The 118,721-nt window shown below is 37.4% G+C and overlaps 2 protein-coding genes and 1 non-coding gene across 5 annotated transcripts; 2 read left to right on the top strand and 1 right to left on the bottom strand.

Annotated features, from left to right (window-relative positions):
- The first annotated feature begins 2,637 nt into the window (after positions 1-2,637).
- cpne9 (copine family member IX) lies at positions 2,638-71,734 on the top strand. Of its 3 annotated transcripts, XM_088441216.1 has the most exons (20): positions 2,638-2,835; positions 4,580-4,620; positions 20,119-20,165; positions 26,179-26,282; positions 28,871-28,910; positions 31,543-31,619; positions 51,251-51,314; positions 52,107-52,210; positions 53,164-53,268; positions 55,575-55,616; positions 56,513-56,588; positions 57,853-57,906; positions 58,211-58,272; positions 59,039-59,085; positions 60,331-60,512; positions 61,893-62,020; positions 63,263-63,365; positions 63,790-63,847; positions 66,426-66,499; positions 68,345-71,734. In XM_088441216.1, the coding sequence occupies exons 1-20, from the start codon at positions 2,759-2,761 to the stop codon at positions 68,507-68,509; spliced, it is 1,650 nt and encodes a 549-aa protein (XP_088297342.1). In that variant the 5' UTR covers positions 2,638-2,758; the 3' UTR covers positions 68,510-71,734. The 3 variants fall into 3 exon arrangements, with proteins under 3 accessions (XP_088297342.1, XP_088297361.1, XP_088297351.1); XM_088441235.1 differs by lacking the exons at positions 2,638-2,835; positions 4,580-4,620; positions 20,119-20,165 and adding exons at positions 25,497-25,673; positions 29,254-29,392; XM_088441225.1 differs by lacking the exons at positions 2,638-2,835; positions 4,580-4,620; positions 20,119-20,165; positions 26,179-26,282; positions 28,871-28,910 and adding an exon at positions 28,975-29,392.
- Positions 71,735-88,006: 16,272 nt separating this feature from the next.
- On the top strand, positions 88,007-102,686 carry klf15 (Kruppel like factor 15). The gene is made up of 3 exons (XM_088408995.1): positions 88,007-88,133; positions 89,334-90,839; positions 99,282-102,686. The coding sequence occupies exons 2-3, from the start codon at positions 89,428-89,430 to the stop codon at positions 99,448-99,450; spliced, it is 1,581 nt and encodes a 526-aa protein (XP_088265121.1). The 5' UTR covers positions 88,007-88,133; positions 89,334-89,427; the 3' UTR covers positions 99,451-102,686.
- Positions 102,687-109,124: 6,438 nt separating this feature from the next.
- Positions 109,125-109,197, bottom strand: trnak-cuu (transfer RNA lysine (anticodon CUU)). Its single transcript has one exon. It is a non-coding gene; the product is annotated as a tRNA-Lys (tRNA).
- Between the last annotated feature and the right edge of the window lie 9,524 nt (positions 109,198-118,721).

The following is a 118,721-nucleotide window of genomic DNA, read 5'->3' as shown; positions in this document are numbered from 1 at the left end:
AGCTGGAGTAGTCTCTTTTCTTCATGTACAAATGTTCTTGTCTGCTATGACAGTATTATTTTTTTCTTCAGTTAAAACTCAATAGCTAAAAAAAAAAAAAGAATATATCTTCTGTTAGTCAGTCCGACTGCCTGTCAATAGTGAACCAAATAATGGAGAAGCCGATTCAAATTCATGATTCAAAATGTGGGTCATCCCAGCCTTGTTGTTCATTTTTATTATTCTTGATTTACAATAGAAAGAGGTCTACTAATAAGGTGACTAATAAGACAAGTTGTCACTTGATTTATAAGATAAATGATCATGCCTTTAAGAAGTGGAAAGATGACACTCTTTGTGATGCAATCCTGAACAACTGAAAAAAAAAAAAAAACAGACAATCATTTTCATGTGATTCCTGCTACCCGAGTGGCCTGAATCACATTTGAAAAAATATGATCTGTGTTCTTTACACTGCCATTAAAAGATCAGATACAGGCTGCATAATTGCCATTAGAAGATCAGATTAAGGCTGCATAATGGCCAAAAAAAAACTTAGAAAAAAACTTTTAGTCTTGCCTTTGTCTATTGCCTATTTTTGTTAAATGTATGTGGGAAAATCCTGAAGGTGAAGGCTTATCTTTCAAAAAATTTGAAGCCCAAATGTCTTTCATTAGTGGAATGACTCATATAATTTCTTGAAACTGACATGTCAAGCTGCAACAATTTCACCAAAAATGAAAAAAAATATTCCCTTGCTTTTTTGCCAGCGATGAACCCATTTGATTCTGCGCTGATTAAAAATGGATTTGTCTTAATGCTGGTTTTGTTTGAGGTACAGTGTACGCTTGCTAAGTGCACATCTTTCAGAGTGATTACACAAAAAGCTGCGAGCGAGAGTGCTGGAACATGGGCCACGGAAGCGCTCATTAAATTTGGAAGTAGATATGTTTAACATTTTAAAATATCACAGTAATGTTGTTGGAGCTCTCGCTCTCTGTAGACTATTCTTAGCATCTTTAATAAAACTGTTGGTAAAACCGCTGATATATTTTGCAAGACCTAAATAATATATTTGTTTAAATATTGTATAAGAAAGTAATTGTATCCCTAGTTGATTGTTATCTTAAAATTTTTATTGAGTAAAACAGTGGTCAACTAAGCTGGGAAAAACAATACAGTTTACGCAGCAAAATAAACAAGTGCAATAGTTTGTTTTCTTTTTGGTGTGGCTTTTTATTGCAATGAGAAACATTTTGAACAAAAAGGCTTTTTGTATTTTTCCTGTTCAAGAAAGTCAACATCGCATTTACAGGAAAAAAAAAATCATCTCATTCAAAGATTTACTATCAAAAGGAAAAAACACGGAAGGAAGTCACTCGGAAGCTGAAATTTCACCCAGATGGTGAAAACCTGTCAAAGATCAACCTGGCATGACCACTCTACTAGGAGTGTGCCACAACTTGACTAAAATACTGCAAGGATGAGGTGGAAAAAGTGACCACAAATATTCAATATACTGCACAAGCGTTGAGATTAGCAAATATTTCATTTTTTGAAAACATGTTGAGAGTTCATTACCGGTATACAAGTGCATGTTAATACAGGTGGGACATTATTTTATTTGCAGAAGATTCATTTTTTTCTTAAATCACATATTGCATACATAGCACAGGCCAAAAAATTTGAACACAGATTCCCATTCAATTTCTTAAACAAAAGATTTTCTTTTGCTAGCTGATTGGCCATTATATGAATGTTATCAGTTATACCTAATATGAATTTGAACAGTTGTATAATAGGGGTGACTTCTGCACAATGCATGATAATGGTCCCAACTCCATTAATAAAGCAAAAAAAAAAAAACTAATTAAGGCACACATGTAAAGCAAAATCCATTGCAGGTCTTGAAACACGTTGAGAGAATGCCAAGAATGCAAAGCAGTAATCAGAGTCAATGGTGGATGTTTTTGAAGGAACTAGAATATAAAACATGGTTTTAATTATTTCACCTTTTTTCTTATTCCATATCCCACATGTGTTCATCCATTATTTTGATGCCTTCAGTAGGAATCTACAATGTAAAGAGTCTTGAAACTAAAGAAAATGCACTAAATTGAGGTGTGTCTGAATGTTTGACCTGTATTGTTGTTTTAAATAAACATGGATTTTTACTTTTCTGTTTATCAAGTGCATTTCATTTTGTGCTGTTTCACTTTTCCATTATAGGCTACAAGAATTTTACAAATCTTGAAATCCTTACCGGTATTAATTAGACTAATAATAAATGAAAATCATTCAAATAAAACTCAATAGAATTCTCTATTAAATGTTCAATTGATTTTTGAATTACACTGGACGAATTAACTGTATGATGCATTTTTTTTTTTTACCACCTGCTTTTTTTTTCCTCTAAAAAATGATTTCTAGAATAAACTCACTCTGATCTAGGATTTATTGAACAGTGGTCACATTCATTCGGTTTCTTCTCATCTGAAATACTGTACTGTAATGTAAACTTTAAGTCAGGCGTCCTCCAGCCCCCCCCCCTTCGCTCTCTCCCTCTCTCTTTCTCCCTCTCTCGCTCTCTCTCTCCCGCTCTCTCGCCCCCCCGCACGCACACCTTTCCAGCTTCCTCCACAGACTCTCAGGAGAAGACAAAGAGGGTTGTTCTCCACTATGGACTTACGGCGGTCGTCACCGGCGAGTTGAAATGGTCAGATTTATGACTTTCGACTCGGATGCTGTTTAGCCTTGCATCTCCTTCACTGTCCGCATCATGGCAACCATCGGGGAATTCGACCCACTCAACACAAGAGTCCCCGCAACTAAAATAGAAGTTACCGTCTCGTGCCGGTAAGCTCCAACTCTTCTGCATCCACGTGCCCATGTTGTTAGTTTTATCAGTGGACATATAGGTAAGATGTTTATCGCCATCAATTACATTTTAAGGCTTTTTCTATCTATCTATCTATCTATCTATCTATCTATCTATCTATCTATCTATCTATCTATCTATCTATCTATCTATCTATCTATCTATCTGCCATTGAAATGTAGTGTTGCAATAACAAATCTAGAACTGACAAGTCTCTAGCAGACCCCTGGGTGTGTGCAATTATTTTTATTTCTTGCGTTCCCCAAATTAGTGACCTTTTGATTTCCCTGCTCTCGGGGAAACGGATGATCTGAGCAGCAGGTGACTGCATAGGCGCTCGTAAAGGCATTCTAAAGTCTATATTGGTCCTGCATGAAGTCCAGCCATGACTTTGAAGAATAGCATTGATATTCAGAGACTTGCCTGATGCACTGATGAATTCGTTTGATGCTTTTCTGTATTTTGAGATGTATTTCGGCTGAGGAAGACAGCAAGAATATATCTCGTCCTGGACATTATTCTTTAAAACACACGCACACAATGAATTTTCTCCTCGCCTCCTGTTTGGGGTCATTTCGGCTCATCTGGATGAGCAGCAGGTCACCTGAGTGGCCGACAAAATCGAACTGGTCAGCCTTGTTGCGCCTGTCAGCCTAGCTGTGTGCTAAATGTCTCTTCAGTCCACTCCTGAATAATGAATAATGAATAGCTGGTGCTCCTGTGTAGTCCCGCCTCTGATGAGCCCTGCTTGAGATTGTGACACATCTCAGTGGACACTGGCTTTGAAATTTGGTTCAGTCCCAAGGAACAACCATTTGCCAAAGCCAAATTAGATATAGCTTCAAATACATCTTAAATGGAAGCTTAAAATGAAGAGAATTTCAGTGCATGCCAGAACATTCAATATACAGTATATATATATATATATATATATATATATATTATATATATATATATATATATATATATATATATATATATTTATTGCCCATCCATTATTTTCAATGCCTGTTCTCACTCACAGGTGAGCTGATTTGGGCGAGCAATGCACACTTGGACTGGTTGCCAGCGAAATGCTGTAAAAGAGCCGCTATTATGCAAGAGTAGCTCAAACCGTCCTGAAAGGAAAAAAGAAAACAAACAAAAACACTCAGGGCTCTATACTCATGTATGGTGCATCTGCATACTGGATCAAACCTCTTTTTGACTTGTGGGAATTTGCGTTTGTGCCATGGTGGGCGTTCTGGTTTACTGGAGAGATTTCCTTTGACATGAATCTGGCACATCTGACAATTTGGTGGCTGAAAGTCAAAAGTTTCGGTGACTCTAATCAGGACACGAACAGATTTTGCAAATGTATTCTTGAATTGGACCTACATAATAGAACATTGATCCATCTGAATCATTTTACAAATAAATTAATTGAATGCATTAATGTTATTATAATGCCTACTGCATTTGTTATTTTCCAATGGTCCACCAAAGAGACTTCTTCAAATGGAAATTTCTGCTGGAACTGTGCTGTTCCAATGCTGTAGCATGCAACACACTTGGAACAGTCAAACTTTCAGAAAAAGTAGTCGGTTCTTGTTTTAAAAAAAAAAAAAAGACATTTAGGAGAAATATCTTGTTGCACAAAAATAACTTCACTCAATTGTCCAGCATGAAAAAAAATGTGAGAACTGAAGAGATTTCTTTTCATTGCATTTTTTTGTTTTACAGGAGTCTTTTGGATGTGGATACATTCTCCAAGTCTGACCCTGGTACGTATGATTTATTTCACGCCTCACAAAAATAGTACGTTCCATGGCACCCGAGCCAAAAAGACAGTGGACAGTAGAATAAATTTAGTTTTATTCAGAAACTAGTAAATAAGCCAAGAAGGTCAGCGCTAATGGTAGTTCATCACACTGCCGATGCTGGGGACAATAAAACCTTACAGCAGAGTTGTAGAGTCAATGTTGAAGAAAGGTCAAGAGCCCCGCAGTTTGGAGCTAAACTAAAGTGACAGGTAAAAAAAAAAAAAAAAAAAAAAAAGAAATAAAAAGAGGGCGTATGAATGTCATTGTTGGATAATATTGTGAAAAGTAAAAAGTCTTGGTGTGAAAGTGCACATTCCCTTGATACTCTTATCAAGAATTCCAGAACAACCTGTGGCCCTCCTTTCGCTAATTAAGACACCAGGGAGGATGAACAATTTTTGGTATTTCAGCTGCAGTATGGATGTTATGCAGCAGAACCATCATAATATGTTACAAGTGTTTTCATTCGCCTTTATCCTCTTGGCAATGTTCTGATGTTAACATGCAGGGATTGTACTTAGCATGCAAAAACGATTGCGAAACATTCTTGTGGATGTGGATACATAAGAGCATCAGAAGCCCAAGAATTGGAGGATACCTGTAATTATTGCCTCTGCATGTGCGACATGACTCAATCAGGCCATTCATTGTGAGAAAGTAGCACACAGCAAGCCCAAAATAGAGCATAAAATATTTTAAAAAAAAAGGGAAACTTTCAAAACTCGATGTGCATAAATTTTGCATTGCAATTTTGTGTCCTCTCTGAGAGGACTTATCAAGTTCTTAAAAATCACTCAGGTAATTGCAGACATCTACTTGTGTACATGTGTAAAATGATAAATATTCAGCGCACCAAAGGTCAGCTTTGCAACTTTTGTGGGCAGTCATTTTGCGTGACCTCATTAGCCTCGGAAACGCTTTGCAAAAGAGAGAGAAGAAATGTTTAAAACATGATTCAATAGTTTATATGGCATGATGTGTAGCAAAGTTGGTACAAGTAACACACACAAGCGAACATGTTAGCACTGACGCTAATCACTAAACATGAGAGGCAACATGAGAGGGTGTCTTAGCTGGTTCACCAATATTATAGATCAGTAAAGTAGGTTATCCATGGTTGCCATGGCAACCATGCAATTTACTCTTCTGCTTACAAGAATGTGTGCCATCCGAAGTTGCATAATTCATAGTTGATTTAATAGGACATAGCGTAGCACAATTGTCTTAACTAAAGGATCCAATCACTCATTGTTGCACGTTTTGACTTGAAATCTGTCCAGTTGCATGACGGCGTGACACCATCAATTTTAAAAGGTCAACAATTTCACACTATTAACCCTTTAATATGCACAGCTCTGTGCTGAAAGTCACAGTTCATAAGGCATCGTCCACGTCACAACACTGACTGAGAAAATATCACAATGTGTAAATCTGTTTGTTGACAAAAGGTGCCTACTTTGAAAACTCTAAATTACAAAACATTATGTAATATTGATCAACGAAAAGTGGCATATTATGGTATTTTAAACATTACCACTTTTAAATATATGCATATACGTGATGAAAAGTGAAAATAGGAACAAATATAAAGCAAATGTTTGTATCCGTCAATTTATGGAATAGCTAAGAAATAGAACTAAAATGATGTTTATCAAGGGCTGTTTAAAAAAAGACTTTAAAAATATAATATTAGAAAAGTACAAAAGATCATGTAAACTGAGTAAGAGCTTGGATAAAAGTGTAAATTACATGTAAAAAATAAGAAATGCTGTTTGTAAGTATGTATGTATGTATGTATGTATGTATGTATGTGTGTATGTAAGAGATTTGTTAACAAAAAAAGACATAACTTAAATATCAAGCAAATATTTGTCCACAAAAAATAATCAACATAAAGTGTTCGACCTGTTCTCAAAAAGATGTCAAAATATTCAACTCAAAATGTCCGCTTATGGGTTCATAGTAGAGATCTGTTCAGAAAAATAATCTTTACCTTGACAGGTAACGAGAGGTGGCACATGACAAGTTGTGTTCCATAAATTCCATCAAATGAGTCCTTCAACTATTGTGCAGTATTTTTACTATGTTTGGGTTCTTGCGATATTTTAGCGAAGGGATGGCCCACTCCTGGTTGAATGATAACTAAGCGGTCGAACCATGTTGAGCTTTCACATGTTGTCAACATCTGGGTGAAATTTCAGCTCCCTGATCCCTCAGTCTTGTTTCAATGCTTTCCCTTTGATGTGAAATGCCATTGACGTAAATATCAAAGGATAGGACAATATACCGCACAAATGCACTTCAGGAAACATCTAAACAATAAATTAGAGGGCTTTGCCCAACTTTTGATTGGTGCTGTTCATCCTACAGGTAATACAGTTTTTTTGAAGCACACTAAAACATTTTGGGTCAGTTTGTCAGCATGGGACAACTTAAACGTTTGCCAGCTCATTCTCGCAAAAGTGCCTCGTGTCAGATTTCAAGGGCACCAATTTCAGGTCACCCCACACACAGATTTTCAATTGGATTTTGGGCTGTGCTCTGGCTAGGTGATCCTTAATTTGTCTTTTTGCAGTGAGGCCATTCCTGTTTATTTGGATGTCGTCTAGACTCACTGTCGCGCTAAACAGTGGAAATAATCTTCAAATGTTTAGAACTGAAGGTTTCGGGTCAAACCAATACACCTCAATGTTCTCGTTGGAGTTACGATAAAAAAATAGGGGGTGAAAAATGTACTGGGAAAGATGCCTACCACATCCAGTGATATCATGCATGCTCTCTGGTTTGTTTATTTTTTTTACCCAGGCACCGCAAACATTTTAGGAGTGCCAGGAGAATTGTAATTTCGAAAGTGCAGAGTGCTCACACTAGCCAAAATAAGAGATATTTCTCAGGGTCAGCAATCTCCTCTTGAAGTCATTGTGAAGCCGGAAGCTTTAGTATATGCTTGACTTGTACGATCTAACCCTTCCCCATTTTGTTCTTGTCTAGTTTAATTAGACAGTAAAATAAGGTTAGATTTACTGTAGAAGACACGGAGAACATAACAATGGTTAGATGTTAAAAAAAAAAACGGTGCACATCTAACTTTTGTTAATGCTCCCACTGGATACATTTTAAAACAAAAATAAGCCCGACATTGTGTTATTTTCAATGAGATGAGAGACATTATGACGGATCAGAGTGACTGTTAAAGCACAGTTTTGTTTCATCGACTCAGAGTCCAATAAAAGTAAATAAAAATGGTCTGTGAACATAATCAAAGTGACAGGGCCATGAGGGAGCCCAGAATAGTGTTTTAGTCAGCAACCAAAGTGGACGCATTTGTTCTCTCAAAAAAAAGTAGCAAAGAGGCTTTCAAAGAAAATTACATGGAAGTGTGTCATTGTTATTGCTACATCTGGTAGCTTTAAAGATAGCATTATAACATTTGGATGATAATACATTAGAGCGTTGCCCATTTGAATAAAACATGGAGAACTACAGTATGTTCAATAGCAATGTTATCGTCCGTGTCAGGACAGAGCATTTGGTTCTGAATAGAGGGTACAAAAACAGACTGGTCTCTTTAGTAGACCAGCTATCACCTCACTACACCTAATTTCAGGTGAACTCATATTGATTGAATTGGTGAATTAGATTGTGATGGTGTCTTCACAAAGGCCTGAAAAATTAAGAAGAAAAATGATAATGTGGAAGCTACCTACCAATTATCATTCATTCAAGTGCACATTTTAGGGACTAAAGCAACAGATTATTTAAACACTTTTAGTACAGTACTTTAGGCACTCCAAGTACTAATCAAATCAAATAATAGTCAGTTACATTAGGGACTAAACTATCTTACTTACTTTAGGTCCTAAAGTACGTAAACTTATTGATGACTTTGGGTACTTGCATAAGTCTTTAAGTACTGAAGCAATCTTACTTTAGGCAATCAAGAATTAAAGTAACTTATGGTTTTAAAGTAATAGATTACTTTTGCACTTTTTGTACTTTAGGTACAAATGAACTGAAGTAACTGATTACGTCAGCAATTTTAGTACTTAAGGCACTACAAGTAAAGTACTAAAGTTATTGCTTAATTTATGACTGGCACTAAATGAATTGGTTGGTAATTAATTTCTTGACAGACTAGAGCAGTGCTTCTCAAATAGTGGGGCGGGGCCCTCGGGGAGGGGGGGGTAACCTTCATGGTACAGGTTTTTCTTTTGTCACATGAAATGTAATTGCTTTTCAAAATAAGAATTTTTATCATGCACTCCGATGCACTTGGTGATTTTTTTTTTCAGTTTTAGATTAAGCTGTAACCCATATAAACACTAAAAAATACCGAACAGTTGTTGAAAGTTGATTAAAATTGCTGTTTTTCTTTTGTTTATGTTAAAAAGGATACAGGTTTAGTTATACTCATACAATTTTTATGGATCATTATCTTATTTATAGTCAGTGCATCAAGTGGGGGTGGGCAAAAAGTTTTCTCTCTCCTCAGCAAAATATCCACATACCTCCTTTGCTCTTTTATTGGCATTGGCACACTCTGAATCGGCCTCATCTGGTGGTTATTATGCATAAGAGTAAATGCCGTGGCACTAAAATGACCGCAATTTAGGTGACAGGATAGACGTAATTAACAGAGTGGGCGCCGTACAGGAGAGAGGAGATTGACGGGATGTAAATGGTTTAATTAAATCACACAGTCATAATCAGGGATACAAGTAATCCCTGCAGGCCGCTGATTGTGTAAAATGCTAAATATAGGGTTACATTTTTCTGCTCATTCGTATCATTCAGAACTAATCAGCGTCAATTAGTAAATGGGTCAGTGAGATACTAAGTCTGAAACTCATGCTCCATCTTCTGACTCATAACCCTGACAACTTAGAAATCTATTGTGGCAAAAATGCACTTTGACCACCTGATCAACTTTTTAAAAGACATAGAAAATGAAGGTGCGCAATATATATGCAAAGTATTGTAAAGTGAATGTTTTGGTAAGTGGAGTGTTTTTTCAGAAGTAACCAAAAAACGTGACTCAACTCAATATAAAAAAATAACTTGTGCCAATATAATAAATTAAAATATAATTGAAATCATGGTCACTTTTTATATTAACACTATAAGATTTCAGTCATTGCATTGTGTTTTGCAAAATCCATACTATATACACGCTATATATCTTTACCAAAGTTGCTTTTTAAAATAGTAATAGCAGAAAAAAAAGCTTTAAGAATTTAGGATAATTAAGTACTGTTGCGATAATAATTTGGAATATTATATAATTCTGGTCATCATACACTCTTGTTTGTTGATATTGATTTTTTTTGTTTTGTTTTTAAGCAGACGTGCTGTTTTTATGATTAATTTCATATATTCCTTTTTTTTAGGTGCATCAGTAAACTAATAGCACCTTCAGTGCACTACTTTCCTGATTGTAATCATCCAGCATCAGTACTTGACTTTCTTGTCATTTAAGCATAACCCCTAAGCCCTATGAATTATAATGCAAGAGCTAAAATGTTAAAACACTCTTTTCTCAGGGCGCCTTTCAATCTGTCAGGCATCTTAAGTACTTTGGCAAGGTTTATTCCAATTTCAAGGACTCGGGGATCCAGACCTCAAGTCAATTACCAGACTTTCCGCAAGTATAATTGGTCATCCGCCTCCATATCTGTGTAAAATGCAGAATGCGGCACCAAAGGTCTGATAAGTGTTCTGTAAACTAAACATGCAATTCTCAAGACGTTTGAGGCATTACGGTGAATGATTCGACACCTGCTAAACAGGGGGAAGAGATAATAACACTCTTGACTGTACCTCGCTATACCTCTATATAGTAATCTGGGAGGGAGGCTGACACAAACACACAACAGGGTTTCTTTTTTTCTATCATAAAGAGGACATCCCTTTGACATAATGCATTGTCTCGCCCTTAACCCAAACCTTAAACATCACAAATGATTGCCTAATCATAACCCTTACTCAAACCGCAACCAAAATCCATTTCACAACTACACCTAAAAAGCAAGACTTGACCCTCAAAAAGTGGTCTAAACCTATGCCGTCCACCAAAAGAGTCCCCACAAGTGCAAGAAGTCCCCACAAAGATGGTAAAACTGGGATTAGGTGCCCACCAAAAATTAAGGTTACGCACACTCACTTTCTCTCAGACACACACATACATAAAGAGATTTCTCATAGTGGGGTAATTTTAAAGGCAATGCATTTCTTAGTCCCTATGTCCCTATGAAGCAGAAACATTCACAGGAAGCATCAGGGAACAAAGACAGGAAGGTAGGAACTAACTCAGGGAAGACGGTGGACTCGGACAGAGTGACAGAAAAACAGTGAGGAAAAACAATGACCCAACAAATCACTGAAATTAAACTGGGACTTAAATACAGGAAAACTGATGGGTGAAACACGCAACACCTGGAAGGGAAAAAGAGGCAGGGAAAGCGGATTGGCTGATGGAGGGGGGGGGGGGGGGGCAGGTAAACAGGCAGGTGGATAAAATCAAACTGACGAGAACACAGATGGAAAGGCAGATGCAAGGGGAACAGTGACAACTAGAAACATAAACAAAACCCCACAGCAACAAAATCCCAACTGAACGTGACACCCTAACTCTAACCTTAACCATTAAAACAGCTTGCCTAACCCTAACACCATTACTCCAACCTCAACTAAAATCCCAATTCAAATCTATTTTCTAAAAGCAAATGCCAACTCAAAAAATGTCGGAACTTGTGGGGATCATTTTGGTCTAGGATGTCCCCACAAAGAAAGAGAAACCTGGAATTTGGTCCCCACCTTATGTCAAAAACCAAGGCCATATACACATACACACACGCATGTGCGTGCACACACACACAAACACACACACCTACACACACACATTCACACAAGGGACTAGAACATCAGAGTCAGGATTCAAAGGTTTCCCCACTTTGATGGCACTCCATATGAGATGATATGATATTTTACAATACTTATAATCCAGCCACAGAAAGTCACTCCCGTTCCGACGCAGGATTGAATCACTATTTTGTCTCCCAAGGCAGTCAGATGCTAGCATTGTCAGGCAGATGGACTCGCGAGAATACATGCAACAATTTCACAAAGCCATCTTGCCAAGCCTCAAGCCGGATACTATTGTGGTGGGCACAGACTAGTGTGGGCCAGATGGTTTAGATGTCATCAAAGTGACAGTGAAGAGCAGCAGTTTTATCAGAATAGGAAAACATGACTCATCATTCATAACATAACCCAGTTGAGACACTTGCTGCTCCTTAGCAACGTGGAAGATACCGTACCTTTATTTGATTACTGACGTGATTATTGGACATGTAAGCAAATGCTGTCTCCAAGCCAAAATACCATGGATGCAGCCATCCATTTTAGGTTAGGTTTCGGAGCATAATCGTAACGGCTAACAGCTCCACTGTTGTTGAAAAAGCATCTGTTAGTGACTTAATGGATATCGTTACATGTGTAACCTTGAAAAGGGGACGGAGGAGCGAGTCCTGATTTTGCTGTGCGTAGTCAAGTCTTCTCTTTATTCCTTTCCTTTCTCAATTCAATCGAAACGAAATGGTATTTTCCCATACGATAATGCTAATCACCAATGCTAACAAATAATGAGTCGTTATAGCCACTAACTTCAACTCACTTTCAACCTTAGTAGATTATAAACAACAAATAAATCGAATCAATGGCTATCCATCCATCCATCATTTTCTAGAGCCACTTATCCTCACAAGGTTCGCAGGCTTGCTGGTGCCTATCCCAGCTGACTTCAGGCAGTAGGCGGGAGATACCAATTGCCAGCCAATTGTGGAACATTCACACACCTAAGACAATTTAGTATGTCCAATACACCTGCCATGCATGTTTTTGAAATGTGTGAGGAAGCCGGAGTGCCCAGGCTTGGGGAGAACATGCAAACTCCACACGGAATTGCCGGAGAAATGTGGATTTGAACTCGGGTCCCTGAACTTGCTAACCACTGCGTCACAGAGCTTCCGGGCTTGAATATTTCATAGGAAAAATCGATAGATAATCGATTTTAAAACAATTCAACAGCCCTAGTTTGTTTACATACTTAATTATTCGTTCACTTTGCCTGTCAGTTAGCCTGCCCGCCGCCGTGCTATTTGCAACTCGTTTTCGCAACGACATTAAATGGTGAAACAGCTTTTGACACACATTTGGCTCACATGTAAGTCCCATTGCTTCATCGGCACACGTAAAACGTTCTTCTCATTTATTCATGAGCCGCAGCTGTGTAGTATATCGTAGCATTAATAATAGCCATAAAGTATGAATACGGCATCGCCTAATATGTATCGTCTATGGTTGCTCTTTTCATATTGCTTGCTTGGGTCCACCATGAACTTAAAAGCATTAGAGACTGGCACCAGATATTCATTTTGAATGCCAGAATTATTATCTGTATCACCGTAATACTGCTGCATTTAGGGAGCTTAAAGCTTTCTTGAAATTGTTACATTTCAATTTAGGTGAGTGTAGATCAGTTGGGAAACAACCCATGTTGTTGGTACCTATTTTGACAACATTTTCAACAGAACTATTACAAAAAACTATGAAACAAAAAATGAATAAATTGCAGAACTAATGAATTTGTCTACTCTCAGTTTAGTCACAAATATACTTGATTCATTTTTGCTTTCAAAAAATATTTCGTCATTTATCGGGATAGTTATATATAAATAAATATATCATCCGGGCTAGCATATGAAAGTCTTTATTATCATCTGCTCACTTTGGAGTCTGTAGAATTGAAATCAAGCGATGGGAAAGCCTCCCCCAAAGTCCCTGAAAAAGTAGAGGAATTTGTTTGATGCCTTTGTGATGGTGAGCGAAACAGTTCCATAGCTGCTTGGCTCAAGTTATCTATTCTAGTCATTAGCAATTCCTTGGTCTTTAAACAGAATCAGCAACACTTCCTACTGCTTGTTGTCATGTAGAAGACTCCAACGGGAAATGTGCAGAGTTGTATGCCCATCCTATTCAGCTGTGGTTATCAAATGGGGGTACTAGTACCCCTGGGGGTACTTGAAGGAACTTCACAGGGTACTCTAGATTTTAAATAAAACATACAAATGGTATGTTCAATCAATTATTGAATTTCATCATTTTAAAAAGACATAGACCCCTATTCCAGTGTAGTTGGACCCGACTTGTCGTGTGCCACCTCTCGTTACCTGTCAAGTTAATAATTTATTTTCGTGAACACATCTCTACTATGACCCCAAAAGAGGACACTTTATGTAAAATCTTTTTCTGTGGACAAATATTTATTTATGATTATTTCTTTCTAAGAACAGGTCTGATACTTTATGTCAATTCTTTTTTTGGAGGACAAATATTTATTGATAATTAAGTTATTTATATATTTTTATGACCACATCTCTTCTATGATCCCAAAAGAGGACACTTTATAAATAATTAATGTAAATAAATACCGTATTTCCATACTATAAGGCGCACCGGATTATAAGGCGCATCCTCAATTAATGACATATTTTAAAACTTTTTCCATATATAAGGCGCACCAGATTATAAGGCGCACCCTAAATTAATGACATATTTCAGAACTTATTCCATGTATAAGGCCTACCTGATTATAAGGCGCACCATCAGCTTTTTAAAAAAATTAAGGCTATTAGGTGCGCCTTTTAGTGCGGAAAATACGGTACTCAATTCCAAAGAAGTAGTTTTCAAAAAGTAGGTGATCCCTGTGTTATAGAGTAAACAAATGCTTGAATCTCAGTGCATTAGTAAATGAATAGTTGCTATCTGTTTTTTTGTTTTTTTTTAAATTATTTCGAGCGATGTTATTTCTCAGAGTAAAGTGCCAAGACGGCAAAGAAAGTCCGTCAAGTACCTCTCTTCTTATCTAATTTAATGACGACTTAGAGTTTGTCCTTGGAGATGCTGTACTCAGTGTTGCCTGGTCATCTTGTAAATTAAATTAGTTTGTGCCTCTCCACCACCAAATTACTTGATGCCTGCATGTGTTTGCCCACACATGGAGGAGTAACCGTGTGATCAATTTTCGTTTCTCTACCTCGCAGTCAAGATCAAGGAAACTTGCCAGCGAAGAGTGATGCTTTTTTCTTGGATGGATTTAGACAGTAAGACATACATCAATAAATGGAAGCGCAGGACGCTGGAGGAAGCAATCACCTCTTCAATTTCAGGCCTGATACGTTTTATACATTTACCCTTCGAGTTGTTCAACATACCTAAGATGTTTTTTCCGAGCTATTTTGGTTCTCATGCCCTTTTCAAACAATTTGTAGTCTGGTCCAAATGGGAATCATTTGTTAGCTTCCTTTGAAATGCTTATCAGAAGCAAATTAAATTGCTTTGTTGGTAGAACCTAGCCAAGAGATTTTTCTCCGTGCGGAGCTGTAGTTGGATCCTTTTCAAGTTTGTGTATTTGTAGATATACATGCTTGATATGTATTAATGGGCCAAAATATTCTTTCTTCCCTTTTGTAAATCTCATCGGTTTGTGCAAAAGTTTATTTTGCATAACTACTCGATATACAGTTTTAAGGTACTAATAAATACTCATTCGCATTTTTTTATTCTCTCTTCTTCTCACTTGTCTTATTTTATTTATTTTGGATCAACCCCTTGAGATAAACTATTTCATTTAGAGAAGGTTCAATTCACAAAACACTAACTACAACAATAAAACAACCCATGCAAAAACAAAACATCAAAGTGCCCAGTTGCCTTGTCCCCCACCAAACATATGCGTAAAACTCCATATGTCAAACGAACAGTCTTCTCTTTTCTTCTAGTCTCCGCTACCATCTGTCATTTAAAAAAATCGACCATTTGAAAATTAGCTTGATTGTCCACCTAATCCATAAGATGCTCAGAATGAAGTCTATTCATTTATTAATGGTTCATTATTAATGCCCTTAATGCTCTATTACAGTTTGTGTTTTTTTGCCTACTTTATTATCCGCTCGATAGTGGAATATCGTCTAAACCTTTTGCACATGATTTAAAAACATTTTTCTTCAATAAATAAACGCTTTATAAGTTTCTTTCCTTTTTTAACATGGATTTAAATCCATTTTTAAATCCTGACTTTTTGAATCAGGCGTTGGAAACCAATTCGGCATTGCAAATGAAAACGTGTTCTCACCTCATCTTACCTGGATGGAACATAATATAAAAATAAAATTGAATTTCATTGAGTCATTCATAGCCATTTCCTGATTTTGTTGGAGGCCTGCACAATCCTATTTGAAAGGATTCTTGCCCACATGAAATGCTCTTTGAGATATTATCAGATACACTTTACATCATCCATAATTAAATACTTACTATACATACAGCTCAATTATGCAGACTTGATGTATATTTAAGGGTTATGTCACCGGGATTGACTTGCAGCTACTTGGTTCTTCTCTATCTTTCGTAAAGAAGCTGCAATAGCAAAAGAACCAAAATATGTAATCATATGAAGCTTAGTATATATAACAATGCATGATAATTATTATTTTAGTCTTCAACGAGTTCACTTTTGGGTTGATATTATGAGTACCTTCAGATTTTTTTTTTTACAAGTAAACACAGTTGGCCCGCAGCTGTTGAATGTACTATAGAAAGAAATATGCTAATTACATGCAAAAAGGGGTTAAAAAAAAAAAAAGGTTAGTTACTGTTTTCAGTAGATTCATAAAAATGATAGCTATTTTATGCAAAAAAAAAAAAGGAAATGTCATCTGGCTGCTCATTTATTTATCTTCATTCGAATGCCTCAAGAGACAGCTGACTCTTTGTAGTATGTTATTATATTTTAGACCCAGTTGTATGCGTATAATAAATAATACATCTGAATAACATGAATAAAACCAACCATAGCGAGCAGTATTACCGCAAAGGCATTTCAGCTCATTTTTGCAAGGACATATGAAACCATTTTCTATTCATGAAGGCTTGTTGCAATTTATGCTGTCAGTCAGTGTTTTAAAGAAGACGCCCTTCTTTTTTTTTTTCTTCTTCTCTCGCTGCTAGGAAGTCACCAGTGTTGACCTGTATAACATGGTCGTATTCAGTCACATCTTGTTGAGTATTTAACATATTCCAGGCATGCATGACCTCAACTACTTTGTCGCTGCCCTTGAGGAGTTGCACAAGGCTTTATGTTTCCGCTAGCTTGTGAAGTCTTCTCCGTTTGAACCGCAACATCTCGATGAGAAGATTATGAGTTAAAAAAAATCAAATGTCTGTTATTTTCTTCAGAGAAAATGCTTTGTGATATATTCTTTTGAAATCTGATGAGATGGTGCAACTAGTGCTCAACATTAATGACCGAACCCTTTCTGAAAAGTAGGACTTTTATCCATTGATCAATGAACACAAGACGATATTTTATAGTATTGATGATTAGACTCAAATGGATGTTTTCGTCCAAAAAAATTACTTTTGCAATGTACTTCAGAGACCATCTGCTGTAAATGTTTGTGTGGGCAAATTGACAGAACTAATTTGCAATTAATGGTCTATATATGTCAGAGTATTTTAATATATAGTGTGTCATGGATATTAAATGCAAAATTGTGTGATTTTAAAAAGGAAATATATTTTTAAAAAATCTGTTAGAGTGTGTGTACTGCATTCATTCACTGTAATAAAATTCAATAGGTCATTGTGACCAAGGTTATTTTTTTTTATGTTGGGAAAGCTTAATAAAAAAAACATAATAAATCACTTTCATTCAAGATGTCAGACCATTTTAATTGTGTGTTGGTAAAGGCTTCATAGCAAATAACCAATCCTCGGAAAATGGGTCTTTTTAACGGCTCATTTAATGTTCTAAAGCCATTCTGATAAATGTTAGTAGTCATTTTAATCGAAAGAAAATCAAAGAGATCCATTTTAATCATCAGTTATAGTTTTTCACCCTTCCAATTGGGTCAATTCGACACCGAAAGTTTTTATTATTTTTTTTAATCCCAAAAGTAACCCACTAAACATGAACTTTTTCACTATTTCCTTTGCGCATATGTCAAAATTAATAATTTCTTACTTTCTTTTGATATAAAGTTTCATAGCAAAAAAATCTGTTGCATCAGTTTGACCAGGAATATAGTCAATGTTCCATCCTGAGAAACTTTCTTTTGCATGGTACTTATTTCTTTGCAAAAACATATTTTCATTGACTGTTGGTGTTTGATAGCAAAAAACTAATTTAATTTTGTTATTTAAATTGAAACTGGGTCATTTTGACCCACAACGTTAGAGGAGGGTTCAAAATTCAAAGCATTTTAGTTAAATTTGACAGAACTTGATGAGCAATAAATAAATAAAAATAAATTCCCAAATCTGATTTTTCCCCCCAAAATGAAGGCATAAAGTATGTGTATAGGACACTCTAAATTGTCCTTAGGTGTGATTGGATGCATGAATAAGTGTTCACCCCTGCGTGTGCTGCAATTGGCTGTCCCCCGCTTACCGCCGGTAGACAGCTGGGATAGGCTCCAGCAAGCCAGCGACTGTAGTGAAAATAAGCGGCTATAGAAAATGAATGGAACTTAAAACTGGGTCATTTGGTCCCACAGCACAACAGGAGGGTTACGCAATCAGAGCATATTACTTTATTAATATTACAGATTTTAAATTGGCTTCCAGTCAGTGAAATAACACACTTTAAAGTTGTAGTGGATTGCACGCTGCTGCCATCAGTCGATATTGTCCTGCTACTGCAAGGAACCCAATGTGAATTGATGGTAAACCCAGTGTTGCGAAACGTGCTGCCGCCATCTATCCGTATCTCCTATTTTGCTCGTATTGAAAGACACACACAAAAAGTGACAGCTCGTGTCAAAAAATAAACTCGCAAGTTAAAGCGCATGCATCTCAAGGCAAGACCGGGATCCTTTATGAGCCAGTTCAAAAAAAGAATTCTTGCAAACAGCTCTTGATGCGCTAATCCGAAGGTTGAAAAAAAGAAATTCCCCGCCAAGAGGGACGATAGGGGGAGAAGGCGATTCCTCCTGACAACCTCTACTGTGCCGCTGTTGGACTCTGCTGGAATCTCTTCACTGCATATACAAGACTTTAATGCGATTTGTGCTTGCATCCAACTTCAGTCTTTTTGAAATCGCCCGGGCCCCTTCCTGCAGTCTATTGTCAAGAGTTGTATTTAGAAGTAGGCCTTTGAGTGCCGCCAATGAATTGCCTTGTGATTTGGCCGCTCCGAGGCCGACCAGATGGGCACTTTCCTCTCTCAGTCACTTTCCATAAAAGAGGTAATCAGTCAGGTTCTTTGGCCGACACTCCATTGGATTAGTGTGATGTCGCCGGCGTGCTTTGGTCCTGTTTCCCCGCAACCTTGGGGAGATACCAAGGTCCCCTGACTTTGATTGCAGACAAAATGATTTTGGTCGTTTGGACATCATTACTTTGCATGCCGGAGAAGAGACGGAACCAGAGTGTGACTTCAGGATTGTATCTCCTGAGGATGTGTTTCCCTCGCAATGTCTTCTTCCTCTGCAATCATTCATATATCATACTTAGATGAACAAAACCCATTGACCAAAAATATAGCCAACAAAGGATGGATTTTCTGTCAAATATGAATTACTCCAAAGGCTCCCTTCCTTCTGCTCTTTCTCCGTTATCTCCCCTCAGTTAATTGCTCATTAGGAGAGAAAATGTGGTTTTAATCGTGTGCCGGTCCAAAACTGTCTGAGTTTCATTCCAGCTAATGAATTTCAGAGAAACATGCGGTGGCTGATCGCAACACAAAAAGCAACACTTGACCGATTATTAAAACATCCAATTAGAGCCTCTAGCGAGTGTTGTTTGTATGCTTAGGCAAGCACATTTGTGTTTTGTGTTTAATCTCATGACAAAGTGATGAATTTCTGTGTTTATAATTTGGTTGCTGCTGAATTATTGCTTATTTATGGAGCTGTGCTCCATGCGGCACAGAAACACAAGCTCTGATTGGAAGAAAAGCATAATGCAATACTGTACTTTATGTTTAGTACATAAGGTGGCTCCACATGCTAGCAAAATGTGATTGTTTTTATATATTAAATCCCTTTAAATAACCACAATTAACAACGACTGAGTAAATCCATCAACATGCTCTGTTTACTGCTTGATTAATGTTTTAGAATATTCATGCTCTCAAATGTCTTTTTTTGCTGTTGGTTTTATTTTTAGTGGACTTGATTTATTGAGTCATAACTACTTTGTGTCAATGGGCTGTTGATTGCATTGGAACTAAAACGTGTTTTTCATTATTGGCTGAGAATTTCTTACAATTGCAGTTGAGGAAAGTTTAAACCTTGGCAGAGCTCTGTGACGTCCTTGTTTTTTTTTTTTTTTTTTAAACAAAGCGCACTGGCTTTATGTCAAAATTAATTCATGTCCAACTCTTTTTTTTTTTTTTCTCAGTGGTGGTTCTTTATTTGCAAGCTATAGGGACCAAAGAGTGGAGAGAGGTAAGAAAAACATTTCTATTTATTACATGCCAGAATTTCTCTTCACAGCTGTCTTGACCATGGATATGAGTGACTATAGAAAGTACCAAGACACAAATTAAAAAAAAACATCAACATTCTCAATGGCCCTACAAAGTGCAAACACAGTCTGAAAACACCAAACCCCATCTATGAAATTGGAAGACTGAATTTGGGTAAAAAGACAGAAAAACACTGTTTAAAAAAAAAAGAGAATATCCAACCATGACTAAAGACGAAACACAAGGGAGATTAATCGTTGTCTCATTAAATATGCACTTCACTACTCCCCGTCATCTTGTAATATTGCTCTCTGGCTTTACCATTTATGGCAGGGACATGTGACCTATCATTCATTGCCTCGACCTTCAACTGTTTTGTGTGATTTCACAAAAGCGAAAGGCATATATGTCAACGTAATCCTGGATTAAACTCATACATTTCTTCCCTGACATTTTCAGCTATAAAAGAATTTAAAATTTGCCATAACAGTTGTTCTCAAAAATACAGTATCCTTGTTTGTAGGTTTTTGTTCTATTTTACTGTGAATTACATATCTTGATAACATTCTTTTTAGTCAGATTAATTTTACTTAAAATATTAGAGAGGGGAGGATTTCTCTAATTAAATTAGACAAAGTTTTACTCCCATGAAAGTATTTAAAAGTCAGGCCAGCTCCTTTTTTAAGGGGCTGAAAACGTTTGGCTTTCACGTTAAAATAATCTAAGATGCATGATCAACATTACAGTTCTTCTGAAGGATTGCTTTTTGGCTGCGATGGTGTATTTTTGTTTGAACCCTTTGAACCATCAATTATTCATGTGAGCAAAAGTATTGGAATGTTAAAAAAATATATTAAAATACAACTTCAAAACGTAACTTAATTCTTGCCAATAATAACTGATATTAATGTTTTGGTAGTATGGTTTGCATCTTTATCATGCTGCATGATTTAAGATCACTCAATCAGTTTAGTTTCATCTTTTATTTTAAACGTCAGGCAAAGGCCTTGTTCAAAATGGCAGCCCCAAATCCAATTTCTGTGATATCCGCATCGTATTTGCCTTGGCTTTATTAAGTCTGAACAGCGAAAATCATAAGAAATCCGATTTGAACAAGATGGATCGCAAACCACATGGGGAGGAGTATGGATTCTCTGTGAGATCGGAGCAGTTTTTTCTCATTTGCACAACAACGTAAAGATTAAGGAGACAACCTTTAACTAATCCAATGTGATTAACAGCAACTTTAATGACTGACATGGAAGAAAAAAAGAGTACCAATTGTTTTGCAGTCAATTGATGGAAGCTGCAAAGTCAAAGAAAAAAATCTTTGACTGATCTGGATTTCTGCAGAGTCATAAAACATATTCAAATGTTTTCCTAATAAGGAGATTTTCTTGAATTACCATATTCCTCCATATACAAGTCAAGTTTTTTTTCCCTCATTTTCAACCCCCGTATTGGAGAAGTTGACTTATACCCACATAACTCAAAACTCAACCAATTTTCTCCACATACTGTGTATGAATAACATTAATTCGAATGTGAAATAACATGTCATTTACAAGGCTTAAAATGATTATATATACATCTAATTTGATCTAGTATGCATCCGTTTTGACGCGTTTGCAATTTCAAATGCGCTTTTCCTCAAGCGCCGCCTTATTGCCTCTTTGTTGTCAACAAGGAGGCTGCGTGAATAATTTTTCTGGTAGACATGAAAAGAAAAAGATGGCTTGACTTGTCCGTTCAAGAAGAAAATGCGAGAGCAGTGGCAGGGCATACGTGGATGTCAGCAGATAGGGGAAGAATCAGAGATCCACGCTCTGATCTCACCACAGTCGTCACTTTGGTAAAAATGGTTATTTCCTCCCCACCCCCCATAACTGCAAAGGAATGTTATTCGATATACGAGGATTAAATGCGTCTGAGAGTATGACTTATACTCGCGTTTTTGTCAAATTAACTGAAATTGAAGTAAAACAAAAAAGGGGGGGTTCTGATTTATAAGGATTTATATTTAGACGAAAGTACGGTAATCCCACAGAAACAATGTTTGCCTCTATGTTTTTACTTCACACAACCTTTGAATTTAATCGTTTTTGAGCCTCCTTTGGCAGCAATGACCTCAAGCAAACATTTGCTGTAGTTGCACATCGGATCTGCACAACGGTCAAGAGGGATTGGGACCTTTCCTCTTGACAAAGCTGTTTAAATTCAGCAATATTCTTGGTGTGAACCACTTTTGTGAGGTCAGACCAAGAGTCCAAAATCTCCACTTTAACAACATCCACTCTTGTTTATTTCTTTATGTGCATAGATATAGCAATAGAGATGTTAGCATATGCCAGAGAAATCTCTTGCTCTTTAGATTAATTTCTAGGATTTTTCTTTACTTCATTCAATATGAGTTTTGTGTGTGTGTGTGTGTGTGTGTGTGTGTGTGTGTGTGTGTGTGTGTGTGTGTGTGTGTGTGTGTGTGTGTGTGTGAGCCACGCCTCCCATCGTCCAGTTTCTTCTTAAATACAAAGCACGGTTCAATACATTGTTGTGACTTACTGTAAATCACATCACATTTTTGAAGAAATCCAGGTGAATTATAACGGTTTTCTCATATTTTGTGGAATAAAGTGTAAAGACAATACAGGTCTACATTCTCATGAGAGATGACAGTGTATAAGGGCAAGAATCCCACACAAGGCGTATGCTCAATAAAAAACACATTAATAAAACATAAAAATAAGTTAAGACTTGTTTGTTTCTTCCTTATCTTTTACAATTGTTGTTGTATAATTGATCATACTTTACATTGCAATGCCAATGCATGTATTGAAGGCAAACCTGTTACCATAGCAACCCATGCAGGCAGGTTAGGTCAGTACACAGCTGATGTCTGAATAAAAACTAGATGATGGTCACTCACAAATGATTTCGCAAACAGTAAGAGCAGAGCTTGGTTTAATCAAAACATCATAATTTTTCAATATACAGCTATATTCAGTTTCCATCACATGGAAGTATATTGTGCAAGAACAGCCTGGAGATAATCAGTCCAGCAACTGAAAACACAAACTCCCAAGGTACCAAAAGTTGCAGCAATGAGCCAACTTTGTCACCCAGGGAATGTTTACATAAATTGGTGTCTACCGTTGAATTGTACAGCAATGAGCCAACTTTGTCACCCAGGGAATGTTTACATAAATTGGTGTCTACCTTTGAATTGTAAGTGTATACACTGTGGTAGTTCTGATCAACACAATTCATAATCAAAAGATTCCCTCAATGTTTATTGTCGACCCCTGGAAGGCATCAAATTTCACCCATAGGCTATAGTCTTATTCTTTGTCAGGATTTGGTCAAATAGGCGAATGGGTTGCATCTACAAGAGTAAACACACAGTCATCAGATAGTGTGGACACAGTTTTAGTGCCAGGAGCAGATGACCATGCACGAATTGAAATCCGACAAATCCTGTTTGCTTTTGAAATTACATTTCCAATTGAGAGAGATATTGGAGGAAGAAAAAGCAACACTCTCTGTGACCTTCTTTCCCTGAACCTGGAAACTACTGTTGATGGTTGCATCACCTTCACCACAAGAAAGTTCAATCCAAAAGTGGGTTTGTGGTGACAGGATATATATAGCTTGAGTGATTTTTCTCAGTGCTATGATGACAGTTGACATCGGACGAAGAGAAAACACTTTTGAACTTGACAAGAACAAAATTGATCGCTTGAAAGGTCAGCGTGTCAGAGTAGGATTGGAAGGAACGCCAGTGAGCCATTAGAGGAAGGAAGATTTGACAGTGACATGTGTTATACAGGTTATTGATGTGACATTCACTAACGGACCAGGTGGCTCGAGTATTTGCTGTAAAATGAAAAAAAAAAAAATGCCAGTCCTTTGAATGGCTCTTTTTAGAGAACAGTTTGTGAAAGAACAGCTCCGTTTGAAGAGCCAAAAGCCTCTTCACAAGTACAAAGGTCCAAAATTGCACTGAATAACACGTGTGCATTTTGAATTGGAATGAATAAGGTCAATCTTCCTCGGTGAATAAATATGTAATGTAATCCTTAACATACACAATTCCAAAAGATTTATTTGCTAAATAAGGCAAACTCGAACTATAAACTGTATCCAAGGTCACAAATAAATTTCAAAACTGAAACCTAACAGACAGAGGGAGACGGCAACAAGGAGACGGGGGAGCACTTTGACGAAACCAACGAGAACACTATGACATAAGACAATGACCCGACACTAACTGAAAAGAAACCAGGAACTAAATACTCTCAACACCAATCAGGTAACACAGAACAGTTGGACAAGAACAACAGGCATGAGAATCCGATTGTTGTACATACAGGGGCAGGTCAACACAGACAGGTGGACTAAATCATATTAATAAGGGCTGAGGTGAGAGGAACAGAAACAGGAATCGCACAAATAGAAAAGAATAGAAACCCCACAAAAAAAATCCACTACTAAAACCCCCGTTTTATAATTTTATAATTGCGTGTTCATGTGGATTTTAGATGGCTAACAAGACTTTAGATAATTAAATAATATTATTAATTAAGTAATTGATTGTTGTAGGTAATTAAGTTCAAAAGTAATGATTTACTTAGTAATAAATTAAGGTACTAAAGTAGTAAAATAATTGATTAGACAAGCTCTTAATTATCAGAGGGAAATTATTACTTAAAATTTAATTAGCAAATGTAATACAGTACAGTAGAACTCCTCTACTACAAAATCATATTTGCAGACAGAAATTTTTAACAACAAGGGACTTTTCACTATAGCAAATCTATATCTCAGACGTAAATATAAAATGTGGTGTGCAATTGACGATCTGACTGAAGTTTAAAATAAAACCATCAACATTTAAATCAAAGAAAAAAGAACGAAATTGCCAAATCTGCAATAAACATTCATTTTAATACTTACATTAATTTCTTGCATAATGACCTTCACTTTGCTTCATCCATCTTTCATCTTTATTACTTTTATCCTGTCTTCAAGTGTTAAGCTTGGTTTGAGCTTGACGCCTCTTCGAATTCCGAGCGTCCAATGAAATTATTTCGGCAACCACTCGCCTCCGCACGGAGTCCACGGGACACAGATTTCGACAACGGTAATCCACCGAAAGTTCTTTTTGAACGGACATCATGGCGGCCAAACTATTGCTTATGGAAGTTCACCGGTACAAACGCCTTTAAGATTCGTCTGAAAAGGAGTACTGTGATCTAAATACACCACACTATACACTACACTAAATGCACAACGTTGAGCAGTGTTTAGATCGTTCGAATTTACCAGGATTCTCCACCTCTGTTATAGAATTGTGTTTGCATGCTGCAGAGTCCATTTGCTGCCACCTATAGGATGGGAGAATATCGTTTGACTGTGGGGGACATATATCAAATTGTTTCATCTCATTGAAATATGAAACCAGAAGGGATTTGGTGTCGGGTTGACACGGCAGGTATGTTCACAGTCCGGGGCAATTTCATGCCAGTCCTTGGTAATGAATAGGGTAAGGACTCAGTTGATAGCATCGCCCATGTGTCCAGGGCACTAAAGACATGAGTCAAGGTATTGTAGCTATGGCCAGGCAGTGGCAAAATCAATAGCTCATTACATGGTGCTTTCGGGCCAGACCACGGAGGCGAGGCTGGGAGTCCACTGGGGGAATTAGTTGCGGTGTGATTGTCAGGGAGATGAAAAGATGCCTTGGCCCTGAAAGGAGCTTGGTACCTGGACTTGTGTGGGATAAAGAGTCTCCATTCTTTCTCTAAATAGCCCCCTAATTTCTCACGGGACACAGCATTTAACACAAAACTCATTCACTTGTTCACAGCATTTTGTATGCATATTTGTTTTAACTTTATGAAATGTTGTAATGATAAAGACTTGTCTTTATGATTTTATGTTTTTCTTGCGTGTGTGAGGAACTTTAATCACATATATTGACTTTTCTGTTGTTGTAGTCTGGCCGGACAGAGGTGATCGATAACACCCGGAATCCTGATTTTGTCAGAAAGTTTGTCTTGGATTTCTTCTTTGAAGAAAAACAGAACCTAAGGTTTGACGTGTAAGTAACCTCGTGTTTTATTCACACTTCTGGAGACGACTATTGCATCACAACTCAATTTGGTGAAGGGAAATCTTTATTCAGTAGGGTATCATAATGAACTGGCTAGTTAACGCTAAATTCAATTTGATCGTTATTCGTTTAAAAAAGTGAGTCGCTTAGTGGCCTCACTGATTAAATTAGACTTTTTTTTCCCCAGTGAACTTCACTAAGCTTTTTATCCTTAATCAATAACTATCAAATGTCACTCACAATCCAATTTAGCTTTAGCTGCAGGGTATGACCTGTGTAATCGTTTTGCCGACATATATACATACATTTTCCAACACTTTGTTGGTGTAGATTTTTTGCGTGCGATCCAATACAAAGGCTGTTTCAACATGTTTATCATCGTGGTTGTATTTTGCAGTACAACTTCACTAAATCATTTCTATTACTTTGTGTAGCCACACAGGAACAATTAAACGTGATTAGCCACAATTTAAAGTTCATTGATTATTTTTTTCCCCCCAATTTAAAGTTTATATTCTATTGAAGAGTAAACATTTTCATCACCCATTCAATCTAATTTCGGTTTTGTGATAAGTCTATTTTTCTGACAGTAAATTACACAAGCATTCTGAATGTAGTGCCTGCATGTGCTCATTAAATCCACAAGCAAGTACCACCACTGTGAAAAATGCACTTCTGAAGAGCTGAGCTAAATTGCATGCAATCAGCAACTATTTAAGCACGGAGGGATACGTAAAATCGGAGCTAGATGTGAGCATCCAAAACTGCCTACATGGAAATATATATGGAGAGTCCGCAGTCTTAAACAAGCAAATACCTTTGTGGAGATAATCTTTCCCCATTAGGGGCCACCAACATGGTGCCTGCAGGCAGCGGGTAGCCCCCGAGGACCACATGAGTAACCCTTGAGACTGTTCTAAAAATACTTCAGCAGTGAGATGCCGCTCATGTTTTCTGGGCTTTTGCAGTGTCTCTTAGCATTGAGTCGCATTTAACATGATTTTGTTGCTTTTCTACAACGAAATACAAATGTACCTATATATTTTTGGTATTCCTTTCAAAAATCAACTCTAGTGTAATGCTCTAAATAAATAAATACTGCAAAAAATATCCTTGTAACCCTAAACCTGCGGATTAGTAATTGCGATGATCAAAGAGATGAGGAAAGTTTCCATTAAATTGCCGTAATTTCCCAAATGTCGTACGGTCCTGTGTATAGGACGCACCCTTCATTTTAGGGTCCAATTCTGGTATTATTTTATGTTTCTGTGTAAAGGACGCAACATTAGTTTAGTTCAACTATAGCAAAACAGAACAAATCTTGTGATTATAAATTCTTCATATTTTCTTATATTTATAGCCGTAAGTTGTATATTTGATGCGGTTATAGTATCTGCTGTGACAGAACTGTGGGTGACTTGCAGGTGAGTAAGTGAGCGAGCAAGAGAGCGAGAGAGCGGAGCCTCGCACAGAGTGCAAGAGAGCCTTAGGGAGAATTTCATGAAGAGTTCTGTTGAATTAAATGTGAACACTGATTGTACCTCCTCGTTATCAAGTTTGGTCAGTTACAGGCTCCAATCTAGGTTGAAGTATGACGACCTTGTAGCTGCCTCACGGTTTATAACCTGCTCTGCTACAAGAACATTTACTTCTTGCAAGCTACTGTAATGTTCCTCTGTGAACAAGGATGGACTCGAACGTCGGTTTAGTCTACTTGCTTATTTTATTGAAAATAAAGTCGTAACAACCTCAGCTAACACAAGATGCTGTGAGCTGTAACTCAGGCACTGGCTGCTAACAGCCAATTTACTTCTGCCCTCTAGCTTGTGCCGTTACCGTAAGAATATGGCCGATATAAAAATGCAAATCTGTATGTCCAAACATGACTTATGAAGCTGACAGATGCAATTTTGCTTGAATGTTGTTGAAAGAAAAGTAAAATCTCATCTTTAAGTTACCGCTTATGGTAAGAATGCTTAGCACATGGGTCTCAAAGTTAAGAGTTCTGAGTTCAATTCCAGCTTGCTCCAGTTTTCCTGTGTGGGGTTTGCATGTTCTCCCCGTGCTGGTGTAGCTTCTCTCCGGGCACTCGGGGTTACAACCAAATACCGAAAACATGCACGGTAGCCTCATTGGACACGGCAGTTTGCCCTCAAGCGTGTGTGGCTTTTGGTGCAAGTGTGACAGGTCGTTGGTCTCTGTGTGTGACTTGTGATTGGCTGGCAACCAGTTCAGAGTTTCCCCTTGGGGATAGACACCAGCAAGCCAGCGACCTTAGTGAGGATAAGCGGCTATAGAAAGGTGATAGATAGAAGTTATAAGTTAAGTTTATAGGATGCACCCATATTTTTAGCCTTTAATTTCTGGGTGGGAACAAGCATTTATTTGGGTAATTATTGGGTAAATTTTCCAGCAACCTTTAAAATTTACCAATGGAATATGTTGAGTAGAAAAAAATTCACACCACCTACATTAGTAAACGTTATATCACTCCTTATGAGCTACAATCGATCTTTGTAAATTTAAATCTCAACAGGCCTTCGATAACAATCTTATCACCGTTTTCTTTCTGCCAGGTACAATGTGGACTCCAGAAGCTGTAACATTTCCAAACACGTAAGTACACTATGTCAATGTCAACCGAAAGATTTGACTCAGCGCTGATAGCTCTCATTTGCAGTGTATACTCATTTTCAGTGTTAGAGTGAACAACAGCCTTGTTGTGACTCAGTGGGCATCAAGTGTCATTCAGAACTCAATGTAGCGTGAGCTTTTCTATTGACAAATGTTCCTTCTTTTTAATTCAAAAACTATCAATCATGCTGGAGCGCAGAAGGTGAGTGGTTTATGCTTAAACTACCTTGTTACGCTCATCCTCCTTCACTCATTTCATGATTTATGTTCTAAAATTATCCACGTCATTGCTTTTTCTCACATTCTTTCATCTCATCTCATCAAGGACACACAGCTTCAAGCCAGAGAGATTTTGTCCCCTTCGTAGTGTTCTTCCACACGTTGTCTCTCTGCAGTTGGACTTCAAATGTACAAGCAGCTCTTGTTGTTTGGGACCACAGCAGATTGTGTCAGGACATTTACAGGTGCTAAACACATTGAGTACTGTCCTGAGGGATGAGTAAATGGAGCTTCATGAACCACTAATGATATCTTTTGTTCTGCTAAATGTCATTTTGATTCGCTATATTTTAGAAAACAGCAGCGTCTAGAGCAGGGCTGTCCAAACCGTTTCGTTTTTTTAAGTGCTACGAGACGTACGGGACAATGCGCTGCCTGTAAAGCCGCTGTATTGTAGTCAAAGCTAAACGTTGTAAGGAAGTCAGCCAATCCTTCAAATTAAACTGTGCATATGGTCAGTGGTGCACATATTTTTTTTCTGTGGGTTACGCACATGAGTACCAGGACGTAGTGTTTGGTAATCTCCCTTTCGTTCCTCAATGTAAATTTTTATGTCGCTCCCACATTAAGTGCACTGTCTTTGTGCATGCAGTATTGTCGCGTCATTCATATGGCCTCAAAAAGTTACAGAAGTCCCTCAGTTGTGGTTTGCACGGTGGTTCGCTCAGGAACTGATTTATTTGGTCCAAAGAAATCAGAGGTAAATTCTCCTTTGCTGCAATGACAACAGAAACAATCTCATTCAGTTGACTCTGTGGCGGCCATGTCATGCAGTGGGCGGGATTGCGACCTGTCGTTGCCGTGACGCAGCGCGGCACAGTGGGCTGACCCGTGTATATGGAATCTGCGGGGCAGTATGTGGAATCCGCCGCGTTGTTCCTGCAGTTTGTTTCACCGCCAAGCAAGACTAGCACTAGACTACCACTTCTCGACTAGCATGTTTGTTAGCCATAAGTTGCGCTACAATTACATACTCTTTTCATACTTGTTTGGAGGATATGAGCGGTGAATCTTGCACCACATTTAAGTGTGCTTCAAACCACGGCAAATCTTGCAGCCAATTTTCAGGGGGGAAAAAAAGATCAGCTAAGGCTTGTTTTTTTGTCATGAATAGAATTTAGGGAGGGTACTGTGACGCTACACAAAGGTGATTTCTGTCACGCATGCGTTCCTGCGTACCACTTATGTGCATGCCTGCTTATGGTACCAGTAATATACTATGACATGACCTGCAGAAAAAGACTAGTGCAGAAAAAAAGAAAAAACAATGCAAGTGGTTCATCAGGCTTCATTTTCCCATCATTAGGGCTCCGTAAGGGTTAGAGCAGTGCTTCTCAAATAGTGGGGCGGGCCCCCCTAGGGGGGCGCGAGGTGATGCCGGGGGGGCGCGGATGATCCCAGGAAAATGGCATTGTTTTTGTCATGTGGAATGTAATTGCAATAAAGTAATAATTTTCATCATTTTCTTTTAGTTTCAGGCACTTTGGTGCACTTCCTTCTTTTTTTTCTGTTTTAGACTAAGCTGTAACCCGTATAAACGTAATAAAAATAATGTATTTTTATGTCGTTAATGTTAAAAAGGATACATGTGTAGGTATACTTAAACAATTTTCATCAATAATAATTTTATTTATATGCAGTGCATCGACTGGGGGGAAGGGGGGGGGGGGGGGGCAAAGTTTTTTCTTTTCTAGGGGGGGCCTGGCAAAATATAGTTGAGAAACACTGAGTTAGAGTAATCCTTCGTTTGTTTTATCTTTGTTTCGTTTTTTGGGGGAGGGCATTCATTTGCATTTAATAAGTGTTTAGAGTTGTTCTTTTTCTAAAGTAAGGGTTAGGGTTAAGTACTTCATTTTAGGTTTTTATGATTTTTTTTTCATTTCCTTTCTTTTAATGTGTATGGGCCAATACGATGGAAACGCTTGCTTGTGTGTTGCCCCCCTCACTGACATCTTCCCATGAGAACATATCCATTGTAATTTGCATGTAGCATGTTCTTGTTCAGCAACGAGGTGTTGGAAACACAATTCATTTAATATCTTCACGAGGAAAGAAATAATATTTTTAAAAATATATAGGATTTTTATTGTCATTACACCGACATTTCATGAAATAAAGTTGGTGACTTTTTTTGCGTGAACTTTTCCTTAAAATATGGTAAAATGCAAGATTGGTTATTAGATGATTTTGAGGGTAATTTGTGAATCTCAATCCTTATCTTCTTTAATGAAACTTGCATGTTCACTTTTCTAAAAGTCAATTAAAATCTCCAAAGTGTCCTTAGATTACCCCTTTTTGCCACGCAAGTCATCAACGTGTACCTTATTCTTCCCAGGATTTTTTAGGCCAGACGTTTTGCACCCTTGGAGAAATCATTGGTTCCACAGGAGGACGGCTGGAGAAAACACTTTCGTAAGTCCTCCAACATAATCTTGTTTATACTGATATAATTACTCATGACAAATTAATTCCCAATTTTTGCTATTGTTTTCAATGATAATAAAATGTACGCTCATGAATATTGATGGCTGGCCCCTGATGAAATCTAAGATCTAATATCCATCCTGGTGATGAAGTAGGTATCGCCTCGACTGATTTCATCTATTAAATCACAATGTCAGAGCCAAGATCAAACCTTTTTTTTTGTACACGGTGCAAGTGAACAAAATAAAGGTCTTGTGGGATTAATGAATAATGATAAAATAGTTAAACGCCCTCCATTATTTACTCTATTATTTACGATTTATATCTTATCCAGCATCGATGTGAAAAGAAACACAACGAATATTCAGTCCACTCAATCACCATTTGGAATTCACAGCATGAATCCTTTCAATGAAGATTTCCGCTAGAAATACTCACAAAATTGGTGTGTACGGTCAGTTTGACTTCCTTCTCTCTTCATATCCCGTGAGTGCAACAAATGTGATGAAAGTCTTCCTCATGAAATATTTATGAGCTGTTTCCTTGTAAAATTTGAAAACCTGTACTGTGTGCTTGATCGCAGTCTGTTCAGTGTCTTAGCTTGCTCCGATCCTTTACTTTCAAGTAGGACTGCGGGACAAATGACACTGTGGCGTAAGTTACAAGTAACACCATCATGAAGAACATTTAAATATGTCAGGGTAGTTTTCCACAAGGGTTCAACATTGTATCTAATTCTATCATCATGCAGAGCATTCATTATGCAGAGTATAATACACTAACAAATGGAGAGTTGGAGGGGTAGGAAACCACATTACATTGCACAAAAGAAAAGTTCGATTAAGAAGTGTGGCTGAATAAAAGAAACAAAGTTTCTTAAAGATGAAAAAATGTGTTGTACTGCACTGTTTGTACTGTTGTTTAATGCACTGCACTCTACTGTAAACGAGAAGTTTAAAAAGACTTTATATTACTTGAGTAAAACAAGTGATCCAGATGAAGTCCAAAATAGTTTTTGAAAAGGTAGATGTGTTTTGTGCCAATCAGCTATTCATTATAACCTATTCAAATGTGGTGTAAAAAATAGTCCTTTAAGTGTATTTTTATTTGGAGTGTATTTACATGACGTCAGTACTCAATTATATTTTAGCTCCCCCAAGGCCCCTGTAGGAAAAAGAAATCTTTGCCCCCCCACTCAACGTGCTAACTATAAATAAGAATATTGATAAAATTAGTTAAGTATACCTAAACCTGTATCCTTTTTAACATTAACAAAAGAAAAAAAGCAATACAAAAAACTTTTAACAACTGTTCATTATTTTTACAGCGTTTGTTCATGTTACAGCTTAGTCTAAAACCAAAAAAAAAATAACCAAGTGCTTCAAAGTACCTGAAACAAGGAAGTATATCACATGACAAAAACAAAGCATTTTCCGAGGGTCACCCCCCCCCCCCCCCCCCCCCCCCCCAAGCAAGAGGGCCCGCCTCAATATTTGAGTAGCAGTGGCTGAAGTCAACATTTTGTCAACATTTGTTCATTGAAATTTGGATGGTATTTAGCCCATGGTATTTAGGTCCAATTTTGGGCTGGAAATAGTTGAAAACTCAGATTAAAAATCTGTGTTTGGCTGCTACTAAGGTCACAAATCACAATGGCATCTAAATATTGTGTTTCTGTAATCAATCCAGGATCGGTAAACTTTCCCCACGATATTTCTTTTGTGTGTGACTGTAATCCTTTTAAAACACCGCACACGTTAACACGCAACCGACTACCATGGAATTTCCCCGTTATAACATTTTGATGCTGATTCCACAACACACTTGGCCGCCTCCAATATTAAGTGTGCATCTCCAGCACAATCCGAGCACGGGGAAAACAAATGAAAAGATGGGAACGGAGCAGCCCGCAGCAACAGACATTTTGTTTTGTTCTGCTCTTTGGAAGGCCAAACGATCACAATTACGATTCTTTCCATCCGGCCAAGTGTCTCTGATGGGGACCTGCAGGGGATAGACAGCTGTCAGGAGTCTCGCATAGACCAGACACAGTAAATCCCTGGGGAAGCGGCAAGGTAGGCATGAAGAGAGGCGCGTTAAAGGAAGGCGTGTGAAAGTTGACAACCCAGCAGAGCAGAGAGAGGGGGAGGATATCGATGCTGAGATACAGGCAATTGATAGAAGAGGAGGATGAGAAGCAGAGGAGGGAGGAACAGAAACGGGCCGATTTGAGCGGATCCCTCCTCGCTATACGAAGACTGCACTTCAGATGCCTACACGCAAGAAAAACGTCTAAAAGTCCACAAACGTACAAGATTTATCGGATTTCTCCCCGCGTTTTCAAAGCCGCACTTCCAAATTATGTATGGCTTCGGTTGCCTCCTCATGTCAGTGGGTGTTTGCTTTTAAAGGGTCACCACTTTTAGAAACGGACTCCATGCTGCGTGGCAAACTAAGCACTCCTTTCCACTTACCTGTGTGTTGCTATGGCGACCAAAATATGGGGTATCAGCTGAGGCGGCAAATGTATAATAATGATTCAAAATGCACTCCCTTTTGCAAAGACAAATGTGGGGCTTCGTGGGATATATACTGTAAAGTGCGCTTACGCATAGCGTGCTGTGGGAGCAACACAAACCGGAGGTTATTTTTAAAACTGAAAGTCCTCACACGCAGACGCACCGTTTTTCCACATGAGGATCCAGCAGCGCCGATTATGATATGTTGAAATTACAAGGAAAAATCAAACAAAGTAACCGAGATTGCCCATTTGTAGAGTGTGGAAAAATGAGGTCGATCTATTAATAATCTGCCAAGGCAGCCTTGTGTGGATTGGGATTAGACAGGAATGGTCTTTTTTTTTTTTTTTTTCTGCCCAGAAGGCCGTTGTGGTACTCATACTAGACATGTCTTTGTCTTATTAGGAATAAATAACCTTCTTTGGAGGTTACTGAAGTATGACCCATTTCTCCAAACCCTCCCTGAGGTAGAAGAGCAAAAGCTAGATGAAAGATGAACATTCCTGTCAGTTTAATGAACAACAATAGACATCAACTTGAAGCGATAAGACGGCGATCTTATTCAGATCGTTCGATGCTGTTTGAGAATATTGAGTGGCGATGTTTAAAATTGAGGTTCTGTCGTCTGTGCCTTCTTCTATTGTCCCCTTGAAAAATTGCATTCCCCTTCCCGCGGCCTGATCCCAATTTAACTGTAGAAAATTGCCTTTGTCTCTGCAATACACTGATACGTTTTTGTCTCATAATCCAATTTCAAGATAGATGTAGGGGGCTGAAAACCTGGCCGGACTACCTGGAATGTATAATAAAAGGCGCTATTTTTTTTTCACCCCGTTGGGAAAACGACTAGTGGACAGACGAAAAAGCCAGCGGGCTCTATCACCCTATCCCTATCTATCACCCTAGGAAAGCGTCTTTCTAATCAGTAGACCCTGAAAATCACATTGCGCTGTACATATGGGTCAAAAAGTCACACGTGCAGGGAAGAAACGATTTATTGTAGGGACCAATTTTGCCAGCAGGGTACTTACATTCAATTTTAATGGGTGTCAATGGTCATGCGGTCAAACTTTGCGATAAAATAGATTCCATTTGCAAGCATTTAGGAATGAACTCATGGTGCTGTTTTGAACCTCTTCCTGTTTTTACAATCTATAGTAATGTTTAGCCTTTTTTATGCTCTTTGTTAGATAGTTCTAGATCAAAGGTGTCGAACTCCAGTCCTCGAGGGTCGGTCTCCTACATGTTTTCAAAACTTTTCCCTCAAAAACAACTGATTCAAATGATTGGGGTCATTTTGAAGCTCCTGCAGAGCTTGCTAATGAGCTAATTATTTGAACCAGGTGTTTTGGGGAAAGAAAACCGGAAAACATGCAGGATGCCGGCCCTCGAGGACTGGAGTTCGACCCCTATCTTCAAGACCATCGGCCCAAATTGGATTAAAATTTAACTACAATTGGTGTTTTTGCAGTCAAATAAATGCATGTAATAATAATATTTTTCCCCACTTCTATGTAATATATGAGGGTGGGATGTTAGATTCTAATATTTTCTTCCAATTAGTTACAGTATTTAAAAAACAACTTCCTACTCATGACTTGACATGCTCGTTGCTTTTTTGCTTGACATGCGTTAATGTGAGCGCACGCTCGGCAGGAAGGCACCCACACCACTCACTTTAGCAGGGCGGTTATGTGGGCTATTTGTTTTGGTCTCAATGTCGAAGAAAAGCAGGTGGAAAACAAAGCGTTTTTAAAAGTCCCCTTGCTCTGGTGAGTGAGTGAGTGAGTGAGTGAGTGAGTGAGTGAGTGAGTGAGTGAGTGAGTGAGTGAGTGAGTGAGTGAGTGAGTGAGTGAGTGAGTGAGGGAGTGAGTGAGGGAGTGAGTGAGTGATGGCCAAGCAATTGTGTCAGGATTCTGCGCATGAGCTGCTGGTCAGTCTGTTGGTGGAGGGCAGAGTGTGTAATTGTGGACAGCTGGTGGGATGACTTCAGATCTGTGACCCAATGAACAAATGCCAGAAGCACTGGGCAATATAATTTGTCAGCCATGGAAAAGTAACATATTTTCACCGCTTTGGGAGGCCCAAAATAGACGTTTTAGTTTTGCGTCAAGTGGAGCGGCCAAGCGTTGTCATCTATAGAGTACATGTCATAACACAGAAAATAGGTAAACATTATCTTGGCGCCTATGAGTAATAGATTTGGATAAAATCTAGAAAAGATGTAGGTTATGACAGGAACTACAACCGCAATTGAAGTAGTTCACTGTGTTGATGAATGACAGTTTTTGCGATGTATTCAATGTTCTAAAAAACGGCAGTTTTTTTATTTTTAAAGAGACAAATAAGGCAAAAGGAAAACTGAAAATACTAAATAAACAAAGGCCAGAACAAGTACAAGAAAACATACATGAATAAATTAATGTTAGGAGTGTCGAATTAACATCTTAATTGCATCAATTAATTACAGTCATACTTTACGTTTTTTTAAAATCACATTAATATGATGTTCAATCTGTAATTTTATTCTCTTTGTATGCCAGTGCTTCTCAATTATATTTTGCCAAGCCCCCCGAGGGAAGAACCTGACCACTGACTATAAATATAAAAAAAGTATACCTAAATGTGTATCCTTTGTAACATTAACAAAAGGAAAAAGCAATATAAATAAACTACAACAGTTAATTATTTTTACAGCATTTATACAGGTTACGACTCAATCTGAAACAGAAAAAAAAATAGTCAAGTACATCAAAGTACCTAAGACAAAAAAATAAAAAATCTTATTTTATTGCAATTACATTTCACATGACAATCCGCACCCTCCCTGGCATCACCTTGCACCGGCCTGGGGGGGACCCCGCCCCCGGCCCAGTGTAATTTGAAAGTTCATTTTTACAACAACCATAATGTTAACATGTTAGTCATGCATTTTCGAATGTCTGAAGATTTTCCAGTACAGTACAGATTCAAAAAAATAAAATAAAATCCCCCAAGAAGGCATCTATCTAATCTCACCCTGTTTTGCATTCCTTTGGTCAGTTGAAGCTTTGATGGTGAAACATTTGCACTATAGTCAGGAACTCATTTAACCATTGCCAGCAAGTGCCAAGTGGTTTTTTACAATTTATCCTCCTCTTTCTCACTTATAAGGCAATCACACAACTCTCAAGAGTGCCCTACATTTCTCCTCATTTTCCACATTTGAAGATTATAATTGTCACACGATTTGAAATTGACCAGCTCTCATTATCTCTCAGAGGGTGCCAAAGGTTCCTTATGATAACATTCAAAGTCAAGGTGAAGTTCAAATTAAATCAACCTTGCAATGAAGCATTTTGTCATTTCACACAATCTTGTCATGCGTACATCTATCGCATTAGTCATTGACCAGTAATTGAGCCTTTGCAAACTATTTGGACGTTCATCGTGGCAGACCCACATTGTATATTTTGTTGGCTTCTTTAGAGCTTTCTGTGAGGACTGGTTTTTTTTATTCGATTAAAATTCTTATGTAAGCCATCTAAATTCTTCCATGAAAAGGATAAAGCAACACACATTCAAAATGCCACTTCAGAGTAGAACGTGGCCAAAAAATTAAAAAAAAAAAAATTAAAAAAAAAAATATATATATATAGGCCTATATATATATATATATATATATATATATATATATATATATATATATATATATATATATATATTAGTGCTGGGTTTTGTGTCTTAAAAGTGTATTCTGTTCACTTCCATAATTGAGATAAGGCAATAAAACACAAAAGGTAGGCAATAAAAAACAAAAACAGAAAAACAAAAAAACAGTAATAGAACGATAAACGCAGTAATAATGAACCTCTAATAAATGAAGAAACTTTCATGCCTTACATGAAAAACACTATTCATATAATATGACAAAAAATCATGATACGAAAGTCACTCCGGAGGATGGATTTAGAAAAAGCAAAATATTACGAAAATAAAGCATTTCAAAACTGATACGCGTTGTTTTGGAAACTGAACGTCATATTGCAATACGCGTATGGCGTCACTTCGTATCGCAATCGTATCGATAGCAGCTCTCAGATTATTTTGCTTTTGTATGCATTAAGTTTTAAACTATAAATAACAAATGGTCTCAACAGCAGATTCTCACAGCAATAAACAAGGGATTACTGTATCACAAAACAATTTTTGGGGATGGGGCACCTTTTAAATGTAAACAAATCACTAAGAGTAGCATGCTTTTAATTGGAAAATATATTACTCATCACAATTCCTTATTGCTGAATGAATTTATAATATTTAGTTAGATCCATCTGAAAACAAATGCATGTGCATATTGTCTGTTTCGATTACCCACAATGAGTTGAAAGTAATTTATCTTTAGAAAGAAATCTTTGAAGTAAAGTGCAGAAAAATGCCGTTTAATCGCACTAATTAATTATGATTTAGATGTTTGCAAATGAGGCTATCTATTATCGTGCTAGCCAATGGAGGGGAAAAAAAAATCCATTCACCCATAACCACCCACCTACCTGCTTACATGTACCCACACACACACATTTTCCTCCCCTGTGGTCCATGTCCTAGCGAAGCATCACCTGCCATCTGGTGCAGCCGGCGAGTTCTCATCTGGCAAGCTTTGCTAAGACAAAGCAGAGTGCAAAACACTTGCAGCTTCCGAGCAGCCTGTTAGACTAGTTTAGCCCAAAATTCAAGTGAGGGAAATTTAATCCGATTCCTGCTGCAAGTCTATCAGAAAAAGAAGAAAAAAAAATAGTCGACTCTGTGCCAAATGTGCCGCATGCTGTGTGAAGTCCTATCGCTGAGTAAATTGAAAGCAATTCCAACTGACTTTCAGTCCTTTTTTTTTTTACACAGAAAAAAAACTTCATATCCCTTAACGTAAGAATCAGAATGAATAAGGCATTTGTGTATTTTCTATTGGGAAAGAATTAGTTGTTAGCTTGCGAAGCGTAGATGTGTCAAGTTGGCTCGCTTTCATGTGGAAATGAGTGATTCCTTGGTGCCAGCTCCGAGTGCTTGGCAAATTATGTGACAGTGTTGTTCTGTGACACGCTTCATCTGTCAAACACACCGCTTGTTGGATCAACAAGGGCTTTGTTATAAAATGAGTGAACCTCTCAAAATCCTCTTTTGAAACAATTTCAATGTTTTTGCTCCCCAGCTTAAGCCAAAATAAAAGGTGGTGCGATACAGGAACCCCCAATAAGGTTTCTAATATGGTGGTCTGAGATACAATACAAAACAAGCATTTGAACCGTTTTTGGTTATTATATTCAAAAGGCACAGTAAAAATATTCTCACAAAATGTATCAAGCCAACATACTATTAACCATTAACACGTAAACTTGGTAGTTTTTAGACAATCATAAATTCCAGGGAGTTCTCCAAAGACCGATTTTAATGTTCTTAGACATAAAATCATTTGTGCACTTATTTAAAGGCAGTTTATTGGAATGCTCAGCTAACGCTAACGACTCTTCAGACATTCTCGGTAATCAGGTAGTCACATTTTTATGTAAAGGAGTACTGTGAAGAAAAAATCATTAAAAAACTGATTATAGTGTCTCCAAACCGATGTTGAAGATAGTGAAACAAATGCAAATATAACAAACCTTATTAGTGTACCTGGTCCTTTGTGGAAGAACTAATTGTAAAATGAAATTTAACAAAAAAAATGTTTTTAGCGATCTTGTAGATGCAGAAAAAATGGTAAGCAGATAATATAAAAACTAATGCACCACTCATTTTCCACACCCACTACTTTCATTTGTCGTCCTTAAAAAATGTGAAATATTTTAAGATTTTTGCCGTTTGTTGACGTTGCTCCTGGCCTGAGGACAAAATAAGTGTGAAAGACGAAAAGCTAACAATGTGAACCTTGTAGACCTTTATGAGTCAGATTCAGGTTAATGTGACAATTCACCCCCTGGCTTCTCTGTCCAAGCTCATTCCACCTAATGTTTGCTTGTGGCCACGTACCATACATAGTGCTGCTGATTTAGCATCTCCTATGCCTCGCCCCACCCTTGCGTTTGCTCCACTTTTTCTATTGTTTTTCTTGCAACTAGTTGTGGGTTACATTTTTCTTGTAAATTGCGCCACCCATTAGAGGAGCTTAACTTAATCTTTTTTTTTCTGTACTTGTATCATTAAAATAAATTTGTCAAACCATTTTAAGTGGTTTACACAACCAGGATCCAAAGAAGGTGCTATTTAGTGCTGCCTATGAAGAAGGTTAATTGTGTGCTTTTTGTGCATTATTTTTTGGCAGTGCAGTAGTTTGTAAATGGGTGTAGGTCACTGGGAATATATCAGATATATTTAATGCTTTTTTTTTTTTAACATGCAATAGAGCCACTATAGGCCCTCTAGGTTTTAGTTTGGACACCTCTGGATTAGAGGTACTATTTTGTTCACAAAAGACTATATACTTTTACATTAACCCACCAAACCATTTTCCAGAGACAAAAAAAAACAAACAAACAAGAAAGTAGGTTGTGTTATTCACACAATAAAGACTTATGCAATTGTGCTGTTCATTCAATTGAGAAAAGGAGAGTAAAGGCCTTGGACCTGACAAGCATCGTAAGATGCCTGCCGAGAACAAGGGCCGCAAGATGAGATTCTGAGTGTGTGAGTACATCTTTTTGTAATTAATTGGAATTAGTGTAATTTCAATCTATATGGCGAAGCGAAATTGTATCTGGCGTCTGGGCACGGAAAAAGACAATGAGAAATTCAACATTGGGACTTAATTGTATACATTTGGTGGTGGATTGGGGTGTTTCCCTACGCTACCTAATTTTGGCTCAAAATGATTCACTAAGATTTACTAAGCTTTGGAAAACTTCAATTTTGAATGCATTAAAATGGACATAATATGTATGCTATATACTGTATTTGTAATTCAATGTTAAAACTGGCGTTTTTTTGTTGTTGTTTTTTTACCAGGGCTGCTTAAACTGTCTTGCCCCAAAATCTACTTTTCCAGCAGCCAACCTCCCGCAATCGATGAGGTGGGGTGGGGATCTTTGGGACAAGATCTATTTATTTGTTTAGAAGTGACACGAGCTTTAAGTGATACTGCAACGCCTGTCAAGCCAGCGTATACTAGCTAAAGAAAATGTTGTTAAGGAAGTCAGCTACTTCTTCAGAATAAACTTATACTTATGGTACAAGTAACGTGATACAAACGGCCTTGGGACGCTTTTATTTTGGAGTTTTTAACGGAAGCATTGTTATGACAACACATAGCCGTCTTGATCATCTTTCCCAGATGTAAACAACGCAGTGCTGTCTTGAAATCACGTCCACGTAGTGTTAGTTGGAAATGTAGTTCAAACAGTCTATTCAGCGCACTAAAAAAAAAAAACAACAACAACAACAAAATCAAGCAACATCTGCTGTCCTTTTTTTCCCCAAAGGGATAGGATTTAAAGTTTATACTTATCATTTGTGATTATTTTTTAACACATGTTAAAAAAACGTGATATTAAACCAAAATATATTGTGGTATCACTCAAAAATGAAAGTGGTAACCTTGGTGAAAGTGTCAACAGAATGCATCCTCATTAGACTTACTGCAGGCCCCAGGAGGTTAGATGACCTCACTGGAGAGCAGATGCAGGAATAGATGAGAGGTGGAACCTTTCACCTGATCTACACATGACGATGAGGAAAAAAAAAAAAAAAAACACCAACAGGCCAGAAGCAAATTGTGCTGATTAACTGCTAACAAGGAATATAAACAAGCCGAAAAGGAAATGAATAATCAACAATCTCAATCGGGAGGGAAAACTTGTGTTTGGAGCACTTTATGCATGATGAGCTTAGATTGGGACAAACACAATAAATGGTTAAAGTGTTGTCGACGAGAAAGAGGGAAACAGAGCCATAACCTTAATTGAATGTTCCAGCAGTTTGCTTGTTGACCAGAGGATACAAACACAAATGGTCTATGCACACTGCAGCAATTTAAACAGAAGCACAGGTTTCCCAAGGTGACCTGACTCCTGATGTATCATAGCTTCATTAGTTGGGTGGGTGATAGCGAAGCAAAATCACTTTGCAAAGTCTTTAAATGGCGATGTCATTACTTGTTGTAATTTGAATGTAGATTGGAACAGTTCCAATTAGGGACTAGACGTTCATTCGATAACTTGTTGCCTTTTACTCTGAAGTTTGTTCATGGTAAAACCTGATTTGGCCCAACCTTTGGAAAAAGGGAAAATAGAATGCATACGTAGATTAGTCGATAACAGTATTATTAGTCGTAGTATTATTTATTATTCCTTGCATACATGGAAAATGCTACCATAAATGTCGGGCTATACTGTAAGTTGCACCGGTATATAAGCTGCAAAAATTGGGTGAAAAAAAAATCAAAATAGCTGTAATGTAATATGCAGAAATATGGTATATGGTTAAGTATAAGTTTTCATTATGATTATTTTTTAATCAACTGCCTGCTGACAGCAAGATTCTATTTTCAGACTGAACATGCCTGATAGTATAGCAAACATGTTTTCAGCAGAACACCAACAGAATACTACAGAGTAAGATCGTAGTTCAAACTCAACATCAACACTTTGATAGCGACTTCGTTCTGTTTTTGTTTAAATGTCTGAACATATAAACACATTGCACTCTTATTCAACGTATACCGTATATCATTTTTAATGTGTTATTTTTCAAACTCTTTTTGAGCACAGCTATTGATTCACATCTTTTCAATTCCATTTCATAGTTGTCCCATACATTAACACCTCAATAAGATACACACACACACACACACACACACACACACACACACACACAAAACAAAACTGCAGAGAAGCTGCACTGGACTGTAAACTGCAGGGCTCAAATAATAAAAAAGTTGCTGCTTATAGTCAAATTGAAGGTATTTTACTTTATATCAAATTTTCATTTTCAAATTACTCATCGAATATATAACAATCTCTGCATGTGAAACAATGAATATTGTCTGGTTCTATTCATATTGGTTTAAATTTACAGCCAATTTCTCATGCTTGTACTGTAACTGATTAGTAGGAGCAAAATCATTGAAATGAGTTCAATGCTCAGCATGGGAGCTTTTACTGATTGTGAAATGGCTGCAAAGTGTATCGAGAATCAGTTGCGAAGCAGACTTATAAATGTAAGCCTACAAGTGTTTGAATTTTACACGGAAAGGCTCCAAATCATCAAGGCAAATTATCCTGAGAGGGCAGACCTTGATTTCTTCTAATGCATCATTCACTGTAGATTCTGTGGGCGGCCAACTGAGCAATTGTGTTTTCTGTTATCCTGCCATGGTTTCATGTGCACCAATGTCAGGTCAACATAATAACTCAGCCAATAACAAAACCTCCATCTGGGACCTACACTATGAAGCAGAACTTTGAGTCAGTGAGGCAACCTCAAGTTCAGGTTTGATGTTCTCTATCACAAAGGATCAAAAAAGGCGTACCAAATCAACTTTGACAGTTTTTCTGATAACTGCTTGTTGACTTTCCTCAAACTCATTTTTGTCCATTTTGTCTCAGCAAGACAGCAAAGTTAATCACATCCCACCCATGCACACATCATCGAAAAGGTCACAGTGTCCGCTACAGAAATTAGAAGGGTAGCTTGAATCAGTCAAAACATCTCGACCGAAAACAAAATCCCACTAGAGTAGGGCTGTGTGGATCAATTCAAGTATCGATACTAAAGTCGACAACGAGGTAGTATTGATTCTTAGCATTTCTTTATTGGCTTTGGTTTCTCTTGGGTTCTTAGCGCAATTCCTTTTCAGCTCATTTCTGCTTCACCATATTCCTTTATTTGTTGTGTTTTATTTTGTGCCAGTCGTTCAATAATACATGTAAAATAATGACCGTATTTTCCGCACTATAAGGCGCACCTAAAAGCCTTATTTTTTTTAAAAAAAGCTGATGGTGCGCCTTGTAATCAGGTGCGCCTTATATATGAATCAATATTGAGATTGGGATTCGTAGATGGGGAATGAAGTGATAAAGTAAGCTTTACTTGTTTCTTCTGTGTGTTTACAGTTGTATAAGGTTGGTCATATTGACATTGAGTTATTATGCTATTGAGAGTTTAGAGTTATTATTTGAGTTATTATTGTTATTACTTTGAGAATTACTATATTGTGATTGAAAATGTTTTAAAAAATGTCATTAATTGAGGGTCTGCCTTATAATCCGGTGCGCCTTGTATATGGAAAAAGTTTTAAAATATGTCATTAATTGAGGGTGTGCCTTATAATACCGGAAAATACGGTAATTTTGTATTTTTTTCAAATTTTTTTTCTAGTGTTTGGATAAAGAAGTGTCAAAAAATAGTTGGCACCAAATGAATGAAGAATTTAAGTAATCAATTACTTTCGGTAATTAAGGACCAAAGTAGTACATTACTTTCGGTAATTAAGTACTGAAGTAATCAATTACTTTAATACCTTATGACTTTAGAAGCTACAGGAATCAATTATGTTAGTGCTTCAGCATCTAAAGTAATCATTATAAAGTAATTGATTATGTTACGGTATGTTATGACATAGTTAGGAACTCAACAAGAATTTTATAAATATTAAATATTAGTCATAAAAATAGATAAACATAGATTACAACACTGTGGTGGCTTTTTTGCTCCCTATGAATGGAAATACCATTGAACATTTCCAGACACCTGCAAAAAAGCATTGTACAATATTGCAAGCTATTGATATAAAAATATATACCGGTATTAGAAAAAAAGATAGAGTGATTAGTTGGTTTATGAAGTCTAATAAGCCGCGGGTGTCCATGATTGTACACTCCCCTAGTATAAATCTCTAGCTCCCATTTGCAAGGGTTTAAAACTTAACACAGGGTGCAGTTTTGAACTTCCAACCTGTTTTGGCAATCTATCATAATTGTAGCCTCTGAGTGGCAAAAAATGGCAAGGAAAATCAATGAATAAATAATCAAATCAGCCAACCAAGCAGTGGCTTGCATCTCCAGAAATTAGAAGGTTGACGCACTCACATAGTGATAAATGGGACACACATACAATATTTTACCGTAGTATCCAAGATACAGTGCAAATACATCCCAGAGAGGCCATGAGCAGTACAAGGATCACAGAACAATCTTACAGGATGCTTTGTAATTGCTTTGAGGCAATTCCCATATATGGTTGCAACATCATTTCTTTCCTGTCAATTATCTCGACTTTCATCTTGCTAGAGAAAAAAAGAAAAGCTGACGATTTCTGAAGACTGAGAAAAGTAATAACTCACCCAGATCAAATCAAGGTCATCTTTAGCTCGAGTTCAAATCTTTTAAGCCATAGTGGTTGCAACGGCAATTAAAAAGCAAAAACTTTCATTCACGGGCAATATCATCCACCCAGGTTTCTTTGAACACATATTGCTTTTTAAAGAGAACATAACCCCCGAGCCGAAATAGTCGAATGATTTTTTTTGAGGTGCAAATTAAACCCTTCGGCTCTACCCGACAAACAGCAATATGAAAGATTTTCAAGGAACGTGTATCTTTTGTCACCTCACTATAATTCACCCTTTCAAATCACTTACAAAGCAAGCTGAAAATGATCCAATGTTCCAATCGTTGACATGAAATTGCTAAATAATGTAATGAAGAAGTTAAATACTTGCAGATAGCATTACATAATGAACAAATGCTGGCATGAGATCTTCATTTTTTTAATATATAACTTTATAAATTTTTTGAACCATCTTTATTTTAGGTGTTTTTCATTTTCCTTTTGAACTCAATGCAATCCAGTTGATACACCTGCATTTAAGCACGTACTGTGGTGCTTTTTTGGAATTGCTGTAACCAGCATCTTTACCTTGATGAAATGCTGTGGATCATTTCAAAACAGTTTGTCATACACGAGGTCCGGTCCCTTTCATTGCGTTATAAGAATAGCCATGAACATTTTATCTTTTCATAAACAACAGACCAAATGCAATACAAGCAGTGCAAGTGTAGTAGCTCACAAGAAAAAAATCTGCAATGGAATAGTTACTATTATCCAGGAGTCACTTAGGAGACACAGTTTGGAGTGAAAGTCTTCATTTAGAATCAGTACATTCCCATCTGGCAGCTTTGCAATTGGATCAGATGAAAAATTCCTTCCGCTGCTTGCAGATTGTAAATGATGTATCAAAAATCACAAGCTTGTAGATTTATGTGCACTTATGAAAAGGCCACTACTGCTGTCATGATGTTCAAACTCCAATTTGTATGCTTTCCTTTTACCCAAACTCTACCCCTGATGTCCTTGAACTCATTTTCATCTTCCGTCAGATCTCCTATTCCTTTTTGGTTATCAACTAAAAAGAAAATACAGCTGGAAAGTCAGACTGGATTGTTATCATGCAAGCTGCTTCATCATAAAATCGAACAGCTGAGCTCTAATAAAACATTCATGGTCAGTGGACAGCGGCTCTGCTGGCTGAGCCTCAGGGTCGCCTGTTTCCGAAAACCTAGGTTTGGGTCTAGCCGGTGACACTTGGCTGAAGATGCCGAACAGTGAAACATAAAGAAAATGTATGGTCGGCAGTAACATAAGTTCAGTGATTAAATTCTTGAGTTTTGATGGAATGTTCCATCGCAAAAAATAAAATCCATAGGGATCAACTTATTTCCTCAATCTAACTGGAGACCAAGCAGTCAATCAATATATGTTCATTAGCTCTGATTGGCTGGATTTCTGGCACATTAGTAACGTGTGTGCCACACCGAGTGCGCAGAGAGTACACAACTCAAGCTAGTGGCCTGAAAATCTTTCAAAATGAATTCCATAAGGTAGGACATCACTGAAGGTCTAAGTGTGAAATGCACGGTCCGCCACTGCATTTTGGCGACCCTTTGCCCAATAAAGCAATTAAAAGTACACCTGTGGTGGTTTCCATCCTCCCTCCTCCATTACAATTCATCATAAGTGGCGGTGGAAGTCTCTATGTACTCAATTAGTTAACGATGTTTCCTTTCCGAAGGCATGCAATTGATTAACTGTCCTGCACTTTAAATAAAAAAAAAAAAAGAATAAACTATCTTTTAAATTGCGATGTACTGAACCCACAATAACTGAACTGCAATATAGCAAGGGGTGACTGTAAATTTCAAGAACATTATGATTTAGTTGCACTGAGACTTGACTCATACAGAAGTTGAAGCTGTCACAGAATCTTCCAACTTTAGAAGATTTAAGAAGGATTTGAAATATTCGATAAGGACTAATCAGTTTTGTGCTCACTTGATACAACACAGCCGTGTTCATTATGGATCCACTTTTCATTCACAAGTACAGTAGAATGCAGTTTTTCTGCAGCCAGCTCTGTAAAAAATAGATTTTTTTCACGTCTATAGCCGTCAGTGGCAATGAGTGAGATAATGCACTGATAAGGTGTCCAGAATATTTTGTACATATCTATGCCAGATGCTTGTTTATCTCCTGCTTTCTTCTGTCTTATCTGAGTGAAAAAAAAGGATTAGACGTCTATGGCTGTCAATGGCAGTGAATGAGTTAATATGCAAATGTATGCTTTAGTATGTTGCTAAATTTTATGTGCAGCTGTAATTTTCTTTTTTTTTTGTAGTCATAGTAGTTCCTTGCAAAATTCAGTATGGCAATGTGTAATACTCATACTTTCTGATTCACAATCACACTTTATGAAATATGCTCGTGGACTTTACAAGGACACTGTGCAATTTGACTCCCTCTTTATGGCCTGCTTTCTCACAAGGGTGGGGCGAGACAGACAGCGGTGGATCATAGCTCTCGTCATTTTTTTAAACAACATCTCATGTACTGTGCTTACTGGCTCACATACGACAATCATGTCACTTTTTTTTTTCCATAACACTACATAAAAGATGGTATAGAACATATATCTTTTGCGCACTAACTGCTTGCCGCTGCTAAATGAATAAATGATCTGTAGTTTCGAATGTGTATGTTTTTATTTTTTTGTTTATCTTATTTTATCAATTGTACTCATAGGTGGTAAAAAGTCACATTCGCTAATAGCTAATACTGTCTAGAACCAGATATTAGTTGGGTTTTTCTGTGCATAATTTAACAAAGGGGCGGGGGTTAAACAGAAGAAAATATGATTGGCTGCTAGCACAGTTGTCTCGACAAGCCGCCTCTTTGAAAATTAACTTCTTGGCGTGCATGGACAATCAATGAGTTCTTATTTTTTACCCAGTCAAATCTAAGCATCATGCTGGAGGACATGAAACGTTTGCGTTTCTAAAACTATGAAATATTTCGATTTTTGATGATGTTGCTTGCTTCTAGGGAGATGGTTAGACAATGTTTTAAAAATTTAAATCAAGTTAGGATGCTTAGCACACCCTCGTGCCCTTTTTAATTTTTACAAGATGGCTCTCAAAACATGACTTTAAAAATGCAAGTGGTCAATATTGATTAGAAAAAAGCTAGCACAACAAACCTGCTTTTTCTAAAACTTTAAGGGTTACCAGTGAAAACATTTAAAGTTATTTTGAAAATATATGAGTTATTTTGGTGGAATTAAGTCTAATTAAGTCTCCCTGTGGACATTCATGCGTGGTGCTCTGTCTTAGAATAAACTTGACCAGTGACAGGACAAGAATAAAAAAAATAAATAAATCACAAAGAATGTTAATGTGTTTATTTATTTGTACTAAATATGATCTTTATGTATTTTTTTTAAATAAAACAGAGCTGTGTTTTTTAACATGATATTTTTGCAAGGATATCATTCCGTCAGAATTTGATATCTGCCCATGTCCAGCCACTGCACTTATTTATTTTGCAAGTTTGTTTGTTTATTTAGCAACTATACTCTGGCTTCTCTGTGACCACAGAAACCATTGAAAGCAAATTTTGTTGTACTATTATTTTTTCGTTTATTTTCTCATGCACAATCAAGCCAAATTATAGTAGAACATTTTACTATGGAAAATACTGAGACAATAGTCTAAGATAACTAATACTGTCCTGAAAGGCTTACATGCGTCAAATCATAACCACATTCAATATAGTTTTAAAACACTATTTTTAAACATCATATAGAATCCAGAGAGACGCCAATTTACAAGTCAATTTGTATTCCAACCCTCACCTTTGGTCGTAAGCTTTGGGTAATGACCTGCAACCTTCTGAAAAAGTGAATTTCCCCTTAAGGCACAATTAAAACGATTGTGCTTTTCATCTTCAAGGAAGATTTCAGGTGCAAGAAATCAGTTCCTTCACGGGCTGAATGGCCTCAAGCCTTAAAGATACCCTATAGACCCCAGACCACTCAAAGTAGGTTGAGGACGAGTCAACTGGAGTTTGCCGGTATTCTCCTATGCTCCTTGAGAGGTTTTCTGATCATGTCCAAATAGTAGGACACCTTGAGCTACACCAAGAAAACAGACAATTATCCTTCCAATCAATCTACAGTTCCCCGAGGCAAAAAAAAAAAAAAGCGCTAAGGTGGAGGACTCAAAAGTTACTCTTTCGGCTGTGCATCTGTTTTGTTTACGAATTATAAAATAAATTGCCACGTTATAAAATAAAATGCCACTTTAGCTATGCTGGCTTCATTGTCTCGTTAGCAAGCAATTGCAGACACGAAATGTGTTTTGGCAAATTTCACAATTATTACATTTTTAAACTTGTATTAACTCATTTAATGCCAGGGACATATCTTTATGTTTTTTAAGAGCAATCGAAACTTACATTAAGGACATGAATTTCCAGATACTTCAGTAATAAATCGATAGTTAATTATCTGGAATTGAATGTTTGGACTCTTTCAAAAAAAAAAAAAAGATGAAAATATTGTACATCTCTGAAATTAAATGAGTTAAAGTGGTCATGTGTATATATATATATATATATATATATATATATATATATATATATATGGAAAGCATGATATCAGTGCTGAATATTTTCATCTCGAGCTTGGGTCTTCGGAAATTGGTTGGGGTGTCTGATGCGTTGACCTTCTGATTCAATTCCAGTGTCCAGCTCCTTTCTTTGAACATCACAGTTTGCAGCTGTGTTGTCCCATTTTCCAAGGTCTAAATGCATACACTTTGAGCTCAGCACTCATTACACGCATCTTGCCTCCTAAAATTGAATTTGTATGTTTATTAAATTGCTGGCGCATTGATATTGCAGTGGTGAATTTCAGCGCGGATTGATTGTCACGGTGTTTTTTTTTTGAATTATTGTTACTCAAGTCACATACTGTCAACTACAATGAGGTATTGAGGGTACTTCCACTGACTCAGAAATATATTTGTCTAGTGTACGAAGGAATATACACCGTTGGTGCAACAGTGTATGCACTGCGTAATACAATGACAAATCTTGAATTGCGATCTTTGGTTTTTGGATAAGTCGCAAAAAGTATTAGCTTGTCTCATCTGCCTGTCACAGAAGCCTTTTCCCATAATTGGGAAAATGATCGATCAACTTGCAAACAAGCTTTGCCCTTTTTGTGCACCCTCTGTTACTAATTTACCCATCAACGCTCTCATTCCCTCTCTCATTTTTATCTTTCTTTCTCCTTCCCTTGCGACAGTTCAATAAATCGTTTGTACGCTTGACCTTCAAATGATTTTCATGTTAATGGAGGTTTCAAACTGGGAATTAATATACTGTGAGGGTTGACCTAAATGCATTTAAAACAAGGGCTGTGGCATCCCGAGTGCCATGGCTATCTTCGGTGGTGAGACAGGAAATTATACAATTTCGTTCCAACTGTGTAAAATTCTGCTTCACTCACCAAATAAAGATGTGAAGTATTTTTCAAAATATGACTACAAATTGAAAAAGAAATAGGGACTTGGTATCAACAGATCCTCAATATCAGGAAACAAAAAAATGTGACCAGGACACCCCTATTATATAATGTTAGTATCACCCAAGGGTAAAATGACAAGGACGAATACACATGGGCCAACTCCACAAAATAGTTGCGTGGTAGTATTTAATACTTGTCAAACGAATACCGCGCACCAAAATGGAACTATAAATCTAATTTCATGCATCGATTATGTTTTTTTTTTTTTGCAGTGGAATTCCAGGAAAGAAATGCGGGGTCATTATCTTAACTGCTGAAGAGCTCAGCAACTGCAGGGTCAGTATCCAAGCGCGCGTGCAATCACACACCCATCTTTGCAAACACTTAAACTGTGCCCCATTAATGGGACACACACAAGTGCAGGAAAGTTTTAATGATGGTCCCAACTTTTTACAAAAGCGCATGAAATGGGACAAATGAGCTGGAGTTCCACATGTAAATCACTTAGTCAGGGCTCAAGTATAATTTTTTCCAACTATGATGGAATATAAATGTCTAATCCCTAACAGTGTTGTTCCACTCATGCAGTTTTGCTCAGAAAAAGCGACGGAATTCTAACGATACCTTACCGGATGCGATGAATGCGAGGTTTCATCAAGGGCAATCTATCCAACGATCCTTCTAGCGAGCCAAGCGCCTGCAAACAACAACCTTAATAAAACAGTGTCTCATTAATGGGGGTAACCTCCCATAAATATGTATGAGGCGATTCCCATTCCTCCCTGGCTATATTATAGAAATCCACGGTAAAATTTGTTTCTCGCTCCGATCAAATGTATACTTTAAATGAAACACTGGATTGAATTCACAGCGCAGTCATTATGAAGATGAGGCTTGACTGGTTGCCGACTTGGGATTTTGCATCTTCATTATCCAAGTTTAAGTCTGACGATTGCTTTGCATTCAGACGGGGCGCTGCGATATAAATTACTGCGCCTATGTCAGAAAAAAAAGATGTAGTCGGGAAGAATACGTTTCGCAACGCCGCAGGTTGCTGCCTTTGAAATCCAATTGTATCATAAATGATTAGAGATATTTTCTTCTCATCTTGTTTATCTTCCCTCTCAGGATATTGCTACGATGCAGTTGTGTGCCAACAAGCTGGATAAAAAAGACTTTTTTGGCAAGTCTGACCCCTTCCTGGTTTTCTACCGCAGCAATGAAGATGGAACGTGAGTCTGAGAAGCCTCATAGATTATTAGCCCTGTGGTTCTCAAATGGGAGTACTAGTACCCCTGGGGGTACTTGAAAAATGAAAAATCCTTTACAAAACCATTTTTGAGCTAGTTAATTGTTTCAGAAAAATAGAAGTTTATAAAACTTTTTTTCTTCAGTAGGTTATTGAATTTCGTTATTGTAAAAAGACAAATTCTCCCCCATATTAGAATGGTTCAAACCCAACTTGTCTTGTGCCACCACTCGTTACCTGTCAAATTAATAATTTATTCATGAGAACACATCTTGACAATGATCACAAAAGTTTAATTATTTTTCTGTGGGTAAATATTTTTTGATAATTATTCCTGAGAACAGGTCTCACACTTTATATTGATTATCTTTTTTTCGGACATATATGTATTAATAACTGATTATTTATTTTTGTGAAGATCTCTACTGTAATGCCAAAACAGAACCATTTATTGTGAATATTTTTCTGTGGACCAATACGCATTTATATTTATTTTTTAGGACAAATGGTTGAAATACTGCACAAGGGTCAACCCTTATGCGGTATTATGGATAATCCTTTGATCTCCACATCAAAATCATTTTACATCAAAGGAAAAGCATTGAAAGAAGAGACTAGGGAGCTGAAATTGCACTCAGATGGTGACATGTCAAATTCTAACATACTACGGACCATTTCACACGACCAGGAGAGTGCCATCCCTTGGCTAATATACTGCGAGAATGATGTGGAAGAAAATAACCGCAAAATGGTTAAAATACTGCACTGCACAATAACTTTGTGCAAAAAAATAAAAACCCTGCTCATGTCCTTCAGACAAACCGACGTAGACACATGGCAGAATACAAACATGTGATTATAATCAAGAAAGCAAAAGAACCCTGTTTTGTCTCATCTGTTTGTCCCATGAAGTGTTACATTTTTTTTTTCCGGCAGATTCACTATCTGCCATAAAACGGAAGTGATCAAAAACACACTGAACCCTGTGTGGCAGCCCTTCACCATCCCTGTTCGAGCTCTCTGCAACGGTGACTATGACAGGTCAGAAAACAGCTGCCAGCTTCATACATAAATGCATGCATGCAAAAAAAAAAAAAAAAAAAACGCATAGTAAAAGGTTTGTTTTGATTATGCATGCACTTGATGCGGGATTCCTTCTATATAAATGCATATAGGAACCCTGAATACATCGGAGGCGGACTTTTGGAGGTGATGACATCACCTGTTGCCTGGGCGGTCAGAATAATGCCAGCAGTCGGTCATTTGATCCCCGGGACCAGCGCTGGTGTTATTGAGATCGCCCCGGTTTCCACGCCACATTCTGTATGACATTGGTATTCCGACTGCGCCGAGCAGATGTGATAGCCACTTTCAGCCAGGTGCACTCTGCATATACTTAATGCTTTTCACGGCTCCTGTCTAGCTGCGCTTGGTCCTTGTGGGAATACGATCATAGCATTACACACCTGAAAATATGAACACTGGATTAAGCTGCATGGCATTTGAGATTTTTTCCCAGCACCAGTAACATAAAATAGCAACCCTTAGATGATGTAAATCTTTCAATATGTGACATAAACTGTGCAGCTATCACGTTGCCCTTTTTTTCCCTAGCCAATATATCTCAAAAAGCAGCGCATAGCAGGATTACTGGGGGCTATTACCGGCAATTTTACATTTGGTGTCCTCATAGGACTCTACGACTTTCCATGTGGGATTGAAATAAAATGTTAATGGGTGAGCTGAGTGATCCTTATCATTGATTTAGAGTAAAAAAAAAAAAATGAGAGAATGGGCATCAATGTGATTCAATATAAAGTTTAACAATTGAAATATTATTATCAATATTTAGCAGCCGTAGCAAAATATAAAAAAAATCTCACTTTTTTTTCTCACACAATTCCCTAGTCACTTGTTGCTAGGGAACCTAGGACAGAGCTCTCCACTGCCCCAAACCAGAGAGAAGGGGCAAATTCCAAAGGGTGCAACTCATAAGGACTCGAGATGTTTTGCCCCAAAATTTAAAGGTTGGGAAGTTCCATTGGGAAGCTTCCGCTGTCAAGTTTAGAACTACAGTGGCACCTTTCGTCTATATTTCTGCAAGGAGAGAATGTGAACATTTATAACCTGAAATGAAAACAATACATCAACAACTCCCACAACCACAGCAAAATAAAATCAGAGGAGAAATATTGGGCTCAGGATGTATCGGGAATACAACTGCTGGACTCAAAACAACTTCATGAATTGAAGTTGTACCATTATCAGAGAACAATAGTCATTCAATTGTGGCAGAACCTGGCACATATCCAAAGAGTTAGAAAACCAATTACAGTGCTTAGTTTTTATTAAAAATGAGACTACACAGATCAGTGACTTTTTCTTAGCTCCTCAAAGCAAAATGACCATATGATACTTGATAAAGCCCCTTGTAGTTTTCACTCGTCTCCATTTCAGATGACGCCATGACTTTCATCATCCTTCTTCCTGTTGAGTTGCAACTATTTTCATCCTGTAGTCTGTCGTTTCAAGACCATCTGGGATAACCTGCTTTGTCACACTTGGTTTCTCTTGTCTGTTACGATACGTGCAGGGTATTTCCTTTTCGTATTTTTGTAATAAAACAGGGCCACTCTGCTAGGCTGTATTTTTCCCACTAGGCTTTTCTAAGGGTGACTTACGGTAACATAAGCTATATAAAGATTACACAGATAAATATATAAAGATAAGGTTATAGATAGATAGATAGAGAGAGTGAGAGAGAGAGAGAGAGAGAGAGAGAGAGAGAGAGAGAGATAGATAGATAGATAGATAGATAGATAGATAGATAGATAGATAGATAGATAGATAGATCATTTGCTAGCTAGCTAGCTAAATAAAGATAGATAATTAGCTAGCTAGCTAGCTAGCTAGCTAAATAATGATAGATAGATAGATAGATAGATAGATAGATAGATAGATAGATAGATAGATAGATAGATCATTAGCTAGCTAGCTAAATAAATAGAAAGCTATCTAGATAAAGGAAAAAAAAAACAGGTGGTCACCGAACAATAAAATGTTATCCTGAATATTTTTTTTACATTGCGGTAGGTAGGTAGGAGAAATGGCTGTAAATTGTGTTGAAACAATGTATTGTTAAAGGAATTTTTCTGCACTTCCAGTAGTTTTGAAGGAGGTTTCAATGAAGCACTCGGTTTGCTTTGTAGTGCCGGCAGTTCCTGCATTTTTAAAATTCAGCAGTGTAGCAATTCATAGTTAACTGTTTTTCTGCTGGCAGAGGAACACATTGGTTGAATCATTGAATTGCACTGTCACACTCATAAATAATGTGTTCTGTATTTCAGGACTGTAAAAATAGACGTCTATGACTGGGATCGAGATGGAAGGTAAAGGCACGTAACTTCAGGATGAACTTTATAGTTATACAGTATTATTTTTTTAGGGGTTAGGTTTAGGCTTACGAGGTTAGGATAAGGCGGGGTTTTTTGATGCACAATATACTGTATACTGTATAACGGTTTTAAAATGTGATGGGTGTTTAATATTTTAGATCATGTATTGCTATGGTTCTATGGCCTATATGAGAATCGTTTGAATCATGTCATCCATAAAAAATGTTATGAATCGTTGCTGCTGTAATTGCATCTTTCAAGCAGCTTTGTACATTTTATGCTTTTCAAAAACATAAACAACATAAGCATTGATTTTTGTATTTCGAAACAATTCCCGACTACCAGCACACAGACCATTCATTAGCATCTGAACTTGTTTTTCACCTTGCCTATGCAGTGTAGTGAAAAAGCTTTTGATTATAGGCTACTTTTTTTTCTCTTCCAACGCCTTATTCTTTTTTGTCACTGTTAAACTCCACTTTACAGAATTAAAACTTTGTTGGTAAAAGTTACACTAATATAACTACACTGCAGTTAATTACAGTTCCTTCTGAGGGAGAAAATCAAGTATTAATTTAGGCTGATGTTTTTATTTATTCACACATTACTTACAATGATTACTTTGGAAACTAATGCCCATTTCCCACTCCTGATTAACCTCTGTACTTCAACTTGCATCTTACGATCTGTTTTTTCATAATTGATACCAACCTATCTTCCTTGTATTTATGTCTTCTTATGACTGGAACATAAAAAACTGAGACAGCGACAATACAGCAAGTGTGTTAATCTGGCAGAAACACAGAGGGAGATGTGAATAGGCTTGACACTTTGTCTCAGATGATGGCATTTGGGTTCATGCTTGGCCGTGTGTGGGTGTGTGTCTGCAGCCATGACTTCATTGGCGAGTTCACCACCAGCTACAGAGAACTGTCTCGGGGACAGAACCAGTTCAACGTCTATGAGGTGAAACCCTAAAGAATGTGATATAAAAATTATTGGAATCATGTACCGTATTTTCCGCACTATAAGGCGCACCTAAAAGCCTTATTTTTTTTTAAAAGCTGATGGTGTGCCTTATATCAGGTGCGCCTTATATACGGATCAATATTGAGATTGGGATTCGTAGATGGGGAATGAAGTGGTAAAGTAAGCTTTACCTGTTTCTTTTGTGCGTTTACAGTTGAACAAGGTTGCTCATATTGACATTGAGTTATTAGAGTTTTTGTTATTACCTTGAGTATTAATATATTGTGATTGAAAAAGTTTTAAAATATGTAAGTAATTGAGGGTGCGCCTTATAATCCAGTGCGCCTTGTGTGTGGAAAAGTTGTACAAATATGTCATTAATTGAGGGTGCGCCTTATAATCTGGTGTGTCTTATGGTGCGGAAAATACGGTAATTGTATTTCCACCGTGAGGCGTATTAAATATCAGTGTAATTTTTAACATGCTACAGGATAAATTCTGCAAATATGTTAAGAAACTAGCAAAAAACATTCAAATAACCTCTTATTTTTTGTCTATCCTCAAAGAGTTTTATTAAAAGAGTTTTAATGGAAAAACACATGTACAGAATGTTCATTTTGGCGAATCGATTGTGGATAGCCATAAATAATGGTTATTCTCTATTGTGCTGTCAAGCAGATCTGTAATCAATTAATCAAATTAATCATTTTTTTAATCTCATCTGAAAAAGGTTTTTTTTTTTTTTTTTAGACACATTCTATTGGGGCAAATGACTGATATACAACACCAAAAATGGGTTTCAGTCATTTATAATTAGAAAATAACGTTCAAATAAAACATCATACATATTGTCCATCACAGACCTGCTTATACACTGGATGTTCTTGAGTTTAGTTTGGCGAAGAGCTTTGCTATAGCTAGCTACATCAGCCTCTTTGTTGCTATCGTTAGCTGTGGCTACTGTTGCAGCTGGGTACTTTGCATTGATGTTGTAGTCTAAACTGTGGTATGCAAGCTTCTTCTTACAACAAATGCGAATTACTCTATCTTTACCAAAATTGCAATTGAGGTACTTTTTTTACATGTTCAATTTGCTTCTTTTTTTTTTTTTTTTACTATAATCACAATGAATCAGATGTATTGATTTAATTTCACGTTCATTCACACTGTCATAATGAAGATTGTTGTTTCATTTTCATTTTAAGCCTTTTGCAACTATGTGCTATTGATGCCTTCATATACTTTTTCTCATCACGGGCAGGTTTTAAATCCCAAGAAGAAGGGCAAAAAGAAGAAGTATGTCAATTCAGGAACTGTGAGTCTTTCCGTGTCCTCTTCACTTGCTTATTTGTGGGATGGTAGCAGCTCTTTTTGTGAGGACTGGAGCTTCAAATCCTGCTGTTGTCACAAATAGAATAAATTTGAATTATTGGCTTCCCATTAGTATGTTATGTTATGTGGCATTACTTTACCCACACTAATTATCGCCTATGTCTTTCTCTCCCAATGTCCGCTATGCCGTCTGGCAATCCGTATGTAATTGTGTCTTCCCACTGGCATGAACATGGCTCCCTTTCCATTTCCCCTTGGTTGTTTACCTCGGTGTGTGGAAATACAAGGTAACTCTGCTGTCCTTCAAAGTGGAGTCCGAGTACACCTTTGTGGATTTCATCCGCGGAGGGTGAGTGGAATAATGATTAGCCTGCTCCCACTATGTCAATGCCACCCAGTTGGTTGTTTTACTAAGTGTGCACGCGTGTGCATGCGTGTGTGCTTTGACACTCCAAGGGCTTTGCAAGCATCGTAATGAATTCATGTTGACTTTGACGAAATTACACCTGAGGAATTTTGCACTGCTAAATCTCATCTGTAAACACCTGTATGTATTTGGTTCCCTCACTTTTAATTGAGTATTTTGTTTGTTTCGCCTAAGCAGGAAGTGGCAGCATGAATATAGTCAAAGAACACAAAATCATGAATTGAAAATGATTGATCGCAGTTTATTGTATTTTGCTTTAATGCCTAATGCCAGCGAGTTTCACGTTGATACCAGAGGATCATAGTTTTTGAGCATCATTTTGATGTCAGCAAAAACAAAAATGTGGGTTTTAAATGTACCAATTGCATGTGAAAAAGTGTAGCTATCCATTTAATCAGCGACAATTTTACACTTTTACAGTTAAGAAATAAAAAAGGAATATACATGGATCATTCCTTGAAGCAAGCGATGTACAAGCTCTGAATGTTAAATTTACTCTTTCCAAATCAATTATTCTTTGTATGAATATTTTCCACGGGATTAATTTTTAACAACTCCAACCTTTAAACGAAAGTTTTTTGAGTGTATTTCTTCAATTAAAAAGGAATTAAAATCGTAAGTAGGCTAAATTAATTTGACTTTTGCTTACTTTTGTCGTTATTTTTATTTTATTTTTTTTGCACAACAGGACACAGCTGAACTTCACTGTTGCCATAGATTTTACAGCATCAAATGGTAAGATTCTAAGGCCCTTTAACATTGTACTTAGCATCAAACTGTTTATTGTGTGTGTTCATGGGTCCAATGTCATGCTGTGGAACTGAAAACGGATCCCTGGATTGAAAAATGTTCAAATTTTGCAAGTATACTGTGACAGAGATGGTGGAAGAATGATTTCAGAGTGGAAAACAGAATATTTTAGCATTAATGGATTTGAGGAAAAAATCTGGAGCTGCAGGGCACAAAAATGAGGGCGTAACATGTCATGGTAAAAAAAAAAAAGAAAGAAAAAAAGAGGTTCTCTGCTCTACCTGATGGAAACATCAAATCGGCCTTTATTGAGCTATAGCTCTTGGATGAGCCACTGTATTAGAAAAATATACAAATGATGTATAAAATGTATAAAACAGACTAAGAATTAGTTTTGCTCATACATTTTTGCATCGTTAAGAGGAGCGTGATTTGTTTTGTTTTATTTTTGGATTTGAATAACCTACTGCTTTGTTATCATATGAGTAAAAAAAAATACATAAATAAAAAAATTAAGATATAGGAGTAAATATACATTTGCAAATACAAATACATTTTTGTACTACTCCTTTTGATCATGTAAACCACACTGACCTGCAATATCCATTGATGTTTTTTTTTTTTTTTGTGAAATCTTGCAATATGTTCGTATATTTACTAAAAACAACCAATCAAAATCCAAAAGCTATCAAAAATCTAAACAGCCTGGAAATCTTATTTGAAGGATGGTTTCATTACTAAACGTTTAGGACAATTACTAAACGTTTAAAGGTGGGAATTCATTAAGTTTTTAGTTCATAATGGGGCATAATTTGATAATGAATTAACATAATTTTGGAATGATTATTGCACAGTTTATTTATGGCTACGAACCTTTGAACGTCATATCATTAGTCAGATGGATTATCATCACTCTTTGACATCAATTAAATGAGAAAACTAGTATCCTTGCTGAAATGGCTAAATAGAGCATGAATTTGATAAATTATCACTTCTGTGCATATGTTTTTGCACCTTTATTACCTCCTATTGGTTTGGAGTTTTTCTTATGCTATTTTTCATTGCTGCCTCCTATTTACCTCCAATAACTACCATAAAGAAGACATAAGAAGAAGTATTATATAATCAAACATCCGTTTCGCCCAGTGGCATATCATATAACTGTTTAGAGAAAAAGCAGGGGGCATAATTTTCCCTGTCTTTATCTTATTTTGTTTGACTCCCCGCAAGGTAATCCATCTCAGCCCACCTCACTCCACTATATGAGCCCCTACCAGATGAATGCATATGCCATGGCCCTGAAAGCAGTGGGTGAGATTATCCAAGACTACGACAGTGACAAACTCTTTCCTGCCTATGGCTTTGGCGCTAAGCTGCCCCCTGATGGCAAAATCTCCCACGCATTCCCACTGGTAAGAAACACACCAACATTTCATATCACCTGTGGAGGGTAGACACACACACATATATTTGCACCCATAGCAGGATGTTGGCTCATCCGTACACAAGCAGGAATTCTCCCAGCATCCCTTCGCCTTGTAACCTGCATCCTTCTGCTGAGCTCTGCCGATAGCCACCGCTTTGTCAACAAAATCCCTTTCAGCCCAAAGTATAAGAGTTATACCCAAAGCACAAGATTCATCATTTCGAGATTTCATCATTTCGGTTACCCGTCGTCATGACGCACGGAGTTTTAGGAGTCACAAATGTATAAATACATTTTTGTTAGATGCATAAACCACAGGGTGCCATTATAACTCAATTATATCAATCTCGAATCAGCTAATTGTTTCTTATATCAGTGATTCTCAACATTTTTTTCAGTGGAGTACCCCCTGTGAAATATGCTTTAAGCCAAGTACCCCTTGACCAGTGCAAAGCATTTTTTCCTTTAAAAAAAAAGGCTTAAAACATGCCATCTGTGTCTGATTTATTTGCATTTGTCCACAAAAAATAATTAATGTAAAGTGCTGGACCCAGAAATAATTGAAAATAAATATTTGTCCACGGAAAAATAATACAGTAAACATAAAGCATACTTTTTTTAATTACAGAACAGATCTGTTCTCAAAAGTAAATCATTAACTTAATTTTTAATATTTGTCCATAAAAAAAGGAACAAGCAAGGAATTGTTTGCTGTTTAGAGTGAGAAATTAATATTGTAAAATGGTTAAATGCTCCAAAAAGGTGATTTTCCATGATAGGGGCTGTAGTGTTTTTAACGTTGGTGACACCAAGCTAAACCACAAACTGAAGACACTTGGTTCTTTCGCAGCTTTAATTGCCTTTTTCATTGCGCAAGAACGCGTATGTGGTGAAAACTGAAATCACAAACAAAAAGCGCATCTTTCTTGTTACAAAAAGAACTCGACGAAAATATTTCTTAATATCGATAATCACATTAGTAAACTTAAAAAAAAAAGGCGTTTCTGCCTGATAATTCAACCCCGGTGGAGTCGAATAGCACGCCATGACTCTCGATGGGCACGGCCATCCGCCTTTTTGCACGCGATCAAAACCGGAAACGGAAATGCGTCATCCGTAAACCCGGAAGTACTTTTAGAGGTAAAACCTTTCCTTTACACTCAATTAAAACAGTAATCACCCATCGAAAAACATATTATTCATATTTTAACAATATACAAATTATTTTCCGAGCATTAGTTGAAAAACATTTTGTTAAATCAGCCATATAGGCAACACGGGGCCCTTTAAAGCAAAAACAAACAAAAAAAGACTAACCAACATTAACCTGTGCTAATAACTTTTAATGCATTGCTTTGTTTGACAGGGTGGTGACGGTGATAATCCAAACTGCGTGGGCATTGACGGGGTCATGGAGGCCTACTTTCAGAGTCTAAGAACCGTGCAGCTATATGGACCTACCAACTTTGCGCCTGTTATAAACAAAGTGGCAAAGTGAGTGCTCATCAAGACCTTTGAAATAAATTGCATTTCTAACGCAATCGGAATTGCGTGTGTTGAGTTTGATCTAAACTCGATTTGATTTAGTTTGCAAAATTAAAAGCATGGGACAAATGCTAATGGTATCTGGTCATAAGTGATATTTCTACAATTTTGATCAAGTCACAACTAGTTTCAACTTGTAGGTGTTTCCTTTCAAGTGATTGTCGCTTCTGAGGTACAAGTGCACCGCACGTATTCTGCAAGTACGACATGGCAACCCCCCCCTTCCCCCGGCACATATACATATACGGCACACCTTCTCTTAATGACCTATTTTTAAATTATTTTCATAAAAAAGGTGCACCGCATTATTAGGTTCACAGAATAAAAGATACAGTAGTGGCTGGGATTACGTTATGCATCCACTAGATGGAGCTGCGCTGAAGGGAATTGCAATATAGCAATCAGATAAGTAAGTCAAACTATTCAATCAGATATTAAGAATAAAAATGATTTGTTGAAAGTATTATCTGAAGAATGGGGAAATAATACCTCTCAATTACATTAAAACACTGTTTAAATCAATACCAAGATGAAGCAATAGTACATTTACAACTGAAATGCACAGGGAAAAATTGAAGAATTTAAATGGCGATTAAGTTGTTTAATTTTTTTTTGGGCCCTCAAAAATGAAAACTTGTGGTTTATTTGCTGTATAAGGCGCACCGGATTATAAGGCACACTGTCATTCTTGAGAAAATTGAAGGCTTTTAGGTGCGCATTATAATGTCATGTGACTTTGCACGGAGATGACGGGGGCGAAACACATGACTAGGACCATTTTATTTTATTCAGGAACTCCAGAAGATCAAATATAACATCGCTAATGACTATGTGCATCCGTATAAAACTTAACAAAACGAATGCATACAATGTTCTGCAAATAGATTTTGCTGAAATAGAATTTAGCAATAAATAGTTTCATGTTCAAAGTAATCTGCTCTTAAATTGAAAATAAACTTTTCCTGTCATGGCATTGAAACACAATGAATTAGATTTGCTTTTTGCCACCTGCAGAAACCCTCTTTCAATGTCACGAACCCCATGAAGTTGCTTCACGTGGCCTCAGGTTTACTTTTACCCACATTTCAGAACGAGCTGGTTCTACGTATGGATTAGCGTTGAAGAATCATTGTAGACTTGTGCGCAATGTACTTTTAATCAAACGTATGTATTCATGTGTGTGTGTCCCAGCTGCGCCTCCGAGATAACAGATGGCTCGCAGTACTTTGTCCTGTTGATGATCACAGATGGAGTCATATCTGACATGGTCCAAACCAAAGAGGCCGTGGTCAATGTGAGTAAACACACATATTTGTGCAGGCATGTTTCCAACGAGTTGCTTTGGCTTGCATTTAATTCCAACAGAATGTGCGTACGTGTTATACCGCACATGTTAATCGCATATGCGATATTTATCTCGATATAATCTTTTAAGTATTTGCTTTATATACTCAAGATCCCAACAACTTGTAGTCACGAGAATTGAGTCCAAATCTATACAAAAAAAGTCATACTTTTATAGATAAAGGCAGATTAAAACTGATGTTAATGCGATTTGTATGACAACAAAAAAGTGGCTTGAGTTATTTAGTTTCTTGAACAAATTAATTTAATTCGTTTCTCTATTTGAAGTGAAATAGAATCTCATTATTTTTGCATTTCGGCCTCACTTCTGTGAATGATCATTTGGTCTTTTTTGTGTGCCGTCTCGTGTGCAGGCAGCATCACTCCCGCTGTCTATAATCATCGTCGGTGTCGGGCCCGCTGAGTTTGATGGTGAGTAGTACAATTGTGGAAGTTGGATTGTGGTTGGGAAAGAAAATTTGGAAGACAAATTACAACTCATTTTGGAATATAACACTTTTCCTACTTCTATCACTATTTTGCAAAGAACTAGTGCACTGGTGATATCATAACAATCCGAAGCATTACAATGCTTTGTAATACTTCAATGTTAATTCCTAGTCACCGTTCTAGCAATAATCCGTGTGTTTTAACTCTTTCAGTGCCAAGTATTTGAGCATTTTGATGGAGGCCGAGAAAAGAATGTGTGTGTATATTTATATAATCTATCCATTCATTTAAAACATAAAAACATGTAGTTATAGTTGGACAACCTAAATATTCTACATGACGAAAATTCTCGTCCATGGCACTGAAAGAGTTCAAATTTGGTTTCAGTCATTCATGTGAATACCTGAGGAGTGTGATTATCATTCCGAAAAACCTTGGCCATGATCATATCTATTGATATATACAGTATTTTTCGGACCGGATGGTGCAATCTCAATGAACAAGTCTATTTTTAATCATTCCCATATATAGGCTACACTGGGTTATCAATTGCATTAGTGCAAATTAAGGTAAACTAACCAGTACAGAAAACAAGTCCAATGCTATTCAGCTTCAATTCAACATCCATGCATTGGTCCACTGTTGATTTTGAGAGAATGAAAGGATTTTAAATATGCCTTATCACCCAAAAAAATACTATAATCCTTGCAAAGGTTAACAGTGAAATTAAAATTGCATTCATCAGAGTCAAAGTAGTCGAGGATAATTAGTATAGTGAATGGATGACAGAATAGAGAACATAACATTTCATACTGTAGATCCATGCAAACTTACCCAGCAGGACAAAAGAATCTAAAGCTGAACTGACTTGTAGTGATTAGTTACACTTGCTAAGCTATAATTGCTCATGTCTGTCAGAAAGAGAAGGGAGCGAAGTATCTTTTGCTTTCTCCAGAATTGCCTTTCCATGGTTCACCTAGGATTTATATTCAGGCAAAGCCAAAACATTTGCTTGTCATCACGCGTGCCATGAATTGATATGCTTCCTCCATGCTGAATTTATTCCAGGAGGCAGCCTTTGAATTGGTGCGGAGTTAGGGTTACGGCTATGATGCTACGGTTCGGCGATGTGTGACGATTTGAACCTCATCTTGGGTTGGACTGTCATTTATTTTCACTAATTCAGAAATCCAATGGCAGGATTGATAGTAAATCTTATCAGTGATGTTTGAAGGTCACATATGGTATCTGTGTGTGGATGCGAGTGTGCGTGTGTGTGTCTGTGTGTGTGTGTGTGGGGGGGGGGGGGGGGGGGGTCATGTGTGCATGTCAACATGCATTATAATACTCAAATACTTACTAATACTAATACAAAGTTTCAGTTAAATAGTTTATGCACAAAATGTCCTACGTTTTTTTTTTGTGTTTTTTTGCAACAAATGATATTCCATAAAAAAAATATATCCCAAAAAATCAAAATGTGACCAAAAAAATTACTGGTTACATATGGTCACATCTCAAACTCTGCCACAATTTGAGGGCAATCTGGAACCCTGCTGCAAGTAAAATAAGGCATGAACCGAAATAAATAATGAATCTACTTCAAAAAGAAAATACTTAAACTCAAAACAAATGAAAGAAAAAGAAAGTTTTAATCATATATAAAATGCTGTTCTGAATTTAAAAAAAAAGAAAATAATAATTGGACTCCCGTGAAAATATTATATTCTATTTATTCATTATTAATATATGATTTATTCTATTTATTGTTCATATTATTTACAGTACAAACACCAATCAGAGTGGCTCTCCCAATTGTTTTGTATACCCATATACAATGCCAATAAATGTCTTCTATTCTATTCTATGCTATACCACTGCAAACTACCAACACAATGAAACCAAAAGTTGGCAAATTCTATAATAATAATAATAATAATTATTATTATTATTTATATTATTTCTTTGTAACCACCAATATATTGCTAACTGCTGCTGTACTGTGTGCCTACTGGCTTATTGAATTAACACAGTAAAGATTTGGGCATGTTTCATCATACTATTGAAAAAGAAACTGTGTTCAAATCTTTGGTAACACAGAACACGGGGGTAAAAAAAAAAAAAGACATTCCTTAATGTTGTGACCGATGAACATACATGGCGTTTGAAATCTTTCCAGTGTAGTATTTCTCTTCCAGAAGGGGCTTGGCTTTAAATCTAGCACATTTCTGTGGTGGTGCTGCAGTCGAAGACTTCACATCTACGCAACAAGTGGCCACTTATTGTCAGCATAAATGTCTTCTGAAGCAATCTGAAGCTCCCCCGCAGCTTCACATTTAAACTATCAAGCTTCTCCATTTTCTGACCTGTGATTTAAATCTCTACCGCCTTTGCTGGAGCCATGACATTTTTGTTGCATAGAATGTTCTATCCACACTCCACGCAATGCCTTTCTCCCCATGCCGTTCCATTCCAGTAATTACGATAATCATTTTCATTTTCCCCCTCAGTGGCTCTTTTATTGAGTCATTCTTTAACGCTCTCTCTCTGCTGATTTTAGCAATGGAAGAGCTGGATGGAGATGAGGTGAGAGTATCCTCCAGAGGGCGCTTTGCAGAGAGAGACATTGTACAGGTACTCTTCACCTTATCATTGAATTTGACTGGGTGGGTTTCCGAAGGGCACGATGAAAGAAGTCTTCAATCAGCCTCTCAATTGGTTGCCGACGTTCATTTAAACGTAACTTATTTGCACTCGATGAACTTTTTTAGGCATAGGCAAAACGTGTTTAAAACCTCAAAACACCAATCTATTTTGCTCTACTTCATAAAGTCATGTTGCACTTGGGATGGGATTTTTGGAAAATATATTATTGTTGCACAACAGCTCTAGGGCACTAAAAGACAATTGAAGCAGTAAAAATCTCAACATGTGCGCAGATATAGAGTTTGCTAAACGGTATAAGACTATGGACATTGATCAAATTATTTACTGCATAATGTCTGCTCTCAGGCCAAAACTGCATTGATATTGCCATTATGTTTCAGCATGAGCGCCCATCCACATTACTACCCGCTGCTTGTTTTACAATTTCAATCACATTTGCATACAAGCTGCAACCGCCAATTACCTTTGACCTTTTAATGACAGCAAATCTACAAGGAAGTCAAAACGCGTGGTGGGGGGGAGAGGAAAAATAAAAATGTACAAAAATCAATTGTCTACTACTCATTCACGAGAGCATATGTGTTATTGATCAAAATATTGTTTATTTTGCATGGCAGCTATGCTGACTTTTCCACCCACCATAAGTCGCATGGTTCTCATTAGAAGAACATTTCTGCTGTGCCCAGTCTTCTCCTACGTGGCACCAGTGGGACATATTTTGTTTGCAAGAATAACATCAAATTGTAGGTTTGCTTGGAAAATAGGTTGACGGAAAGTAGTGAGACTTGTGTAGCCAGTCGAAGGTTCCTTGTTGCATTGATGATGATGATCAATGACGGACCGGTAAATTTTTGTAAAATTGCCCGTGCATTTGGTTAGTATGCATTTCTGATCAATTTGGGGATTAAATATAGTTTTATGTAGTTAAATTGAAACACATTCATAATGCATTAAATGAATTACAATTCATGAATCTAGTGCTCGGTCTAGGGACATTAAGGACCTTAAAACGAAAGCTACACATGCCATAAGTGTCTATATTAGCCTACTATTAAAGTGATAAGTAGGCTACAATAATGAACCTTCATGATTAAATGTTTGTTTTGCTTGCAGCGTATGTATTCGCACCACGTGACTACTCAATTGTTCGATGGTTTATTCTGCTTCAAAATTTCGTCAAAGTTTCGTCAAAAGGTTTTTTTCATTCACCTAATAACAGCAATGCAGACAAGTCTGACGATATGATGACGATAATACCGATATTGTGATGGATCAATTTCTTAATATATTAGTATCTGCAACCGACAAAGTGCAAGCCATAATTGAAGCAGTTTTAAATTTTGGAGATTTCTGAATTGCACTGGTAGTAGAATTCTTACCAGGATTACCCACCGACCACGTTTTTCTATTTTTGGCCCAGAGCAGAGGAGGCAAAATCAATAATGAATTAATAATATAGTATGTTTAGTTCAATGACTTCATAGGGAAAAAAAAAAAAGCTCAAGAGGTCAGCTTCAATCGGGAAGTACCGGGGGAATAGGACTCAGAGGCACACCATTGAAGCCTGTGGATGAATAATATATTTGTACATCTTACATTTAGGGTTTCTTTTTTGTTGTGTAAATTTCAAAGAATGAAAAGGATTGGACAGAAATGTCACGCACTGGCGAGCCGTCATTGATTAATCGTCTCTATTCACTGAAATCGGCCAATTAGTCAAAACGACAAGCGAGTGCGGCAGCGTTGTTCAATCATAATTAGTCCAAAGTGAATTGAATTTGGCAAAAATGTTTTTATTCCCCGCCACTCTAGTTTGTTCCGTTCCGAGACTACGTGGACAGATCCGGAAACCAGGTCCTCAGTATGGCGCGGCTGGCTAAGGACGTCCTCGCCGAGATCCCCGACCAACTGCTGTCCTTCATGAAGAGCCGAGGAATTGAACCGCGGCCGGGCATCGCTTCCTCGCCGCTTCCGTAACCGCACTCAAGCCATTCCCGCTTGGCTCCACCCAAAAACTTTGTGACTCATCTCCACTGCCAAAAAGTGAAGTCGCCGCCTATCGGAAGTGAGCAACCGCAGCATCTCTTCTCACCACATCCTCGCTTCACTTCAAGGCAAAAATCAAAACTTCACATTAGCCTTTGAAGAACCTTTCAGTTAATATATTGAGGTACCGCCATGTTGCCACCAAAAAGTTTTGCCTAGGCAAAACGATTTCCCAGGGGCATTTTAACGACGTTCAAACGACTCTAATCTTTATGGGTCACTAATAGTAGCCAGTGACGGGCAAATTGAGCCCCATTTATATATTTTTTTTGTTCCTCTAGGTCAGTGGTTCTCAAGCTTTTTTTTCAGTGAGAAATCTTTTCAGCCAAGTACCCTTTAACCAGTGCAAAGTGTTTTGGGGTTTAAAAAAAAAAAGACTTAAAACATGCCATCAGTGTCTCATTTCTGAAAGTTAAGACCCTTTTAAACTTCATTTGTATTTGCCCACAAAAAATAATCAACCTAAAGTGTCCTTTTTTGGATCATAGAATTAACCTGTTATCAAACAAAACTAACAATTATTAATACATATTTTTTCAAAAAAATAATCAATGTAAACTGTCAGACCTGTTCTAAAAATTAATTATCAATACGTACAGTATATGGCCACAGAAAAATATTAAACATAAAGTGTCCTGTTTTGGCATTACAGTAGAGATGTATTCACAAAAGTAAATCATTAACTTAATTACTAATAAATATTTGTCCACAAAAAACATAAAGTGTCAGACCTGTTTTCAAAAAGAAATAATTCTAAATAAGTATTTGTACACGGATAAATATTCAACTTAAAATGTTCTCTTTTGGGAACATAATAGAGATGTGTTTAAAAAAATCAATGATTAACTTGACAGGTAACGAGAGGCGGCACAGGACAATTTGGGTTCAACCATTCTAGTAGGGGGGAAAATCTGTCTTTATACAAAAATAAAATTGAAAAACCCACTGAACATAAACTGTGTTTTATGAACTTATGTATTCCTGAACCAATGAATTTAAAAATTCTTTTAAAGGATTTTTACATGTTTGTTTTGTTTAAAATCTCAAGTACCTCCTGAAGTTCCTCCAAGTACCCCCAGGGGCACTAGTGGCCCCATTTGAGAACCACTGCTCTAGATGGCATTTTGGTTTCAATACAGTGTGGAAATTTAATGCATTTCCATTCCACTAGCCATTATTTTTCAAACCAGGAGCACCAACCATTGCAGGGATGCTCAATGTCTCAAATGCGGTCGTCCAGTGGACCACCGAGGTAGTGTTGGTGAATCACATGACATCTGCATGAGGAAAAGAAATTGACACGGACAGAACATGAAAAAAAAGAACTCCAGTCATACGTCATCACAGAATTGACAATTGAACGTGATTCCAGAACCAGATCGTGTCGTTTATATAGGAAACTATAGACTTTCTGGGGGCAAAAAGATTATTAATTAAAACCTTGTTGCGATAAGGATTCTGAAAGGAACTTCAAAATAAAAAGTGCAACCAAGGCCATCAAATATTACGTGTTTTTGTTCTGGCCTTCTCAGAACGTTTGGCTGTTTTACGATAATGCAGCAGATTATAGGCGGCGTTTTCTCTTGCGTATTTAATTCCCCTCTGGCCCAACAAGATTAAAAAAAATAAATAAATAACAGATCTCATCCCTTCCCAATTACGTTACTGCCTGGTAAATGTGTCTATCCTGCCTGGGTCATTTTACTCTTCCCTAACTCCGTGAAAATGGAAGCAATAATGAGTCCCCCAAGTCTAAATAAGCCGAGCGAGTCCGACTGTCTCTCAATGCAAATGGTCAAATCTACAGACGTGAGTGACAGCCCAAATTTGCATTTTCATTCATAAGTTGTTCACTAAACAGCGATTTTAGCATTTAGCATTTTTTTGTGAGATCACTGCAAAAAAGGAGCTATTTATTTATTTTATTGCCCGCCCATCATAGGTTATTATGTTTTCATAAGTGATAAGACAATAAACCCCATCCCCCCCAGAAGAGTAAATGATTCATAAGGCTTCATTTTCATTTTCCCATAACGACTTCTCAGAGTACAGGTCTACCCACTTCAATTTGGGTGAATTCTACAAAAACGCCAATGTAAGTCTACTCTTGACTTTAGTGGTTACATAGATCTCATCCATCTAATTACAACACATAGAGTATGCTGTTAAAATGATCATGTTAAAATTACGGTACTAATTTAGACGCATTTCTTCATCACATATCAGTCATATGTGGACCCAATTCTTTGAAATGAAAGTCATCGAAGATGATTTGCTGATCATCTTACTTGGGATGTTCTTTACCTAAGTGACAACTGTTCTAAGATCAGAGCAGGGAAGTTTAAACTTTGCTGTTTTCTCCTCCCGCCTGCCGACATCCATTCCGGCTTGTTCAAGCACACGTCTAAGGCCGAAGGAGACAAGTCAAGCCGTCTTTTCCTTTTCATAATGAGTCAAAATCTGCCGACAAACTATCCCTGCTGCCTCGTTATTGACAACACAGAGGCAATTAGGCGACGCTTGACGTAAGTGCATTTTTGCGATGATCTGTGCAAACATAAGCATTCTACTGTATATCAAATTAGAGGTATATATAATCATTTACAGCTTTGTAACATGATTTGACATGATAGTACTTCTTTCACATTCAAATGTTCAATGTTATTCAAAGATTGAGTTATGCGGTTTTAAGTTGATTTTCCTCTTTTTTGTGGGGAAGGGCTTTCCATGCAAATGTATATTTACATAGAATTAATACAACACGCTGTCGTAATTCGTGAAGGGAAAATTAAGCCTCATGAATCACTGGTGGTTCATATGGTGATTTCTTTTCAGTGCTCTTGATGGTGCTTCTGAAAAAAAAAAAAAAAAACGTTCCGCATGATTAGAAAATTTCCCCTCAAATTAGGTCAAATATTCCCCAAACTGTTCTGAAAAAAAAATCTAGCGAGAGAGAGAATTTTTTACCCATAAACACCTTAACACCCATTCATAGACACACACATGCAATTCATTTTGCCACACATGCATCTTTTCACCGCGTGAAGTGATGCTGGGTGCAGATTTGCCCTCCCGCTGTTCGAGAAATGCCAGTCTCCCTCGCTGGCTGCCCTGCGGAGAAGAGGAAGAGGAGCAGGAGGAGGGAGGGAGGGAGGGAGGGAGTGAAGAAATAAAAAGTGAGGCAGGTGCTGGAGAGTGAGGAAGGAAGTGTGGAGCCGAGTGAAGAGGACATAAGGAAGATCCGGAGACTTTAGTTTGATGCCTGAAATGAAGCTGGAGGATGGATGGTGACGTATATCGACGATAACCTTGGGAATCACAAGAGTCGCACATTTCTCTTTCTGATGGGCCTTGTATGTATTTTCACTGATGGACAAATGCACATTCTCTGGAAAGCAATAGACTTAAAACTGAGTGTCCCCCTATGCATGCACCCGCCCCCTCCTCTTAATGTTTATTCCCCGTCCACGACTCAACTGGGTGTCAGAAACTGGGCTGTGAACAAAGGTTGCCCTCTTGCGGCCAATGTTTGTACATACAACTATTTGTGTCAAGCATGAGAATCACCACTATGATCATCATAAACGGTAGTTATTATAATATTGATGAAATTAAATAGACCTAATTCATCCACGTGGTGATCTTTTTAAATATATTTTTCAGCTTGAATATGGTGACTTAACAGGATGCTCTGTAAACATTTGTGCAAGTATGTGGATCAATTTTATAACCTTGTATTATATCGTATAAAAAAGATGATGTCCTTGAGTCCTTTGCATGTTGTGGAATAAATGTCTTAAGTGCTCCAAAGTCTCATCACGGCTACTCAATAGATTAGTGGTATACGGGGAGCGGCCACAACATTAGGTACAGCTTTACAGAGTACTAGTATAACATCTGTTTCAAAACTAAATATTTTACAAAGACCATAATGCTCAATTTTATACATGTTTATTATTGTGTTTTGCAATAGCGTAGAACTGCATATACAGATCTTGCTAATATTTTGGTTACGGTAGTTGGCCTCAGTATTAGAAAGGGTACTAGTGTACTTAGTATTATATGGCTTTGTGTGGTATGTCTGATTAATTTAATTTGACTCAAACACCAGATATTGTGCGCAGACACCAAGTCAAGCTGTTATTTGGATACTTTTTTCAAAATATACAGTAAATTGTAATATTTTAAAAGCTTGGAAGGACACTAGCTATATTGAAATATTCTGACCGAGTACTTAAATCCTGTTTAGCAATAGGATATTTTTTTTGTGTGTATTATCATCTTATGCATGTATAGAACTGTTCATACAAAGCTCTTAAATTTAATGTACAGAAAATAAAGTTTTACTTCATTATATGGTTAGAAAAATGCTTCATGAGGCGCCTGGTAACAATACAGCAAATTTTTAGAATATAATCTGTGTAATCTTGAGTCTTTAGTGTATTTTTGTGGAATAAATGTTTGAACTGCTAAGCTGGTCAGACAGAAACTGTCAAAGTTTATGATCAAACGGATGGTGCAAAGTTGAGAGCTATGCACTAATTTGTGACTTTCAGTGGATTTATGCAGGTCCTGTCAAACTTGTTTTCAGCATAAGTGGTTAATCCATAGTCATGGTTTCCCCAGGGGGACAGTTTTATGATCGGGACCCTACATGTAGCATCGCTAGGGGTGCAATGGTGCGCCAAGAGCAAGTTGACACCTCGCACTTTTCGTCACACTTCAGTTCACTATGCACGCAGTGAAACACATCAATAAAGATTCTAAATGCAAAAATCTAACTTGTTTTATGTAAACAAGAACTGGCTCAAGAAAGTTTCAAATTAAACAGCAACAACCATTAACCCTCCTGTTATGTTAAGAGTATAAAATTCTAATATTGAATTTGGATTACACACATTTTGGACATATTTGGATGACCAAATAAGCCCTGAGTCAAATTGACCCAGGAGCATCATTGCTCTTCCTTGCAAACAAACATAACAGGAGGATTTTATATAAAATATATATATATATATATATATATATATATATAAAATATATATATATATATATATATATATATATATATATATATATATATATATATATATATATATGTATATATGTATTTTTTTTGCATGACCATAATCTGCTCAGGTGGGATGTTAGAATAAAATGCATTATGACAAATTCAATAAAATTGTGTGAATTCATATGATCATTTCATCATCGTCAGACAAAAATTCTTTCAATATTTCAAAAAATTAAAACATGCAGAGTTGTTTCGAAACCCTATGCCACCAGGTTCAATTCCCACAAGACATGTTAGAAATTAAACATGCACATTTATATTCATAAATACTGTACTTTGGCTTTTAATTTATGCAGCACCACACACACTTTTAATTCAATATTGCTACTTATATTCCTGTCATTTAAACTTAAAATTGCAGATATTTTACTGCTTGGTCTACTTGACCAATTGATGTTGCCAATGACATGAGAAACCAAGTTCAAACCAATTAGCATACCAATTCAGTACTTCAAGAAATTTCATTTCACTACCACTGGCAAAATCTGAGACAGCAGCCAAACAGCAGTAGGACGTGAGAAGGACAATGAATCATCATCAAGAAGATCATCAAACCTGGGAGTTTAAATACAAACCACTAATGAAACAACAAGGAACACCTGGACAAAGGTCTGGAAAGGGTGCTGATTGGTTAATTAAAAGATCGGGTTGACAAGAACAGGTGGATACAATCAAACAACGAAAGACATGGACTTTCTAGCTAGCTAGCTAGTCAGTGGAAAGCTTCTTAGTGTTAATGCTAGCTATCCAGCTATCGCGTGTTTAGCTAGCTAGGTGCACTTCCTGCCACAGCTATTGAATACTCACCAGTCTCTCGCTAATTACTCCTAAAATCCTGATGCGTGGCAGAATTATTTGAGGTCTTTCACAGTTAACAGATGCCAAGTTGAGGAACGTGCTTCTATTATGAGTCATCCTCTGGCTGTTCGCTCCAACATTGTCTCTCATTTTACGATTAAAAAGTCTCTGACAATTACAGCAAGAAATCTCTTTGGTGATTGAAATGCGTATTTGACTCATTTATAGTGATAGGAGTGAACCACGTGTCTCAACCAAGACTTAATCATTAATAGTGAAAATTAATACAGTTATGTTCTGTTGGTATTTATGTTCTGTCTGTTTTGGGGTCTTGTTGGGGGGAGGTTGTCTTTGAGTTATTGCCCCCCCCCACCCCCTCTCTCTTATCAGTCTCATTTGATTGTGATTGCATCCACCTTTACGTGTTAATCTGCTTCCCTTGTGTTGGCCAATCAGCTCCCTGTTCCTATTGTGTCTTGCCCAGGTGTTTGTTGTTGTCCATCAGTTTTGAGTGTATTTAGCTTCCTTTTCAGTTCTTGCCTTGTCATTGTCAATGTTGCTTTACATTCCTCATCATCACTTTTTTTACTACTAAGTTTATTCCTATTTTTTTTGTTTGTTTGTTACTTTGTATGCAGTCTTCAATCTTATTTTTTTGTCATCTTTATATTCAAGATTCAAGAGTTTTATTGTCTTATGCATAGTAATGCCACACAATGAAATCCTTATTCTGTTCACTTCCCAGAGCAGACTACATTCCATAATCAAGCAAACAATAAGGTAGGCAATACAACATAAACAAAAAACAGCAATAGATCAACAAGAGCAGTAATAATGAACCGCTAATAAATGAATAGACTTCAATTCAAATGACCTGTATCATATTAAATGATTATTTTGAGCACTCCCCGCCTTTATGCATTATGCATTTGGGTCCACAATTCTTCCCACGACCTGACAAATACCGCTTCAATTTAACTATTAAACATAAGATTTATTATTGAGAATTGTACCCATGAATACCCAACCAGCAACCAACTTGATTAAAGATGAGAAATTATTGAAACCTTGTTATACTGCTGCACGCTGTTGCCATGGTGATATGCAATTTGCAAAGTAAAAAAAACATTCTGTTCTTGAAACCTTGTTGAACACAACTTTGCTTCAGATCTGACCTGAAGAAAGAGGAAGGATATTTACATTTTATAGCAGATTATTGTCCTCGCTGCAAGGGCAGTGCATGGACCGATAAAAGAAAACTCATAACGTATAAGAAGAAGAAAGATTTTCAATTGGTACACGTGCAAGAATAAATGACTTTTTGTGCGGGTCTGAGTCACCAACCATGTCCTTTTTTTTTCATTCTTCAATTGTGCGGTTTAGTTTCGTTTGACCACATTAGAGGATGTGCGTTCTTGAGTAATTATTTGAAGTATACTTTTTTTGTCTAAATGCAGGTGCACTCTTATTCTAAAAAAATGAGACGTAAGACTGAGTAAGACCTACTAATTTCTTGAGAAATTGTCACTTTTTTACAATTAGTATTTCTCATATTGTAACTTTACTTTAAAAAGGTGTGTCTCTTTAGTGCAAGAACATGTACACTCAATAACGCTAAATTATTTTACATTCTATGCCAAAGTCCAATATTCGAGTGCCATTATCCTGCACCTTTTCTGTTTTCCTCTTAAATGGTTCAAATGATGAGTTTAATTTTCAAGCTCCTGCAGAGCTTGCTGATGAGCTAATCATTTGAATCAGATGTTGCGGGGAGAGGAACCTGGAAAACATGAAGGACCCCTGCCCTCGAAGACCTATCGAAGATTATTAAGGATTAACTAGCGCAATCGTGTTTTTTTCTCATATTTTGACTTTTTATGTCATTTTCTGTTCATCTTGTTTTTTTACGCTTTTTTTTTTAAACCTGCAATTTCATGTGAAATGACTAAGTCTTGGAATTACATTTCGCTTTTTTATTAATTGTGGAGGCTCTGCTCAGTAGCGGTCTGTGCAGGGACTGACAGAATATATTATTTATTATATGCTGATGTAAGTATAATAATAATGTTTGTTAGTGCAGTCGACACTAACAGTGATGTGGAAAAGTGATGACTCACGGAAGGCAAATCTGGATGACAGACGCACAGTTCGGAACTTTTAAACATAATGTTCTAAGGAGGCAGTGGTGTGTGTGTGTGTGTGTGGGGGGGGGGGGGGGGGTGAAGTAGCTCGTTGTAATGCACTCAGCCTGATGATAGCCTCTTAAGTACTTACCAAAAGTGACTTCATTTTTTATTTACCGCCTCAATTGCTCACTCACTCTGCAACAGCTCAGCACGTCAACAAGCAAATCCTGCAGTCATGACAACTTACTTTTTTTCTGTACACAACTTTGTATTAATAGCCACTTGGAAAGCGGAGCAAGGAGCCACATCTGGCAAAAAGGTGTGTTATTTAAAAGGGACTGGAACAAAACAGGTTTTGTGGGACTTTTGGGTAATGGGTCAGAGGCTGAGCTCAGGGAAAGTGTGGGCAAATAGAAGTGAAGCTTGGGAAGAGGATGAAAAAAAAAAGTTGCAGCAAACAAGCAATACCAACTCACAGCACGTGGACAGACAGCTGCAACTTTGTGTTCAAGCATTTACACGAAAAACGCTTTAAATATTGCTCCCAGTGTTCCTGAAGTAATCTGTTAAAGCCGTGAAGGACTGACCGTTTGAATTTAAGCGACAGATATACTATGCTGCACATTAACGCAGTAAATAACGGAGGCGTCGTGTTTAAATTCAAGCATTAAGAAGCACCGGTAGCATTTGCGTTAACGACAACGTCGCCTCTGTTTTTCCTGACCTCACGGCTTGCTTCGTAAAACAGCTTTGTGTTGTTATGCTATCAAAGCTGAGAGGCGCTGTGGACAGAGTTAGAAGGCCAAGGTCACTGCAAACATACGCTGCTTAAAAGAGCTCTCCTTAGAGTCGGCACTCAACACTTTCCCGAAGGAGAGCCTTGATATTTTACAATACTGTGATAGAAAGCAAAATACCCAAAGTCGTGACATAATTCTGCAGTACTGCACCAAATTTTCAGAAAATGTCCCTATACATTTGGTAAGCGTTCCATAAACCGATTGTATATTCCCGTATATTGGTATGATTGTTTGTATATATTTTTCCAATCACTACATGGCTGCCTTGTTCCGCCACCAGCGTCATAACAATCATTTTAAAAGCGCACTTAGATGGGATTGATGTTTACTTTCCTCAAATACGTCAGTGCCCTCAAATCCACTCAAAATATTATAATCAGAAAAGGAGGAAGCAACCCTTTTCAAAAGTGCTTTGGTAATACGGCTCCTCTCCACAAGCAAGATCTTTGTGTGTCGCTTTTGTGGGAAAGAGAAAGCAATGAGATGGATCAGCCGAATAGTATGCTTATTGTGTGAAACTACTTTTGAATTGCGCAATCGGGAAGAGAGTGATTGAAATCTTTTCATTCTTCCCTCTTGCCACAACATTTTGAGCAACTGAACACATTGCAAAGAACCTCATTAAAAACCCACTTACAATTTCATGTCACTCCAAGTCGAAGTAAATATAAAACGAAGAGAATTGCATATTGTGTATTTAAAGGGCCTCCATCATGCAAATGCAACTTATTAGAGCTTGGTGGGGTAAGTGTGGAAGATTTGGACCCATAAGCAGGGAGGCAGGGTGCATAGGAAAAAATAATTCAATAAGAAGCAAGTGAAAAAATAAATGACAAAAGTAACAAAGAATGAGCGAGAATGAACGAGACAACACGGAACACCTGGACGGGAAACAATTGGAAGAGTGAGCTGATTGGCCAACACGGAAAGCAGGTTAACAAGTACAGGTGGATGCAATCACACTGACAAGACATTGACCCAAGGGGAACAGGAACATGAACAAAAGACCAAACAAACCAGGATGTAAAAAGATAAATCAAAGCCCAACCAAAAACCCAAACAGAAAGGAGCAGAAATCCCCAACGCTTACTAAAGCACAAGCAAAACACTACAGAACATAACAAATTTGTTTTTTTAACTTCATTCTCGCATTTCGAACCATTCTTGCTTCTTGTTGCCCTCTCGGTACCAAACCGGCCCGAAAGGTTTTGCACTTTATTACATCACTAATTGAGCACTGCCCCCATACGTCCATGCAGACAAAACACACACTAAAAAAATAAAATAAAATAAATCATTTACTCATTTAAAATAAGGCAGCAGATTACAAGCATTAAATATCACTCATTGGTACTGAGTAAATATTAATTTAATGAGACCCCTTCACTGCCATTGATGACTGTAAACATCAAATATCAATTATTACTGAACTGCCAGTGAATGAGTTAATCATACTACTTGTCACTTTACATCACCCGTAGCAATCACAGACTAGAAATTCATTACTTGCAGTAAATAAAAGACATAACTGGCCATTTTATGGAAAAATTTAACTCCTTCACTGCCAATGATGACTAAAAATGTCAGATGCATTTTTACTGGGTTGGCAGTGAATGAGTTAATAATCACCCATTTGATATGAGTGACTTTAACAGATCAGAAAAAAGAATTGTTCGATACATTTTTGAAGTGCGTAACGAAAGATTTTTTCTTAATACATACAATTATATACTTTATATATTATATTATACAATGTACATATTTAGAACGTTTATATTTGTCATAAAGTATTTTTTGTTTGGTTGTTATTCTCTTTTGTTTTCTATTCAAAGCTAATACACGTTTTATATATATATATATATATATATATATATATATATATATATATATATATATATATATATATATATATATATATATATATATATTTATATAAAACCTAACCCTAACCATACCCTCGATTCCGATCAGTTGAAAATTACGTGATTGCGCCCTGATTTCCAATCACGTGATCAGGATCTGGGTATCCCTAATTGAAAAGTATGCTAAGTGGTGGAAAAAAATAAAAATATTTTAACGCGACTCACATGATTTGTCGGTGCCAGAATTGATTGGCATACTTTGAAAAGTGCTTGTTGAACCTTGGTCCTGACATGCTTTAATAGTTTAAACAAACGCACATGATGCTATGCAAATAAAAAAAAACTGCTGATGACTGAAGAAGAAGTATGTAAGACTTGAAGACTTGAATGAATTAATCTTATTTTCTGTAGATGAATAGAGCAATCGAAATAATAACACAACAACACAAAAACGTTAAAAACCAAAGTGAGAGGGTTTTTAAAACGTGAACTCTGTTACAAATGAAATGTGCGTCATTGTGTCATGAAGTCAAGGGTCATTAACCTGTCATCCGCTTACTCTTTAACCTTGAAACAAACCTGCAACCGCATTTTACAACACAAGTATTCACAATGAAAACTATGTCGCGTCAATCTTCCATTACTGTTCTTTTAAAAGGAAGACATTTTTTAGTAAATGAGCAGTAATTAAACAGTAAATAAAAACAATAATAATAATAATTAAAATTTGGCAAGTAACATTCCACTCATGTGCTAATGTTTAACTATTGTTTAGTTTTTTTCATTCTAAAACAAAATCAACAAACAACTAATTGGTTCAAAAACAGTACTGAAAAATGGCTCTGAAATACATTGAAATGTACAACACAATTTTATCGGATTAATCTAGGAAATAATCAAAAGAAATCATGATTCTAAAACTATTTGATAGTAACAGCCTGAGTGTTGTTTTTGTTTTCAATTTTATACTAGACAAAATAAACAACTGATTGGTCAATAAAAAGCACTGAAAATGGCTCTGCTATACACTTAAATGGAAAACACAATTTTATCCAATTAATCAATGAAATTATCAACAGAATAATTGATTCTAAAACTATTTGATAGTAACAGCTCTAGTGGGTTTTTTTTTTCGATTTCTATGCAAGACCAATAAACAACTAATTGGTTAATAATAAAGAGTACTGAAAAATGGCCCTGTAATACATTTAATTATAGAATACAATTTTATCCAATTGATCGAATAAGTGATAGTGATGGGAAAACGTAGCCTCATCAACCACTGGACTTGATACCATGGCTCAGTCTCAGCAGGAGGAAATGATATCCTGTCACCCCAAACTTGTTGTGAAGAAAAATATTAACCCTTGTGCAGTATTTTGATCATTTTTGGTTTGTTACTTCCACATCATTCTCACAGTATAATGGCGAAGGGATGGCACAATCCTGATAGTGTGATTAGTCGGGTCATGTTGAATTTTTACATGTTGTCACTATCTGGGTGAATTTTCAGCTCCCTCGTGTGTTGATGTGAATTATCTTTGATGTAAGGATTTAAGGATTGGACAAAATAACCCACAATGGTACAGTGAAATAATGTAATGCTAAAATATAATTCAAATCAATTATTTACCCTATTTTTACAAATATATTTCAACTTTTTTTTTACCTGATTTACAATAAATCTGTCCATTTTTTTAAATCAAAGCCAGCCCTCAGGAATGAATGTTTCTCCATGAAGCCCTGCTCTAGATAATTTTACGCCTTGATGGTAAAATATCTAGGTAAAAGGCAAGCAGACTTAATCCATCAAATAGGATGAGATGTGCGAGCGTTAACTAAAAGCCATCTAAGCTGTCTGAGATCTTAAAGGCACAGGGAGGGTGTCGTTGTTTTTTCAAGTTGGAGGATTATGCCATATGGGCAATTTTTATATGTGAATGACCTCCTTCAAAGCCAAACATTCAAATATTGGATCAACAACTTTTTTCATGGATAACAGTCACACCGATTTTCTGTGCCTGTGACTTGACAATTTTATGGCATTTTCAAGGGACAGTCACAAAACTACATGAAAGTACCAAAGGGAAAATGAAGCCTCGTGAAGCACTAGTGTGGATTTTTGTTTTTGTTTGGCGCTCAATATCAAACCACCCGAAATAATAAACTTGTCATGGCCTCTAAGAGTTGGCTAGTGTTTGTGTAGTTTTGCCTCCCTCTTCAGGCATTTGATAATCTAATTTCAGTTAGTCCGGCAGATTTAATCACATGACACTTCCAGCTCATGGGGCAATGACGACGTCAGCTGAACAACACACTTAGTAGTTTTCGTTTTTTCTTAGTACTTCGAAAATGCTACTTTTAATGGTGGCATTAACATACCTTTGTGTTACTTTAGACTTACTCGTGCTTTTTTAGCTATCTTTTGCTTGCATAATTCATTTGTTTTGGCTCATCAGAGAGATGTCGTCCTCAGGCACAGTCATGTGACTTTCGCAAATCCATTTCATAAGATAAACGGAGCCAGGCAGTCAGACAGCGGTACAAAGTATTCAAAGTGGCTCTTTTTTGTGTGTGTGTGCAGAAACAATTAAATTTGAATTGCTTTCAGAAGAGGTAGAACGTGCCTAACCTCACACTCATTTTATGTTGCACTTATTGACTTTGAAAAAGAACAGCTATGTGATGCGTTGTTATTTGTGTTTGTGAAAAAATAAAATACCCACATTTCAGCAGTCAAGAACGTGTGCTTTTTTTACTAATGTTGAAGATTTTTTTTTTTTTTTTTTTTTTAGATTTGGCTATTGTGACTGTTGCTGGATTTAAATTTGGGTGTCAGAATTCTGAGAATAAAGTCAAAATTTCTCAACATTGATGAAACAGCACAATTTTGGCAGAGTGGGAACTCTGACATTAAAGTCCGAATTTTCAGAATAAATTCCGAGAACATAGTCACAATTATGCCTTTAAAGACAGAATCCAAAAGTAAGAATTTTAGGTGAGGACTGAGAATTCTATGCGAAGGAATGTTGTACATTATATTCATGGCAAACATGTATGTTGCTATACATTCGTGCACTGTGTGTTTACTGCTGGTGTCTGCTGCTTAGGAGAACATGGAGCTCACACAAGCAGGTTTTGTGTGCCCTTTTTTTTTTTTTTCTAATTCTTGCAAAATCCAGAGCCGTAAATCCCACCCTTACTCTTCTGGTTACTTCATGGACTCCGGATGACCTGCTGATAATTTGAATTCAGCTGCCAGCGCAGGGTCAAAACAATTCTCCAACAGCTCATGTGCTAATCGAAGTTGACATATGCTGCACCTGCTCTGGGGGCGGAGCTCTTTGGTAGCCAAGGATTGTCACACTCTGGCCACCCATTTGGCCACTTCCAAACCTGGGAGCAAATTTTATAGTGATTTTTCAGCCATTTTTGTCAGCATGTTGTTGACATTATTTGCATATTTAACCCATGGGGGGAATTTTGATCCAACTCCTGGAGGCTAAATTATGGTCATCATCATTGGGAGGTCGAGTGGTAAACCTTATAGGTGTCAAATTTAGCCCATGTTGGGCTCATTTACTGCCAATTATTGGAAATATCAAATTTGGACATGTTGAAAATGTAATGTTTATTTATGCATTTCCCCCTAATTTTTGCATTAATCCTCTCAAAAGAAAATAAAGTTTTGTGTTGAAACCCCATACAATCACAACAGAGTGGCACTAGCAGCCAATTTAAGACATTTGCAAGCCTTTCAATAACTTAGATGATTGGCTTAACCTGGACTCCCATAATACAAAAAGTCTTCAAGTCATAATACTCTATGACACAATGAATATTCTTATTTCCATTTCAGAAATATATAAATATACATAGTAGTTACTTTTGCTATTGCCGCATTTTTTACTATTTTTGTAATAAAAGGGGCTTGGAGCCCCCCCCCCCCCCCCCCCCCCCCCCCCCAAAAAAAAAAAATGTATATACAGTGGACCCCTGTGTTGCAGCGTCCCTGGCTTACGTTTTTTTTTTCATGTTGCGACGTGAAATACTGAGTTTTTTCATCCCCTCCTTATGGTATTTTCCCGGTTTTGCCACAAAAACTACTGTCATGACCCTAGGGGCTTGGCTGTATTTGTGTTGCAGGTAATTACACTTATTTACAGTTGCCGTCAAGCTTGCCTCCCTGCAACATGTCACTACAATGCTGGTCTGCTATTGGTCGGCCTCACTCATTTCAAAATGGCGGAACAGTAAAGCTTTGTTCAATTGCGAGTGTTTACAAAACCGTATTTATAGTGCATTTTACTGCTTAATTCAAACTTGAATGGGTTAGCCATGGGTCCCAAGATTACCAGTAATGTTAAAGAGAGAAGTAAGAAGATGATTTAAAAGGAAACCAAGCTGGAGATAATCAAGAAATACGAAGCTAGCCTATCTTAGGATACTCTTACTAAGGAATATGGACATAACAAGCGCCACACAAGGTAAATAAATCCTTTCTTTATTTTTATTTATGATGTTTTCTGAATGTATATAGACTCGCATATATATATATATATATATATATATATATATATATATATATATATATATATATATATATATATATATATATATATATATGTATATATATATATATATATATATATATATATATATATATGTATATATATATATATATATATATATATATATATATATATATATATATATATATATATATATATATATATATATATATATGTATATATATATATATATATATATATATATATATATATATATATGTATATACGTAGCACTTACTATACTATTTCTAAACGCATTAGCTATTTAACATAAGTTTGGATTGCCAGTCATTTGGTGAATTCGTCTTACGAGCCCATTCGCGGAACGGATTAATCTCGTAACACGGGGGCCCACTGTATATATGTATGGAAAGGGCTGATGCCCCTGAACATTTTGAGTTATTCATAAACGTCATATCATCAGGCATCGCTCCTACACCTGATTGGTGATTTTCATCCATTAAATTCTCAAAATGTCTAATGGGATGCACTGTCTGTTTATGACTATGTCAACTAGCCATGTTAATGTTTGCCGGGGTTTAATTATTGTCCAGATGTATTCCTGTGGTTATCGCTGTGCCGTGCTGGACTAGTTCTTATTATCTTGTGTCACAGTTATAGTGATCCCTGCTGCTAAAAAAAAAAAAAAGTGTTGTTTATGCCAATCCCAAACAAAGTTTTGAAAACATGAAAGGAGTTTATATATATATATATATATATATATATATATATATATATATATATATATATATATATATATATATATATATATATATATATATATATATATATATATATATATATATGGGAAGTCAACAGGAGTCTACATCCCAAGGTTGAATGGTGTGAATTATGCAGTTGTATAATATGCTGTAATATAAAATCAGCATGCAACAGATTATTAGCATTTCATTTTAATGGTCGGAAATTGTACAAATACTTCCATTACCAATATCCTGAATCACAATACTTCCCTGTCAGATTTCTTTTGTATTCATGATCATTTTTATACACCAAGGATGCCCACATTTTTCCCATTTAACTTTTGGCAGTTTGCAAGCACTACCAAAGGGGATATTTCACTTTGATTCATTAATTCCATGTGTGCCTTACATAACACGCCTATTTGTCGGTATTTGCAAGTGTGAACACACCATCTGGTACCAATTCATTTGTTGGGCAGGAAAAAGAACCTCTGTTTACCTTTTGGCACTACATAACTAAGTACGGTAAGTAATATGCACTCACTGGACACTTTATTAAGTACAAATGCACTATCCAATTGGATCCAATAAGAATCCTGTTGTGAGAATTCTGAAATCTGCAATCTGTAATGGAATCCAACAGAATGCACCCTCTGACAGAGACTGAATTAAAAACCACATCAAATTCGATTCACGTCAGTGGTTCCTACCAGCTAGTTTACTCTTCCTCAAGACTCGCAATTTTTGAATTGTAATACCATCATGTCACTATCACCATCAACATACCACCATTGAAAAAGAAACCACATATTTTCATACTTACATCACTTTCTTGTATCACGTCTTTCACTTTGCTTCATCCATCTTTCATCTTTATTACTTTTATCCTCTCTCCAAGTGGTAAACTTGGTTTAAGCTTGACACGTCCGCGAGTTTTGACATTGAAAATTGTTATTTTGGCAACCACGCCCCTCTGCACGGAGTCTACACGGGAAAGATTTTGCGTATCTCCCGGAATTTCTTTACCATAGAACAACATGGCGGACAGACTATTGCTTAAAGAAGTTCATCGGTACAAACACCTTTCTGATTCGTCTGAAAAGGAATACCGTGATCCAAATACCGTAAACCACTCCGGGGGAGCACCACGTAGGGGAGAGATGAGGAGTCTGTGTAAAAACACTTGGGAGAAATTAGAATTTTTGAATCTACAGTATTTTTTTGCACTATAAGTAACACTTAAAAGCCTTCAATTTTCTCAGAAGGTGAAAGTGCGCCTTATAGTCTGGTGCGCCTTATACAGCGCATAAACGTCAATTTTTCAATTGTAGGGGTCGAAAAAGTAAAATACATTAATCACAAGGTAAATTCTTCTATTTTTACTCCTGTATTTCAGTCATAAATGTAAATTTACTCAAATTTTGAAGCAATTTACATGGGAACAAGGCGTAAAATGTTTTGATGAAATAAAATTAAATGCATGTATTTTTTTTTTTTTTTTACATTGGGGGGTATTTTTGTACATGCAGGTTTTGTTGCAGAGGACTTTTACTGTGCTAAAATCACACGAAAACTTGCAATGGTGGAGAGGTTAGCGCTGGTTCCCATTTGCAAGTAGCTGCCTATAATTTCACTGGTTTGCTCTGAACTGTACGGGAAAAGCTTCAGTGCTAAACAAGTATTTGATAGATGGATTAAAAAAACGATAATAACGCTACCAAAACATAAAACTCCATAGCAATAAGTATTACAAATCTACAAATAATAGACAAGGCCCTATTAATGTGAGAACAACATAACCTCATAGAGTTATCACCAAGGTTTGACTTGAGGCCCAATGAACACTTCTTTTTGAGACATTTGAGCAAAAGACGCCTTGTAGAGCTTCCGAAGGCGAATTAATGAGCCGTGATCGTCTGATTTACAGCAGCAATTACAAACACTCCTTTGAAACTCAAATGTTGTCATTGGCAGAGTTGCCTTAGACCTGCTGGCGCGTTTTAATTGAGAGGACAACTATTACCAATTACATCAAGTGCAGTTATGGCAGTGCGCAAAGACACCATTGAACACCCCGTAAAAGAATGATACAAAATCTATTTTCAGATGCGAACGACCCTTGTCCATCATTTATTGACGGATGGCAAACAGCGAGAAAGTACATTTTGCCTAACATTTTACGATCAAATAAAATAAAGACAAGATTTGGTCCCAGTATAAACACAGTCTAAATTAAACTTGGATTGAATGTGAATATTGTACTTTCTTCGAAGTGGAAATCCTACTTTTAAATTTTACTTTGTTTAAACTGCGATTCAATATTATCGTTTAGGGTGAAATGTATTCAGAATTTAACGTAAGATAAATATTTGTTCTCGAGAACTCCCCTTTTGATAATTTGGAGTGTGCACACAAAGTTTTTGTTTTATTTTTTTTTTATAGAGATCATGGCAACTAATCACACAAAGGAAATGTAGCGCATATATATATATATATATATATATATATATATATATATATATATATATATATATATATTATGGATACTTATCAGATTTGAAAAAATAAAGTATATATATGTTATTTAGATTTCTGCATATAGTGGCACCAAGCAACGGTAATGTCATTTACATGATCATTTTTTTATGTTTTGATTTTTACAAACATCTCTTTTTGCTGACAAAAGATTAAAAATCCATCCATTTTAAAATGTTTGTTGTACTTACCAGCATTAGCTCTTAAAAAGTCTTAAGGGTGCAATTTCTTTATACATGTCATATGGCTACCGCCCCCCCCAACCTAAACACATTGGCGGTCAAACTGGAACATCATGTCCTGTATAAAAAGACGACAGACGGATTGTAAACCAGATCGTGTTTCTCGGAGTACAGAAGAGGAAGGGCTGTGAAAGAATTCGCTTTTCAATTCTGTGCATGTTACATTACCAAATTCAAAAAAATTACGTTTCTTGTTATTTGATCGTGAATACAAATGACATCAGTCTTTTTTCAGTCCTCCTTTGCCATGGCCAATGTGTACACGTTTGTTCAGCTAAATACTTATAATTCCTTCTGTTCGTCTCATCTGGAGCCAAACAGGAATGGAATGAGGTCAAGTCCATACCCTGGATATTTTTTCTAGATCCAAATAGGAACAAAACAACAACAGTAAGTGTCATGTTCGTGTTTGTTTTCTGCACATGACCCAGCCTCTCACTCCCTCCATTGACGCCATTCCCTCACGCCGGCCCCCTTTTACAAGCAAATAACCAATGACGACGCACGGAGCAGTCGAGCCCTCACAAACCGAACCCACAACACGGCCAGAAGAGATCACGTGACACAAGTGCACAGCCCAATGAGAAAGCGAGAGTGGGGAGTGTGAGCATGTGTGTGCATGCGTGTACATTTGTGTTTTTGTGTGCTTGTGCTTGAGTGTGAGAGAGCGAGCAAGAGAGAGAGAGAGAGAGAGAGAGAGAGAGAGAGAAAGAGAGAGAGAGAATAATGCGCCAAGCACACACCCGCGGAGTGAGCTCACCATAACGCACGGAGGAACGTTTGGAAGAGAGCGTCTTGCATTTAGGAGAGTTAAAACCTCGTTTTTTCACACGGCACGCACAGGTGAGAGAATACACACGCGTACACAAACACACACGCGCACGTCGTGCAGTGCATCGTGTACGTGACGTAGTGATTTGCCGCAGAGTAAGCCACGCAACTTGCAAGGGTAAACAGACGCGAAACAATTCAACAAATGCACGGAGTTTTTATTTGATTTTATTTTTGACTACTCTGTTCATATGTCGAAGCGGTGATCGTATGCACAGTTTTGGTTTTGCGTCATGCTGCAGTTGTTTGAATACAGTTCAGCAAGACAGAGGTTACTATCGGGCAAATTACTCCACACTCTGCTGAGCCCATGTGCATCAACTGTTTATCTTGTTTTTATTTCTTGCAATTTTTTTTCTTAAACTGTCCTTGACTATCATTTTTTTTCTTGAACTATTATCATAAAGCATTTATGTCATTTCTACTTATAAGAAAAATGAAAAAAAAATAAACCTTAGCTTCTTTTATAAACAAAATAAAGGCACCGTTCGTAAAAATAAAATAACAGCTACGTATGCAGGTATATCAAATATTCCCAGTGTAAGTGATAATTATGTTAAATCGCATGTAGAGATCTCTTATTTACGTTGGGATGAGAGATTTGCGTTTAGAACAGTAGATGGCGCGCATTGACGCTCATTTCAACCTGCCCTACATTTGCAACTTGTTATTGCTTTAAATTAGCCATCATAAAACCGTCACGGTTCTATTTAAAGGACACTGGAATTTTTAGACACGTTGAAAACCATGCTTTTTTTGCAACCCTCTTGTGATTAGTGCCATGAAAAAGTTGTAAAGATTAATTAGATGCTATCTCGTCTGTATCCACTGCCCCCCCCTTCAAAAAAAAAGCCATGTGGCTGCCTCCCTTATGGCAGCTGGGAAATGGGAACTCCTGATTCCACATGGTCAGTGTACGCCACACCAGCTGCTATACTCATACACACACTGAACTTCTTTCATTGCGGGCGATACACAGAGGCCATGTTCAGTCCACTGGCTTCCACATTTGTGTGAAGCTTGCAGGACCCCTGTAGAACATTAACAGCAGAGTTGAAGTTGCCAAAGAGTATGATGCTAGTTTGGATCAGATGGTCGCAATCAGTGTCAAAAGATCACGATCCGACTTTACAACATGTATTTTCTGATGAATATGAGCAGACAGGACGCCCCTGCGCTAACTGACGATTGTGGTTGTTTTGTCTTCCGCAGGAGAATGAAAACCATTTTCATTAATATTTAGCCAAGTCTCCAAACTTGATCTTGAGTGCAGAGCAGAGTCCAGCTGCCATTCATCCTCACAGGAATGGTGGATCACTTACCGCTTGGTGAGGAAACCTTCCTGTACTGTACTAGATTATCCAAGTGTGACAACAGCAGCCTCCGTCGCGATGCCAGCGAGGAAGTGTCCCTAGGCGTCATGGTGACCGACGCCTGCATCTACCAGCCCTACCAAGGGCCGTCCTCTTCACCGGGGCTCTCCGAGGATGACCTCAGCGTCTCCTCGAGTCCGCGATCTTCGCTGTGCTCCAGCCCGGAATCCTCGTCTCCCAAATTCCGCGGCCAGTTGAGCTCCAGTTATGAGAGCAGGAGCTCGTCCGGAGGCGAGAGTCAAGACAGCCTCCTGGATCTCCTCTTCTCACAGGGAATGAGCACCTCAATAAGCTCCAACGTCGCCAACGGCAACTTGCTCTCCTCACCGTCTTCGTCTTCCGCCGCCCCGCTTTTACCAATGGGCCTGACTTGGGAGTCAAAGAGGGAGCAGCGACTGGGTCTCCTCCAGCACCAAGCTAAAGAGGACTATTGCGAGTTCCCCATTTTTCTGGATGAGCTGCAGGATCCTGCGGCGCTCCTCTTTCAGCCCACTCTGGAAGAGATCGAGGAGTTCTTGGAAGAGAACATGGTGGTAGCGATGGAGAAGGGAGACGATGGAAGCGAGGAGGCACTGTGGCCGGCGCCAGAGTTCCCCGAGGCCCAAAGGGCAAAGACCCTAGCCAGAGAGGTCTTGCAGAACTCAGATCAGACTGTACCTGTGGCCCAATCTCCTCTGTCCTCCCGCAGAGAGACCAAACAGACACTAAATCCACCTAACGCGGGCAGTTTATCAACGGTCGACATGAGCTGTATAAGTCCGGATTCCGCTTACAGTAAAGCTGACGGAGTCAAACAGGAACACTGCGGCTCTCCATCAGCGTTGGGAGAAAACAGCAATGCTGCTTCTGGTGTGCCGGTCATCCTCCAAATCCAGCCCATCCAGATCAAACAAGAGCCTCAAACCTGCACCGCCTCAGATGCTCAAATGCAAGACCCTCACTCGCAGAAGCCTCAACCCACGCAGGCTCCGTCGGATATCAAGATCGCCCAGCTCCTGGTCAACATCCAGGGTCAAACCTTCGCCTTGGTGCCTCAGCTGCTTTCCCCAGCCAACATTGCATTTTCAAACAAAAATTCCTCCAAATTTGTACGGATCGCACCGGTGCCCATCGCTGCCAAACCCACCGGGCTTGGGGAAGGCGGTTTAGCTAACGGGTCGACGGGGGTCCTCGCCGGAGGTCAGAGGTACCAGAAGAGTGCGGTGGCAGACCTTATTAAAATGCACAAGTGCTCTTTTCCGGGCTGTAATAAGATGTACACCAAAAGCAGCCACCTTAAAGCTCATCTGAGAAGGCACACTGGAGAAAAGCCTTTCGCATGCACGTGGCCTGGTTGTGGATGGAGGTGAGAAAAAACACATTATTTATGATTTACGAGGGGCCCCAAATAGTTGCACGGTACCCCCCTCTCAAGCTACATAATAGGCCTAATGATTGGCCGGGCACCATGAAATCGGTGTTAATGTTACAAACATATTGCACTACTGATCATTCAACATGAAAAAAAGATTGTGAATACAAAGTAAGGAATTGAATTTACTATGGCACATATGATGGTCATCTTGAACACTGTCAGTTGATTTTACATATATATTTTTTAGAATGAATATTATTGATGCTCTTTAATCCTTGTGCACACACTTTGCAAACTATAAATTGCATTTTTTTCCTAATTTTTTTACATGACTTTAAAGGTGTAATGTTTATATATATTTTTTTTCCTTTAACCACTCAAATAGTTCAGTGGCATCAGATCTATCCATACATATGTAGGTTAATTTAATAAACACCTACAATAAATTGGAAAATGGTATGTCTTTGTAGCCTGTGAAGTAATGGTGACACTTTGAGACATAGCCATTAACTGGTCTCTACCACCACCTACTGTCTTGAGGTGAAACACAAGTCAACAAAGAATTTTCTGTTCTGACATAACTTGACCGCGACTCATCAGCATGTTGCAAAAATCGCAGGAAAAATCAATATAATAAATCCTATTAAATGCATCTCAAAAATTGTAATTAGAATGGTTTTATATGGTCCAAAATTTGGACAATCATTATTTTTGTACACAAAATCTCGCACGTCCAGCTGCAATTGTATAGAAATGTCAGGATCGTTGCGTTTTGAAATTTTACAGGTTTTAATCATCTGCTGGAAGTTTCAGCTCCCTAGTGTTTTTTTTCCTCATTGATTCTTTTACGATATCTTAAAAATATCTAAGGAATTTCCATAATTTGTAACATAATGCCACCAGAGTTAAGTGCAACTGAAAATATTAGAACTACCCGCAATAAAGATTCAAGCTAACATACTTCAAGTGCCAAAAAAATGTACATCCAAAAGGAAACAACTCAAATAGAAATAATTTGTTGCTGGGTTAAACTATGGCCGTCAAAATTTTTTTATAAATTCTTAAAACATTTGGTTGTATTACATTTCGCTAAAACGGCAAGTAAGAAGGCAGCTCGGTAACGTAGCGGTTAGCACGTCCGCCTCACAGTTCGCGGACCTGATTTCAAATTCACCTCACTCTGGCCATACTGAACGTATCAAATCTATGAATGAACACAACTGGAGTTATGTTTTGAATTAATTTATTGATTATATGTTTTTATTCTAGTTTCTTCAAAATAGCCATGTCCCCACCCCCTTGCTCTGACTGTTGTGCATATTCTTGGCATACTCTCCATGAGCTTCAGGAACGAGTTACATGAAACGTGTGTGTGTTGTTGTTGTTGTTGTTGTTGTTTTTTTTTATCAGGATTCATTAGTGGAAATTTTCACTTTATCAATGGAATTAGCACCATCCGTTCTCAGGTTAATACGCAGCCAACAGCCCAATTGGACAACAGTATCAGTCTTTGTCTGTTGATAGCAATACAGTACTAGTAAACAATGGTGGCTAATTCTGGAACTAACAGACTTTGACAACTATTACAAAGGGGTGTTTTTCTCTGCTGATTAAATCCAAAGTGAGATATGTTCCGGGTCTCTTAAATTGATTTTCCATGGTCTGCTCTAGATGTACTTAGTCACTGCGCATTTTCAGCGATTTCCTTCAAACATATATAATTTGTTCAAGAAACAAATCTCTAAACTCATTTTACATAGTCTTTAAATGCCAAGCAAGTCTAAAGTTAGTCAGAATAACCAGAAAGGAATCACATTGGAACAGCTTATGTTGATTTCAGGAGACTAAACATTGGCTAAGGATCATCAAACAGGATTTGTAATAGTTCTAAATTTGTGGATTTATGCTATGTAACTGCTGGCTAGGTGTCGCCACTATCTGTGTGTTTTCGTACCATGGTAAAAATTTCCGATTAGATTAGAGTTTCTTTTGAAGTCGACTGAATGCAGACTTTGCCCCTGCTAGTTGCTGCACTTGTTTGCTCACTGTCTGTGAACACTTTCCCACACACACACACACACGCAAGGTTATTATGGAATCAAGTTCAAAGTTTTTAGCTCATGACGGACACGTACATTTTCCAGCGATCCAGGATACACAAAGTATACATAGCAGGAAAAATGTAGATCTTGTCTTTAATACTTTGACTATATCCAAGGGAAGGCAAGCCATCTTTGCAAGGAAAGAATGTCAACTTGCAACCTGCAGATCAGTACGCACCTGCGCCACATATGCTGGTTCATGCATATGTGCAATAAATTTGGACCATTTGACGGTTCAGACTATCACGCAGCGTCTGCGATCTAAAGTGTTTTCCTCCCAATGACGCTATTGACCATGGTAGTGGCATCATGTAAAAAGACATTATGTATGTAACATTGAGTTGGAGCAAACTTATGTGGTCTTACGAGGTCTCATGAGTCCTAACACGTGCACAAATTTATTGTGAACATTTTAAATGGCAGATACAAAAATGGGAACGAGCTAAACGCATATAGGGTAGCACGATATAACATGATGAAGATAAGAACAATTGTTAGCTAACATGCTATGCACAGTCGTCGTTGGATCAAACAAACTCATTTTGCCCATATTATCATACATCAACATTCTTACAAAGAAAGCACAACTTACAGATAGCCGTCACTGTCAGACTTTTAGGAGAAAAAAAATTGGAAATAGAAATAATTACAAACAGCCCGACAATCATAAAAGTTTTATGAACAGTAAAGGCAATGCTAAATTAAAACTGCCACATTCTCAACTGTCGAAAAACTGTAAAAATAACCATTGTTAATTTTAAGGCTGAACTCAAAATCAAAGACCTCTGAGGTCAGCATTCTTGACTTTCATTTAAGTGTAAAAAAAAAAAAAGAAAAATGGAAATACAAGTGAACTACTTTAAAATGTGAAAGCGCCCATCATAGCTTTTGTTGCATTTTCCCTGTAATGTTGTTCTAAATTGGAATCATACTAATTTAGAGGTTTCTTTTCATCGTATGATAATTCAGGAGCAGCTTCATTCATGCTGGAAGAGGCGTACTAGGTTCCAATTTAGAATTATCGGCCATCATTTTAATGCGCTTGTCACGCCAACAAGTGCACTTTTAGAACCTTGGTATGACATCAGCATTGCAACGTAATATATCGTCCTCCCTTTCTGCTCCTTTACTCCCCGCCAGGAGTTAGAGGTGAACTGGGACGTCCTCGGAAGAGTGACTTCAGAATGTGCGAGGAGTAGGGAAGGGTCATATTTCATTGGCCGGGACCCTACATAGAACTCGCAGAGAGTCATATTTTCTCCCTGCCAAATACTTCAACTCGTTTTATTCCTGTGCATCCTTCATGCTTGACGTTTGTTATAATTTGACAAAGATGTGGTAGTGCAGGACCAGACCCATGTCAACATTGAACACATGCAGGGTATACATACATAACTGCAAGCGTCTTCTGTTCTGGCCTGCATAAAAACTCTTATTTGCTCAAACCTAAACAGTTTACTGTCATAACATGCAAGTCGGCGTATGTACTTGACAAGCCGACACCCGATCAGCGGCTTGTCAGCTGATGCATTCTTTGTCGCGGCAAAGAACAGCGCTGTTGCCAGGCGTTCACACCAGCCGATTTATCTTTAGATTGTGACACCTTTAGATCAATGCAAGGTGGAGAATGGGAACAACTTTGTTGATATGGCGCTGATCCACGTGAGAGTCACATTGGGACTTGTACACCTTGTTGAAAGACAAATTCTCGAGAGATGTTGTACACATGTAGGGTCAAAAATGGATGATTATGGAATTTGTTCTCTTTAATGTTTGTATAACCAAGGTTATACTATGTGTACATTTAGTTTCCAGACTAACTGCTGCTGCTTGAGGCTCAGAATACAGTTGGGTCCCCGGTTGGGCTCGTAAGGTGAATTCACAGTATGGCGGGCAATCCAAACCTATCTTAAATAGCTAATGCGTTTAAAACTCCGGCTAAAAACATGAAAATTGCACATATATATTAAAATTGGTACCTAAATATTATAGTAAGTGTTGCGTATATATAATATGCATGTTTACATTCAGAAAACATCATGAATAAAAAATATAGAAAGCATTTATTTACCTTTGAGTGGCACCCATATTCCCTAGTAAGGTTAGCCTAGCCTAGGCTAGCTTTGTATTTCTTGAGTAGCTCCACCTTCGTTTCCATATAAATCATCATCTTACTTCTCTCTTTAACATCACTAGCAATCTTGTTTTTTTTTTTTTATTAAACAGTAATAATACTGTATAACGATTATTGAAAATTTTAAATTTTATGGAATGCTGCTGAATGACATGCACTCATGTTTTTGAACCAGAATTGTTTGAATCATTATTCAGTTTAGATGAATATGGTAAATAATGAAATTGATTGTTTTTAATGTTTATATCAACAAGGTTATGCTATGTGCACATTTTAGTTGACTGTTACGACACAAGGCTGGATTTTTCTTTTTTTCTTGCAGAGCGGTTTTGTGAATCGACCTAATTCGAAATGCAATTTTCTAATTTTGTGGCACATTTTTTTTACATATATTTTGCAGGTTAATCCTAGGGACCTAAACATTGCTTTTACTAAACAATAATAATTTAACATTATTCATAATTGAAATTACTAACCATCATTCTTAATTGTATGGAATGCTAGGCAATCTCTTAAATGTGCTGAAGAGGTCATAACATAACATTACTAACAATTATTAAAATTATTAATGTTATTAATAATATGGAATGCTATTGAATGAGATGTAGTCACTTAAAAGTGCTTAAGTTGCATTTGTTTGAATCAGTCATTTTCCCATTTAGATTAATATGGTCGGTAATGAATAAGTCGTTTTTGATGCGTTGACAAGGTGTGCGTACATTTTTAATTTGGGAGTGAATATATACACAGGGCTGGATCCCCCCCACCCCCCCCACCCCCCACCCTCGAAGAGCAGTTTTGTGAATTTTTAACTTAATTTGAGGAGCAATTTTACCTATGATATCATGTCAGACGCTGGGAATTTGTGAAAATTGAGTTTTAGGTGTGGTTAATAATCAGTGGATTACATCCATCAGCAAGTGTCCTCAGCATGGAGTGCTGACATTTTTGCAGAGTGAGGTAAACCAAAGAACGACAAATGTAAAGTCAGTAAATCATTCCATGATTTACCTGTAATATTTCGGGTGAGTGTGTGTGTTCACAAAAAATGTTCCGACATTCTTAGTTATTATTAATGCCAAGAGCTAGCACAAAGCCTGCGTTTCCCACACACTGATACTGTATGTATGCTATGTGCAACCAGCCCAAGGGCGTACGGACTCAAGTGCCCTCCAGCCACCCTCACTTTTGAACTTTGCGACCTTGCATGCTGCATCTGGAACTCGCTGCATGGAGGTGGCAAAACTTCACACGAGTTGTTGTGTGGCTGTTAAAAAGGGTCCGGACACAGATGGCCACATGATCAGTCTTAACAAACTTGTGAGTTTGCTATACTCCTTGGCCTGTTCATAGGGAGCTGGGGCTTATTTTAGCCGACTTTATAGCGTTAGGATTATCATGCTAGCCAAACACGATAATGCATGTTGTGTCGTGCAGAGTGCAATTTGTGTTCTTATGATTGAGGCATGACCCAGCTTGAAGCAGAGATTGTATACATGGAGCTCATATGTGGTTTCACCATTTGTCCCTTGAAATAGGATCACAGTTTTACACCTCTTTTCGTCAGAGCCTCTCCAATCATTGTTGTGTCAATAATGGAGTAAATTATTTTTGCTGCATGGCTGAGCTTGTAGTCACGAAACCTGACGCTAGATTAGCTTCACCGTTTGTGTGGGGTCTACTGTTGGGCTCGTGTGCAAGTAATTTTGTACGAATTAACCACCCGGGACTCCAACATATTAATACTTATTTTCAAAATGTTTTCTGGTCATTGGGCAGCTGTGGCCCAGTGATTAAGGTCACATTTCAGGTCTAGGTGATTTTTTTTTTTTAAAAAAGAGGGTCTTCCCCATCTTCATGTTATGTCCTAGAACCCATTGCAGCAAGACCCCATGAAACTAGTAAATAAAAAAAAAGAAATGCAGCATATGTAACAAACAAAAAAGGAGAAATTGTGCAATAATCATAAAAAAACTTGTCTTTTTCTCTGATATTACACCACCAGATATATAAATGCTGGCAAAAGAAGAAAGAAAAAAAATACATGAGGATAAATGCATGTATAGCAAAAAGTATTAAATTCATTTCAATTTAAGTTTTTGTCTGATCAAATATATGTCATTTATTGAAATTTACACAAAATAAAAGCACATAATCACAAACAAGTCACATTTACATACAGTGTAAGCATTTGAAACAAAAGAAATATTGTACAACAATCTATATTTGTTCAGATGTATATATACTATATAAATGTGATATACTTGTCTTTTTCCCCGATATAAGACCACCAGGATGAATAAACCGTCACAAAAGGAGGGGATAGCATATAAAAAGTTTGCATGACAATGAAAGTATTGCCATCAGGTAGCCTTCTGCAATAATACAAGTAAAAGTTTTTGTGTTTCTAAAACTATGGGTGAAGTTGATTTTCGTTTTTTTGTGTGTGTTTTGATCATTGTATATAGAGAAACAATTTTCTATGAATTTAAAGTTGAAAAATGACAAAAGGTTTGGTGACGCTAGAGTCAGTTGTCAAATTATTGCAATATATTCTTTTACTGCCGTTCTCTTGTTAAGTAAACATACAATAAGAAGCCAAGTGTACCCAGCGTTCATCCTCTTGATGCTTGCTGAAGTCAAATCTTAACAGCTGAGGTTTTATACGACCTTACAGGCCTATTCTGGTCGAAATCCAAACTGCCTTTCAACTCCAGCGGCTCCACGGAATTACACGAGTGCATCGCTTTTAAAGTGTAAAAAGAAGCCGTATGGGCGCTAACTATAAAGTCAGCTCGGATGTACCAGGCAACATTAATCATCGCGCCAATAAATTGTTTGACTTTCTGATCTTGCATTTCCGTTTTTAATAGTTTCGCATTATGAACTCTGCTAGCCATCCATTCTTTATTGCGGGGACATTAAAATGATGAAAAGACGGGTTATGTAATTCATGTCGAAGGTGGGAATGGCTGGAAATAACCGCCAGTGACCATTACTCATCACTCCCAATTATCGCCCGGGGAGAAAAGTAGGGAACCTCCAGGGATCAGCCCATGTTACAGATGAATGTGATCTTAACGGCTTTAATAAGACCTAGAGGGACGCGTACAAAAGTCATATGCTCAAATGTGCGGACGCTACTTTATCATCCACTTAAACCTCCGCTGTCATGACATCTGCACTGTGACGAGCACATGGAAACCAGAGGCCAGGCGGGCCAGAAATAGACAAGGATCTGTGCTGAAGATCATGTGTTGGCGCTAAATTTGAGCCATCTCCTCAGCTTCGCACAAAGGATGAGGGCCAATTCACATGTATATAATCATCATGATGCTCAGATTGCTGTCACATAAAATTTGAATTGATGTTATTTGGCATGCTTACGGAGCATTTCAGTGAGTCATAACATAAATATGTGCAATGAAATGTTAATAGGTGTGCAATTACCACTCGAAGTAAAAAAAATATAAACAATCTCGTTGTGCTTACATGTACTGTACACTGTATTTGTCCACCCATGCACTTTCTAGAGCTGCTTACCCTCACAAGGGTTGCAGACACCCTGAACTGGTTGCCAGCCAATCGCAGGGCACACAGAGACAAACTACCATTCATGTATCCAATCACACCTAAGGACAATTTGGTATGTCCAATACACTTGCCATGCATGTTTTAAGAGTGTGTGAGGAAGCTATATATATATATATATATTTATTTATTTATTTATTTATTTATATAAATGTAGATTTTATTCATTGAGTATCACCAAAAATACATGTGTAAAATTCATAACATGAAGTATTTTTTCCATGGTTTAACAATCTTTATCATGTTCAAAAGAGACAGGCACACGCATGTAAAAACATCAAAGGCTTCTAAAAGGCATTCAGACAAAGTAAAAGTTCAGTCAGGTCAAACAAAAACAACTTGAGTCAGAAATAATGGATGCAGCAACTTACTGTAATTACATTCAGAATTCAATTCTGGCACAAAGTAAATACCGCAAGTAAAGAAGTGCTGCAGCAAGCATTCTATAAGTCTTTATATAACATTGTGTGTGTTATTCATTGTCATCTGTTTGTAGTACAAATACGACTGTCATGATTTAGCACCAAAGTAGTGAAGCATTATCTTCTATGTCAAGTAATTTTCAAGAAGAAATGCACTAAAATGTCCCAAATCCCAATCCGGCAGGTTCTCCCGATCCGACGAGCTGTCTCGACACCGGCGTTCCCACTCCGGAGTAAAACCGTACCAGTGCATCGTCTGTGAGAAGAAGTTTGCCCGCAGCGATCACCTGTCAAAACACCTCAAAGTCCACCGCTTTCCACGAAGCAACAGGACAGGGCGCTCTGCAAACTGACCCCTTTGACCCCGCTCTGAAAGACTGACACTAAGTGAGGGGCGGGCGCATGTAACGAAGGACGGCGGAGGACATGGGTCTGGTTGAAGGAGTTGGCGCGGAACCCGTGTGTTCAAACGCGCATGTGACGTACGTACTGTGATGATTTATTGGGTGGCAATGGAATGACTGTATAAGGTAAAAAAAAATGTTACTTGACACACAACCCTCGCAAGTGGAATAAGCTTCTTGTACAGGACAACTTAAGTTTGTCTCACACAATCTCGGGACTAATCAAAATTGAAGATCAATATGATATTCAGAGTATTTTTTTATTGTTTATGTCCAAAAAGCCTTATACGGAAAGTTGTATCACTGAGGGTTCTGGTACTCAAAAAAAAGTGATTCATTTTTGCCTTTAGGAGCCAAATGTTGCCACACAGGATCATGAAACACATTTGTATTATATTACATATTAATTTAATATGCTGGACATTTTATTAATGTTGATGTGCTATGTGTATAATTATGGCCTTGGTTTAACTAGTCTCCTGCCAAGTAGAGGGACTACTATGGATTTTGAGCTTCTAACGTTCAAGTTTTTCAAGTTAAAATGACTACGCAAATGGGTTTGAATGATCTTTTGATTATTATTATTTCATTATTCAATGGGAGGAAATACTACTACAAGTCACAACTTGGAACCAATTGTCTTCAAACTGGAATTGCTGGTCTAGCTTGTCCTCTTTAAAGGCCCTGTAAAGTGAAAGTACATTTCATCTAAAGTGCTACGCCGAAGAGTTGATAAAAAAAGCTGACAAACTAAATTGAGTGAAAAGATGGCCGAATTTATTAAATGACACTTCAAAGAAGCTTGTCACGGCCGACTAACTGTGTGGACAAGTTCGCTAAATTTTCTGACGCCACGCCCTGCTCAATTGTTAACTGTCAATCAGATACGTGCACAACGACCCAGAAAAATTGATCCTACTTCCTGGAGCGTCCAACGACGCGAGCCATGAAAATGTATCCGCTTGAAGTCTATGTCGGCAGCAATGTATCAAAGCTAGTTCCACACCATCATTAAGGGCAGAGTGAGATGCTCACCAACTACAATTTTGATTTTCTTTGTTGGGATTTTAATCGAAAAAAATAAAGCCAACAAATACTTATTTAAGTTATTTCTTATGTAAAAAAGTCTTGTGGAAAATAGTCATACAAAAATTATGAATAATGATAAACTTAATATCCATAGCTTTCAGACAACTTGGTTGAATGGATAGTTCATCTATTTTGCCAATTTTAGCAGTAAATAGTTAATATTTTTATTATTAATAAATTATTTTTCTGGTACACAGTTTTCTACTTGCTGTAGACTGAAAATGACTTCACCTGCGCATAAGTCTCAGGCAACAGCCAATCATGGCTCACCTGTTGGTCATGTGATATTCATAAGATGAACGGTGACTATTGATTGGCCGAATATTTTCATGGCTAAAGGATTGTCTAAAATTGATAGTATTAAAAGAGGTAATTATAGACATAATATTAACTTTTGACTGCAAAAAATGGCAAAATGAGTGGAATATCTCTTTAAACGCCACTATTGGTTTTTGATTGTTCATTTTTGTTGTTATTATTCCTTATTCTTAGAGTTTTAATTCTTAGATTTTTATTCACTAACATGTTGTGAAACCCTGGTCACCCCACAGAAAATTGTCTGCCTGTGCCCCTGCTTCAAGCACGTATCATGAATTAAACAAATCTCATAAATTTACTTTACAGGGTCTTTAACAAACCAGAGTATATGTTAGAGCCAGAATCCGCATCACAACTCTCAACCAATCAAACTGGAAAGTTAGGTTAATGTCAAAGCAAGAACCTTAGTGATGTTGAATATTTTACAAACCGCTTCACAGGATTTCAGCCATGTATCAGTCGCAAATTCCTTCCATTTGTCTTCGATATTTGATCATTAAGATATCATTTTGAATTATGTCTTTCCGCAAATCTGAGACATGTAAACTTTCAAACATATCTTGAAACTGGAATTCTTCATTGTCCAACATTAAGCTAATTTGGGTAATAGTCCTATCGGGCCACCATGAAAAAATATTTGGTGGTCCTGCCAAAACCGGCACTGGACCTGATTTAAAACAATACTTAACAAAATCCATAACTATATTTGTCGGCCTACCTGTGGATGAACTAAAGCGTGTAGTAGCAGCCAGGATGCACACAAGTGCACGGGATCAAGGCAGCTGCTTAAAAAAAAAACGCCACATTCTCCACGCCCCATTATATAGATTTTAAAACAATACTTAACAAAATTTGTAATTACACAAGCGGGCCTGCCTGTGAATGAAATAGTGAGGTGTTTAGGTTCAGTGGCCGAAATGCACGCGTGTACTAGTCACTGTTCATGTAGGACTCCGAATTTTGTCTATTTTGATGAAATCTCTTGATTTTTAAATATTTTAAACACTGTCGAAGATAGCTAAGATAAATTTCTTTTTGGCATTGTGCTAGTCATAGCGGTCAACTAGTTATATTCTAACTACTAATTGTACAATCTCAGAAAAATGAAATGTATGCAAAATTGGCCAAGTGTGGCTATGCCAATTCGGCAATTATTCTCGCTGCTAATAAGTGAAGATTTTACGAGGGATTCTTTTCTTCTTCCGTACACGGAAGAGTAGACGACGCATCGACATTCCTTTGAGCTTTGAATAAGTTTCTTTGTTGAATGGCTGGAAAATAAAAATAAAAAAGAACGCCAAAATCATGACACTGTATAATTTGCACTGGCATGTTAGACATTTTTGGTTGTCTGCCCTCCCTGAATATTTTGAGAGTTGCCTTGTTATTGTATTGCGGTCGATCTCGACTCGGATCTCAACAATGCCTTTTATGGCTCATACGGGCTCAATGTCTGTTATCTGACTTTTTATTCATACTTATGGCAAATGAAATCAAACCTGGGTGCTGTTTTGTTGTTTTCGATTTCACGAAACGATTTGTCACTGTTTGTTGAAGTGAGCCATTTCGTCAAACTTCATGTCGCTTTGATTCATCCTGTCACATGTGAAAGTAGTAGTCAAAAAACTTGACAATGGATACGCTCATGAGCGTGTCAAACAACTTGGATCTTCTCTGGCGATATCAAATATCTATATTATTCCTGCTACGTAAAAACAGTTTAATTTCATGACAGATTTAATATTTTATATTTCAAATGAAATAAATGATTTATAATATTTTTGTGCCCTTTTTTTGGAGTCCGACATCCCATTATATCGTTCAAGAAAACTCCAGATCGAGACATAATTTAAGATATTTATTAGACGTGTAGGTTAAAAAAATAACGATAAATAAATACTAATGGACATTGGTAAACATTGATTTTAAGCAGCAAAAGTATGTTCAAATGCTAAAGATGTATACTCACAAAATATAACACATTTAATGTATTATTTTATCACATATACTAAAATGAGGTGACATTTTTTTCTTTGTACTGCTGTATACTGTCATGTAAAGTGTTCTTGCTGGTCCACCAGCCATATGTAGTCCATAAAGAAGGAATTCGGGGTCACCGTGGCAACCGCTTTCTCCATATGTTTACTTATTCTCACAGGCTAATTGAAGTAAATGCGTGTTTATCTACAAGTCAGAATCTATTTATCTTTATTGCCTGGTAATAAGCAATGACACAGACTCGATTATTTTGCTGGTTCAGTCTGGCCTAAAATCATGTTCCTTGGTTAATGGACAACTAAAAAACTTGAAATTATGAAATTTTCTTGCCTTAAACGTCACCTTTATCCTCAGATTCCATTCATAGTTTTTGTTTTGTTTTTATTGTAGATGTTGTTTTACTACAAATCAATTGAGGATAATCGAAAGCAACATTAGCTTGCTGAATTATTAAAGAAAAGTATAAAATTAAAATATTCTTGTGGAAACATAACATTTAAATCCAAAGACACCGCAGTGGAAAACTGGTGATAGGAACCGCCAGGAACTCTTAAAGGCTCTGGATGTTGTAGGATGATCCTGGTTGACACACTTTGGCAACATCGTATGGACATCAGGGGCAGTGTCTCTGGATTGGTCCCCCTTTCTAAGAAACCGGAGCGGAGGGTGTGTTTCAACCGAAGTGGGATCTCACGCCTCAACCTCCCCGGTGAGATTGATTCAGGGGTGCTGGAGGAGATGGTCTTGTCAGGAAATTGAACATTAGATTCAGCAGGAGCAATGTGGTTTCCGTCCCGGTCGAGGAACAGTGGACCAGCTCGAAACCCTTAGCAGGTTCCTCGAGGGTGCATGGGAGTTCTCTCAACCAGTCTCCATGTGCTTTGCGGACTTGGGGAAGGTGTTGGACCGTGTCACTTGGGGAGTCCTGCAGGTGGTGTAAGGAGTATAAGGTACTGAAACCCCTGATGTGGGCTGCTGTGTTTTTTGCACCACCAATGTCAGAGTTTGGTCCAAAGGCTGCACTTTGTCACGGATTCTGTTCATCTCCTTTCATGGACAGAATTTATCGGCACAACCATGGCATTAAGGGGGTCCAGTTTGGTGGTTTCAGCATTACATTCTGCTTTTTGCGGTTAAAATGTGTTGGGTGGCCTTGTCTAAATGTAACAGGCTTATTTAAACTCATATAATCTCCCCCTTGTTGTTGTTGTTTATTTATTTAAAGAAGCCGCATCTATATTACTTCAGCACAGTGCAGATTCATTCACTTACAAGCATGCCAAGTCACTAGGTGGCAGTAGTGTCACCAAATTTTGTCCAATCAGAAAGAACTTCCACCTCTGATGTCAGCAGTCACACCTAAGGACAATATCTGGATCTTTGGCGGGAAAAGGAGTAGCGCTAAAATGCAAATTTCCTGTTTAAGGAAGTATCTCCACTTCGGCCGGAGGTTTTGAAAGATTCGGTTTTGATGGTAAAAAAAAAAGCCCGGCCCCTTATAGCAAATAGGAAAAACTGAAACATTTACTGTCACTTTGCGAGAAACCCGGTTTCATGGAGACAAGACCTTAGTCTCCTGGCAAACCTGGCCATGCCCAAGGAAGAACTGGAAAAAAAGGCTGGGAGAAGGAAGTCTGGTAGAAGCAGTAGAAGATGGATGGATGGATGGATGGATGGATGGATGGATGGATGGATGATGGATGGATGGATGGATGGATGGATGGATGGATGGATGGATGGATGGACATTCAGAAAAGCATGCTTTGACAGTCTTCTCATGGATGGTAAAAAGCAATCTTTTACATACAATAATAATTTCCTGGATTTGTAAAAGCAGATGTCTCATTTGTCATGAAGAAGACTGGAATAACAATGAACAATCAACGTTTTCATTTCCAGTTCCATGCAACGTGGCCTTCCCGTCCAATGTAAAGCTCCAGGGGGAATAGATACAAACGTTTTCCCATCAATTGCATAAGGAACATAAAGAAGAGAAATGTGAGGAATGTCAATGCAAGATTTGTACCACATGGAAAATTTGCATGGAAATAACACCCCCCTGCTATTTCTGCTCATCCTTCATCCTCACTCTACCCACCAACTTTCCAGCCAACATCTCCCCGGGTGCATTTCGAAGCTCTTGAAAAGTTGTTGGGTTTTTTTTGTTTGATTTTTTTGTTTTTGCTGTGATGCACGTTTTGTTGAGTAATCATGTCAAACCCAAAGAGAAGCAGCAGCAAAGAAACGTCGTGTGTTCCACTGTGATGTCTACTCTACATTTTGATCATGTTGATTTAGGGGAAAGTGCAGTCAAGGATACGAAAGGAGGGGTTAATGCAAAGTATCTGTAGATAAACTGCTCCCAAGACCAGTAAGAAACAGGCTTTGTGTCGAGATAATACAGTTAACTCACTCAATTCAAAAGCTATACTTTTTCTCTTTCTTTTTTTTAAGCTTCCAGACATCCCAGGTACTTGTTTATATTTTGGTGTATGTTTGGCTAAGCTCTAAAAAGAGCTGCTAATACATGAATCAAGCACTAAAGTAATTTATCACCCAAGTGCTTATTTCATTCAGTATGAGTAAGAGTAATTGATTACCTTAGTACTTAAGTACCTCAAGTTATTGATTTAGGCAATCAAGTACTATCGTAATCAATTACTTTTAATGCACTGATTACTTGTAGTACTCCAGCGCCTAAAATAATTGATTACTTTTGGTACTTAAGTCGCAAAATAATTGATTGCTAACCCTCAATTAATTGATTACTTTCATACATGTAAGAAAATTACTTCAGTACTTTATGATCTATTGGATTCTTCTGATTACTACTCAATCCATTAATTCATTTAGAACTTCATTGATTTAGTACCAGCCACTTTGAGACCTAAAGTAATTAATTACTTTTTAAGCAACCAAAATGATCAATTACCAGCCCTTAAGTACCTTAATTGATTACTTTAGTACTCGATTACCTAAATTACTTGTTTATAGACCATCCTTTAGCCAAACACTGAAAAAATACATGGTAAAAAATAAAAATAGGCACCTAGGATCGATTATCTGGATTCCTTAAAAAAAGCACAAAAATATACCTTTAGAACTTAATGTTAATCATTGTTAACCAGCACTAAATCATTGTCACTCATTGCAACACACATCTTCCACATATTGTCTATTTTTTTTTTTTTTTGCTGACATTTAGCCACATTTTTGTGTTTCCCGGATGCCGCCAAAGAAGCGCTCATACTGAGTTGCTGACTGTCATTACATAACAGCAGGCATCTGATCCCACATGTTGAATCAGCACATAGACTGTCGAATTCAAACGCAAAGCATCGAAAACAAAAAGTGGCTCTCTAGAAGAGACAGGAAACGTGCGGGACAACTTTTGAAGACATCAACAGAAAACTTTAAAAACGGCTCAAGGCAGAGCGCACTGTCGACTGGTCAATAGTCACAGGGCACATACAGAGACAGAAAGGCATTCAAATTTACGCCGTCACTCAGTGGGCACTCAACCCAAGCTGCCTGCAATAAGTCAATACAGCCTGACTGTGTCCTCTGTAAAAGAAAATGACGCAAGTGAACGTTTGAAGACGTGAAGGTCGCATAGCAAACATACAAACATACACTTTTGTGACCATGCCAGCAGTCCAAGGACAAACAGAAAGACATCTAGCTATGTCTATTCACGCATCAAAGATGTCGTGCGGAAGACACACGCACACACAATTCCTGCATCGATCTCCATGAATCAAACCAATTGGATTAATTCACCAGTAATCAGAAGTCAAAGATTTGAAGATGAGATGGAGATTTTGCAAAAGTTACTATTGGGAAAAACTTCATTGTGCCATTTAAAGGGACAGTCTGCTTATTTTTTAGCTCTAATATTATAATAATAGTTCATATTTTGTCGATAAATAACTCTTAGTTTCAGTCATTTTTAGACACTACTTTAGCCTAAAAAATATTCGAAAACAAAAAAAAAAACAATGTATATGTCCGTGGTAATACATTTCTGGACTTTTTAAACCTAAAATTACATCTTTGTGATTAAATGAGTTTATTTGATGACTGAAAATGACATTAGGCTCAGGTAACGAACATTCGATCAATGGTTCAGATTATAAACATCACATGACCAATAGGTGAGCCATGATTGGTCATTACCCAAATCTTGAACAAAGTTAATGCCGTTTTCAACCGACAGCAAGTAGAAAAATCGAATTGAGTCATAAATGGTCATTTTAAAAATCGAAGATTTCAAAATAAGATAAATTGTGAAATTGGGATTTTGCAAAAGTGTCAGGACGCTGAATATTTATTTACAATACATCTTTCCAGTAACTACTAACTAGCTAATTTAAAGTTATTTTCAACCTATTTAGTCATTTTTAAAAGTAAGAAGTTAGCATTGTGTCTGCAATTACCTCTTTTAGTGCCAGCCAAAGATATTCAGTTGACAAATAGCAAAATATGTTTTTAAAGGAATAAATTGGACACTAATTGAGTCCAGAAAATATTAGAAAAAAAATATTAGAAAAAAAACATGTTATGTTGGTCTAGCTACTATTTTGTATGTATATCTTCCGCAGGATTTTTGTTTTTCAATCAAGCCTTTAAATAAAGGTTTGTTGAGTTTATTTCCTTCATTAAAATTAATTTAAATCATAATCGTCCAGAATGATTGAAGAAAATTGAGATTTTAGGGTTCTTTTTTCAATATAATGCCCAACCCTTCTCAAACGGTTCCCAAAATTTGGGCATTAGATGTTCCTCTTCTCTACTATCTCAAAACGGTTTTAAGGTGGAGAGCGAAATTAAAGTCAATGCAACAGATGTTTGTGTTTGCGGTGGAGTTCAATGAGACGCAGCAGGAAACAATCCAAAATAAAAGCAGTAAACATTTCAACATTTACCTGTGAGGAAAGCAACTTAATTGAGTCAAACTACTTGATGAAAAATTGCTGGCTGTAATCTTGTTTGCATTGCCGTCACACATACAAACACACAGTTGTGTCAATAATGAGAGGGCAAACTCGCCAAGTCACAGTCCAGTTAATGCGAAGACACAGTCCACACTCCAGGAAAGAACTTGTGTGTGTTATGTAACTCCCAGTGGCCTCTTTGCAATAGGTGGAAACAAAGTACCTTCCTGAGGATGATGGCGTCACAGCAGTGGACAAAGATCCTGCTTGTGGAACTCAAACTGTCTCCATGAACTCAGTTTTTCCCTCGGTCTGATTTATGTCTGCTTGTCTCCGGCTCCGATCACGGGGACACAGTAGCCTCCTACTGTAATGTGTGTGAGGCACATGTGTGTTGCAACCAGCGGATTAGGTCCATTTTTTTTGTCCCATCCATACTTTATAATAACAATAATAATAATAACAAAAATGTTCTAGAAAATTGAAATTGATCACCAAACGCTTACAATACATAGGAATCCGTGTAATTTTTGTAGTACACATATATAGAACATAGTATAAATATATTTCCACTTTGTTGACAGTTGGCCCAGCACTGGCTTGTTGTGTAAAGAAAACAGTTTTGGTTTACAAATGCAATGTAATTACCTTTTGCTAATATATTACACACAAAAATATAATAATATTGTACTCGTTACAAATGGAAGTAACCCAATGCATTTTTAGGAAAGTGGTGTCCCCCACCAAAATTTTGGGCAAAAACACCGCAAGATCGGATAAGAAAAGTCTGAGGCAAGATGTTTACTTTTAGAATCTACTACAGCAGAGATGAATGCTGCAGCGACAGACGACAGGTTGAATATAGACAATACGTACACAAGATAGGACATATGCCCATTACTTGCAGCTCGTCAGAGATAAAGAAAACAAGAATATAATTGTTAGGTGCCCTTTGTGCACGACACCTAAAGAGCTGGCAAACTAATTAGAGCGGTGCCATAGTAACGTGAAATTAGCAAAAAGAAAACACGGGGAGAATTGCACTCTCTCGTTTTCCACCTAGAGGTTAGTAAATTCGTTAGAGATATGCTGTTGCTTTCCGCAGTGGATTCACCAGCAGATCCCTGTCGCAACGAGCAATAATGACAAGGAAAGTTAATGCTAACTTTCACTTCACAATTGCTATTGTTGTTTGTGTGTGTGTGTGTGCGCCAAATGCCACTGATTAAGTATGACTGTCTTTAGTACCAAATTCTTTAACATTATCATGAGGTAAAAACATCGCGCCCAACGTGGGGCTCGAACCCACGACCCTGAGATTAAGAGTCTCATGCTCTACCGACTGAGCTAGCCGGGCTGATATGTGTGTATGTGTGTATGTGTGTCAGTGTGTGTGTGTGCGTGCGTGCGCTCTATATGTATATATGAGAGAGAGAGAGAGAAAGAGAGAGAGAGAGAGAGAGAGAGAGTTTTGTCTTACGTATGTATGTATGTATGTAAGAATGTATGTATGAAAAAAATATATTAAAACAAAATTCATTCAAAACAAATGTAAAAAAGTGTTCTAAATTGTATAAACATTAAAAATGACGAAAATACTACTGCTCTCCCCCACGGAATTCACTTATTATGATATTTTTTCGAATGTAATCCCAGCAACAAACAAGGGAACACTATTGTAAACACCTTAAAGTTGTGTTTTAATAATAATATTCCTGGTACAAATTCCAATCTGATATTGGTGAAGCAATTCAAGACAAACCACTTGAATATTTTTTCTTCTTGACCTTTCTTTTAAAACCTACCAAGTCCCGTGTAAGGTAATTTGACAAACAGAGCTGTTTACTTTCTTCAATATGTTGTATCCCTGCGACATATCAAGTGGTAGAAGAAGCAAAAGTAAAAATGCGAAGCAGTAAACACACTCACTTATGTAATCACGTTTGCTCAATCCTATGAGCTCTTTAAGTGTGTATGTGTGTGGCTTGGCCTACGTATGCATGTGCACATGGGAGCTATATAAATGGTCTTCACCCACCCCTTGACGGTTGGTATTTACAGCCACATAGGAGCTCTCCTGCTAGATTATACCCATTTCAACTCATTCCTATAGAAGAAAAGAAGCTGTGAATTATACGCACACGTGTTACTTGAAAGAGGTGCCGTAAAACAACAAAAAGGAAAGCAAGGGAATCATTACACCCAGAAAAGGGAAGAGCACTCCGAGTTGCCTTCGGGTCCTTTGACTGTAAGGAATTCACAGCGAGGGGTGGGGGAGTGAGATGTTTGCCAGCCCAGAGTCGGCTGTTGTGTAGCATCGGCGTGGACGTGAATTCACCACGTATGCAGCAGGGGGGCATTTTAACCAAGTGTGTACACGGACACACGCGCAGTTGTGAGGTAAACGTGTGCACGAACACAATGCAGAGGCCTTCGCATAAACATACACACAACAGGAGATCTTTTAAGTCGGCCCATTACAGTTCATCATCTGCTTTGGTCTCGCTTGCATGGTCCGCACGGTAATTAACAGCTGCTGTTTCAGACATCCGTTTGATATCCCACATGAACCTCTACAAGAACACACATGCCATCATATGACGTATTTCCGCACATTATTACTTCAACTGATACTAGGCATTAATTTAACCCTTGTCCAGTATTTTGTCCATTTTTTTATATTTACATCAAAGACATTGATGGCATTGAAAGAAGACACTAGGGAGCTGAAATTTCACCCAAATAGTGACAACATGGCAACACTGCACGAGGGTACCATCCATTTGCTAAAATACTTTGAGACCTGTACCCTGTGTAATGCCCCGAAGACAGCTGGGATAGGCTCTAGCATGCCTGTGACTTTTGTGAGGAGACGTGGCAAAGTTACTGGATGGTTATGAAATTAGTTATCTATATGAATTCCTCAAGAAAATAAAAATCAATGCTGCTTTAATATAGTTTTTTATATATGAACTTCTGAGCAAGTATTCATAATATTTTTACGCCATATATTTTGCTCTGTTATGAAAAAACAGTAGCTGTGAAAAAAAAGTACCCTCTGGTTAGCAGCATGTGGAAAGTTAAAATCTTCTGAGTGAGGCAGTAGCAAATATGTTTTTTGTACAGGAACCAATTTAGAAGTGCATTTTCTGTTTCAATTACCTGATGGGCTTTTTTTTCCATAAAAGATGGCTCAGTGTTCACCCAGACCCCATGTGGTGGAAAATCCACTTAAAACACAAGCTTCTTTCATAGAATAAGTTAGGAAGTTTACTTTTCCTGTGTGTGTTTGTGCATGCTAGATTAAATACTCAGTTGACAGTGCATACACATGCATGAGGACGCGGGGAGGTGTGTTTTCACTTATGATTCTCATCCGCGCAACTTTACCACACTTCTTAGATTACCTTCCCTTAACATTGGAGTAATGCTCATATTCAGTTTCCAGAACAATTTTACCCGATGGACTTAATGTTCCATAATTTTCCCATATTACTGGTAGATCAAAACCAGCAGTCACTATATCTCTATTGAAAGAGGGCAAATGTGATTCTGCATTATATTATGCCCAAAATGAATAAAATAGAGAAGTCAGAAGTTAGCTGCTGATAGCTGTGATTTTGAAATGAAAATTTGAAGCCTCTTCAAATCAAATTTGAGGAAAAAATTAAATTCGTCCAGGTCATTTCATATACAGGAAAGAAAATGGATCGACCCATCGTACTTAAAACCTGAGGTCACACGAATTAACAGCTTATTTTTTTCAACTTCATTTTGGGACTGCTCTAAAATCAGGAGGCTAAATTCACGTTTCAAACCCTGACAATAACTTCGAGCATACGTGTCTCAAACCCTCCTGACTGTTATAAATCATAGCTTTGTCCATCAGCCAGTGGGTTCCACCTTTGACCTCGCCTCTGTTCACACCTGGCTTTGGACTTTAATTCATAATAAATCCAGCACTTTGGACATACAAGGTAGAAATGCCCAAGTCCAGGTGACAGTTTTAACATTTTTTTTCTCATCGATGGAAACTCAGAATATGTTTAAAAAGAAAAGAAAAAAAAAACTTGACCCTGACCTTAAAGCGAATTTGCTACTTTCACCAACACTTGCAAACTTTCACCCCTCAGTGAGATAAGAGCGTAAACTGTTCCAGAGTGACCAAGGCACAGGTCAAGCCAATCACCTTTAGAGCATCTCACCAGATGATTGAGGTCAGGATATGCTGCCAACAATTACGAGCTTGAAGAAAAGAAAATGTAGACGCAAACAGTTGAAAAGAAGGCGTACCTGGGAAAACTGACGAAGAGTAGATGAAAACCAGAGAATCTTCGGGATCAGATCCTGGAATATAAAACTCATACTGGTGCGCAGACCTATCAAAATCCACCTGTTATTTTTTTCATTCCAATTCCCCTGCATGGGAAAGTCAATCTTAATGATTGAGGTATTCACACTTTGAGGTGTTGGTAGTGTATTTCAAACTGCGTTAGGGTGAGGGCCAACATGTCAGTGTTTTGCAAAGTATCTGACCTTGCCGAAAACTAAGATCAGAGTGACAGTGATGGTCTTGCTAGAGCGCCCAAAACAACCACCTTAAACAACTTATGACAACTTGGAGTGGAGGAGCAGAATGCCATCCCACAGAAATGTGTGATCTGGCAGCACAAGGAGGTGGTAAGCTGTTGTGGTCGTGCAAAATAAAGGGTTTTATGCTACGTGTGCTGCAAAAGCGCCCTTTCAAATTGACAGTTTCCAATTTCTTCCCAGTCGCTGATGAGAATCTAGGATACCATAGAGCGCCAAATGAAGCTCACTAGTGATTTTAGAACCAGCTGTTTGAGGCAATTCGATTATGTTTAATATGTGATATTGGTGCTTTTGCACTGCTCATACTACAAATATATGTTTTTAGAGATGGGGCATCATTTAAAAGGCAAAAAAAAAAGCTTTAAACCATGTAAACTGGATTTGGGTTGGTTTGGCATTGGCTGCATTTACTTGCGACGTCAAAATTCAGTTTCTGAAGGATTCAGAATACCTTCGTTTGCATTAATTAGCGAATAGGATTCTGCAAATTGTGTTATCCCGAATCATATGACATACGGACATGGTCATGACACACAAAGACAATATTTCTCCATCATACTTTGCTTCTGTGACTATAACAAATTATATTCAAGCTAACCAGAGTAACAATCGGTTTCCTCCTCGCTCCCAAAGTAAGCCGTTTTGTAACGTCTAAGTTTCAACCTATTTTATATGTCCGTGGAAAAAAAATCAACGATTAGCAAGGAGCAACGTAATGCGGGTGGCTTTACTTCTCCCTCCAACAAGTCCTCAAATGCCGGCTTGCTACAGCGAGGTTTAAATGGAACTGCAGCGCATAGTTTCAGTACATATTTTTCCATCAAAAAGATTCAGATTCCTTACAGGCAGAGCATGCACTGAGGATAAACCAATAACCCATTCAAAGGAGGAAACCAGAATGTGTTTACATGACCACATAGTCGGGTTAGAAACATGTTACCTCGGCGATCCAAAAAAAAAACCTTGAGTCTGAGTTTATTTTGGTTATAGCACATATTTACGTTGGATTTAGTAACCCAAATGATACCAAGGTAGTTTTGAAAAGAGTTATTGACTGCACGTAAACACTGTCATTGTTACAAAAGTGAACAATATCTACCAAACACTAATTCCTTTAATTTTTGTTTCATGTAAAGCTCCCGTAACAATATTTATTCTAATTTTAATTGTAATTGGTGTTGAAATCTGTACTACTTTGCACACATACTGTATGTACTACATATGTGTGTGTACATATTATGTACATACAGTACGCAAATGACAGTCAACATATCCAAGTGTAGGTGTAAGTGAGGGCAAGAATGTGTGCCTGATGAGCCGCGTGTGTGCGTGCGTGTGTGTGTGTGTGTGTGTGTGTGTGTGTGGGGGGGGGGGGGGGGTGCACGCTGACAAGCTCAGCAGTGTTTCCACCCTGTCACTGACGTTGTCATCCCGCCAGCAGCAGACTCGGACCCAAGCCAAGCCTTGGGAGGTACAGCCAGTTAAGAAAAAAGAAAAAAAAAAAAATACAGCTATATTTATGAGAAAAAGCTTGCCAATATCAGATGAGCTGACTTCGTTTATTCTTTCTCATTACATTTATGACAGTTTAATTATATGCTGTAACCACGAAGACATTCCAAAATGCAACTTTTTCATAACACTATCTGCATTTATATTCATGCGTAAAGCTTTCAAACTAAACCATATTTTGAGTGTAACTTTTGTGTTCAGTTTGCATAATGTAGTTTCGTAACAAAATTTCTTGGAAAATGTGATGGCCATTGAAATATTAAAAATTGATATATTAACTATATAGTAATTTGGTAGATTAGGATTTATTATGTTCAGAGACTTATTCTTGTGTCTGGAAGAGTTATCCTACCTTGCTAACAGTTTCCTCTGTCAACTTTTGTTGGAATTGTCACTTCATCCAAGCGTGACCTCCAAAGCCCCATTGCGTGATCACACTTGCCGTCATGTGGTTTGAAGTGAAATTTCGTTGCCTTCTGCTTGTGCAGGTGTAATGACAATCGAGAAACTTCATAACCTTGACAAAATCAAAGATCAGAATGTATGGGAAATGCGCCAATGATTAAATGGTGGTGAAATCATTATGAAAAGTAGTGGAAAAGACTGACCGAAAAATTCCTCTTGCCATCTACTGTAGAACCCACTTTTGTACAAACACAACATCAGGTAAGAGATTGATTAGTTTGTTTATCTATTCATTTTTTATGGCAATAGCCGTGTTCCTCACCAACATACAGTATCCTTCAATCCTTCAATCAGTGTTTTTTTCGCTTGATATGTAATAGAATGTTTTACTCAAATTAAATCTGTTTTACATTTTGCTAGAGCTGGGGCAAAAAGTAAACCAAGTCGGGTAATTCTACTCTAAAAACTGTTTTCTACATGGTTAAAGTCTCAAGGTTCTTATTGACATTGTTGCTTTGCAGACTCTTAAATTGATTTTAATGGCAGTCGTGCTTCTTTTTTCTTTTTTTTCCAAAACTCTCTTTCCCAAATGTTGCAGTGTGGGGGTCTCAATCTCAAATTATGTGAGGGGTGCCCCCCTGGAAAGAGAGTCTGGGTGCATCTGGGATGCATACAGTTTTCCACACATAAGAGGTTCAATTATATATAGTTGATTTGAATTGGTTGGATGCATAGCATCTTTTCAATTAAAAAAGAAAAAGACTTTCTCATTCAGATCAGATTTTATTACACTCCTTCAAGGAAACACACACAAATGAAAAATATTTTAAAAATGCTTCTTCACAAACATATGAAAAATAGACCTAAGAAAAATATAATTGGATATCTCCAAAGTCTGAACTTCCCAATGAAATGTTCTATGGCTTTAACCCTTGTTTCACTGTAGCACCTCACAGCTAAGTCTGACCAAATTTAGCAGTTTCCTTTGGCCCACTGGTGCCTTTCCAAAATATCTCTCACCTCAAAATGATACACTACATTCTTGTAACATCAAGACCTTTGCATATAGTGAAAATCCCTCGTAAAGAAGCACCAAAACATGTAAAAGTGCCACAAAGGCTTGAATGAAGAGCAGCATGAGCAATATCGCAAACCAGACAAGCGACTTTAGCATAACGCCATGCTCTGAATTGTTCTAATTGCAGTAGTCCTCTTAAACAAGTCAAAAACCATTAGTCTCCAAATCACACCCTACTTATTTGTACTGTATTTGAAATTAAGCAGCATGTCTTAAAAAACAAGCATTTTTGTACTTCTCGTTCCTGTCTTTATTATAATGTACACCATCTGGTTTCACTTTTATGTTAAGATAGTGATTGAGGTTCTTGTCACCAAAAGAGGTTTTTGACTTCTGCCTGACTCATCATGCACGTATGCATGTGTTGAGTTCATGTTTTTATATGCATGTTTGGAGGGAGAAAAAGCTGGTAAAACTGGTTAATTCAGTAGTAAGTCAATGAATAATGGTATATTTATTAGGCTTAACACAAAACTAGAGAACAAACAGAGAATGAAACGTGGCTGCAACCCGTCAAGAATAGAAAACGTTTTATGGCGATTTGCTGGAGAAGCTTTTTATAAAATTGCTGACCGCTCACTTTTATGAGACTGGCAGTGTTATTTTGTGTGTGTGTGTGTGTTTGTGTGTATTTTTCATTCTTTTGGGTGGGTGCTTGAAAAACTTTCCAGACAATTCTACGACAAAGGAGCATCAATAAATATCTCAGATAAGCATCAAAACATTCTTGCTATTGATGTATTTGTCATGTCATTGTTTCAAATGTGTGCTTGATCTCATTTATTATTGTTTTTTTCTGTTTCTATAACCACATGGAAATTGTTGTTCTTTCACAGCAATTATGATCTTGGGACATTTTTTTTTTTTTTTTTAGCAGTGTGCCCTGTTTCTTACAGTTTGTGAGGTAGTCAATCAAATCAACAAAAATAAACAAGAATATAAATTAAGTAAATGAATGTAAAGCGTTTCCACTTGTTTTAACAGCATGTCTGTGACATGGTGCTGGCAAAATGTACAGAAGATCAAAAATTTTGTGATTCTTTTCGTTGTTTGTCTAGGGCATTTTGAGGACACAAGCGACTTTTTGTTCTCAAGCGTCCCAGAATCTGAAAAAAAAGTATGCCTCTATAAACACAGTAAAGGGCCACATGTCATTTGTCCTTATGATCCAATGTCAAATTCCCCATGATATCCTGAACACATGCAATATTATAAAATATAGTTTTATTTCTCCTCAATCATGAGCAGACAAAAATGCCCCCGAAGGTGAAAATTTTCCTTAATGGAATTTACGGTAACACAAACTTGATTTGCATGGTCCAATACGTCTTCCCATGAAAAAAGTATCCTAAAGAAAAAATGTTGCCTCATATATCCTGTGTACTCCTTAAACACCTCCACTTTCAACGGCTTGCTGGTGGAGGCATCCTGCGGTGAAAGCCTGGGGGTGTCTGAGACCACAGCAGATCCTTGCCAAGCCATTGTAACGTTAAAACAACCACTGCATTCTTTTTCGGCAGCAAAAGCACAGACCCGAGCTTGGACAGTTACTCGCTTAGTTAACTAGTTCCAAAAGTGTCTTGGGGCAAGGATGATAGTACTTTTTCTCTAAAATTAATGGGTGATTTTATATAATGACTGAGTGTCAAGAATTCGGCAAATCTAAGCAGTCGTTAAGCTAAGCGCTCAAAGGTTTCCGCAGGGTATGCAATTTAGATACCTAAGTGGAAAGTTTGTGAAGTTCGTGAAATTGTGCTGGGATTTCAACTAAATGACAAATCTTGAACAAAAACATGATCTCATTGTTTTTGTATTTTCTTAAGTAGACTCTTTAGAAATGTATTGGCAGGCAACTTGCATAGCACATTTAAAGATTCTTTTTTACTTTTTCAGTAGATTACGCACACCATAGCTACTGGAAATACAGGACAAGATTTTCTGATCTGTTTCTGTGTTTGAGTTCGGATCAATCCAAAAAATTGCAAAAGAAAAGAAAAACCACACAAGCGCCGTATTTGCTGAGTGTGTCAGTGTGGACAGCCAGGCAACTTTTATACAAAGACGATCTGAAAAGAAAACACAAAAGTGGCATCTTGTCTAAACTTTTTGTTTCACGTTCTGACAGCCCTTTTTTTAGAGAAAATATGCGTGCATACAAGAAGCAAGAATGTGTGCAATTTTTCTGCGTATGCATGCCGTGCCAGTGCACATGTGGGAAATCTCTCTTGCACCTAAGCCCCCAAAACGCCATTACCATCCAACTGAAAGGCACTTCTGATTCGAGCTGTCAAAATGAAACAATCAATCCACCAATACTTGATTATTAAAATTAATGAATATTTCAATAGTAGAGTAAAGTTTAGAGCTTGGTTTTGAAAATTTGGTGTGTAAAACATAAATCCCTGTTGTGTGGCATCATTGTTTGTGCAGGTGGGGTGGGTGGAGTTAAATCTGATTATTTGATTAATTGAGAAAACTATCCAAAGAATGATCGATTTTAAAAACTATTGTGGTGACAGCCCCACTTCTGAAAGAATATTTTGGTAGTTTTACCTGCAAACATGATCATGTAAAGGGGCCCCAGAAAGTCAATGATAAATGTACGTATTATTATTATTATTATTATTATTATTATTATTATTATTATTATTATTATTATTATTATTATTATTATTATTATTATTATTATTATTATTATATTCTGTGTTAGTGACTCATTTGCAAGAAAAAGGTTATCCATGGGCTGCTGCAATTTTTGAAAATGTAATATTTTTTTCATTTGCCAATAGTTGGCATCTACATTTATTGTTCTCATAAAAAACACAGTTAAAATAAAGGAACTGTACTTATTTTTAATATAGTAAAGTAGTTGGTGCTCACGTAGCATACTCATCCAGAACACTTTGTCAAATTGTCATCTTCGTTCAAGAAAAACGTCCACAGGCAAAGGCCAAACTTTTCCTGGACGATTACGTGTTCGCCATCATTATTCTACCGCAAGAACCAATGACCTTTACAGTCCTACAGCCAGTCATTTCTCTTTGCCCAATTAACTGGATGACTTGTGTCTCTTCCTTATTATCGCTGTTGGCAATGATGCAATGCTATTTAAGACCTGGCAACAAAACTTTAAAACTTTTCCAAATTAATCATTAACCATCCAATGAGCAATTCCTGGAGATTTGTATTTAACATGGTGTATTTGAATGCATCTTATTTCTTCGCTGGAATGATATATTCTTATAAAGCATGTTGTACACACAGACACACTAAATTGTGCTTAGGTGTGATTG

Source organism: Hippichthys cyanospilos, chromosome 2 (genome assembly GCF_059441005.1).
Source record: "Hippichthys cyanospilos isolate Australia breed blue-spotted pipefish chromosome 2, RoL_Hcya_1.0, whole genome shotgun sequence".
NCBI classification, from domain to species: Eukaryota; Metazoa; Chordata; class Actinopteri; order Syngnathiformes; family Syngnathidae; genus Hippichthys; species Hippichthys cyanospilos.
The sequence above is the reverse complement of the archived record's forward strand: the minus strand, read 5'-3'. Positions and strand labels throughout refer to the sequence as shown.

Excerpts from the sequence above, each read along its gene's own strand:
- cpne9 (XM_088441216.1), top strand. The coding sequence starts at position 2,759 with ATGGCAACCATCGGGGAATTCGACCCACTCAACACAAGAGTCCCCGCA. Across the intron at positions 58,273-59,038 it reads GTGGATTTCATCCGCGGAGG|GACACAGCTGAACTTCACTG; the intron begins GTGAGTGGAATA and ends TTTGCACAACAG. Across the intron at positions 66,500-68,344 it reads CAGAGAGAGACATTGTACAG|TTTGTTCCGTTCCGAGACTA; the intron begins GTACTCTTCACC and ends CCGCCACTCTAG.
- klf15 (XM_088408995.1), top strand. The coding sequence starts at position 89,428 with ATGGTGGATCACTTACCGCTTGGTGAGGAAACCTTCCTGTACTGTACT. Across the intron at positions 90,840-99,281 it reads TGGCCTGGTTGTGGATGGAG|GTTCTCCCGATCCGACGAGC; the intron begins GTGAGAAAAAAC and ends CCAATCCGGCAG.